We start from the raw sequence: 144,179 nt of genomic DNA on the forward strand, positions 1-144,179 counted from the left end.
ATAATTATCTTAAAATACAAATATATGTGGCATAACATTGGTGAATGGAGTTGTGGTGCTATTAGAGTCATATTTAATATTTTGTGTGACTTCCATGAGCTTGAAGGACGGCATCCATGCGGTTCAACAATGATTCATACAATTTATTAATGAAGTCATCAGGAATAGCAGAGAATGCAGACTTACATGCCTCCCAGAGTTCATCTAGATTCTTTGGTTTTGTCTTCCAAGCTTCCTCTTTCATCCTATCCCAAACATGCTCAATGATGTTCATGTCTGGTGACTGGGCTGGCCAGTCCTTCAGCACCTTGATCTTTTTGGCCTGGAGGAACTTTGTTGTAGAGATGGATGTATGAGATGGAGGACCATCCTGCTGCAGAATTTGACCCCTTTTATGATTTGGAATGTAAGAGGTAGCTAATACTTCTTGATATTTTAGGCTATTGATATTGCCTTCCACCTTGCAAATGTTTCGCACACCCCCATACTGAATGTAACCTCAGACCATGATCTTTCCACCACCAAATGTAACTGTTTTCTGGGTGTATTTTGGATCCATACGGGCTCCAGTAGGTCTCCTGCAGTATTTGCGGCAGCTGTGGTGTAATTCTACTGAAGATTCATCAGAGAAATCCACCTTCTGCCACTTTTCCAGCATCCATCTGTTTAGCAGACTGTGGGACTTTGCAAATGCCACACGGTTTTTTATTTGCCTTTTGGTTAGTGCTGGCTTCTGGGCACTGATTCGACCATCGACGCCATTTCGAGACAGAATCCTACAAACTGTTCTAGTTGACACAGGGACTTGAGGTAACCAGGCCTGTTGGAGCTCTGCTGCAGTGGAAGAGGGGCTTGCTTTGGATTTTCTAACCAACAAACGTTCCTCCTGAGCAGTTGTCTTGCGGGGTCTGCTGGACCTGGGCTTGTCAAACACATCTCCAGTCTCTTCAAATCTTTATTTAATTCTTTGTACTTGACGCTGAGCCACATTAAAGGCACCTCTGTAGTGGATCTGGTCTTCAGCGTCTTGATAATCAAGGCTTTGGTCGCAGGGTGGATTTTTGGCATTTTGTCAGAGCTCAAGTTGCAGTTCAAGTGAAGGTCTGGGGTGCTGGGTTTCTTTTTATACACCCCCACTAATTAACCGATCATTTACTGAGCACTGGTGAGGATGTAAACTAGGATTGGGTGCATTATATGACCAAGCGACAAAACTTTTGTCTTGCCAAAATCTGACCATTCTGTGTTCATTAAATGATCAATATTTCAGCATTGATGCCAATTTATTTTCTTAACCTAAACCAAATTTGGGAGGGTTTCAGCTTTCAAAAGAGTAATTTATAAAACCAATGGATGAATTTAAAGTCAGGTTATAAGCTTTTATTTACATAACATGGATAAGCGACATAACTTCTGTCAGGGAGTGTAATAGCTAGAAAAATAATAGAGAGATAGAAAATAATAGAGAGCTAGAAAGTATTAGAGAGCTAGAAAATAATCAAAAGCTAGATAACTAATAAGAGAGCTAGAGAAATAAGAGAGCTAGAAATAATAGAGCTAGAAAAATAATAGAGAACTATAGAGTAATAGAGAGCTAGAAAAATAATAAGAGAGCTAGAAAGTAATAGAGAGCTAGAAAATAATAGAGAGCTAGAAAGTAATAGACAGCTAGAGAAATAATAGAGAGCTAGAGAGTAATAGAGAGTAATTGAGAGCTAGAGAAATAATAGACAGCTAGACAGTAACAAAGAGCTCAAAAGTGATAGAGAGCTAGAATAATAGAGAGCTAGAAATAATAGAGAGCTAGGGAGTCATAGAGAGCTAGAAAGTAATAGAGAGCTAGGGAGTAATAGAGCTAGAGAGTAATAGAGAGCTAGAAAATAAGAGAGCTAGAAAGTAATTTAGAGCTAGAGTAATAGAGAGCTAGAGTAATAGAGAGCTAGAAAGTAATAGAGCTAGAAATTTAGAGAGCTAGAGAGTAATAGAGAGCTAGAAAACAAGAGCTAGAAAGTAATTTAGAGCGAGACAGTAATAGAGAGCTAGAAAGTAATAGAGAGCCAGAAAATAATAGAGAGCTAGAAAGTAATAGAGAGCTAGAAAAATAATGAGAGCTAGAGAGTAATAGAGAGCTAGAAAGTAATAGAGAAATAATAGAGAGCTAGAGAGTAATAGAGAGCTAGAGAAATAATAGAGAGCTAGACAGTAACAAAGAGCTCAAAAGTAATAGAGAGCTAGAGAGTAATAGAGTGCTAGAGAGTAACAGAGAGCTAGAGTAATAGCTAGAAAGTAAAAGAGAACTAGAAAGTAATAGACAGCTAGAAAATAATAGAGAGCTAGAAAGTAATAGAGAACTAGAGAGTAATAGAGAGCTAGCAAATAATAGAGAGCTAGAAAGTAAGAGCTAGAAAGTAATAGAGAGCTAGAAAATAATCGAAAGCTAGATAAATAATAAGAGATCTAGAGAAATAAGAGTTAGAAATAATAGAGAGCTAGAAAAATAATAGAGAACTAGAGAATAATAGAGAGCTAGAAAAATAATAAGAGTAATAGAGAGCTAGAAAGTAATAGAGAGCTAGAAAAATAATAAGAGCTAGAGAGTAATAGAGCATTAGAAAATAATAGAGAGCTAGAAAGTAATAGAGAGCTAGAGAAATAATAGAAAGCTAGACAGTAACAAAGAGCTCAAAAGTAATAGAGAGCTAGAGAGTAATAGAGAGCTAGAAAGTAATAGAGAGCTAGGGAGTAATAGAGAGCTAGAAAGTAATAGAGAGCTATGGAGTAAGAGAGCTAGAGAGTAATAGAGAGCTAGAAAATAAGAGCTAGAAAGTAATTTAGAGCTAGACAGTAATAGAGAGTAGAGATGAGCGGTGTTCGACTCAAACTGTTCGCCAATCTCAAATTCGAGCTGTTTTGGGCAGTGTTCGAGCCGTTCGGCGAACACGAACGATTTGAGAAAAATTCGGCTGTTCGAGGTTATGTTCGATAACTGTTCGTGCACCAAAATCATAACTGGATTTTTTCTCAGTAATGATGAAAATGAATGTTAATACGCAGTTTGAGTGTACAGCGGGGTGGGGGGAGGGGCAGGGGATGGATCTCTGCAGGAATAATGAAGATCTCCATTTTTTTTCTCTTTCCCGCATTTACAGTGGGGAGGTGCAGTCTGTCAGCCTATCAGCAGCGCACACACGGAGCGAAGTGCTTTTTTTCACACAAGCAAGGGCATGTGTCATTGGCTGTGTATGTCACATGTCCTTGCCCTATAAGACCCAGCCATTTTCCCCGTCGCCACCATTTTCTCACTGCTGCAGCTGCGTGTTAGACGGCACCGCTGTTGCTGTGTGCGCTATACCTTGTTAATTTCAAGCCAATTTTCGCACAAATCTACAGACAGCTTGGGAGTAGGGAATAGTTGTGATTGCAGTCCTTTTAAGGACTAGGTTACAGCATTTCCTATGACTTTTAACAGGCAGGTCTGTGCTCTTAAATAGATAGGTTGGGAGTAAAGACTAATTGTAATTGCAGTCCTTTTCAGGACTAGGTTACATCAGTTCCTATCAGTTTTCGCCAGGCAGGTCTGTGCCAGTGCTGTGCAAGTTTTTTTCACAGCATTTGGCTGAATCTAGCAAAGCTAATCCTTTTTGGCCTATTGCAGAGTGTGTTAGTCAGTGGAGTAGCCTATCTGTGTTGCAAGATATACCACCTGTGTATAGAATACCAATTTTTTTACTGCACCTAGTGAAGTAAAACCTTTTGGGCATAGCATCATTCTATTAGTCCATCTATACTGACCTCCATCAGGTTGCAAATTCAAAATAATTTTTTTCTGCATCTAGCTCTGAAAAAATATTTGGCCTTCTAGCAGTGTGTGGGACTTGTTCTATTAGTCCATCTATACTGACCTCCATCACGCTGCAAATTCAAAATAATTTTTATCTGCATCTAGCTCTGAAAAAATATTTGGCCTTCTAGCAGTGTGTGGGACTTGGTCTATTAGTCCATCTATACTGACCTCCATCAGGTTGCAAATTCAAAATAATTTTTATCTGCATCTAGCTCTGAAAAAATATTTGGCCTTCTAGCAGTGTGTGGGACTCATTGTATTAGGCCATCTATACCAAGCTCCACCAGCTTTTAAATTAATAATAATTTTTAGCTGCATCTAGCCCTGAAAATAATTTTCCTTCCCAATAGTGGTAGCAATAGAAATATGGGGCGCGCGCCTGGCTTACAAAAATATACGTTTCATAACAAAAAACACCAGCCTAGCGCACTGCATTAATAAGATGGCATCATCGTCTCTCCCAGTGCTAGGCCTACTATGCCGGCTAGCATTCCTGTGCCTAAAACACAATGTATGGGTCCGCGCTAGCCACTATGCTGAGGGGTCTAAAGCTGCTGCTAACGCTTTATAACAATTCAATTGGCAGATTTTCACAGAGCTCTTCCACAACGCCCACCCATAGGGCAACAGTTGCCCACCTTCCCTATGGGATCTAGTGGCGAATAGTTGATGCCATTAATCAGAGCGTCAGTTGCCCCGTCGACGTGGCAAGCATACGGTAAGGCATGGGAAGAGTGGACACGACTAGTAGCAGGCAGACGGGTTGACCAATGTGAACAAGCCAGATCACAAGTCACCATAGAATTTCTCCACCAGCTAATGATGAGGGGCATATCAGGGGCGTCAGCGCAGCGGTGTCTGACCGGAGTAGCATTTCGCTTCCAATTACTGAATTGGGGAGATGTGACAAAGATTCATCATCAGACAATCCATAAAAGGGTGGAAAAGGGGTCAGCCAAGTCAGGAGTGTAGACTTCCCGTCCCATGTCACTAAAACTGATTTCTCACATCATATCCCTAACACCATTAACATGACACTCACAATTTGAAGCAACACCACTGTCTACTGCATTTGTGATCGCCTTCTTCGGGGAGCTATGCATAAGCGAATTAGTCCCTCAATCCAAAATTACCACCAGTGGAGGCTTATTACACCAGGACGTAGTCATAGCCAATAATGCAATACGTCTACGCATACACAAATCAAAAACGGTTCCAGTGGGCAGGGGCACTTGGGTACTTCTACAACCCACAAACGGTACACTGAGTCGGGTAACAATAGTAAAAACATATCTAACCATCAGATCACAAAGTAATTTCTTCCTATCACACATTGATGGAACGCCATTATCAAGATACCAGTTCCAAGCTATATTTAATAAATGCATAACATCGGCAGGGAACCACCCCAAAGATTACGGGACACACTCATTCCGCATAGGCGCGGCTACGGAAGCAGCAAGAGCAGGACTGTCAGAAACAGAAGTTCAGAGGATAGGGAGATGGCGATCCACGTGTTTGGCAACATACATAAGACCGGACTTGTTATCCTAACGTGGTTTGTTTCTTTTACAGGTGACGCTAAGCCAACAGTGTGGGTGATAGGCCACTCGTATATATATTGGGCAGAAAAAAGGGCGAAAGTCTGCCCAGGCGGGAGGAAATTAGAGTTTCATAGCACATATTTCAACTGGAGAGGTATTAGAGGCCTGCTATGGCCACAGGTACTAATGGAGGTAATCAAGGTAGGGAGAGAGGCAAGATGTCCGGTCATCTTAGTTATACAGGCCGGGGGAAACAACCTAGGTCATCACAAGAGCGCATAACTAATGGCAATAATGAAACTAGACACTGAGCGCTTCAGAGAATTTTTCACAAAACTAGCTATAGTATGGTCAGAGATTGTGCAGATAGCGGTATGGCAAGGTGCGCGAGACATCACGGCCATCGAACGGACAAGGCGGGTAATAAATATTCGGATGGCAAAATTTAGAAGAGACAGAGGCGGTGTAGTGTTACGACACCGACAACTGGAAGGAGATAAAGCAGGCCTCATACGGCCCGACGGTGTTCACTTAATGGATATTGTACTGGACATATTCCTGTCAGGACTCCAGGACGGAGTGGAACAAGCGTTAAGAGTGATGGGTGGGGGTCAGAGTCCTGCATACGAGTACGCAGGATCCTCCGTGGCCTGGAAATAGAAAGGACATGTTGGAGAGTTACACTTGTTGGCCAACTTGCCGGAGTGGAGACCCAGGGCATGCTGCAACAAGCTGAATTATTTTAGAAATAAAATGCCTTTCTAATGGAATGAGTATAAAGAGTTAATAAAGCTGTGACCGATCCTCACCCATCCAGTTGTAAGAGTTACATTATTGTATTGTCAAGGAAAGGGGGGCGGTAGGGCGGCTGAGCGTCTGGGTTTGGTTGGGGGTCCCCACAGTCTGCCTAGGTTAGATGCATTTAAAAATTCTTATTAGATACACAGGCGGTGCAGCTTGCTTCGCAGCTGGGCTACTACGCCCAAAGTATTGCCTAGGCTACATGCAGTTAAAAATTCTACGCTGACTAGCAGACACTGAAGATTTGGAGCAGACCTCTGAGTAAACAGCTCTTCAGACTCAACCATCTGTGTTACCCCAAGACATAGTGTATGTAGTTTCTTACAGTTAAAAGGGGGGGGGGGGGGGCGACCCAACCCACCTGGAATTGACGATGCCAACGTCACGTAAGACACAGCAAGGGGACTCCAAAAAGAGTCTCCATTTTTTCCCAAAATTGTGGCACAGACACCACTTAACCCTAGAACGCATACCTGGGGCCTCGCAGGCCCGCCCTGTTAATTGTTTTCTATTTTCTGCAAGATTACTTTAGTTAGAATTTTGAAACTCTAGGTATTCTTCATGTATATAGTTGTTTGTCATTTGAGTTTGAGTTATTCCATGTTATTTGCACACGGGCCTAAAAGGCCCCAGGTATATGAAAGTGTACATTTTTATGGTCATGCGTTCTAGGGTTAAGTGGCATCAATTGCCCCACAGTTGCTTAAAACGGTTGGTGAGGTGATTTTACCAAATCCTCAAGCTTTTAGTCTCCCAAGGATAACACAGGGGTAGAAAAGTCCTTGCGAATCCATGATTTGTTCATCTTTATGAACGTGAGTCTGTCTACATTCTCAGTGGACAGCCGCGTGCGCTTATCTGTCAGCACACCACCAGCAGCGCTGAACACACATTCAGAGAGAACGCTGGCTGCGGGGCATGACATGATCTCCAAGGCGTAAGTGGCTAGCTCCGGCCATTTATCCAGATTGGAATACCAAAATGAGCAAGGGTCCAGTGACACAGTCATGGCTTCGATGTTCACTTGGAGATACTCCTGCACCATCCTCTCTAGGCATTGACTATGTGTCAGACTTCTTGTCTCCTGTGGCCTTGCAAAGGATGGTCTAAAAAAGTGGTGAAACGATTCCACAAAATTGCTGTTACCAGCAGATACTGTGTTACTGTTACGGTTTGAGTGATGAAGACTCGACAGTCCCACGGTTGGCAAGTTAGAACTGTGAGATTCACTACGTGCACCACTGGTGTTTTGTGGAAAAGCACATGTAAGATTCTGCAACAGCGTCTGCGGATACTCCTGCATGCGTCAATCCCTTTTTATGGCAGGAATTATTTCGGCAAATTTACTTTTGTACCGGGGATCTAAGAGTGTGGCAACCCAGTAGTCGGGATTACTTCGAATTCTGACAATCTGAGGGTCATGTTGCAGGTAGTGCAGCAAGAAGGCACTCATGTGTCTTGCGCATCCAGGAGGACCAAGTCCTTGTTGTGTTGGTAGCGAGGTAAGAATCATGCTTCCTTCCTCTGCCCTCTCCCCCCAACCTCGCACAACAGAAATGTGATCAAGGTCTCCCTCATCTGATGAGTCTTCCATGCCCATCGCCAGTTCATCCTCCACTTCTTCCTCGGCTCCTGCACCTTCCTCAACAGTTTGGCTGCTACCATGCGCCCTGGTTAATCCCTTTCCCCCACCCTCCCATGCCTGCCGCCTTGGTGCTGCCAACCGTCTGGACCTTGGAGATGTTATCCCTTCCGCATACGACTCCTCCTCTACTTCCTCCACCTCCTCTTGTCCCACCACCTGACTCTGAATTCTGTTTAATGTGTGCTCCAGCATGTAAATCACCGGAATAGTCATGCTGATAATGGCATCGTCGTCAGCACTAAACATCTTCGTCGCCATTTCAAAACTGTGCAGAAGGGTGTGTGGCGCCCCTGAGGGTTCAGTCGCCACAGAGTTACTGCATCTCACCCAGAGGTGTGGTATCTCACCCTCAGGTAAGGAAGGTGTATGGATCGGGACCCTAACACCTGCATCCAACACATACCCGCAGTGGGGGTAGGGCGAGATTGCTCCTAAGGGAGAGCACAGTCCCAGGTCCCTAGCTGCTGGGAGGGTCCTATGTAGTGGGTGCTTAGGGGAGCAGCTTAGGGGAGCACATGACAGGGAGAGTATAAATAGGAAGCCATCTTAGAAAGAGCAAGCCAGTCAGAGGAGGAAAAGTGACAGGAGCTGAGGCTCGGCATGAACTCTGCTCCGGAGGCGGGCCTAGCCTGGGAGGCCCAGGACTGAAGGAGAGAAGAGAGGAGTGGGAGCAGGAAGGCTCCAGGAATCGAAGGGACCCTAGGGCTATGGGCCGTGCAGAAGGCCACGCGTACTCCCGCTGCTACCAGGAGGTAGAGGGGTCAGGCCAGATAAGGGGAAACGGTCCCTCAACTAGAGGAGAAACAGCAAGGCTCAACTAGAAACCGGAGGCTGCAGCATTTCATGTACTGCAGGCAAAAGTCCACACCAGTCTCACTAAGAAGGTAGCCACATAGGACCCAGGGGACGGAACACAAGTCACTCACCAAGGCCCGAGGATACCGGATAGAAGTGTCACGGGTGTGAGGTGCAGGGAGAAGGCCAGAGAAAGGACACACAGAAGGGGGTCCTGCTAAGTACTCCGGAGCTATCTGGGGGTGGACTGAGCCCCTCACTGAGTACGCACAGCACGACGGGTGAGATTGCTCTGGTACCTGTAATGTGGACTGCAACAACTGTGAGTAAAGATCTTGGGACTGCATCACATGGACTCTGTGTTCATTACTGACTCCCTGCACTACAGCCACCATCATCCACCCACACTGCCCTGAAGCTACACTCTTCCTGTGGTGAGTAATAATACCATTGTTGCAAAACCACCAGCTTCAGAGGACTGTTCCGCAGCGGCGGCCCCTTTGGCCGCACTCCACAGGTGGCGTAGTCGGACATTATAAAATCCATATATACAAATTACCGTTGGATTGACCGCCCTGGGTCACGGACCGGGTCACCGCCACAGTGACTACAACCCCCAGCGTCTACCGGCCCGGCTCAGGGTACCCCACGGCCCAGGGGGCGCGTCAACTTCATAGGTCCCTGATCTGAGACCACTCCTGCAGCGTGATTTGCCCCACCTCTGGATCTCGTTGGCCCAGGCTATACGTCAGAACGTATTGCACCAGGGCTTGTCGGTGCTGCCACAGTCGCTGCAACATGTGCAGAGTTGAATTCCACCGTGTCGGCACATCGCATTTCAGCCGGTGAACTGGCAGGCCCAACGACTTCTGTAGACATGTAAGTCGTTGAGCTGTGGGATGCGAACGGCGGAAGTGAGCACACAGCGACTGTACCCTCTGCAGAAGGCCATCTAGTCCGGGATAGTGGGCTAAAAATTTATGGACAACCAGGTTCAACACGTGAGCCATACAAGGCACGTGTGTGACATTGCCCCGGCGAAGGGCCGCACCCAGGTTTGCAGCATTGTCGCACACGGCCTTCCCTGGTTGCAGGTCCAGTGGAGACAACCATTCATGAAACTGGGTCTCCAGAGCTGACCACAAGTCCTCAGCTGTGTGACTCACATTTCCCAGACATTTCAAAGTAAACACTGATGCCGTTGAGCCCTGCTGCCAGCATAGTAAGGAGGTGTGCAGGATTCCTTCTGCGCAGTTAGAAAGCAGGTGGCATTACCAGACAGGTTTTGGGTGCAGGTGGAGGACCGAGAGGAGGTTGAGGAGGCAGAAGCAGTGGAGGAACTTCGAGATAAAGAGGATTGACGCACAACTCGTGGGGACGGTAAGACTTGGACAGCAGCCCCTTGTCCTGCTGTCACCATAGTTACCCAGTGCCCAGTCAGCGACATGTAACGCCCCTGTCCATGCCTACTCGTCCAAGTGTCTGTGGTGAAATGCACCCTGTCACACACAGTTTCTCAAAGAAGCGGTGATGTTGTGTGCGACATGCTGGTGGAGCGCAGGCACACCTTTCTTTGAGAAGTAGTGCCGACTGGGCATCTGGTACTGGGGCACTGCGACGGACATAAGGTCTCGAAAATCCACTGTGTCCTCCAGGCGGAAAGGCAGCATTTCTGTAGCCAACAGCTTGCAGATGGTGAAATTCAACCTCTTAGCTTCCTCATGGCTAGGAGGAAATGGTCTTTTACTTTTCCACATCTGAGGGACCGAGGGCTGGCTGTTGTGCTTTGACGGGGTTGAGTAGGGTGTCCCCGGCAAACTGCCGGTCTGTGAGGAAGATGCAGGCAGACATGTTAGGTTGCCTTGATCCAAAGGTGGTGCTCTCGATGTCAGAGAGCGCTCAACACCAGCAGGTGTTTCCACTTCCCAATGAACTGACGACCTGCCAATCACACTGGCTGTTGCAGGTAAAGAGGTGGCAGGTCTGCGTCCAAAAACATGTGTGACTGCTGTCCCCCAGTCACAGAGGATGAAGAGGCCACGGATGCACAAGATGGGGCAGACGGTGGTTGGCCCAGCCTGCTAGGCCGCATTGTAGCACAGTGAGCTTCCCACTGCAACTTATGCTTCATATCCATGTTACGGTACATGCATGAAGTACTCAAACTATGGATTTTTTGGCCTCTACTTAGCTTTTGGTGACAAATATTACAGATAACACGAGTTGGGTCATCTTTATCGATCTGAATAAATGCCCAGGCTATGCAAGGCTTAGAGCCCATGCAACCTGAAGAGCCACTACGACTTGTGGTCAGAGGCAGAGTTGTGGTTGAGGATGCAGTTGTTGACGTGCTTCCAGTACTCCGTCTCTGTCCAGGAAGGCGCAACCTAACCTCGTCGTCAATAACATCTGTGACGCCCCGCTGCGCTTGGTATCACAGATCCTAGAAGAGTGTATTGATGGAATCCTCCACAAGAGGCCCCCATAAACATTCACACATCTCCACCTTCCACCTCAGACCAGCAGAGGGAGCCCGTTAGGGATATAAATAGGGAAGGTGGAGCTAGGCAGTTCAGATCCTCTGAAGAGTTCATGCAGTAGAGAAGCCTAAGAGAGGTCAGTCTGCAGTGGAGCTCAGTCTAGTAATAGTTCAGCAGTGGTGCACGAGGCTCCTGCTAGCTAGATTCAGGGAGCCCAGATAGAGCTTAAGGTGTGCCGGTGCCATAAGATCGGTGAAGCGCGGCAAGCTGCCGTTAGTGTGTATAGCCTAGTGAGGGCCCGAGTAGGCCAAAGGCGAGTGGCGAGTTAGTACATAAGGAGCAGCGGAGCTTAACCAGCTCACCCCGAAGCATTTACCGGACACCGGATCCGAGCTTACCGGGATCTCTATGACCCAGTAAGGCATAACCGGAATCCCTGGAGAACTACAAGTCCCAGGATCGCTAAGGGGCTGATACGTAACAGAGCCAGGAGACGCTTAGGCCCCGCATACTGGGAGTGTGAACTCCAAGAGAAGGCCCTACCACAAGGTCAGCCAGCGCAGGACAGAGACAAAGTTAGGCCTAGCTCCAGGCAGGTCAGAAACTTACTACGCAGAGGCAAGAAACAGGAGGCCCTACACCCGCTCATTGGGGAGGATCCTGATATGCACCCTTCACCCTACAGTGCTCCGCGATGTGCCTGAATTTCCTCCAGTAAAAGGTACTGATGTGACTACCGTGTCCGTTCCCGTTCTTACTCTGACCCAGCTGGGTCTCGCCTGTCCTGCATTCCCCCTGCATACGCTGCCCTGAGACCTAGCTCCACCTGTGGGGAGCTATACCATCGAGCTGCCTTATCACGGGTCTCAGTGGACTGCTGCAGCGCTGGTGCTTCTCACCAGATACCACAGGTGGCGTCACGAACTCTTATAAAATTAACAATTATCCACCGTTTTAAAGAGTGACCCCAGGGTACGGGCCAGGGAGCCGACCACCGCGACATCCCCAAGGCCAGGCAAAGGCCCGGGTGACCTCATCGACTGGCTGACTGTGGGTTGACAGTAAGTGGGATCTCCAAGCTCGTCATCATCACCCTGTGTGTTATCACACCCGTCGTACTCAAAGCCAACCTCTTCCTGCCCTGACCGAAAAGTCAAGTTGTCGCTCCAATCAGGTATTTGAGTCTCATCATCGTCTTCATCATTGTCTCCACCAACAGGAGTTACAGTTTGGGAACGAGGGTCTACATTATGCTCAGAACCTTCTTCATCTGGCCCTGGATCCGACTTATAAAGATTCTGGGCATCAGTGCAGATCATTTCCTCGTCTGGATTAACAGAAGCTCTGGAGCAGACCTCCGTTTCCCAGGCTATAGTATGAGTAAACAGCTCTGCAGACTCAACCATCTGTGTTACCCCATACTCAGACGGGCAGCTGGAGACTTGGGAGCTGTGAGGAAGCAAGTGCGATTGGGGTGACACCTCTGAGGACTGGAGTATTTGTGATGTTGAAATTGAGGTGGAGGAGAGACCACTTGAAGGAGCACTTGATATCCGCTGAAGCACCTGCTGTTTTTGTGCCTCATCTGGAATTTGTAGCGATGGGCGTGTCCGTAAGAAAAGGATCGTATCACATTGTCCACGAAAAGAAGTCGACATGTTAGTTTGGCTGGAAGATGGTCTTTCTTCTGCAGATGTTACTCCCCCCCCCCCACCGCGGGGGGGCTCGACCCACCAGCGGAGAGGCACCAGTATTGGGAGAGGGGGGCTGGCCGTCAGGGTCCACCGCGGCTCTGGCACAAACCCGGCGACACGGAGGTGGCACGGGCAGGAACGGACTGGCCGTGTCGGCTTCTCACTTTTTGGATTTTAGAAGGGCATGACATGCCTATATCTGTGTCTCCCCCTCCTTTTACTCCTCCACCTCTTTTCTTTTCGCATGACTATATGTACTTGTCACTTTTCCATGTGTTAGTTGTGTCTTCTGAGCAGTTTGTCAGCTTTTGGACACCTTTGAAGGTGTTTTCTATGTGTTTCTATGTGTTTTTGTTTGCCTGCCATTGGTTTTAACGGTGTTCGAAGGTGTTCGACGAACAGTTCGACGAACAGTTCGGCGAACACAAGGGTGTTCGACGAACCGAACCGAACTCGAACACTACGGGGGTGGCTCAACACTAATAGAGAGTTAGAAGGTAATAGAGAGCTAGAGAGTAATAGAGTGCTAGAGAGTAATAGAGCGCTAGAGAGTAACAGAGAGCTAAAAAGGAATAGAGAGCTCAAAAGTCATAGAGAGCCAGAGTAATAGAGAGCTAGAAAGTAATAGAGAGCTAGAGAAATAATAGAGAGCTAGAAAGTAATAGAGTGCTAGAACGTAATTTAGAGCTAGAAAATAAGAGAGCTAGAGAGTAATAGAGAGCTAGAAAGTAATAGAGAGCTAGGGAGTAATAGAGAGTAATAGAGAGACAGAAAATAAGAGAGCTCAAAAGTCAAAGAGAGCTAGAAAGTAATAGAGAGCTAGAAAGTAATAGAGAGCTAGAAAGTAATAGAGAGATAGATAAATAATAGAGAGCTAAAGAAATAATAGAGAGCTAGAGAAATAATAGAGATTGAATGAGCTGCTCCCGTCTAGTGACGTGACCGTCCAATGGGCGTGGTCTTATGAAATGCAAGTGTATGGAGCCACGCCAACTAGTCGGTCTCTGGCCGGGAGTATGTATAACGGCTCAGAAACTGGTGAATCCCTGCAGCACGTAGTGCGTGCCCTGGGGGAATTCATAAGTCTGCACACATAGTGACTGCAGATTTATCAATTTAGACCAGACAACCCCTTTAAATGAGACATGTGTTTCTCTTTTGCCTAGAGTGTTTCTTTACTTTGTTATTCATTAAATTAAAATGGTTATTTATTGGTTACTATACACTGTGTTTGATGTTATATAACAATATTAAAGCATTTTATAATAGAATTGGTTATCCTGTATGTCAGCGTTCCACAGTGACGACACCGGGGAGATCACACAATAATTCACCGTTGCCGTCACTCTGTCAAGAATTTACAGGATTGAGCAGGAATTCTCAAGCACACGATCCCGACTACTCGCTAAGTAGCTATCGGAAAGCGAGCAGAAAGCGTATGGCATCACTCCTTCGGTTTCCAACACATGGAGTAAGTGTATACACCCCAGTACGGTTACTGTCAGCTTCACGATAGCCCACTTATTAATATTTTCTGCCACCACCAGCCAGATTGGAAATATAATACAGGCCTGGTCAGATGCCTGCGTTCTGGAAGCGTATATGGCTTCGGGGAAGGGAACGGTTACAGAGCAAAAAGAACAGGACTATTAAATGTTATATTTAATCCAAAAGGGAGGCAGTGTTATGAAAAAATATACAAAGATTTTACAAAGAGGACAATACAATACATATTCAGTTACACAAAATAATAAGGATTAAAGAAGAAACTTACTATAAAGATCGCTGAGACGATTCAATATAGCTGAAGGGGAGTTCTCTTTTAACCGTTCAGCGAACGCGACCCCTTGCTTATGATACATATACTTCCAGCAACCAGTACTACTCCATCCTCCGTGGATTCTTTTATGCCTAAGTGGAGACCTGCCCACACATCCCCTGTGCTGACATCACGTGGGCTGGGCTCTAGCCTGCACATTATTAAAATATCTGGTTTTTGTGATAACTTATCGTTGGTTGATTATAGAGGTCCAAAAGTGATACAATTTTTCCGTTATGAATTTAGCTTCCGGTAGAGACCACACATGACACAGTTGTTGCGGTCTGCTATTTTGTTACTTTTGCGCCACAGCCCCCCAGAGGAAAATATCCATATTGTTCCCTAGCTGACCCTGCCACTCAAAATATGGGTCCCATTAGTATCGGACGTATGGAACTGGAGATATTCCATATTTCCTGTTGGTGCCGAACGTCTGGAGACCTCTGTTAAATTCCATTTGGCGTCCTGGGAATAAAACCTTCCTACCTAGATGTAGATTTACCGCAAGCCTGTGTCTAATTATCCCCTGCCTCTGCGAGGGGGAAATACACTCGCATTTTAATTGGGTTGGTAGCACCTCTCTTGTGCCAGCATTTGTTTAAGCTTCTTCTGCTGTGGGTGATAATTTGCAGAGAGATCGCTCTTTAGATTGTCAGCTCTTCTCTGCTGACAAATGGTAGATAGGAGGAGTGAGAGGGGCTTCAGGGGAAGAAAGAATTGTTAATATTTTTCTTAAATATCTCCATGACATTGTACTATTTCTATATAACCGCAAGGTGGGCCCCAAAAAATATTTTTCTCTGGTGTGCCCAAGGTACTCCAGTCTGACTGTTAGGTGTTGGCTGGATCTGAAATTGGGTCAGAATCATCAGTGGATTCTGTAGTCTCCCATTCTGGTCTAGCCAGGGCAGATGCTGCTCAGCATCACCGTCAGTCCCAACACCTAGCTAGTGCACGAGATGTACAAGCTGTCTCTTGGGTCTTTGTTCCTAGTAGTGATAAGCATAGGTTGTGGAGGGGAACAGGGCTGCTACAGCCTAAGTCCAGGGTGCACTGCACTGAGCATGCCCATGACATGGCGGACCATGATTGGTGGTTTGGTGTCAGCTGATCCGGTACCGCCTGATTGGCCGCGGGTGACGTCATCACTAGTGCGACCAATAATGCGACTGTGGGCAGGGCTTAGTCTTTAAATAGCCCGACCACAAGCATGGCAGTGCGCTCTGATCATTCCGTTTAGGTTGTGTTCCTGTGTGGACGCTTGTCTGTTTGGGCTCCACGTGCTCCCTAGCTGCTCTCTCCGTGACCTGCTGATGCCAGAGTTCGCTCGGCTGATTAGCACAGGTCGCTTAGGCATGCTTAGATGCGCTTAGGCAGGTAGTTCCCGTTTGGCAGTCTGGCTCTGGCAAGGGGGTTGCTATACACCCCGAGCAGACTGCGGGTTCCGTATCCCTGGCACCGCCTGTTAGCCACTTGGAGAGTTACTCTGCAGGCCGGTCACACACCGGCTGGGAGCACGTACACTCCGGTGTGAGTCACACACACTTCCTAGCCCCTGCTGCATAGCCTCTGTGCAGTCAACAGAGCTACAGCTACGTTATTTGCCGCATATCTCCCGTGCAGTTAACGGAGATAGTGCAAATCCTTTCCCGTCCCGGTGTGTAGTAACACTGGAGGGATTTATACTTTAAGTTGGTTGTTTTACATTCTTTCCCGGTGCGTGTTCGGCCGCAGTCTTCTAGGCTGCATCGCGGACCTCGGGTTCGGTTGCTTTCCATTTTAATAAAGTTGTTGCAACCGTCCCCCTAACACCGACGCTGCATGCATGGCAGAGTTCCAAGATGAAAACCACTGCTGAGCAAAAAGAACAAAAAGGCTCATCTCAGTTTTGCCAGAAAACATCTTGATGATCGCCAAGACTTTTGGGAGATTACTCTGTGGAATGACGAGACAAAAGTTGAACTTTTTGGAAGATGTATGTCCCATTACATCAGGCGTAGAAGTAACATAGCATTTCAGAAAAGTGACATCATACCAACAGTGAAATATGGTGGTGCTAGTGTAATGGTCTGTGGTTGTTTTGCTTCTTCAGGATCTGGAAGACTTGCTGTGGTAAATGGAACCATGGATTGTGTTGTCTACCAGACCACCATGCGGAGATAAAACTTTGTTTTCCTAGTGTCAAGCCTCTTAGTGGCAGGTCATTTGCCTACGATTCTGTGTCTCCCAATGACATTAATGAGAAAAAATAAGTCCCTCCCCAACATACAGCATCATGTAATAAAACATGTATCCTATGTAAATGAAAATATGACTCCCGCTCCTTTTACTATCCTCCCTTTTTTTTTACAATATCCCTACTTACAATATCTTTTGGGTCTCCTGCCACCTCACTATACTCATCTACATTGTCCCTGGTACCCTGACTGTACGATGTCAGTATACACTGATATAACATTCCTTTCCTAAAGCTCCCCTTAACCACTGTGCTCCCACGGAGCACCTCATATGAGTTTACAGATACTAACCACAAGTATCATATACTATATTGTATGCTACAAGTGCATCTTTTTAATAAATCCTACACTTACTCTGGGCATCTAAACACTATTGTATATATTGTACATATATTCCAGTTATATATGTGATACTGTAACATCCCTGGCGGCATGCTTGCATAGTGCACCACCTCCCACTATGCAAGACCGCAATCTTACCTGTCTGTCCAATCTGCTATTCCTGCTCCAGTGCATGCTGTGTGCATGTCCCTTGACTGTCTGTTAGGGCAGCGGCCCGGTTACTTCCTGATTCTTATAGCTGCTGTGGGTGCACCCCTAATGCGTCTCCAGCCTATTGCTGTGAGTCACTGGATATTTAAACCCCCTCCACCCAGTAGGAGGGGTCTGAGCAACTCTTACCTTCAGAGGGCTCCTTGCCTCTGATGTGCAAGGTCCCGTTCTGTTCTTGCCTGTCCGCCAACCTGGGGGCAGTATTCCCAGGCCTGTCTGAACTATCTCCTAGCCTGTTTGTCCGCCTCTCTGGGGGCCGTATACCCAGACTCGCTCCTGTATCTTGTTGCAGTGTCAGTTCCTGTCTGAACACTCTCCTAGCCTGTTTGTCTCTGTGTCTGTACCCTCCCTTTTCCTGCAGTCTCTGAACCTGTACCTAACTCCTACTCGTTGTCTCTGTACTTCTGTTGTGAGTTTAGAGTCCACTCACTACTTCATTGCTAGTACCTTGTGTGTATCTGGTTCTGCTTTTCCCTTCCAGTCTGTTCAGTGTGAACAGAGCCCTGTCCTGCCTGCTCTGCCATGCTCACCGCTCCGGCGGTTCCTGCCTCCTCTTCCTTGCTCACCGCTCCGGCGGTTCCTGCCTGCTCTGCCTTGCTCACCGCTCCGGCGGTTCCAGCCTGCTCTGCCTTGCTCACCGCTCTGGCGGTTCCTGCCTGCTCTGCCTTGCTCACCGCTCCGGCGGTTCCTGCCTGCTCTGCCTTGCTCACCACTCCGGTGGTTCCTGCCTGCTCTGCCTTGCTCACCGCTCCGGCGATTCCTGCCTGCTCAGCCTTGCTCACCGCTCCGGCGGTTCCTGCCTGCTCTGCCTTGCTCACCGCTCTGGCGGTTCCTGCCTGCTCTGCCTTGCTCACCGCGCCGGCGGTGCCTCTCTGCTCAGCCTTGCCCACCGCTCCGGCGGTTCCCCTCTGCTCTGCTTGTCTACCGCATCTGCGGTTCTGTTCCTGAATCCCAGTCTGTACTGGACCCTATCCAGCCTGTGCTCCAACCTGCTAGTACCTCCCCGTCTGCACGCCAGCCGTACTTGTCAGCATCCTCCTGTCTGCACTCCAGCTGTGCCTGCCCGTATCCTCCTGTCTGCACTCCAGCCGTGCCTGCCAATACCCACCTGTCTGTGTGCCAGCCTAACCTACCTGTTCCTGTATTCCTCGGTGTGGGTCAACAGCCGTGTCCGGGGTCTGACCTGGAGTAGCACCTGGTCCCTCTGCTCGGTTCCTCCCTGGTGCACGGCGTCGTTAGCCGACGTTCGACCTTGGTCGGATCGGGTTGATACTTAGTTACGCCCCTCCAGGCACTCTCCGGTTCATAGCACAGTGGAATCACTAAATCACGCACACGCCAGTCAGCCCGGGCATGTGCATAACAGATACTTATGTTGTGTTTTGCTTCCTCCTCAGGGACACTGTGAACAAGACCCAGGAAGGGTCAAACGTTTTACATTTACTGTCGCATTACTCCCTGCACTCTAAATTTGTCTATTTGCACACTACAAATAAACTTTCATCTGCATTTTGAAATTAGAGAGTGCAGTGATTTATTCTATGCACTTTCAGTCTTGTTGCTGACCTAACCAAGGTTTTCCAAACCTTGGCTGCGGTCATACTGTAGAGAGTCTACCTAACCCACCTACCACCTCTGTTACTCTGATCATTCCCCGGGGCTGATCGGATTCACCTATCAATTCCCTCCCATATGGCAGATTGCATATAAGATCCACGAAATGGGTGCATTTCATACTCTTCGAGATCTCCCGCTTCCTTCACATCCTCCAGGATGGTGTCTAGTCTCGCGTTCCTCTACTAATTCTCAGGTAGTCCAAGGGTTGCTCTGCTCAGAGTCAGACCCTGATCATTACTCTGACCAGACTTCCAAGCTTCAAGACATGAAGAACAGCCTAATTCTAGAGGCCAACTAGACTCTCCATGTCAAAGAAGAGGATTCTCCGCCTACGGAACCGATGGTATCCTTTAAGAAAGTGAAACGCCACCTCCGGAAGTTCTCCAATCACAAGGAGTTCAGGAGTTTTACAAAATATTTGCCAAGGGATGAGAGCATCCAGAAAGACCATTTCAGAGATGGATACATATGGATATTTTGTATCCCTTCCCCTCTAACCTTCTCAAAAATTGGGCTGAGTCCCCTACCGTGGATCCTCCCACTCCCTGATCGTGCCTCTCCGAAGTATCCGACAGACATATTGAATCTCTTGCTAAGTCAGCCTTTGAAGCCTTGGGTGCATCTCTCTGCCCACCTTTCACCTCCACCAGGGTCTCCAAATCGGTCTCCTCCTGGTAAAAGCTGCTTTGGCAAGTTATCCTTTCTGGAGCTTGGACCGATAAACTTGCAGATCAAATTTTCCCATGCCTGAAAGTGCCTTCTCTCTGCATCTCTAGATGTAGCTAGTTATTACGCATTTGTATCCAGCAACATAGTGGCCATATGCAGAATCCTATGGCTCAAGGCTTGGAAGGTGGACGCGGCTTCTAAGAAATCTGTCTCAAGCCTTCCCTTCCAGGGTTCACCCTTATTCGGTACCAATTTGGACCAGATCACCTCAGATGCTACTGGCGGAAAGAGTACTTCTTATGGCAGGGGGACCTAAGCGTCCCCCTGCCATAAGATGCACAATGCAATTTCGCTCCTTTTGTCAATTTTCGTCCTCAGGGGCTACCAACCAACGTGACCAGTCCCCTGCTCAACAGAGGAAAAAGAGGCCTACAATTAAGCTGGCCTTTTCCTGGCAGCCGCTCGGTCGAAAAAGCAAGTCTTCTCGATCCAAAACTAACTGATTTTCTTCTGCATGATGTGTCACTACCCGGGAGTCCTCTCAGGGTGGGCGGTCGACTCCTAATTTTCTGGGATGAGTTTTCATCCCTTTCCCATTATTGCTTTTTTGAGTTTCACCCCCTCAAGGGATCCCTTCCTGGTTCTGGGTTTTTTTCAGGCCATTTCTTCCCTACTCCAGTGAGTCATCATCATTCCCATTCCTTCCCAGGAGCGCTTCTCAGGTTTCTATTCAAACATTTTTGTGATCCTAAAGAAGGATGGCTCTGTTGGTCCTCTCCTGGATGACAAGCTCCTAAACAAGTGGGTTTGTCTCCATCACTTCAGGATGGAGTACCTCTGTTCAGTGATAGCCCCCACGGAACCTAAGGAGTTCCTCCATTTGGTGACCATCTAGGATGCCTAATCTGTGCATCACATTAAAGATTCCTCTGCTTGGCAGTACGGCAGCTCACGGCTCTCTCCTTTGTTCTAGCTTTGGCTCCCAGGATTTTTACGAAGGTCATGGCGACAGTCATGGGAATTGTACATCCCAAAGGGATTATGATTATCCCCTACTTACATGACTTTCTGATCAAGGCCTCATCCCATCTGACCTGCTACGAGAGTCTTCAAATTACTATCGACACGCTGTCTCGCCTGGGATGGATTATCAACGAGGCGAAATTATCTCTGATCCTAGTACCGGCACCTAGTTTTCCTGGGCATTCAGTTCTACAGCTCATGCTCTACAATCTTTCTTCCCAAAGAAAAGGTCTCCGCCCATCTACTCGAGGTTAGCTCACTCGGACATCCTTTGCCCTGCCCTCTTCGACTCTGCATGAGCATGCTAGACAAGATGGTAGCTGCAATGAAGGCCATCCCGTCTGCTTAGTTTCACACTTGTCCCCTCCAACTTGCTCTCCTGTCATACTAGGACAAGAAGATCCCTTCTCTGTATCGTCCCATTCTCCTTCCTCCGTGATTAAGACAGTCCCTTACCTGGTGGTGTCTTTCTCATCTCATTCACCGAGGGAGATCGTTCCTCCCATTACATTGGCAGATTGTGACGATGGATTCCAGCCTCCTCGGATGGGGAACTGTATTTCACCAGCGCAAGGTTCAGAGACGCTGGAACACTCGGGAGTCCTCCCTCCCTATCAACATCTTAGAATTCAGGGCCATCTATCTCACTCTCCTTCACTGGCAGAACCTTCTGACATGCCGCCTGGTACGCATTCAGTCCGACAATGCAACAGCTGTGGCATACATCAATCATCAGGGCAGTACTTGAAGCAGATCAGTCACGTCAGAAGTCTCTAGAATTCTCTCACGGTCCAAACAGAGAGTACTGTCAATCTAAGCAGTGAACTTCTTCCAGTGGACAACTGGGCTACCGATTTCCTAAGTTGCTCGGGCCTCTCTTCGGGCGAGTGATTCTTGAACCCAATGGTTTTTGAACAGATCTGTCAAAGGTGGGGCACACCCGACATTTTATTTTTTTATACTATAAAACCTGATTTATACAGATAAAAAACTGGTGTGTTTCCGGCATCTTAGACGCCCTTTTCATAGCACAGTAATGAAATGACAATGGTCTTATTTTAAAGGGAACCTGTCATGTCTTATCTACTATGTAAACTGCCCCCTTGCATCACTAACATACTTTTTTCATTAAAACTGGTGCTAATATATTGAGTCTGTAACATTTTAAACACCTATATCCCACCTGCTCGTTTAGTCTTAGGGGTGTTAGCCTCGCATTCAGTCAGGGCTGGTGCCGCCTACGCATTTGAATTTTGCTCCCAGCTAGCGCTGATGTAAGTGGGGGGCTTGCGCAGTATGACAAGGCCAGCCGCGGCTCCCTGCGCGTGCACAGTGAGGCTGTGTAGTTCTCAGCTTCACTGTGCATGACTAACAACACAATGGGGGCAGTTTACATAGTAGAGAAGACATGACATGTTCCTTTTAAGCTAAAGACAGCCAATCACAGAGAGGCTGACAATAACATCTGTAATTAGCAGGCGTACAAGAACAAAGAACATGCAATGCAATACAAAAAATAACCAATGTATATATAAGAGAGATCTATCCTCTAGTTCATACATATGAAATATTTTGCTATTCAAATTTAATACGAAGCATGGAGCGGACAGTAATGTAGATAGAATGACAAATTAATATATATAAAAAAAAGATCGCTCCTATAATTCATACCTTTGGGATGTTTGCTATCTAAATTTAATATCCAGAACGCTTCTTGCAACATAAGGCGTTTTTGACAACTACCTCCTCTAGGGGGATATGGCACTCTTTCTATACTGAAGAATTTAAAGTGCATTAAATCACCATTATGCAGAGTAACAAAATCTTTGACAGCACCAGAGTACGTTCCATTTTTTTTAGATAAATTATTTAAGAGTTCAGAAATTCATTGTTTTAATTTTCTAGTTCTACATCCTACGTATTGTACTTTGCATAAATCACAAAAAATAGAATATATTACATGGTGGGTATCGCAGTTAATGAATTCTTGGAAATAATGAACATATCTTTGAGAAGACTGAAAGCTTTTTGTTTTGTCCGCAGCAAAGGCGCACGTGTTACATCGGTTTCCATTACACTTCAAAAATCCTTTAGGTTTTAACCAACAGGTGTTTTTGGTCGGACTTTGGAACAGTCTTGGAGAAAGCTTGTTGCCCAAGGTCCGGCCTCTTTTTGTCACAAACCTGCAGCTCTAGGATATGATTTTTCGAAATGTTTCATCTTGATTAATGACTGGAAGATTTTTTGGGATAATATTTTTGACTTGATTATATTCTAGAGAGTTATGGTTTAAATTCGCGCTAAAAGTAGTGAGGCGGACTCAGGTTCTGTAGGTAAAAGAAAGGTTAATTTTTGTTTAAAGTCATAAAAGGTTTTTGGTTAAGAATTTTAAGAATACGAATGAATAAACAATTAAGATGTAAAAATGAAGGAGTAGGTCATTCACAGGAAATGATCGTTTGGAGGTGAGGTGTGGGTAGAGGCGGCTTGTTTTGTTCAGAGGTGGAGGACCTGTAAGGAGAGAGAATAGGTTACTTAGGCCTATTTAAGGGGTAGTGGTTTATGATGGTAAAAAGGGGGGGTTGATAAGTGATTTATTGTGGATACAGTGCGCTATCCAAGAGTTCCTGTAGTAGGCTCTGTAATGTAATACAGGGGTTAGTATATCAAATGGTGGCACTTGTTAGAGGATTCAGTATATAGTAAGGCAAGTACCTGCAGGGACTGGTAGTAAGGTGCTTATTGGAAACCAATCTTAGAATGCTTGGTTTGGGGGTGGCGACCTTGTTAGTTCAAGGCTGTTGGTTCCTTTTTAGGGAGCAAGAGAGTAAAGCATATAAGGATCAGATAGAATGATAAGGTAGGTTCCTAGGGTTTAATAAGGTGCATTACCTATTGATGTTCTTAGGTGGAGACTGGTTAGGCTGGTGCTGAGGTACTTGGTTCCTGTTTGCAGAAATGTCCAGGAGTGTCCTGTATAGTCCTCAGGTGGACCTGCTGGCTAAAGGTACAGGGTACGTCTCTAGGTTAAGGTCAAGTGGGTTGTTAGTGGTCAGGTAGGTCATTTTTGTGGTCAGTAAGGGGCTGGTACTGCTCCATGTATAGCACTGTTGGGCTTAAGGTGGCGGTACCTGATAGTGACCCAGGGAGGCAGTACAGGGTCTGTACTTTTGCTCTTGATGTTCAGTCTGGGCTCCGTAGAGTGAGGGTGAGGGTGGGTTCTGGCAGCGGTGCCTGGGGCGATGGTCCAGGGGGGAGGCGCAGACTCCAGGTAGTACTCACAGTTCTGTAGAGGCAAGCGTATGTAGTGAGGGTGAAAGGTGGGTTCTGGCAGCGGTGCCTGGTGTGATGGTCCAGGGAGGCGGCTCAGAACCCAGGAAGTACTCACAGTTCTGGAGAGGCAAGTGTGCTGGTGCTGAGGGCTGGAGCCCAAGGGTTACTCACAGCCTAGGAAGCGGGCAGGTTGTTCCAGGGGCCGGAGCGAGAGCGGAGTCCCGGCCGGTGACTGCAGCTACCTCGCGTAGTTCTGGGTTAGAGAAGTTTTCGTGGTTCTCGCGGAGGGCGCGCGAGGACCTGTGTGACGTGGCGGCACGTGACACACATGTGGTACGGAAGCTGTTTAGCGCTAACTGGGCTTGGATTAGGGACACTTTCCAAAACGTTTCAAAAGCATCTGCTTTCTTCTTCAGGGATGGTCCTATCCAGCTACATAGTGCCCTTATATACCCTATGGTGATATGGTGCTGTAGTACACCTGTCAATCATTAAAGGCAAATAGCTCATTCGCTATTGAGCCCCCTTGGCTTTAGAGTGTTTAGTTTGAAAATCCACTGGCTTTCTGCTTTTGACATTTAATAAAATCTCCTGATCTCCAGTGTGTTGGTACGGTCTGGATACCTGTCACCTGGATCCCGTGGGTGGATCCATTATGTTTCTCCAAAAAGTGCTTGGAGAGTGGATGGCCTGTGTATTTATGCTTGATATTCCGTAGATGTTCATTTATTCTAACATTCATGGGTCGTTTAGTTCTCCCCACGTACATCTTTTCGCATGGACATGTCAAGCCGTAGATCACTCCTGTGGTGGTACGTTATGAAATCCATAATGGGGTATGTCTCTTTGTCATGGCTAACGGTATTTTGTTTTCGTGTTATTGTTGTTTTACACATTTTGCATTTTTTTGCACGTTAAGAACCCCTTGATTTTCTGGTGGAATGGGGTATGGGGTTGATTGTTCAGCTGGTGATTTTTTTGTGGTGGGTGCTATGATAGACCCCAGGTTTCGTGCCTTTCTAAATATAAAATTTGGTTTGTTAGCCATCTGGTCCCCAATTACTTTGTCATGTTTTAGTATGTTCCAATGTTTCTCTACAATTTTTCTGAAAAAAAGAGTATTTGAGCAGTATGGTGTAATGATGGGGATGATCAAATTGTATTTATCCTGTTTGGGTTTATTGTTAGTAGGTATACTTAGGAGGTTTTCTCGTGGTATAATTGCTACCTTGTTCACCGTGTCACTAAGAAATTGTGCATTATACCCTTTTTCTAGAAATTTCTTAATAAGTTGGTTAGCTTCTTTCTCAAAGTCGTGGTTCATTGAACAATTTCTATGCAGTCGTAGGTATTGGCTGCGGGGGACATTGAGAAGCCAATTTGGAAGGTGGCAGCTGTCCATTGGGATGTACCCATTTGCATCTGTGGGCTTGCAGTAGGTGCGGGTCCGTATATGGTTATCCTCAATGTACATATTCAGGTCTAGGAAGTTAACTGTTTTGGTGCTGGTAGTGGATGTGAAATGTAGAAAGAAGTTGTTGGTGTTTATTTGTTGTAAGAATTCTTCTAGGGAAGGCTGGTCTCCTGACCAAATGAAGAGTATATCTATGAATCTGTGCCATAGGACCAGGTTCACATGTAGAACGCCCCCCGGGTGGATGGCAATGGATTCCCATTCCCCCACATATAGGTTGGCGTAACTAGGTGCGAACCTGGTTCCTATGGCGGTACCCCATTGCTTGGAGTAGTAGTCCCCCTCGTATAGGAAGTAGTTGTGTGTGAGAATAAAGTGCATGCATTCTATAATGAACAGGCTTTGTTCTGTGGACATTCTCTGTTGGAGGAAATGACGAGAGGCCTCGCACCCTTCTTGTGTTAAATATTGGTGTATAGGGAGGTTATGTCCATTGTGCCCAGAATGTAGTGGTTTTGCCATGGGATTTCATTTAGTATCTGAATGGCATGTTTGCTGTCTTTCAGATGAGAGGGTAGGGTGGATACTAGATCTTGGAGGTGATGGTCGACTAGTCTTGAAATATTAGCTGTAAGGCACTGTATTCTGGAGATAATCGGTCTCCCCGGGGGGTTTGTTAGATCCTTATGGATTTTGGGTAGGTGATAGAATACAGCTAATCTAGGGTGTTGGATGTTAATATATTCATATTCATCCTTGTTGAGGAATCCTGCATTTAGTCCCTTTTTTGTTAGAGCTTTTAGTTCGTCTTGGTATATTTTGGTTGGGTTGGATGGGATAGTTTGATAGGTTCGAGAATCACTTAGGAGTCTTATTGATGCTTTGTGGTAGTGATCCCGGTCTAGGATCACTATACCACCCCCTTTATCTGCTGGGCGAATAACAATTTCTCTATTTTGCTGTAGGTGCTTCATAGCAGTTATTTCGGATTTGGTGAGGTTATTTTTAAATTTACGACATTTTTTGTCGTTGAGTCGTCGGATATCATCCGTGACATTTTTCTCAAAAGTGTTAAAGGCATCTGAATATTCTTGGATGGGGTGGATGTTGGATTAGTTTTTTAAGGAGGTATGTAGGAGTTTGGGGGAGTTTTCTGCTTCACATGATTGGGTTTCGCCCTCCTTTTTAGCGTAGTATTTTTTTAGAGCTAGTTGTCTCATGAATTTTTTGATGCCTATAAATGCTTGGAACTTGTTTAGTTTGGTGGATTTGAGGCCTTTGTTCAATAGGGCGGTTTCACTGTATGTTAATTTTTGTCGGCTTAGATTAAAAATGGATTGGTTGTTGGTTACTTCTTTCGGCTTATTCTTTTTCTTTTGGGCGAGTTTCCCTCCTCTGGTACCCCTTTGGCGGTTTTTCTTGTGCCCCCCTGATTATATTCTAGGCTGTAGGATGTGGAAAACGTAACAGATGCGTCATTTTCATATTTGGTGGAATATTTTTCTTATTAGATAGGAGTTGATTTCTTGTTTTGTTTTTTACTTTGGTGAATGCACCTTGAATCAACTAAGTTCCATACCCCCTTTCTCGCAGTCTGTTATGTACAACATTACTCTCCACAAGGAAGCAGTTTTCGTCTGAACAAATGTGTTTAGCACTTAAACATTTCTCCATAGGGGATAGCCCTAGTAGTATGTTTGGGGTGACAGCTTATCAATTGGAGAATAGATTGCCTGATATACTTTTCCTGTACAAAGATGTATGTACACGATAAGCAATGCAATCTCCTTTGAGGAAAATGTCATTTGATTGGAAAGTGGATCAGCCGTGAACTTCAAATTGCATGTGTTATCATTTAGATATAGAACAAATTCAGAAAATTCCAAAGTGCTTCCCACCCACACCAGGAGGAGGTCGTCTACGTAGCGACCATACCACCTGATGTGGGTGGAGAAAGGGTTGTCAGGGTGAAAAATTAATTTCTCCTCCCACCAAGCCATATACAGTATGGCGGGGGAGGGGGAGAATTTACCACCCATTTGTGCTCCAACTATTTGTAAAAAAATGTAGAATTGAACATGAAATAGTTGTGCTTCAGCAGATAGCATAACAATAATGATATAATGTTTGAGATCACTAGAATATGTACTGTAATTATCTAGATGGTATTGGACAGCTGTAACTGCAAGTGAATGTGGAATGCAGGAATACAAATAAGCCACATCTAGTGTGGTAAAAGTGTATCCTCCCTTCCATGAAAATGCTGAGTCTCTCACTCAGGGACCCTATTCCTGAAATAATCGGTCATAGGGAAAATCCCTTTGTTTTATTTAAACTATGGAATATTGGTATTATGGCTGGTCTGTGAATATTAATTTTCTGAGCTTGGAATCAATGATACCCAAAGACACTCCCTCCTCTAATATTTGAGATAATGAATCTTTAAAAAAAGATGGTGGGATCAGATCTTAGTTTCCTATAGGTACTGGTATTAATTAACATGGAAGACACCAATTCTGTATATAATGTAGCATCTAAGACCACCACGCACCCTGCCTTGTCTGATTGGCGGATGACTAGGTTAGTATTATCTATTCTCTACCTAAGCAGCAAACTCCTGCCCAGAGAGGTTGCTTATGTCACAATTTGAAAAGGAGTGTTTAGCAATTCTGTGGGCTCTGCAGAAACTACAGCCATACCTCTATGGGCGCAACTTCACCATGATCACAGATCATAACCCACTGATTTGGCTCAATAGAGTAGTAGGGGATAATGGAAAATTGCTTAGATGGTGCCTGATTTTGCAGCAATATGATTTTACAATTTAACAGAGGCAAGGAATTGATCATGGCAATATTGATGGTTTATCTTGCCAAGGGGGGCCCGAACTGGAGATGTACTCAGGCGCTGACAAGTAAGTCAAGCTCTCATGCACACTCAAAAGGGGGGAGGTGTGAAGGAAATATATAATTGTAAGGGAAACTATAATATCAGTAAAATAACTAGTTAAGGCTGCATCCACATACTGTCTCTATACAAAGGAGATAACATTACTCTTAATGCAGGACCTCAGAACCACAGGTGGGGTCACCTGGGAGAATACAGAGAGGTGTCAAACACGGCAGCTCGGCTCCTGGACCCTTAGCTTCAAAAAGCTAACAGATGGTTTGTGACTATGCAGAATATTTCATATTGACTGTATAGACATAAGGGAAGGGGGGGACACAGGTATTTGAAATGTCACAACTTAGCCCATAGTCCATTCACAAACAGCAACTTTTAAATTGGCCAATCCGAGTCATCCTGAAAATATGAACCTATAGTTAGGACTATAAAAAGCTGTGTGGCAAAAAAAGTGGATCACATGTGAGGGCTGCCTAGGAGGCTGATGGGATCCATAATTTCGCCTTCACTCAAGGAAACAGAAGATAACTGTAGACGGAAACATTTAGGTATTTCTGTTATTTCTCCCTTTTTATTTTATAACTGTTTTGCATATTTGTGTGTCGTTTTACATTTACCCTTTTGCATCTTTTATTGTAAGCACTGTATATTTTTATATTAAAGATTGAAAAATATTTAGATTTGAGAGTCCTCAGTGGTTGATACCTTTTAATGGCTAACTGAAAAGATGGAAACAAGTTGCAAGCTTTCGAGACTACTCAGGCCTCTTCATCAGGCTAGTATAACGCAAAATCTGAAGAGTCACATATTTATACACAATAGGACACAGACATAATGCAATAGATGAGACAGGTGACGGAAAGCAGAGCTATTACTATGGGAGAGATAAACAGTTCTGGCTATAAATATTTTAGCAGTTAATAGATAAGGAGTGTGAAAGTTTTATTGTCCTGTGACTTGGTCCAGGGTTGCGATGATCCCACAGGTCTGAGGAGCACATTCCTTAGTTGATGTAGAATGTAGAATGACATAAATCCATGCGACACATTCATTCCTGCTCTGAATGTGTCAAAGGTCACCATGAGTTTCTATTCCGAGACTCTTTTTTCTCTCTGAGATTTGAAGTTACCTTTTAATACCAGTAATTTCATGTCTTTGATGCTGTGATCAGGGGAACAAAAATGCTTGGCTAGAGGTAAATCTCTTCTTTTTTCTTTTATTGTGTGGAGATGATGATTCATCCTTGTCCTAAGTTTTTGTCCAGTCTCCACAACATACAGACCCTCAACTGGACATTTGGTACATATAATTAAGTACACCCCATTAGATGTGATGAAGCTGAAAGTACCTGGGATCTTGTAGTCCTGATGTGAGTTGGGGATCTTTATCTTGTCTGTGGTGATTATAAACGGATAGGTTTTACATTTTTTCTGGTTGCAAGGAAAGGTACCTGCAGCTGGTAGAGATGACAGGGAGCTTCTGACAATGATGCTTCTTAGATTTGGGGGCTGCCTGAAACACAGAAGCAGAGGTTCTGGAAATATGGATTGTAATCGGGCACCTTTTTGTAGTAAGGGTTGTAGTTTCCATGCAGCTCTCCTTAGCGCCTCCTGATTTGGATTGTAGGGGACTACTAGAGGCACCCGGTTGCTTTCTTGTTTGGTTCTGTAATGTAGGAGATGATTCCTTGATATTCTGGTGACTCTTGTAATCTGGTTCTCAATTGTTTTTGGATGGTAGCCTTGATTCAAAAAGGTCTTTCTAAGGCCACCAAGGTATTTGTCTCTATTCATAGGGTTGGAACATATCCGATTGTATCTGATGGCTTGGCTGTAGACAATAGTTTTTTATGTGTTTCGGATGGAAATTGTCCCATTTTAGGTATGTTGGACGGTCGATTGGCTTCCGGTACAAGGATGTCTCTATTTCATTGTTCTGTAGCTTGATGATGGTGTCCAAAAAGTTAATTTCAGTACAGGAGTAGTTGAGTGTTAGGTTGATCGTGGGATGAAATCGATTAAAGTGTTCATGGAACGTCTTCAGTAGTGTTGAGCGAGTATGTTCTGTTAACCCTTTCGCCGAGTACGCTCGGGCCGAGCTCGAAGTATTTACAGCTGCTCTGTGATATGCTTGAATCCCTCCCGTGTGCATGATTTGCGACTGACAGTTTTATTACATGGGAGGAATGTCTGCTTCTTACACATTCCTCACATGTAATAAAGCTGTCAAACCGTTGCAAATCATGCACATGGGAGGGATTCAAGCATATCACCGAGCAGCTGTAAATACTCGGAGCTTGGCCCGAGCGTACTCGGACAGAACATACTCGCTCAACACTAGTCTTCAGCTGTTGCTCAGACCCCGTCCAGATGATTAAAACATCGTCAATGTAATGATAGTAGGCCAGAGGCCTGATGGGACATGAGGACAAAAAGTCACTTTCAAGCTTGGCCATGAAAAGATTTGCGTACTGTGGAGCCATTTTACTTCCCATCGCTGTACCAGTCTCCTGTATATACAGGTGCATCTCACTAAATTAGAATATCATCAAAAAGTTAATTTATTTCAGTTATTTAATACAAAAAGTGAAACTCATATATTATATAGAGTCATTACACACAGAGGGATCTATTTCACGGGTTTATTTCTGTTAATGTTGATGATTATGGCTTACAGCCAATGAAAACACAAAAGTCATTATCTCAGTAAATTAGAATACTTTATAACACCAACTTAAAAAATGATTTTAAAATCCGAAATGTTGGCCTACTGAAATGTATGTTCAGTAAATGCCCTCAATATTTGGTCGGGCTCCTTTTGCATCAATTACTGGATCAATGCGGCAATGTGGCATGGAGGCGATCAGCCTGTGGCCCTACTGAGGGGTTATGGAAGCCCAGGTGGCTTTGATAGCATCCTTCAGCTCGTCTGCATTGTTGGCTCTGGGTTCCCTCATCTTCCTCTTGACAATACCCCATAGATTCTCTATAATAGATTCTCTATGGGGTTAAGGTCAGGCGAGTTTGCGGCCAATCAAGCACAGTGATACTGTTGTGTGTAAACCAGGTATTGGTACTTTTGGCCGTGTGGACAGGGGCCAAGTCCTGCTGGAGAATGACTTTTCCATCTCCAAAATGCTTGTCGGCAGAGGGAAGCATGAAGGGCTCTAAAATGTCCTGGTAGACGGCGGCGCGGACTTTGGTCTTGATAAAACACAGTGGACCTACACCAGAAGATGACATGGCCCCCAAACCATCACTGATTGTGGAAACTTCACACTAGACCTCCAGCAGCTTGGATTGTGGCCTCTCCACTCTTTCTCCAGACTCTGGGACCTTGATTTCCAAATGAAATTTGGAACTCTGGGACCTTGTGGAGTGTGTCAATGACTGCCTTCTGGACATCTGTCAAGTCAGCAGTCTTCCTCATGATTGTGGAGCCTACTGAAACAGACTAAGGGACATTTTTTAACGCTTAGGAAGCCTTTGCAGGTGTTTTTTGTTAATTATTTTCATTTACTGAGATAATGACTTGTGTCAATCATCAACATTAACAGAAATAAACACTTGAAATAGATCACTCTGTGTGTAATGACTCTATATAATATAGGAGTTTCACTTTTTGTATTGAAGAACTGAATTAAATTAACTTTTTGATGATATTCTAATTTTGTGAGATGCACCTGTATGTGCCAACGGGGCCATAGACTATAATGGTGCCGATAGCGAACATGAGCTCTGTCGTGCATCATTTTCGGGAGTTTGCGCCTACTGGAGGCGGACACTCAGACGTAGTAGCCTGCATCTGGGTATTAGCCTCCGGGAGGCATACACTCCCTAAAAATAACTCACCCGGAACGGAAGAGGATCAAGCTCACAGAAAAAGTAAACCAAAATGTAATAATAAGCTTCTTATCTTACACTGCAGATTTTTAGCTTTACTTCTTCTGGAGAGTATATTCTCCCTCTAAATCCAAATGGTATAATGTGTGAAGTAAAACATCAATATTGACATAGGTCTTTCTCCTACACTTTAAAATTAGAGTTAAAATACCTTCTCCGATTTTCTGATAATCCTTCGGCTTGACTTTAGTAGTAAAACATTTTCTTCATAGTGAACATGAATACGGCTTCTCTCCTGTGTGAATCCTCTCATGCTTAACAAGATTTGATTTATCTATAAATGATTTCCCACACTGTGAACATGAATACGGCTTCTCTCCTGTGTGAATTCTCTTATGCGTAATGAGATGTGCTTTCTGAATAAAACATTTTCCACATTCAGAACACGAATACGGCTTCTCTCCTGTGTGACTTCTCTCATGTGTAACAAGACAAGATTTCTGCAGAAAGCATTTCCCACATTCTGAACATGAATACGGCTTCTCTCCTGTGTGAATTCTCTCATGTATAACAAGATATGCTTTTTCGGAAAAACATTTCCCACATTCTGAACATGAATACGGCTTCTCTCCTGTGTGACTTCTCTTGTGTGAAACAATTTGTGATTTATTTGTAAAACATTTCCCACATTCTGAACAAGAATATGGCTTCTCTCCTGTATGAATTCTCTCATGTGTAACAAGATCTGATTTATATATAAAACATTTCCCACATTCTGAACAAGAATAAGGTTTTTCCCCTGTGTGAGTTCTCTCATGTCTGGCAAGATACAATTTCTGCATAAAATGTTTTCCACATATGAAACATTTGAATGGTTTCTCTCCTATGTGAATTCTCTGATGTTTGGTAAGACTTGATTTATGTGTACAATATTTTCCACACAGTGAACATGAATATAACTTCTTTCCTGTATGAATTCTCTGATGCGTAACAAGATGCGATCTACATGTAAAGCATTTCCCACATTCTGAACATGAATACGGCCTTTCTCCTGTGTGAATTCGCTCATGTCTAACAAGACTTGATTTATTTGTAAAACATTTCCCACATTCAGAACATGAATACGGCTTCTCTCCTGTGTGAATTCTATTATGTATGGTAAGATGAGATTTTTCTATGAAACATTTCCCACATTCTGAACATGCATACGGCCTCTCACCTGTGTGACTTCTCTCATGTGTAACAAGATTTGATTTTTTTGTAAAACATTTGCCACAATTTGAACATGCATACAAATTATCTCCTTTGTGACTTTTGTGTGGATGAAGTCCTAAGTTTTTCCTAAAATGTTTTCCATGACACTGAAACTCTTTACCCCCTTTCTGACCTGTACTTGTGGTAACAATTTGTGATTGTTCAGGAGCAGGTTCCGCATTATTAGGGGGGTAATATAACAGATCTGGACATTGAGGTCCTGAATGTACAGTAAGGGTATTGATGTTTTGTCCTGAAGAATGCGGCATGATATCCTCATCTTCTATTTTACAAATTAGCGATGCCATCAGGTTTCCTGCACAGTTCTTGATGGAATATTCTGTTGAGATTAAGGAAATGGATTTAATTTTTTTTATATAATTTAAAAGTATACATATTTATAACACTGCTGAGGGACTGGAAACACACATATAGTTTGAGGTGTAATTTTTAGCCAAAGCTAGATGTGGAACTACCAAACAGAAGTAAAAGTCCAAACTTTATATTTATTATTCTTTTGAAACCATGCTTTGATTTAGCTAAGAAACATAGGCTGGAAATAGAGGTGGCTTTTCAGACATCATATTCCCTGTATATTGGTCGCGGATTGCTTGTGAGGATTTATAAGTTGATTTTTTTCATTTATTTAGCTGTAAAAAGGGCTTGACATTCCCGCTCCGAGAGACTGGGCGGATCTGAAGAGCGTTGACACCAGTAACGTTACCGCTCATCAGTCACCGGGTCACGCTGCCCTCTGTGTGACTTGGCTACTCTATTGAGTGTAAAGTTACCGATGTCAGAGCCGCCGGGTCTCGCCTAGCGCAGCGGGAGCTGGGAGTGGATGCTGCTAAAGCATACGGAGCCTCAAAACCAGGCTCCATAAGCGTTGCATGCTGGAATTGAGGAACGTCGTGGAAATGCCACGGACAACGTTATTCTTGCTTGGGATCTTTTTTTTTTTTATAAATTGGTGAACTAGGGACAGTGCCTTGTCTTTATTTCTCTCTTTTAGTATTTTTCAGGTTTCCATTTGTGGACTACGTCGGATTCCCTTGACTACGTTGGACCTGCATATTTTGTTGTTTTTTTTAAATAAATTTGTGAACCAGGAAAAGTGCCATGAAGTGTTTTTTGAAATAATGCATTTTTGTGTGTTTTACTTTTTATTACTGAGTTAGTAATTGGGGTGTCTGATAGACACCTCTCCATTACTAACATCAGGGCTTGATGTCTGGTGTGTTTTGAACAATTCACAGCTGACATCAACTCCGAGCCCCATTACCCCAATTGCCACTGCACAAGGTTCATCGGGAAGAGTGAAGGCAAAGTGCCAGAATTGGCACATGTAATGTGATGCGCCACTTCTAGGGTGGCTGCGGGCTGTAATTTTTAGGCTGGAAATGACCAATAACAAGGGACCTTCCCGGTATGATAATATAAGCCGTCAGCTGTCTGCGTTACCTTGGCTGGTTATCAAAAATAGGGGGGAGGAGGGACCACACGTAATTTTTTTCAATTATTTATTTATTAAGTTAAACCACACTAAACACTCTTTAGTTGCACATGAAAGGCAATAAAGGGTGCAAGTTTATAATATGTAGGGGGGTTGTTACATTATATATATGCAGGATATCTGTCACATCTATGTCAGGTTTGACACACAGTCATTCTAGATCCGGCTGTAGAAGTTTGCTGCGCTTGGCCTTGCAGACATCTTCTTGATCCTTTCATCATGCGGCGATTGGTGAAGAGCCAATATAGAGACGGTAGTTGAGACAGGGTGACACTAGACTAGACTAGGAGGTCTCCTCTTCCCCCTTTCCCTAGAGTCTGTCCTACCTTTCCCTTTTCCCTTTGTGTAGCACTCTTTCCCACACCTGGCGTGACAGTGGAGACTTATAGTTTCGAATTTCATAGATGGGCAACCGATACCAGTTGGAATGACCCGGCTCTTAGAAGCCAATTTTGTCAGGGCCTTTCAGAAAGGTTGAAGGATGCCTTGGCAGTTTACAAAACCACGGGGTTCTTGGAGGCTGCCATGTCATTGGCCATACGTGTGGAAAGAAGACTTCGGGATAGGTAGGTGAGACCACCTTTTCCTGATTGCCCTTTTTGGGGAAACACCCATTTGCCGGGGGTGAACCTGTACTTATGGAGCTGAAGTCAGCATGGTGGATTCTGGGTTTGTGAGAACTCATGGGCTTACTTACTGGATGTTAACTAAGCCCATCCTTATTTATGCCATTGACTCAGCGCCACTTGCACAGAGATCTCTGACTCAGTTTGTACATAATATAAGACTGAGGGTGGGGTCTTTTTATTATGAAGTAATTCCTTGTTATGTCCTGGAGGTCCTTCCTACTCTGACTATACTGGGTCTACCCTGGTTAGTCAAACATAATCCGATAATGGATTGGCAATCCAGGGAAATTGTTGAATGGGGAGATTACTGTCATGAGAACTGCTTAAACATTTCCTTTTCTGCGGTCTCTACGGAGACCTTGTTATGATCTGCAACATAAACTAGGGAAAGATGGGGAGAGCTGTCCCTACAGTAAGACTAAGCTGAGTCCCTACGTTGTAGCGGGCAACCTGTTCCTTGTGAACAGACCCGCCTTCGTCCTCGGCTAGTCTGAACGGAGACCTATAGAGAAAGGGAGGGGTCCCTAAAAGAACTAAGGGCTGGGACAAAAATGGGACACCTCCTAGCAGAAGTTGTTGCAGAGCAAAAGATAAACTGACAAAAGTACTAGAGGTCCAAGAGGACCAAGCAAACTAGAGATAGATAGGCACAAAAGTACCTGGCTAAAGAGACATTCAAAACAACAATGAAGTCCAGCAAAGCCAGAAGGGCGGAGCTGGAATATATAGGAAGTTGGTCACGTGACCGCAAAACACAAGATAGAAACAAAAACAAACAGGAGGGTTATAACAGTACCCCCTCTTTTATGAGGATCCTCCGGATCCTCCAGGCCCAGGCCTATCTGGAAATCTCCTGTGAAAAGCTCTGACAAGTCTAGGGGCAGAGACATCATCCGCCCTTACCCAGGAGTTATCCTCGGGACCGAATCCCTTCCATGCGACGAGATACTGCAATCTCCCTCTATGCCATCTAGAATTCAGGATACGAGAAATTTCATATTCGCCGTCTTCCACCACCGGAGGAACTGTGACATTGGCATCCCTATCCGATACATCAGCCTTTTTCAACAAGGAAACATGAAACACAGGATTAATCTTCCAGGAGGTGGCAACCTCCAACCTAACAGCAGACTGGTTAACCACCTGAAGCACCTTAAATGGCCCCACAAACTTCGGACCCAATTTTTTAGAGGGAATCCTCAACCGCAGATTCTTTGAGGACAACCAAACCATGTCACCCACATTAAACAAAACCTCTTTACGTTTCCTGTTAAAATACTTATTGGACTTTTTGTTAGCCTCTTGAAGGTTACAACGTACATTAATCCAAACTCTCTCCAAATCACCAGAAAAATTCTCCTCCTCCGGCACCGCCGACCCCAATATGGAGAACGAACCAAAAGACGGATGTCTCCCAGTACAACAAAAAAAAGGAGAACACCCAGCAGAGGAGGATGTATGATTGTTAAGAGCAAATTCTGCGAGTGGCAGAAACTCAGACCACCCCTCTTGATTGTCTGCCACAAAACAACGCAAAAACTGTTCAACATCCTGGTTCTTTCTTTCAGTCTGTCCATTAGACTCAGGATGATAACCAGACGAAAATGACAAATGGACTCCCAACCTGTCACAAAAAGCACGCCAAAAGCGAGCCACAAACTGAGGTCCCCTATCAGAAACAATGTCGGTGGGAACGCCATGGAGCCTGAGAATTTCCTTAACAAACGCCTTAGCGAGTGTCTTAGCGCAGGGTAGCTTAATGAATGGAACCAAATGACACATCTTGCTAAAACGGTCCACGACCACCCAGATGACAGTGAAACCCTCGAATACAGAAAGGTCAGTAATAAAATCCATTGCCAGATGCGTCCAAGGGCGCACTAGGAACCTCCAGAGGGCAAAGCAACCCTGCAGCAGGGGTATGCGAAGCCTTTGACCTAGCACACACCGTACATTGACGCACCCACTTGATGACTTCCTTCTGCCACCCAGGCCACCAAAAACTGCGAGATAAGTCTCTTAGTCTCAGAAATTCCTGGATGACCTGCCAACCGGGACTCATGATACTCCACAAACAAATCTTTCCTAAAGGTTCTAGGCCCAAACAACCTCCCATGAGGAGTGTTAGATGGGGCATCCTCTTGGGCTTTCAGAATCCCATCTTCCAAAACGGAGTCCAATGCTGCTACCACAACTCCTTTCTGCAAAATGCTCTACTCCTCCTCGGTACCAACCATGGGAGAAAAGCTGCGAGATAAAGCATCGGCTTTAACATTCTTAGTACCAGGGATATAGGTAACAGAAAAATTAAATCGAGAAAAAAAAAGTGCCCACCTAGCTTGACGGGCATTCAAGCATTTGGCAGCATCCAGATAGATCAAATTCTTATGATCTGTGAAAACCTGAATGGGAAATTTAGCACCTTCCAAGAAATGACACCAATGTTCAAACGCGAGTTTAATAGCCAGCAAATGCCGATTACCAACATCGTAATTAAGTTCGGTTTCTGAAAATTTTTTGGAAAAAAAGCACAGGGATGTACTCTATCCTTGTTCTCCTGAGACAAAACTGCACCGACCCCCACCGAAGAAGCATCGACCTCGACCAAAAAAGGCTTGGTCTCATCAGGCTGCATAAGGATAGGGGCAGAACTGAACCTCTCCTTGAGATACACAAAAGCTTCAATGGCCTCAGTAGTCCACTGGACCGTATTCGCACCTTTCCTGGCGAGATCGGTCAGCGGCTTAACAATTATAGAAAAATTCTTAATGAATTTCCTGTAATAATTGGCGAAACCCAAAAATCTCTGTATCGATTTCAAACCAATAGGCCTAGGCCATTCCTGCACAGCCTGAACCTTCACCGGGTCCATCTCAAAGCCCTCACTGGAGATAATGTAGCCCAAAAAACTAATTCTCTGCACAGCGAACTCATATTTCTCCAGCTTAGCAAAAAGTGAATTATCACTCAATAACTGCAACACCTCACGTATGCTCTGCCAATGGGACTCCAGATCTGGTGAATAAATCAGAATGTCATCCAAATACACAATCAAATACCAATCAAAGGTCTCAGGATGTCATTAATAAGGTTCTGAAAAAACGCGGGTGCATTGGTAAGACCGAAAGGCATCACCAGATTCTCAAAATGACCTACCGGAGTGTTAAAAGCAGTTTTCCATTCATCACCCTCCTTCATTCTTAACAAATTGTATGCCCCCCGGAGATCAATTTTAGAGAACCACTTGGCTCCCACTAACTGGTTAAACAAGTCAGGAATTAACGGCAATGGGTAGGAATTGCGTACGGTAATCTTATTAATTTCACAAAAGTCCAGACATGGACGTAAACCGCCGTCCTTTTTTTTTAACAAAGAAAAATCCCACGGCCACAGGCGACTTAGAAGGTCTAATGTGACCAGCAGCCAAGCTCGTCTGTATGTATTCCTTGAAGGCCTTTCTTTCAGGGATAGTCAGATTAAATAAGCGACTCTTGGGAAGAGTAGCTCCAGGAACAAACTCAATGGTGCAATCATAGTCCCTAAGAGGAGGTAAAACTTGCGACTCCTCCTCTGAAAAAACCTTCCAAAAATCCTGAATAGGTACAGGTAATTCCCCTTTTTCCACAGCCGCAATGCGACCATTACAACATTTATCATAGCACTTAGGACTCCAAGACTTAATCTCATTAGTAGACCAGTCCAGCAAAGGATTGTGCAGTTTTAACCAAGGCAAACCTAAAACGACTGGAGAGGGTAAATTATTTAATACCACCAAATCCAAATTTTCTTGGTGAATATCATTGATAGTGAGGGGAAATGCAGCAGTCTTGTGAGTAATACATTTCAAAGGAGTATTATCAATTGCAATCACAGAAATAGGTGATGACAAAGGTTTGGATTCCAATTTAAGTTTTTCCAAAAACCCCTTATCAATCACATTAAGTGTTGAACCACAATCCACAAATACCTGAAATTCAATCAAATCTTCCTGCAATGAGGTACTCCCTGAAAGAAATACTCCCTTAGAGCTCAAACAAGCAATACGGGCGTAACTGACCTTTTTTTTTTCTTTACTTAAACGAAGCTCACAGTTCTTAATCAAATGGTCAGGTTTACCACAATAAAAACACAATCCCTTGGAAAACCTGCGGTCTCTTTCCTGAGAGCGGAGTGACATTGCCTCAACCGCCATCGGTTCTCCGCCGTCCGAGCAGACCCTCTGGGGACTAGGAGCTGCCATTGCAGGAATTTTTTCATCATTAATCCTGGCACGCAGTCTCCTGTCCACATGTATAGCTAATTGCATGGCTTCCTGCAAGGTCTCAGGTGCAGGAAATGCAATCAGCAGATCCTTAACCCTTTCACTTAGACCAGCAAGAAAAAATTTTTTAACGCCGAATCATTCCATTTCACTTCTGAGGACCACCTTTTGAAGTGTGTACAATAATTTTCAACATCACCTGACCCCTGATTCAAACGTCTCAGATCTGTCGCAGAAGATGAGAGTCGATCAGGATCGTCATACAATAGCCCCATAGCAGAAAAAAAATCCTCCACTGACCTAAAACACGGATCATTAGGTTGGAGAGAAAAGGCCCACCCCTGCGGTTCCTTGCGCAAAAGTGACATGATAAACCCAATGCGCTGTGATTCATTCCCAGAGGACCTTGGTCTCAAACGAAAATATAATAAACAAGCATTTTTAAAGGAAAAAAAATCTTGTTGTTTACCATAAAAAATATCAGGGAGTCCTACCTTGGGTTCGACAAAATGCGCTCCAGAACAGCTACTCACGTGTTGCCGAGCTCGGACACCTCCAGAGACAATCCCTGCAGGCGTTGAGCCAAATCTTGAACATAAACCATACTGATCCCCGGATTTCTTTCCTTAAAGTTTTTTTGTTTTGGGCTGGACTTACTGTTATGATCTGCAACATAAACTAGGGAAAGATGGGGAGAGCTGTCTCTACAGTAAGACTAAGCTGAGTCCCTAAGTTGTTGCGGGCAACCTGTTCCTTGTGAACAGACCCGCCTTCGTCCTTGGCTAGTCTGAAAGGAGACCTATAGAGAAATGGATGGGTCCCTAAAAGAACTAAGGGCTGGGACAAAAATTGGACACCTCCTAGCAGAAGTTGTTGCAGAGCAAAAGATAAACTGAGGTCCCAGAGGACCAAGCAAACTAGAGATAGATAGGCACAAAAGCACCTGGCTAGAGAGACAGTCAAAACAACACTGAAGTCCAGCAAAGCCAGAAGGGCGGAGCTGGAATATATAGGAAGATGGTCACGTGACCGCAAAACACAAGATAGAAACAAAAACAAACAGGAGGGTTATAAGAGACCTTATCTGCGTTTTTGTCTGGTTTTGAGGATGTATTTTCTGAGAAGGGGCGTCAGGATTTGCCTCCTCATTGTGCGTATGACTGTCCTATTAACCTGACTACCAGAGCTAAACTACCCAAGTCCAGACTGTATAATATTTCTGGCCCTGAGAGACAAGCCATGACGGATTTCATTGCGGAGAGTCTGGAAAAAGAACATATCAGAGCCTCATCTTCGCCTGTGGCGGCAGGGTTCTTCTTCGTTACGAATGATAGGGTCTCTGTCTCGGTCTCTGTCCCTGTTTAGATTTCCGGGAATTTACTCAAATTACCGTCCGATATCCTTATCATCTTCCTCTGATTCCAGATTTACTCAACCAGGTTGTGGGAGCTAAGTTGTTCTCCAAGTTGGATTTAAGGGGAGCCTACAATCTGGTTAGAATCAGAGAGGGGGATGAATGGAAAACTGCATTCAATACCCCTGTGGGGCATTTTGAGAGTCTGGTTATGCCTTTTGATCTGACCAATGCACCTGCGGTGTTCCAGCATTTCATAAACAATATTTTCCATCATTTAGTGGGCAGGTTTGTGGTGGTCTATCTGAATGATATTTTGGTTTACTCACCTGATTTTGAGAGATAAACTATATGCCAAACTGGAGAAATGTGTTTCCGCTGTCCGGGAGGTGCAATTTTTGGGGTACCTGTTGTCATCATCGGGTTTTCGGATGGATCCGGAGAAGATCCGTGCTGTGCTTGATTGGGACTGTCCCGAGAACTTGAAGGCATTATAGCGTTTTCTGGGCTTTACTAATTTTTACTGGAAATGTATCCAAAATTATTCGGTAATTGTGAAACCCCTCATGACATGACAAGAAAGGGGTCTAATCTTTCTAAATGGTCAAATGCCACCCAGCAGGCTTTTCCGCCTTAAAGAGATGTTTTGACACTGCACATAAACTCAGTCAACCCGATGTTTCTCAATCTTTCATCGTAGAAGTTGATGCGTTGGAGGTGGGGGTTGGGGCTGTGTTGTCTCAGGGTCCGTTCCCTGGTAAATGGCGTCCATGCGCTTTCTTTTCCAAAGAATTGTCTTCAGCCAAGAGAAATTATGACGTGAGTAATAGGGAGCTTTTGGCAATTAAATTGGCTTCGAAGAATGGCGACATTGCTTGTAAGGGGCAGTCCATACTATTACTGTTATTACGGACCATAGGAACCTGTCATATCTTCAGTCTGCTAAATGTCTCAACTCTAGGCAAGCCAGATGGTCTCTGTTTTGCACTAGGTTCAATTTTGTTGTCACTTTCCGTTCAGGAGTTAAAAACATCACAGCTGATACTTTATCCCGGAGCTTTCCTGGTGGTGGTGACCATGAGAACCCTGTCCCTATTTTGCAGAAGGGGTTAGTCATTTCAGCTTTGTACCCTGACCTGGAGGGAGAGGAGAGGTGTTGGAGGCTCAGGGGGACGCACCTGTCTCCTGCCCTTCGGGGCGGTTATTTGTACCATCTAATCTGCGCCTTAAAGTAATTAGGAAACATCACAACTCTGCTGGCTGGTCATCCAGTTGATAAGGCAACTGCAAGCCTCCTTTATCGTCGTTTTTGGTGGCTGGGGTTGCATCAGGATGTGGTTAAACATGTGTCTGCTTGCAGTATTTGCGCGCCTTCTAAAGTATCGCATACCCGTCCGTCTGGTCCTCTTCTGCTGCTGCCTATTCCTAGCAGACCATGGACACACTTGTCCATGGATTTTATTACTGACCTACCACCGGTATCTGCAGACAAGACTGTGGTTCTGGTGGTTGTAGATAGGTTCAGTAAAATGGTACATTTCATCGCATTACCGTCACTCTCGAATGCCAAGACTCTTGCTCAGGTATTCATTAATGAGATTGTGAAGCTTCATGAGGTTCCTTCCAATGTGGTATCAGATCAGGGGATCCAGTTTGTTTCTAAATTCTGGAAAGCTTTCTGTATTCGACTGGGGGTGCAGATGTCTTTTTCTTCAGCCTTCCATCCTCAGTCGAATGGACAGACCGAGCACTGATCAAACTTGGAGACTTACTTCAGGTGTTATGTCTCCGAGACCGAGGAGGACTGGGCATCATATTTACTGTTGGCTGAGTTTGCTATTAATAATCTTCACCAAGAATCTACTGGCAGGTCACCTTTCTTTGGTGCATACGGTTTTCATCCACAGTTTGGTACCTTTAGTGGGTGAGGGGCTTCGGGAGTTCCTGATGAGGAACGTTTTGCTTTGTTACTCTCTTCTGTGTGTGGGAGGTTCAGAGTTGTTTGTATCTGTCTCCTATGATCTTCAAACAAATGGCTGACAGGAAACGCTCGCCAGGTCTGGACCTAGTGTAAATGACTTTGTGTGGTTGTCTACCAAGAACATCAAGATGAAGGTTCCTTTCTGGAAGCTGGGACCTAGATTTATTGGTCACTATAAAATAACCGCCGTCATTAACCAAGCTGCATTTCGTCTTGAGTTGCCTCAGGCTCTTAGGATCCACAATGTGTTTCACACAGGTATGTGGTACCTCTTGAGTCCTCTCCCCTGCCACCGCCCCCAATCATGGTTGATGGCAATTTAGAGTTCCAAATTTCGAAGAACGTCGCTCCCTTCAGTACTTGGTGCACTGGAGGGGTTATGGTCCAGAGGAAAGGATGTGGGTTTCAGTATCAGAGGTCAATGCCCCTAGGTTGGTTCTTTCTTTCCATGCCTCTCATCCAGAGAAACCTGGTCCTGAGTATCCGAAGGCCACTCGTAGAAGGTGGGGTTCTGTCATGGCTGTGTCAGGTTTGACAGTCATTCTGGATCCGGCTGTAGAATGTTGCTGTGCTTGGCCTTGCAGACACCTTCTTGATCCTTTTATCATCCCTTCCTCTCTCGGTCCCAATGGTGATCTGCACCTTCTGCTACTAATTGACACACCCTTACTGGATCTTTAAATACACTCAGTTTCTCCAGAGAGTAGCTGGTGATATAGTTAATTCCTCTGTTCAGGTCTCGAATTCTTGTAGTCAGCTAAATTCTCCTTGGAGTTCCTTTGAGGATTGTAGTCGTTACCTCTCTGGTGTCTTCTCAAAGCTAAGTGTATCCCCTTGTATGTTTCCCTTGTTTGTCTTTAGTTGCAGTGGGGCTGACTAGTGCTCCTACCCCCCCCACCTAGCTAGGGCCTAGCTCTAGGGTTAGCCAGGGCTAAGGTATCCCGCTCGGCGATAGGTGCGGAACCTATTCAGTGACAATAGGGGAGTTGTTAGATCTGCTTAGGGGGCTCCATTCCCCTTTCTCTGGCTGCTGGGCTTCCCCCTTTTCCCATCTTCGTATGCTGGGTTCTTCCCATACCTAGCATGACAATATCTACCGTATTCTATTTGTCCATCTATTCTGATGATTCTGACTGTGAATTTACAGTACTTGGATGATGGAGTTTACTGGTTCCTTTGAGATGTGTGAGTGTATATTGGACGCCATACGCATGGTTCATGTGCCGTCCATTTTTTTCTCAAACCAATTGACTTGCATTGGTGAGTCTCTGCCTTTTCATCTAAGCCCGATTCCAGGTGAGGAAAAACTCGCAGATCAGCACCGACTAGTAGAGTAACATTGGTCAGAATACCAGGCGATTTTTTTCTCGCTTTGCAACTGGCATATTTATACACAAGTGGGAGCGACAGCTAAGTCACACAGTCTGAGATTGGGAAAGCAGCTGCCGCCCTGTACTGTAGGCCCTGCGTGAGCTGGCGAAGCTGCAGATCGGTCACGTGGTCCAGAAGAGGACCGAAGCTGGGCTGGGAACCAGAGAAGACACTGATCACTAAGTAACACATACTCTACACATACATTCAGATGCAAATAACATGTATTTGGGAGAGCTACATAAAAAGCACACACATATCTTTAAAGACACTTTAAAAGCTTCCCATAAAGACCCACTAAACAATGTGTGGACTGTAAGCCAAATAGGCAGGGCTCCTCAGAAGTAGAATTGTGTGGGATATAAAAGCCCAAAATGAGGTCCTCAAAATAAGGTGCTCCCCATACTAGGATGTGTGGTGACACGACAACCTACATGTTTCTATTGGAACAGAAACCTGGAAAGATGCAGCCACGGGCGATGTTGCTACAGATTATCCTGAATCGGGACGAATGGTACAACCTGGACTGTGATCTGTGGAGCCCTTGACTGCACAGGATATAGCATCCAGCGAGTGCAGCACCATAATAGGACATCTGTCAGCATCCTGGAAGTTTTCTGATGATTTTTTACCCATATTTCTTCAAACCACACTACTGGAATAAATCATCAGAGCAGCCATGCAGTGTATACTGAATTATAACACAGATCCAGCTTCTGCATATTGCAGCCATGGATTATTGTGACCAAGGCGAGCTAATCAGCTAATCGTATCAAGTGATCAAATATTGAATACAGACACGACGCTCTTTGTTTTAAATAGGACAAAATAAATCATCAAAATGTGTTTTACTTCTCACTGTTCTAAAATTACAATTTACCCTTTCTATTGAATGACGCACAATTGAGTCCTGCACATTGTCATAAGTGTACGTCATTGAGATTGAATCCACAGACCGGTGTAATCACAGATCATAGACCTCCTAAAATCACTGTTTATTAGTGTCAGGGAAATATTAATGTCAGGAAAATATTCTTCCATATTTGCCTGACATAGATATTCACCCCCTCCCTTATCCATCTTTTGAGAGCTGTCTCCATGAATATATACAGTGTCTTCCTGCAAATTATCACCCACAGCCAAAAGGCCTTACACAAACATATGCCAGCCAAGAGATGTCACCAAACTTCATTAAGATGCGAGCCTCTTGTTCCTGGCACACACAAGGGGGTAATTACTTAAGCTTAACAAAGAAATCTCCAGACAATCCAACTACGAAACGAAATATGAAATATTGTAAGTTCCATTCGTCTGACAATAATGGGACCCATATTTTTAATGTCAGAAACAGCCGAGGAATGCATACATAGTTTTTCATTGTTGCAAGCCAAATCAGAGAGCTGTAGTACAAAAACATCAGAATAGCAGACTGCAGCTATGTGATGTCTGGTCTCTAACTGAAGGTAAAATCCTAAGTGAAAAATGGCGTCGTTTGCAAGCTTCTGCGATCATCGAGCGATGAGTTATTGCAGAAGTTAGAGTTTTTAATAAAAATGTACAGGCTGGCGATCAGCTTATATGATGTCACCACAGGGGGCGTGTGGCCAGATCTCCCCTTAGGTATAAGAGAACCCATGGACATTAGAGGAGCACTCATTGCCAGGAGGGTATAAGGATTATAAGCAACGGGTCCTGTTCGATAACAGCATAATCAAATTGGGGAGTCCCTCCTCCACCTACACTGACTAGTCGCAGCAAACTTTATAATGTAAGTTTCACCTTTTTATCCTGTTTATTTTATGTAACTGCTTACTTAATTTTAATCTCTCCTTTGTCACATCCTTGTATATATTTTTCTTAAACACTGCCTCCCTTTTGGATTAAATATAAAATGTAATAGTTCCGTTTCTTTTGTTCTGTAATCGTTCCTTTCCCCGAAGCCATATACGCTACCAAAACGCAGGCGTCCGGCCAGGCCTGTATTATATTTCAAACGAGGCCGGTGGTGGCAGAGAATAATAATAATTGGGCTATCGTGAAGCTGACAGTGACGGTACGGATGGCGTAAACACAGATTCCAGGCTTTGGAGCCCAGAGGTGTGACGCCATACTCTCACTGGTCGCTTGCCGATATCCACGTAGTGAGTAGTCTGGATCGTGTGCTCGCGATTCCGGAAGAAGTACTGACAGCGTGACGGCACGGTGAGATATTGATGAAGAGTACTGTTTGTCACTCATTAAGTCCACGCCTCAGAGACTGCAAGCTATTATTAAAGCCAGAGGTGGTGCAATAAAATACTAGTGATGTATTGGAGTGTTCTTTTGTGTGTTTGTTTTTCATGATTCCATAATTTTTTCCCTCTGCTTGGTCTGAAAAAAATTACCCTTACTGAGTATCACATTTTTAATCTTCATTTCTTTTAGTGTTTCTTAAAGCCATAAAGTTGCCAGTTGAAATGACTTTAGTTTTGTGCCATGTCTGTGATCTGCTTTTTTTCAACAGCATTAAACAACTGAATGAACATCCTCCGAGCCCGGTGATTCCATAATTTTTGCCAGGAGTTGTATATAGTTAGGTGTGACCCCTCTGTCTGAAGGTATAGAGCCTATCGTTCATCTAGTTATACACAGGGGCCGCATCATCTATACTCGACATTTTCTCTGATCATAGCTGTGGTGTTTCGGCTATGAGTCTCTTTATTTATTTTTTGTCTTTATTGTGTGTATTCTTTCTGGGGATGTAATTATATATATATATATGTACATGTCTATTTATCTAATATGATTAAATAAAGGTTTATATTTTTATAGAGCTTTTGGGTCATATACTCCTTCATAGTTCTCTATCAGCTATAGACCCCATTATTAAATACCAGCGGCATCATCTCCTGGAGTCTCCTCCTTCAAGTCCCTCATACACGGCTGATCGTCCATCATCTGCTCTTCTTCATACTCCACTTTAATGATGGTCCGATCTCCACCCTGATGTCACATGTATAACAGATCAGTACAATACAACAGACACATCACCAGAAGAAGCCCCCAAATCTCTGACCGCGCCCCCATATAGGTGTGGTGGAGGCGCAGCTTCATCTACCTGGTGACTCTCCGGACAGTCCTGGGAATACAGAGGAGCCGGACATCTCTCCGGGGGATTTCTTACACAGAGTCCATCTGTAGGAAAGAGACGGACAAGAGATTGTTACATGGGGTGATGGGAGAAATATCTACTGTTATGTGGAAAATACTATCAGTCTGACATCACTAATGTGTTTAGTTACAGTTTTTGGCAGAAAAGATCATACAAGATGGGAAAAATTCCTGACTAGGTGTAGGCGAGTAATGTGCAACTAACAGAATCAACAGCCATGACATGCACGAAGCTAATTGGGTGTAATTGACTCATTTAATGAAAGGGGATTGTTCTAATTAATAGCAGTGCGGAGCTCATTAATGAGGTTATTCAATCTGTGAAGAAACAGGGGTCAATTATGGCCAATATTTGAAGAAGGAGGCAGCAAATGTTGTACCTGCTGGTTTTAGCTCTTGCTCAGTGGGTAAAATGGGTCGTTCCAGACATTGTATTGAAGGAGAAAGAACTTTGATCATGAAGTTGATTGGAGTTGGGAAAACATATGAAAAAGTGCAGAAAATAATTGGCTGAATGGCAAACAAAACCCGAAACACGTGGTAGAAAAATAAATCCTACCATCAGCATAGATCATAGTCACAATAATGGCGAAGAAGCATCCAATGATCGGCTCCAGGGAGATCAGAGAAGATCTATAGTTACCTGTGAGTCCTGCAATCATCAGAAGATGCCTACGTGAAGCCAAACTATCAGCAAGAAACACTCGTAAAGTACCATTGCTGAAAAAAGACGTAGTGAAAAGGTTCCAGTTTGCCAGAGAACACATTGACTGGCCTAATGAGAAGTGGCAGGACAATCTGTGGACAGATGAGAGCAAGACTGTTCTTATTGGGTGTAAAGGCTGCAGACAGCTTGTGAGATCCAAAAGCCTAAGAGATGTCGTAAAGTTAGGGCTGCATATCTTTCTGCAAGGGTCCGATGTTAGGTGACTCCATACCGCACAGATGTAAAGCCACTATCAGAAATAAAGGTCATAGAACTAAATATTAGATCAGCGATTATCAGAAAAGCCAAGTCTGGAAACAAATCTCAATTTATCCTGTAGACTCCAGCCTGTAAAGGACGATGCAGACATGGACGTTATCTGAGCAGCCGATTATTCCCGGTTCTTCATTTTCAGTTTAATAATAGATATTTTGTTCCAGTTTTCATTTGGGGTTGAGTGTGTAGCTCCCAGCGCCTCTGTTTGCTGTGGTAGATCGGCTCACTCAGCTGATTAACGAGGTAAACAGAGGAATGCTTTCTGTGTAAATCTAGAGCTGGTTTATTAAGATGTGCACCATAAACTAGTTTGTCAGGGAGATATTAAAAAAATATTAACAATTTCTCCCAAACCCCCTCTTCACCCCTCCCTTATCCACCATTTGTCACCAGAGAAGAGCTGACAATCTAAAGAGCGATCTCTCTGCAAATTATCACCTACAGCAGATGTGACTTGTAAACAAATGCTGGAACAGAAGGTGCTACCAACCCACTTAAAATGCGAGTGTATTTCCCCCTGGCAGAGGCAGGGGATAATTAGACACAGACTTGCGATAAATTTACATGTAGCTGAGGAAGTTCTACTCCCAGGACATCAAAGGGAATCTAACAGAAGTCTAAAGACTTTTGGGCACCGACACAAAATATTGAATATTGTAAGTTCTATAAGTCCGATGATAATGGGACCTATATTTTAGTGACAGGGTCAGCTAGGGAACAATATGGATATTTTCCCGTCGCTGTAAGCCCCTCTAGGGAGCTGTAGCGCAAAAGTGCCAAAATAACGGATCACAGCTACGCCATGTGTCTCTAGAGAAAGGTAAAATCATAACGGAAAATATGGAGTCACTTGCAAGCCTCTGCGATCAACCAGTGATAAGTTATCACAAAAAACAGATATCTTAATGAAAATGTGGAGGCTGGAGTCCAGCCCACGTGATGTCAGCACAGTGGGTGTGTGGGCAGGTCTCCCATTAGGCATACAAGAATCCATGGAGGATGGATCAGTACTCATGTTGGAAGTTACATATTTTGTGTAGCACGGGTCACGTTCGCTGAAAGGGCATCGGAGTGCTTCCCTCCACCTATACTGAATCGTCTCAGCGATCTTTATAGTAAGTCTTCTTTAATCCTCTTTATTTTGTGTAACTGTATATTCTGTACTGTAATTAACCCCTTTTGTAAAATCTTGTATATTTTTCATAACACTGCTTCCCTTTTGGATTAAACATAAAATTTAATAGTTCTGTTTCTTTTGTCCTGTAATTGCTCCCTCCCTCGAAGCCATATACGCTACCAGAACGCAGGTGTCAGGAATTCCCACACAGGAATGACACCGGTGAAATCATGCGATATCTCAGCGTGCTTTCACGCTGTCAGTATTTTGTCCGGAATCGCGAGCACACGATCCAGACTACTCACTACGTGAATATCGGCAAACAACCAGTGAGAGTATGGCGTCACACCTCTGGGTTCCAAAGCATGGAATCCGTGTTTACGCCCTCCATACCGTCACTGTCAGCTTCATGATAGCCCAATTATTATTATTCTCTGCCATCACCGGCCTCGTTTGAAATGTAATACAGGCCTGGCCGGACGCCTGCGTTTTGGTAGCGTATATGGCTTCGGGGAAGGGAACAATTACAGAACAAAAGAAACAGAACTATTAAATTTTATATTTAATCCAAAAGGGAGGCAGTGTTTAAGAATACATATATACAAGGATGTTACAAAGGAGACATTAAAAATACATAAGCAGTTACATAAAATAAACAGGATAAAAGAAGAAAAACTTACACTATACGATCACGGAGACGATTCAACATAGGTGGAGGAGGGGCTCCCCAGTTTGATTATGCTGCTATCGAACAGGACCTGTTGCTTATAATCCTTATACCCCCCTGGCAATGACTGCTCCTGTATTCTCCATGGGTTCTCTTATACCTAAGGGGAGATCTGGCCACACGCCCGGTGGTGACATCATGTGGGCCAGTCTCCAGCTTGTACATTTTTATTAAAAACGCTAACTTCTGCAATAACTCATTGCTCGTTGATCGCAGAAGCTTGCAAAAGACCCCATTTTTTCCCTTATGATTTTATCTTCATTTAGAGACCACACAACGCATAGTTGCAGCCTGCTATTCTGGTGTTTTTGCGATACAGCTCTAGGTAGCGTTTTTCAGTGCCAGAAAAATATCCCTATCATTCCCTAGTTGATTCTATCGCTAAAGATATAGATCCCGTCATTGTCAGATGCATAAACCTTACAATATTTCATATTTCGTTTCGGAGTCGGAGCATCTGGAAATTTCTGTTAAACTCTCTTTGAAGCTTGAGAAGCAGCCTCACGTTTACATGTAAATTAGTGCAAGCCTGTGTTTTAATTACCTCCTGCGTCTTTCAGGGAGAAGATGCTTGCTTCCTAACGAAGTTATAACACTCCTTAGCTGGCATTTGTTTGTGTAAACTATTTCTCAGGCGTGTGTTAATTGGGGCTTTTGTGCTGAGCAAAAGGGGACAGCTTGGTACTGACAAGTGGTGAGAGGAATAAGGGAGGGGGGTGAATAGCTATGTCAGGCAAATATGGAAGAACATTTTCCTGACATTAATATTTGGTGTCCAGCCAAGCCTGCATTATATTTCAAACTCGGTCGGTGGTGGCAGCGAATAATAATAATTGCGCTATCGTGAAGTCGGCAGTGACCGTACGGGGCGTGTACACATATTCCATGTGTTGGAATCTTTAGGTGTGATGCCATACGCTCACTGGTAGCTTGCCGATAGCTACATAGTGAGTAATCGGGATCATGGGCTCGCGAATCCCTGACAAAATCCTGACAGAAGGACGGCAACGGTGAGATATTGTGTGATCTTCCCGCTGTCGTCTCTGTGAAACCCTGACATAGACCAAAACAAAATAGACACATTCAATCTTGTTTGCATAAACATTCACTCATTACAGTCCATATAACTGCGGGGTCCGCCCGCTCAGAAATCAAGGTTCAGGTTTTAAGCAAGAGCCCAGCTCTTTAGGTCAGCTCCCCTTCAGAGCAGATAGAACAGTCAGTCCAAAGGTTTCACTTTGACCTCCTGGACCACACCCTAGGAAGGAGAAATGGCGAACAGTCACCCAGCCCAACTCTTTAGCTGTTCACAATACACCTGGCCCTGTCATGGCCAATTAAGCCCTCACAGCACATAACATGCTGGAGAAAATTCCCAGGTTCATATCACTAAAGCTAATAACCTCAGTAAAACATATCTCCCCTCCAGCACCTTCCCAGTGACTCTCTTACATATTGGCACCTTCAGTCACTAGACAGGGAAGCCTCGACAAGACATCTGAGTTAGTGTGTAGTTTCCCTGGCCTATGTTCTACATGGAAGCTGAAGTCCTGGAGTTCTTGAAACCACTTCGTCATCTGGGCATTCTTATTGCCCTTTTCCTTCATCCATCTCAGGGGCGATTGGTCTGACATTAACCTGAGCCTTCGGCGCAGCAGTTAGTACTTCAAAGTGTCAATCACCCATTTGATGGCCAAGCATTCTTTTTCCACTATAGCATAATTTTTCTCACAGAAGGAAAGTTTCCTACTTAGGTATATGATTGGATGTTCCTCCCCATATACAGTGCATTGTGAAAGTATTTGGCCCCCTTGAACTTTTCTACCTTTTGCCACATTTCTGGCTTCAAACATAAAGATATAAAATTCTAATTTTTTGGGGAAGAATCAACAACAAGTGGGACACAATCATGAAGTGGAACGAAATTTATTGAATATTTTAAACTTTTTAAAAAAAATAAAAAATGAAAAGTGGGGCGTGCAATATTATTCGGCCCCCCTGAGTTAATACTTTGTAGCGCCACCTTTTGCTGCGATTACAGCTGCAAGTCGCTTGGGGTATGTCTCTATCAGTTTTGCACATCGAGAGGCTGAAATTGTTGCCCATTCTTCCTTGCAAAACAGCTCGAGCTCAGTGAGGTTGGATGGAGGGCGCTTGTGAACAACAGTTTTCAGCTCTTTCCACAGATTCTCGATTGGATTCAGGTCTGGACTTTGACTTGGGCATTCTAACACCTGGATGTTTATTTTTGAACCATTCCATTGTAGATTTTGCTTTATGTTTGGGATCATTGTCTTGTTGGAAGATAAATCTCCGTCCCAGTCTCAGGTCTTTTGCAGACTCCAACAGGTTTTCTTCCAGAATGGTCCTGTATTTGTCTCCATCCATCTTCCCATCAATTTTAACCATCTTCCCTGTCCCTGCTGAAGAAAAGCAGGCCCAAACCATGATGCTGCCACCACCATGTTTGACAGTTGGGTTGGTGTTTTGAGGGTGATGAGCTTTGTTGCTTTTATGCCAAACATATTGTTTTGCATTGTGGCCATAAAGTTTGATTTTGGTTTCCTCTGACCCGAGCACCTTATTCCACATGTTTGGTGTGTCTCCCAGGTGGCTTGTGGCAAACTTCAAACAAGACTTTTTATGGATATCTTTGAGAAATGGCTTTCTTCTTGCCACTCTTCCATAAAGGCCAGATTTGTGCAGTGTACGACTGATTGTTGTCCTATGGACAGACTCTCCCACCTCAGCTGTAGTTCTCTGCAGTTCATCCAGAGTGATCATGGGCCTTTTGGCTTCAACTCTGATCAGTCTTCTCCTTGTTCGAGATGAAAGTTTAGAGGGATGGCCAGGTCTAGGTAGATTTGCAGTGGTCTGATACTCCTTCCATTTCAATATGATCGCTTGCACAGTGCTCCTTGAGATGTTTAAAACTTGGGAAATCTTTTTGTATCCAAATCCGGCTTTAAACTTCACCACAACAGTATCTCGGACCTGCCTGGTGTGTTCCTTGGTCTTCATGATGCTCTCCGCACTTGAAACAGAACCCTGAGACTATCACAGAGCAGGTGCATTTATACGGAGACTTGATCACACACAGGTGGATTCTATTTATCATTACCAGTCATTTAGGACAACATTGGATCATTCAGAGATCCTCACTGAACTTCTGGAGTGAGTTTGCTGCACTGAAAGTAAAGGGGCCGAATAATATTGCACGCCCCACTTTTAATTTTTTTTTAAAAAGTTTAAAATATCCAATAAATTTCGTTCCACTTGAAAATGGTGTCCCACTTGTTGTTGATTCTTCCCCAAAAAATTAGAATTTTATATCTTTATGTTTGAAGCCAGAAATGTGGCAAAAGGTAGAAAAGTTCAAGGGGGCAAAATACTTTCACAATGCACTGTATTTCTTGTGACAACACGGCTCTGAACCCGACTTCTGAAGCGTCCGTGTGTACCGTCCAGTGCGATGAAGACTGGCTGTTTACACAGGGCTAGCTTCAATTCTAGAAAGTCATCTCCGCTTCGTAAGTCCACTTTCCCATCAATGACTTTAAGGAGGTCGGTGAGGGGATGAACCACTGATAGTATCCCATATTCCCAAAAAAGCCCTAACCTGTTTTTTGGAAATTGGTTGCGTCCAATTTTGGATCGCCTCCACCTTGATTTGACCCTTACAGATGATATAGCCTAGGTATTTGGCCTCCTCCTTCCCCATGGTGCACTTCTTCGGGTTTATGGTAAATCCCGCCTTCCTCAATGTGTGCCCTCTGGAAGGTGGCTGGGGATCCTTGGAAACCAAAAGGCATCCTGATGTATTGGAAACATCCATCAGGTATAGAGAAGGCTGTCTTCTCTTTGGCTGTTTGGGAGATAGGGATTTGCCAGTAACCTTTTGTTAGGTCAAGAATGGTGACGTATCTTGCTGATCCTAACCTCTCAATGAGCTCATCAATCCAGGGCATCAGATACAGACACCTAATTCAGTTTACGATAATTATTACAAAAACGCAATTCTCCATTTGGCTTTGGCACAAAGACAATGGGACAAGACCAGCTGCTCTTCGACTCTTTGATGACGTCCAGGCTCAACATTCTTCTCACCTCCTTCGAAATCACGTTGTGGCAGGCTTTGGGGATTCAATATGGTTTAAGGTTTACCTGCAAGTGTGGTTCCGTCAGAACTCTGTGCTCCACAGTTTGAGTACATTCCGGCAACTCCAAAAACAGTTCTCGGTTTTGCTGGAGGAGTTCTTGGCACTGTTGTTTCTGGGCCAGTGATAGTGTCTCTGCCACCTCGACATTGGCTCCGGGGTTAGCTCCCAGACATGGAGCTTCCACAGGCTCCCTATCACGGCTTGAGCAGGTTGACGTGGCAGACCTGGTAAGGTTTTATTCTCTCTGGCTGGTGAACCTTATAGCCAACTTTGCTCAGGTTTTCGACCACTTCGTATGGCCCTTGCCACTTAGCCAGAAGTCTTCTTTCCACCGGGGAAATCAGCACTATGAATCGATCTCCAGGGCTAAACTGTCTCAGCTTTGCCGACCAAATTATAGACCCTTGATTGAGCTTCTTGTGTCTGGAGGAGGCTCTCTCTCACAATCGGCATTACCTCTGCAATTCTCTCCTTCATGTGGGCCACATGTTCCATGATGCTCCGGAGGGGTGTAACTTCTGCTTTCCAGGTCTCCTTTGCAACATCCAGGAGAACCGAGGGTTCCGGCCATACAACAGTTCAAATAGAGAGAACCCCGTCGAGGCCTGTGGAACTTCCCGTATAGAAACCAGCAGATACAGAAGTAGGCAGTCCCAGTCTCGACCATCCTTCTCCACGACCTTCTTGAGCATGGCCATCAAGGTTTTATTAAACCTCTCCACCAGACCGTCCATTTGAAGATGGTATACCAATGTCCTGAGTTGCGCAATATGGAGGGCCCTACACAACTCTCTCATAACTTTGAACATAAATGAAGTTCCTTGGTCCATCAGGATCTCCTTTGGGAGGCTGGTCCCAGAAAAGATATGGACCAGTTCTCGGGCTATACTTGTGGCTGAAGAGTTTCTTAGGGTACTGCATCGCGTAGTCCAGGACCACCAGGATATATTGATGCCCTCAGGCAGACTTTACCAAGGGTCCAACTAAATCCATGGCAATGCGGTCAAACGGGACTTTTATAATGGGTAACCACACTAGGGGACTCCAGAAGTGAAAGACTGGGGCGGTTAGCAGGAAAACTGGACAGGACATACAATATTTCAAAATCTCTTGGTGACATCCGGGCCAGTAGAACCTATGAAGAATCCGCTCTTGGTTCTTGTCTACACGAAGAAGACCACCCAAGACATGACAATGGGTCAGGTTTAACACCTTACAACTATAGGGCCCTGGTACTACCAGTTATTCCAATACCTCTCCCCCTAGCTTAGTCCCCACTTAACACAGTTACATTATCAAATGCCCCGTTTAGAGTAAGGTAATTCAGTTGCGCATTCTGAGAACAGACACTGCACTTCTGGGTTTCTTTTGGTACACAAGTAGGACCCCAATCCGTAAATAGTAAAATAAAAACTTGGCACTTGTATTCTTCGTGAAAAACAAATTAATTTTTAATTGTTCAAAGAAATTCCAGAAATAATAAGACATTTCGGTCAACCAGATCTTCATCAGTCATCTGGAGGTGATTGGACTCTTGGACTGCAGACATTTCCCTAGCGCTGCGGCAGTACAAACACCAGTACACCATTTAGTCACGGGACATGTCTGCAGCCCATTCTCAGATTGACAGTCCACACTGCAGGCCAGATAAGCTTAATATAAACTGCCCCGCTCTCAACTGCAGACCATTGGTTCAGTGGACATGGAACAATGAGCGGCTATGTGCCCTGGCCCCTGACACCTCCAACAAATTAAGTCCTTAACGCCGACCCTCAGCAAACGCTCAGTGGGCCCTTGGGACATAGGACGCTCCCAATTTGTGGCCCTAGTACCCCTTTTTTGAGAGTCAGTCTCCTTTTGGGTACCCCAGAACAGGGAAGCGATGAAAACTGGTTTCCCTAATTACTTTTTGACCACCTGGTACCTTTCCACTAGACCAACCAGGTCGTCCGCATTCCGACGATTGCCCTGGGCAACCCAGGTCTGCACTGGTCTAGAAAGAACGTGAATGAATCTGTCCATAACCACGCGCCTCACCATCAGGGCTGGGGTAGAGGGCTCGGGCTACAACCACTTCTGAACAAGATGTAGCAAGTCAAAACATTTTGGAGTGGGGGGGTGTCGCCGAAATGCGCCCAGTGGTAGACCTGCTGTGCCCTGACAGTCATAGTTACTCCTAGGCGCACCATTATTTTTGTCTTTAGCTTGGCATACTCCTTTGCGTCCTCTAAGGTCAGGTCATAATAAGCCTTTTGGGGCTCGGTAGTTAAATAGGGCACCAGCACCTCTGCCCACTGCTCAGTCGGCAGCTTTTCCCGCTCTGCCACCCTTTCAAAAACCGTCAGGAAATTCTCAATGTAATCACCCAGGGTCATCTATTGCAAGACACATCTTACCGCCTTTCAGACTTGTGAGACAACACACATTGGGGGTGGGGTGGTTATCCTACCATGGACTGCATCTGCGAGAAGTTCCATCTGTTGCTTAAGCCCCTCCTGTTACTGCTGCTGCTGGAGATGCTGCACCAAAAGTTTATTAATTTCCTGTTGTGCTAGATGGTGTAACGGGTCTGGGAGGCGGAACCTCTGAGCTACTATACAAGGGGGCGGTCCTTGTAAGGGAGCGGGTGGCGACCAGGCAGGCAGTCACAGCAGGTAACCGGGACAGTCTCTAGAAGAACGGGCAGGAGGTCACGGCAAGTGACCGGGGCAGTCTCTGGATGAACGGGCAGATGGTCACGGCAAGTGACCGGGGCAGTCTCTGGGTGAACGGGCAGATGGTCACGGCAAGTGACCGGGGCAGTCTCTGGGTAAAGGGTTGGTACGACCTGTGGCGGCTGATGGTAGACGTGAGCTCCCAGGTGAGCAGGCGAGAGTCTCTGGATAAACGGGTGGTCACAGCATGTGACGGCGGAGCCTCCAGGAAGACCAACAGACAGGCAGCAGATGAGCGCTCCCAGGTGAGCGGGCAGAAGTCTCTGGACAGGCGGGTGGTCACAGCACGTGACGGCAGAGCCTCCAGGTAGGCTAGCAGACAGGCAGCAGATGAGCGCTCCCAGGTGAGCGGGCAGGAGTCACTGGACAGGCAGGTGGTCACAGCACGTGACGGCAGAGCCTCCAGGGAGGCTAGCAGGCAGGTAGCAGATGTGCGCTCCCAGGTGAGCGGGCAAGAGTCTCTGGACAGGCAGGTGGTCACAGCACGTGACGGCAGAGCCTCCAGGGAGGCTAGCAGGCAGGTAGCAGATGTGCGCTCCCAGGTGAGCGGGCAAGCTGGTCCATAGACAGACTGACAAGAGTTGGAAGGCAGACCGTCAGACCTCAGGCAAGCAGGCAGGTAGTTGATGTGCGCTCCCAGGTGAGCGGGCAAGCTGGTCCTTAGACAGACTGACAGGAGTAGTAAGGCAGACCGTCGGACCTCAGGCTAGCAGGCAGGTAGCAGAATATCAGGCAGGAATAAGACAGCAAGCTGGCAGGAATCTGGCAGGTATCTGGCAGGTAACTGGCAACGGGACCTGAGGGCTGAAGCAGAGTAGTGAACAGTGCAACAACATTGCTCGGGCACCTCCATTTTGGAGGAGGTGCCTTATATATGGTGAAGTCCTCCGGCCATTGGCCGGGGACTCCTTAGGACGCGCGCCCTAAGCACAGTGGCCGGGAAGGAGCGCGCGCTGCCAGCAGAGCGGGAGGAGGACGCCGGGCACGGAGCAGAGAGGTGAGGGGAACAGCGTCCCTGCCTAGCAGAGGGCAGGGATGCCGGCGCTACAGTACCCCCCCCTTTAGGCCCCCCCTTTTTTAGGCCAGACAGAAATTTAGCAAGGATGAGCGGGGCATGGATGTTCTCCCGGGGCTCCCACGTTCTCTCCTCAGGACCAAACCCCTTCCAATCTACTAGAAAAAAGGTCTTTCCTCTTACCCTTTTGGTGGCAAGAATGTTCTCTACCTCAAACTCGTCCTCAGCAGAAACCGGAGCAGGAGGCGTACCTGTAGACTTGGAAAAAGAGTTAAGTACCACAGGTTTGAGGAGAGATACATGGAAGGAGTTAGGGATCCGTAAGTTGGCCGGGAGTTTCAATTTATAGGCCACCGGGTTGATCTGACTGATGACCTCCAGAGGACCGATGAACCGAGGCCCTAACTTGTAAGAAGGTATCTTGAGTCGGACATATTTAGATGAGAGCCAGACTTTATCTCCAGGACGAAATTGTGGAGGATCCAGGCGTTTTTTGTCAGCGTGTCTTTTCATCCGTTCGGACGACTGAAGGAGTGCGGATCGGGTACTCTCCCAAATGGAGGAAAATTTGCTAACGAGAGATTCCGCAGCCGGGTTGTCCACAGAGGTGGAGACAGGAAAAGGAATCCGAGGATGCTGACCGAAGACTACAAAAAACGGGGATTTGGAGGAGGATTCGCTCTCGTGATTGTTATAAGAGAACTCGGCCCATGGTAGGAGATCCACCCAGTCTGAATGATGGGCATTAACGAAGTGCCGGAGGTAACTGGTCAGGTTCTGATTGATCCGCTCCACTTGACCATTGGACTGTGGGTGGTAAGCGGAAGAGAAGTCCAGGGTGACGTCTAGCAGTTTACAAGTGGCTCTTCAGAAGCGTGAGGTGAACTGTACCCCACGATCCGACACGATGTGGAGGGGCAGGCCATGAAGACGAAAGATGTGACGAATAAAGTCTTTAGCTAGCTCGGGTGCAGACGGGAGGCCTGGCAGGGGAACGAAATGTGCCATCTTGGAGAAGCGGTCAGCGACCACCCAAATGACCGTACAACCGGCAGAGACTGGGAGGTCAGTTATAAAGTCCATTGCTATATGCTGCCAGGGGGCAGCAGGTACAGAAAGCGGAAGGAGGCGACCGGCTGGCAGATGTCTCGGAACCTTGTTGCGGGCGCAGGACACACAGGCAGAAACAAAGTCTATTACGTCCTTGTGCAGGGTAGGCCACCAGTAGTGCCGGGTAATAAGCTGGAGGGTCTTTTTTCTGACCGGCGTGGCCAGCCAGTTTAGACGAGTGACCCCAGTGAAGGATCTTCTCCCGATCAGGTACTGATACGAACGTCTTTCCGGGAGGGAGACGATTTAGACTCACGGGAGCCACCTGCATTACTCTGGCGGGATCGATGATGTGTTTCGGATCTTCCTCGAGATCAGACACCAGAAAGGATCGAGACAAGGCGTCCGCCTTGACGTTTTTGTCAGCCGGGCGAAAATGAAGAACAAAATCAAAGCGAGCAAAAAACAAGGACCACCGGGCTTGGCGCGGGTTAAGTCTCTGGGCATGCTGGAGGTAAGCCAAGTTCTTGTGGTCAGTGTAAATTATTACCGGGTGAAGAGCCCCCTCGAGCAGGTAACGCCACTCCTCCAATGCCAGTTTGATGGCCAATAACTCTCGGTCTCCTATGGAATAATTGCGCTCTGAGGAGGAGAAGAGTTTAGAGAAGAAGCCGCAAGTTACCATCCTCCCGGAAGATGATTTTTGAGTAAGTACCGCTCCGGCTCCAGAGGAGGAGGCGTCAACTTCCAGGAAGAACTGCTTGTTGCCGTCCGGGCGATGCAGCACCGGGGCGGAAGAGAAGGCCTGTTTTAAGGAAAGAAAGGCCTCCTCTGCTTCGGGCGGCCACTCTTTGGGATTAGTACCCTTACGGGTGAGCGCGGAAATTGGGGCAGTCCGGGAAGAGAAGTGCGGTATGAAGAGGCGGTAGTAGTTGGTGAAGCCCAGGAACCGCTGAATGGCCTTCAACCCCTCCGGTCGAGGCCATTTCTCGATGGCAGACAGTTTCTCTGGATCCATTCGTAGGCCGGTCTGAGAAATAATGTAGCCCAAAAACGGAAGCGAGGTCTGCTCAAAGAGGCACTTCTCGTATTTAGCGAAGAGGTGATTCTGCCTGAGCCTGAGCAGGACCTGACGAACATCCCTCCGGTGAGTCTGGAGATCCGGAGAGAAGACCAAGATGTCGTCCAGGTACACCACTACGCAGGAGTAGAGAAGGTCCCGGAAGATGTCATTGACCAACTCTTGAAAGACGGCAGGAGCGTTACAGAGACCAAAGGGCATTACCAGATATTCATAGTGGCCGTCCCGGGTGTTGAATGCCGTCTTCCATTCATCCCCCTGATGGATACGAACCAGGTTGTACGCCCCACGGAGGTACAGTTTGGTGAAGATTCTAGCCCCCCTCAGACGATCAAATAACTCCGGAATGAGCGGAAGGGGGTACTTATTCTTCACCGTGATCTGGTTAAGGCCTCTATAGTCTATACAGGGACGGAGAGAGCCGTCCTTCTTTTTGACGAAAAAGAAGCCTGCTCCCGCCGGGGAGGTAGATTTCCGGATGAATCCCCTGGCCAGATTCTCCTCAATATATTCGGACATCGACCGGGTCTCAGCAGCGGATAATGGATAAATACGCCCACGGGGAGGAGTAGTACCAGGTAACAGGTCGATAGGGCAGTCGTATGGTCTATGAGGGGGTAGTGTCTCTGCCTCCTTTTTATTAAAGACATCAGCATAAGACCAATAAGGAATCGGAAGTCCAGGTAGATTAGCTGGGGTAGGAGAAGGACGGACGGGATGGACGGGAACCAGACAGGTCTTATGGCAGTCCTGTCCCCAGCGAAGGACTTCTCCGGTCTGCCAGTCAAGCACGGGTGCATGTCTCTGGAGCCAAGGTAGACCTAGCAAGAGGGCGTGAGAGAGTCCAGGCAGAACATGAAAGGAGATACTCTCAGAATGCAGCATTCCCACCTGCAGAGTAATGGATTCGGTGATGAGTTGGATGGGGCGTGGTAAGAGAGACCCATCCACGGTAGCAACAGACAAGGGTACAGCCAGAGGTTTGGTGGGGATGCGGTATTTCTCTACCAGGGACTGTGAAATAAGATTCCCGGCTGCTCCAGAGTCAAGTTGGGCTAGTTCGAAATAACGGTTCTCCCCGCAGACGATTGAGACTGACAGCAGCAGAGATGGAGAGGATTTATTCTTGTCTAGGTCGACCTCTCTGAGCGAACCTAGACACAGGCGTTTCCCGACCTCTCCGGGCAGGCACGGATCCGGTGCTCCTTACTGCCACAGTAGAAGCAGCTCCCCTCGGCACGGCGTAAGTCCTGACGGGTTTTGACCATCTTGGTCTGGTCGACCTGCATAGGCTCAGGAGAGTGTACCTGGGGAGAGACGGATTTCTGAAAAGTAGGAGCTAGACGTGGAAACCTCCTCTCACGGGTGACCTCTTTGGCACGCTCCTGGAACCGTAGGTCAATCCGGGTGGCAAGAGTTATTAGGTCATCGAGAGTGGTAGGAATGTCCCGACCGGCAAGTTCATCTTTAATACGGCCGGACAGACCCTCCCAGAAGACGGATACCAGAGCGTCGTTATCCCAGGCCAGCTCCGAGGCAAGGGTACGGAACAGTATGGCATATTGGCCCACGGTGAGACTTCCCTGACGGAGGCGTAGCAGTGATGATGCGGATGAGGTCTTCCGTCTGGGTTCGTCGAAGACTTTCCGGAAAGCCATGAGAAAGGCAGGCAAGTCGGACACCAGGGGGTCTCCTCTCTCCCATAGAGGATTTAGCCAGGCCAGGGCCTCCCCGGTGAGATGGGACATGATGAAGGCAATTTTGGCCCGGTCGGAGTTAAACTGGTGGGACAGGAGTTCAAAGTGCAGGGTGCACTGATTTATGAAGCCCCGAGCCTGGGCGGAGTCGCCTCCGAAGCGAGGAGGTGCAGAAAGCCGGGGTCCGGGGTAGGATACCATGGTATTAGTGGACAGCGGAGCTGCCGGATTGCGAGTCATGGCACTGGCGGAGGTTGCTGGCGGAGCAGTCAGTGTCCAGGCGAGAATTGACATTCCGCAGGTGACCCAGGATGGACTCCTGTTGGGACCTCTGACGGGACAGTTCATGACACAGGTTCGAGAGCGAGGGAGCTTGGGTGCCACCGGGTTCCAGGGCCCGAGCAAACTGTAACGGGAGGCGGAACCTCTGAGCTACTATACAAGGGGGCAGTCCTTGTAAGGGAGCGGGTGGCGACCAGGCAGGCAGTCACAGCAGGTGACCGGGACAGTCTCTAGAAGAACGGGCAGGAGGTCACGGCAAGTGACCGGGGCAGTCTCTGGATGAACGGGCAGATGGTCACGGCAAGTGACCGGGGCAGTCTCTGGGTGAACGGGCAGATGGTCACGGCAAGTGACCGGGGCAGTCTCTGGGTAAAGGGTTGGTACGACCTGTGGCGGCTGATGGTAGACGTGAGCTCCCAGGTGAGCAGGCGAGAGTCTCTGGATAAACGGGTGGTCACAGCATGTGACGGCGGAGCCTCCAGGAAGACCAACAGACAGGCGGCAGATGAGCGCTCCCAGGTGAGCGGGCAGAAGTCTCTGGACAGGCGGGTGGTCACAGCACGTGACGGCAGAGCCTCCAGGTAGGCTAGCAGACAGGCAGCAGATAAGCGCTCCCAGGTGAGCGGGCAGGAGTCACTGGACAGGCAAGTGGTCACAGCACGTGACGGCAGAGCCTCCAGGGAGGCTAGCAGGCAGGTAGCAGATGTGCGCTCCCAGGTGAGCGGGCAAGCTGGTCCATAGACAGACTGACAAGAGTTGGAAGGCAGACCGTCGGACCTCAGGCAAGCAGGCAGGTAGTTGATGTGCGCTCCCAGGTGAGCGGGCAAGCTGGTCCTTAGACAGACTGACAGGAGTAGTAAGGCAGACCGTCGGACCTCAGGCTAGCAGGCAGGTAGCAGAATATCAGGCAGGAATAAGACAGCAAGCTGGCAGGAATCTGGCAGGTATCTGGCAGGTAACTGGCAACGGGACCTGAGGGCTGAAGCAGAGTAGTGAACAGTGCAACAACATTGCTCGGGCACCTCCATTTTGGAGGAGGTGCCTTATATATGGTGAAGTCCTCCGGCCATTGGCCGGGGACTCCTTAGGACGGCGCGCGCGGCCCCTTTAAGAGGGAGGGAGAGCGCGCGCGCCCTAAGCACAGTGGCCGGGAAGGAGCGCGCGCTGCCAGCAGAGCGGGAGGAGGACGCCGGGCACGGAGCAGAGAGGTGAGGGGAACAGCGTCCCTGCCTAGCAGAGGGCAGGGACGCCGGCGCTACAGATGGTGTTGTTGCTGGGCTTGCTGTTGCTGGATTTAGATCAGGTGCTCGATCAGCTCCTCCATTTTGTCTGACTGCTATTCCATCCTTATAGCCGCCTTCACCCAGGACACACAGTTTGTCCATAGACCTCACACTTGCTTCCTTAGGATCTTGCCCCCAATTCTAGCCACCACCTGTGGTAGATCGGCTCACTGTGCTGCTTATCGACGTAGTCAAAGCAATGCTTTTTGTTTAAATCTTCAGTTGGTTTATTAAAACATCCTCATAAAGCAGTCCAAACAAAATAAACATATTCAGTCTTGTCAGCCTAAATAAACAGCATGCATTACGGTCCATATAACTTCAGGGTCCGCCCGCTCAGAAATCAGGGTTCGGCTCTATTAAGCAAGAGCCCAGCTCTTTTGGTCAGCTCTCCTTTAGAGCACATAGAACAGTCAGTAGTGATGAACGAGCACTAAAATGCTCGGATGCTCGTTGCTCGGGTCGAGCAAATCGTAATGCCCAGGTGCTCGACCCAAGCAATGAGCCCAATGTAAGTCAATGGGAAACTCAAGCATTTTTCCGGCGCCCTCCCCAGAAGGTCAGGAGGGTGCCTAAAAATTGGCCAAATCAATGGGAACATTGCTAAAATTATATGGTAACAGCATGGGCAATTCCCCTGGAAGCATCTCTGACTCCCAGGTCACTGCTGCGAACAATGTTATCAGAGTATTACGTCACTTTTATGGACTTACAATAAAACATACAAAAACGAAACCAATATGGATTTTTCCGGGGAAATATGTTAAGGAACATCCTTTCCAGGGTAATGACTTGTATATAAGGCAAAATAAATAACCAAAAACAAAAATACTCCTCCACACCTTGGGCTATGTTCACACGTAGCGTTTTTGATGCGTTTTTGCACTTTTGCATTGCTATCAATGGTGAAAAATACATTCACCAGTAAATGTAATTTTAACATTTTACTACCTTATCTGGCTATGTGGTGTGTGACACATCATCAGACACATCCTGTTTCATTTATGAAGGAGGGACTGTGAAAGTCACAAAGCCTATTTTTACAAGGCCATCAGGCAGCCCTTACTATATTTTAAAGGGTCAGGAGTCGGCCCTCACTATTGTTATAGGGCTATCAGCTGACTATTCTTTGTTGTTCCCATTATTAAAGAGTGGGTCTCCTATACTGTTATTGCGTATGCAGTGACTGCAAGGTCTGCCAAAAATTAGTTCACACTCCAACACCCCTTTGAAGAGACGTAGAGGAGGGCCTCATTAAAAAAAATTGTTCCCATTCGCAGTGTTGTCACCTGCCTCCCTCTCCCTTTGTGCCGCTGTACTCGCTATGCATGTCACTTTGCCAGGTTGGGTCAGTGACTTCCATCGTCCACCACATCGCCTTCTATGTACGTACCCTGGGTCTCCTCCTGACTTGCTGACAATTGTATCTCATCATCATCATCCACCTCTTGCAACAGTAATTGCAGTTTCCCACCATCACCTTCGTGTGACCGCGGCTGCTCAAATATTTGGGCATCGCTACATGCGATCTCCTCTTGCCCCGCTTGAAGTGGACAGGGCGAGAGGCCCGAAACTATAAATGGAAAAGTAAACAGCCCTTCGGAGTGTCCAAGTGTGGGATCACTTGTCTCCGAGCACCCGGCATGGTGAGAGGAAGGAGGATCAGGGTGAGGAATATGTGATCCAGACTCACAGCTACTGAGACTGGACCGTGTGGAAGACAGGGTGGTGGTCATAGGCGGATTATAATGAGGGCAATCTGGGCTACCGCCCGGGGCCCGGAACTCCGGGAGGCCCATGGCCAGATTGCCCTTATTATAATATGTGGGCGCCAATGCGGCAGGCAGAGGCGGGGGGGCCCCGGACCGCTCCCCCAGCAGCTGCGCACAGCCGCTGCTTCTTCTTCAGCCGGGCCAGCACTGCATCTGTTAACTTCCCTGTGTGCTGGCCCGGCCACGTCACAGCTCGTGTGGACTCCTGCTGTGTATAGATGGCGCCGTGCTGCCTCCTGCTGTTTATAGATGGCTACGTGCGGCCTCCCGCTGTGTATATATGGCGCCGTGCTGCTCCTGCTGCGTATAGATGGCTACATGCGGACTCCCGCTGCATATAGATGGCTACGTGGGGCCTCCTGCTGTGTATAGATGGCTACGTGCGGCCTCCTGCTGTGTATAGATGGCTACGTGCGGCCTCCTGCTGTGTATAGATGGCTACCTGCGGCCTCCCGCTGTGTATAGATGGCTACGTGCGGCCTCCCGCTGTGTATAGATGGCTACGTGCGGCCTCCCGCTGTGTATAGATGGCTACGTGCGGCCTCCAGCTGTGTATAGATGGCTACGTGCGGCCTCCCGCTGTGTATAGATGGCTACGTGCGGCCTCCCGCTGTGTATAGATGGCTACGTGCGGCCTCCCGCTGTGTATAGATGGCACCGTGCGGCCTCCCGCTGTGTATAGATGGCACCGTGCGGCCTCCCGCTGTGTATAGATGGCTACGTGCGGCCTCCCGCTGTGTATAGATGGCTACGTGCGGCCTCCCGCTGTGTATAGAAGGCTACGTGCGGCCTCCTGCTGTATCTGGGGGGTGCCGTGCGGCCTCCTGCTGTGTATAGATGGTGCCGTGCGGACTCCCACTGTTTATAGATGGCGCCGTGTGGCCTCCCGCTGTGTATAGATGGCTACGTGCAGCCTTCCGCTGTGTATAGATGGCTACGTGCGACCTGCTGCTGTGCACAGATGGCTACGTGCGACCTCCCGCTGTGTATAGATGGCTACGTGCGACCTCCCGCTGTGTATAGATGGCTACGTGTGGCCTCCCACTGTGTATAGATGGCTACGTGCGACCTCCCACTGTGTATAGATGGCTACGTGTGGCCTCCCGCTGTGTATAGATGGCTACGTGCGACCTCCCGCTGTGTATAGATGGCTACGTGTGGCCTCCCGCTGTGTATAGATGGCTACGTGCGGCCTCCCGCTGTGTATAGATGGCTATGTGCGGCCTCCTTCTGTGTATAGATGGTAACGTGCGGCTTACCGCTGTGTATAGATGGCTACGTGCGGCCTCCCACTGTGTATAGATGGCTACGTGTGGCCTCCCACTGTGTATAGATGGCTACGTGCGACCTCCCACTGTGTATAGATGGCTACGTGTGGCCTCCCACTGTGTATAGATGGCTACGTGCGACCTCCCGCTGTGTATAGATGGCTACGTGCGACCTCCCGCTGTGTATAGATGGCTACGTGTGGCCTCCCACTGTGTATAGATGGCTACGTGCGACCTCCCACTGTGTATAGATGGCTACGTGTGGCCTCCCGCTGTGTATAGATGGCTACGTGCGACCTCCCGCTGTGTATAGATGGCTACGTGTGGCCTCCCGCTGTGTATAGATGGCTACGTGCGGCCTCCCGCTGTGTATAGATGGCTATGTGCGGCCTCCTTCTGTGTATAGATGGTAACGTGCGGCTTACCGCTGTGTATAGATGGCTACGTGCGGCCTCCCACTGTGTATAGATGGCTACGTGTGGCCTCCTTCTGTGTATAGATGGCTACGTGCGGCCTCCTTCTGTGTATAGATGGTTACGTGTGGCCTCCTGCTGTGTATAGATGGCTACGTGTGGCCTCCCGCTGTGTATAGATGGCTACGTGCGACCTCCCGCTGTGTATAGATGGCTACGTGTGGCCTCCCGCTGTGTATAGATGGCTACGTGCGGCCTCCCGCTGTGTATAGATGGCTATGTGCGGCCTCCTTCTGTGTATAGATGGTAACGTGCGGCTTCCCGCTGTGTATAGATGGCTACGTGCGGCCTCCCACTGTGTATAGATGGCTACGTGTGGCCTCCTTCTGTGTATAGATGGCTACGTGCGGCCTCCTTCTGTGTATAGATGGTTACGTGTGGCCTCCTGCTGTGTATAGATGGCTAAACGCGTCTTGCCCATTTTAACTGGAGTGTAATATTTGGCAGGCTCCAAAAATGTTTAGATTATTACCACAGTAATATGGGATCACGTGTTTTAGGCAGTGGCGTTAGAGATATGACATTGGTCAGCGACTAAGTGTGAATAGGTTGAACAACACACAACTAGCAGACTTTAACTGGAGTGTAATATCTGGCACGCTCCACAAAATGTCAGGATTATAACCACAGTAATATTGGATAATAAAATAAAAAAATCTGTCTGTATTCAAGCAAATGGAGCAGTAAAATGGAGTACTGTATTGCTTTTTAAGCAAATAATCAGGATTAAGAGCAAAAAAAAAATTAGCCCTGATATATAGGGCTATGGATATCTGTAACAGCAGCAGCAGACAGAACGTGCAATATATGTATATATAGCTGTGAAATACCCAATACCTCATTAATAAACCACTAATTCTCTCCCTCGCTCAGCAGCACCTCTCCCTACTCTGCCTGTCTGAAGGGTAGACTGTGACAAGCATAGGATCACCTGGTCTGATATAGACCTGATGACGCTGTGCGGCCAGCCAATCACTGTAATGCCACAACCAACATGGCTGCGGCATTACAGTGAGTGGCAGGCAATCCTTGTTCATTGGCTCTGTAAAGAGCACCAAACATGCAGGGCGGGGACTCGAGCTCCCGCCTGAGCTTCCCGGAAATACTCGCCGAGCATCTCGAACAGTGAGATGCTCAGGAGAGTACTGAGCAGTAGCGAGCATGCTCGCTCATGACTATCAGTCAGTTCAAAGGTTTCACTTTTACCTCCTGGACGACACCCTAGGGAGGAGATATGGTGAACAGCCGATTAACTCCTCACAGCACATAACATACTGGAGCAAACTTCGAGGTTTATATCACTGAAGCTAATAACCTCAGTGAAACATATCTCCCAACCAGTACATTAGCAGTGACCCAGTTGCAGTGTATGGAGATAACTGCGATTATGGTGATTCAGCTTTTCTCGGTTTAAACACACTGCTATTTTCACACAACTGTAGGTGACCCTCTAACAGATATGAACGTTCCCCTCCTTACACTGCTGCTCGGGCATGAAATGCGTTTCCTCTTCTTCATCTACGACCTCAACCTTAATACCAATCAGACGTTCACCCTAAAATACAAGAAAATGTGAAATAAGCCACGAATTAGTGATCTATGGTCGTATGAGGGGGAGACGAAAGCGCCATCTACCAGATGATTCTCCAAGACATTCTCCTGGGAATAGTGAGGAGCCGCACATCTCTCTGGGGGATTTCTCCTCCTGGATGCATCTGTAGGAAACAGTAAGACAAAATTCTACAGTGCCTTGCGAAAGTATTTACTCCTCTTGGCTTTTTACATATTTTGTTACATTACATCCTGTGTTTAAATATTTTTGTAATCTGATTTGTGTGATACATCAGCACTAAATAATGTAAGATGGTGAAGTGAGAAAAATATCGGCATAAATTAAATTTATGGAATCAAATAACTAAATATTGTCATGTGCATATGTATTCACCCCTTTTGTGATGAAGCCCCTAAAAATTTCTGTTGCAAGCAATTACGTTCATAAGTCCCTTGCTTAGTGACAGGAAGCCCACCTGTGTGCAATCTAATGTCACATGTCGGTCAGTAGATACACTTTACCTTTTCTGAAAGGCCACAGAGGCTGCAACACTATTAACGAGGCACCACCAACCAAACACCATGAAGACCAAGGAGATCTCCAAACAACATCATAGAGACCAAGGAGATCTCCAAACACCACCACGAAGACCAAGGAGTTCTCCAAACACCACCACGAAGACCGAGGAGATCTCCAAACAAGTTGGGGACAAAGTTGATGAGAAGTTCGGGTTGGGTTATACAAAAATAACCCAATCTCTGATGATCCCCTGGAGCACCATTAGATCCACTATCATCAAATTGAAAGAACATGGTACTACAGCAAACCTGCCAAGAGAGGGCCGTCCACCAAAACTCTAAGCCCGGGCAAGATCAGAGAGGCAGCACAGAGACCAAACATAACCCTGAAGGAGCTGCAGAGTTCCCAAGCAGAGACTGGCGTATCTGTCCATACAATCACAATAAGCCATACAATCCATGGAGGTTGCCTTTATGGAAGAGTGGGCAGAAAAAAGCCTTTACTTACACTCAGAAATTGTAAGGCTCGATTTGAGTTTGTCAAAAGACATGTGGAAGACTACTCAAATGTATGGAGGAAGGTGCGGTGGTCAGATGAGACCGAAATTGAACTTTTGGCAACCAAGGTAAACGCTGTCTGGCGCTAAACCAACACAACTCATCATCCCAAGAACGCCATGTTTTTCACCAGCAAAAATGGTCCGAGTTGAGGGGAAGATGGATGGTGCAAAATACAGAGATGTTCTTGAGCAGAACCTGTTTCAGCCTGTCAGTGATTTGAGACTGGGACAGAAGTTCACCTTCCAACAAGACAATGAGCCAAAGCGCTAAAGCAACACTCGAGTGGTTTAAGGTGAAACGTGGAAATGTTCTGGAGCGGCCGAGTCACAGCCCAGACCTGAATCCAATGGAGACTCTGTGGTCAGACGTGAAGATCGCTGTTCACCAGAGGAAACCATCTAACTTGAAGGAGCTGGAGCAGTTTTGGCTTGAAGAATGGGCAAAAATCCCAGTGGCCAGATGTGGAAAGCTCATAGAGACTTATCCAAAGTGACTGCAGCTGTAATTGCTGCAAAAGGAGGCTCTACAAAGTACTGCGATTAGGGGGGTTATTTTGTCCTATTGGTTGCTTGCTTCACAATAAGAAGAAAACCAAATGTTCACAGGTGTAAGCATGATCTTTACATGAACTGATAAAAACCTAAAAAAAAAAAAACCTGTGAAAATCCAGGATGTGAGGTAGCAAAACAGGAAAAATGCCAAGGGGTTAAATACTTTTGCAAGCCACAGTATGTAATGGTGGTGGTGTAGTCTGCGAGGCATTGTCGGTAATGAAATTTCTGAGAAGGAGGTGTGGCGCGTGAGGCACTGGCAGTAATGTGAGGTCCGAGGTGGTGTGGAGCATGAGGCACCAGCGGTAAGGCAACGTCCAATGTGGTGTGGAGCCCGAGACGGAGGCGGTAAAGTGATGCCCAAGATAAAAGGTGGTGATGCTGGTGTGGAGCCCGAGGACATGGTATTACTTTATTGCCAGCATGGCATTCTCCTGTAGGAGCAGCTGTGTGACAGGCGCAAACCTCCGCTGCCAGGTGCAGACTGGTTTCCTGTGACTCTTATGAGGATAGAAGGAGGCGGTGATCAGTGTACATTCTGCCCTGTATAGAGACGGGCGACCCCGAGACTGATACGTCTGACACACTGCAGATGTAAGACCGGAACAAGAGCCGAAACCGGGAGCTTCTACATCACCAGCCATTCTACCCCTGTGTGTATGCCCTATACATGGCGAGACAAAGGGTCCGACAAGACCCCGGTGCCACAGCAATAATGTAAAATACACAAGTCTCCTCTTACCTGGTGATGTACGAAACCGGTGCTCCTCCACCGCAACGTCCGAATACAGATCCCGGTGCTCCTCCACCACAACATCCGAGTACAGATCCCGGTGCTCCTCCACCGCAACATCCGAGTACAGATCCCGGTGCTCCTCCACCGCAACATCCGAGTACAGATCCCGGTGCTCCTCCACCGCAACATCCGAGTACAGATCCCGGTGCTCCTCCACCACAACGTCCGAGTACAGATCCCAGTGCTCCTCCACCGCAACATCCGAGTACAGATCCCGGTGCTCCTCCACCACAACGTCTGAGTACAGATCCCGGTGTCTTTCTACATAATCCCACTCCTCCATGGAGAAATAAAGAGCGACGTCCTGACACCGGAGAGGAATCTGACAACCAAAGAGACCGACATCACCCAGAATCCTCCAGCGTATAATCTCCCAGCAGTCACCTCTCTGCCCATCAACCAGAATCCTCCAGTGTATACTGTAAAATCTCCCAGCAGTTTCCTCTCCTCTCATCCCCCAGAATCGTCCAGTGTATACTGTATAATCTCCCAGCACTCTCCTCTCCTCTCATCACCCAGAATCCTCCAGTGTATACTGTATAATCTCCCAGCAGTTTCCTCTCATCAACCAGAATCCTCCAGTGTATACTGTATAATCTCCCAGCAGTTTCCTCTCATCCCCCAGAATCGTCCAGTGTTTACTGTATAATCTCCCAGCAGTCTCCTCTCATCCCCCAGAATCGTCCAGTGTATACTGTATAATCTCCCAGCAGTCTCCTCTCATCCCCCAGAATCGTCCAGTGTATACTGTATAATCTCACAGTAGTCTCCTCTCATCCCCCAGAATCGTCCAGTGTATACTGTATAATCTCCCAGCAGTCTCCTCTCATCAACCAGAATCCTCCAGTGTATACTGTATAATCTCCCAGCAGTCTCCTCTCATCACCCAGAATCCTCCAGTGTATACTGTATAATCTCCCAGCAGTCTCCTCTCCTCTCATCACCCAGAATCCTCCAGTGTATAATCTCCCAGCAGTCTCCTCTCCTCACCCAGAATCCCCCAGTGTATACTATATTATCTCCCAGCAGTCTCCTCTCATCACCCAGAATCCTCCAGTGTATACTGTATAATCTCCAAGCAGTCTCCTCTCATCTACCAGAATCCACCAGTGTATACTGTATAATCTCCCAGCAGTCTCCTCTCTACTCATCACCCAGAATCCTCCAGTGTATACTGTATAATCTCCCAGCAGTCTACTCTCTGCTGATCACCCAGAATCCTCCAGTGTATACTGTATAATCTCCCAGCAGTCTCCTCTCCTCTCATCACCCAGAATCCTCCAGTGTATACTGTATAATCTCCCAGCAGTTTCCTCTCCTCTCATCACCCAGAATCCTCCAGTGTACACTGTATAATCTCCCAGCAGTCTCCTCTCATCACCCAGAATCCTCCAGTGTATACTGTATAATCTCCCAGCAGTCTCCTCTCCGCTCATCACCCAGAAACCTCCAGTGTATACTGTATAATCTCCCGGCAGTCTCCTCTCATCACCCAGAATCCTCCAGTGTATACTGTATAATCTCCCAGCAGTCTCCTCTCCTCTCATCACCCAGAGTCCTCCAGTGTATACTGTATAATCTCCCAACAGTCTCCTCTCTGCTCATCACCCAGAATCCTCCAGTGTATACTGTATAATCTCCCAGCAGTCTCCTCTCATCACCCAGAAACCTCCAGTGTATACTGTAAAATCTCCTAGCAGTCTCCTCTCCTCTCATCACCCAGAATCCTCCAGTGTATACTGTATACTCTCCCAGCAGTCTCCTCTTCTCATCACCCAGAATCCTCCAGTGTATACTGTAAAATCTCCCAGCAGTCTCCTCTCATCACCCAGAATCCTCCAGTGTATACTGTATAATCTCACAGTAGTCTCCTCTCCTCTCATCACCCAGAATCCTCCAGTGTATACTGTATATTCTCCCAGCAGTCTCCTCTCATCACCCAGAATCCTCCAGTATATACTGTATAATCTCCCAGCAGTCTCCTCTTTTCTCATCACCCAGAATCCTCCAGTGTATACTGTAAAATCTCCCAGCAGTCTCCTCTCATCACCCAGAATCCTCCAGTGTACACTGTATAATCTCCCAGCAGTCTCCTCTCTTCACCCAGAATCCTCCAGTGTATACTGTAGAATCTCCCAGCAGTCTCCTCTCATCACCCAGAATCCTCCAGTGTATACTGTATAATCTCCCAGCAGTCTCCTCTCCGCTCATCACACAGAATCCTCCAGTGTATACTGTATAATCTCCCAGCACTCTCCTCTCATCACCCAGAATCCTCCAGTGTATACTGTATAATCTCCCAGCAGTCTCCTCTCCTCTCATCACCCATAATCCTCCAGTGTAGCCTGCATAATCTCCCAGCAGTCTCCTCTCCGCTCATCAGCCAGAATCCTCCAGTGTATAATCCCCTAGCAGTCTCCTCTCCTCTCATTACCCAGAATCCTCCAGAGTAACCAGCATAATCTCCCAGCAGTCTCCTCTCCTCTCATCACCCAGAATCCTCCAGTGTATACTGTATAATCTCCCAGCAGTCTCCTCTCCTCTCATCACCCAGAATCCTCCATTGTATACTGTATAATCTCTCAGCAGTCTCCTCTCATCACCCAGAATCCTCCAGTGTATACTGTATAATCTCCCAGCAGTCTCCCCTCCGCTCATCACCCAGAATCCTCCAGTGTATACTGTATAATCTCCCAGCAGTCTCCTCTCATCACCCAGAATCCTCCAGTGTATACTGTATAATCTCCCAGCAGTCTCCTCTCATCACCCAGAATCCTCCAGTGTATACTGTAGAATCTCCCAGCAGTCTCCTCTCATCACCCAGAATCCTCCAGTGTATACTGTATAATCTCCCAGTCTCGTCTCATCACCCAGAATCCTCCAGAGTATACTGTATAATCTCCCAGCAGTCTCCTCTCATCACCCAGAATCCTCCAGTGTATACAGTATAATCTCCCAGCAGTCTCCTCTCATCACCCAGAATCCTCCAGTGCATACTGTATAATCTCCCAGCTGTCTCCTCTCATCACCCAGAATCCTCCAGTGTAACCTGCATAATCTCCCAGCAGTCTCCTCTCCTCTCATCACCCAGAATCCTCCAGTGTATACTGTATAATCTCCCAGCAGTCTCCTCTCCTCTCATCACCCAGAATCCTCCATTGTATACTGTATAATCTAACAGCAGTCTCCTCGCATCACCCAGAATCCTCCAGTGTAACCTGCATAATCTCCCAGCAGTCTCCTCTCCTCTCATCACCCAGACTTCTCCAGTGTATACTGTATTAACTCCCAGCAGTCTCCTCTCCTCTCATTACCCAGAATCCTCCAGTGTATACTGTATAATCTCCCAGCAGTCTCCTCTCATCACCCAGAATCCTCCAGTGTATACTGTAAAATCTCCCAGCAGTCTCCTCTCATCACCCAGAATCCTCCAGTGTATTCTGTAAAATCTCCCAGCAGTCTCCTCTCATCAGCCAGAATCCTCCAGTGTATTCTGTATAATCTCCCAGCAGTCTCCTCTCCGCTCATCACCCAGAATCCTCCAGTGTATACTGTATAATCCCCCAGTAGTCTACTCTCATCACCTAGAATCCTCCAGTGTATTCTGTATAATCTCCCAGCAGTCTCCTCTCCGCTCATCAGCCAGAATCCTCCAGTGTATAATCCCCTAGCAGTCTCCTCTCCTCTCATTACCCAGAATCCTCCAGTGTAACCAGCATAATCTCCCAGCAGTCTCCTCTCCTCTCATCACCCAGAATCCTCCAGTGTATACTGTATAATCTCCCAGCAGTCTCCTCTCCTCTCATCACCCAGAATCCTCCATTGTATACTGTATAATCTCCCAGCAGTCTTCTCTCCTCTCATCACCCAGAATCCTCCAGTGTATACTGTATAATCTCCCAGCAGTCTCCCCTCCGCTCATCACCCAGAATCCTCCAGTGTATACTGTATAATCTCCCAGCAGTCTACTCTCATCAACCAGAATCCTCCAGTGTATACTGTATAATCTCCCAGCTGTCTCCTCTCCGCTCATCACCCAGAATCCTCCAGTGTATACTGTATAATCTCCCAGCAGTCTCCTCTCATCACCCAGAATCCTCCAGTGTATACTGTATAATCTCCCAGCAGTCTCCTCTCATCACCCAGAATCCTCCAGTGTATACAGTATAATCTCCCAGCAGTCTCCTCTCATCACCCAGAATCCTCCAGTGCATACTGTATAATCTCCCAGCGGTCTCCTCTCATCACCCAGAATCCTCCAGTGTAACCTACATAATCTCCCAGCAGTCTCCTCTCCTCTCATCACCCAGAATCCTCCAGTGTATACTGCATAATCTCCCAGCAGTCTCCTCTCATCACCCAGAATCCTCCAGTGTAACCTGCATAATCTCCCAGCAGTCTACTCTCCTCTCATCACCCAGACTCCTCCAGTATATTCTGTATAATGTCCCAGCAGTCTCCTCTCATCATCCAGAATCCTCCAGTGTATACTGTATTAACTCCCAGCAGTCTCCTCTCCTCTCATTACCCAGAATCCTCCAGTGTATACTGTAGAATCTCCCAGCAGTCTCCTCTCATCACTCAGAATCCTCCAGTGTATACTGTATAATCTCCCAGCAGTCTCCTCTCATCACCCAGAATCCTCCAGTGCATACTGTATAATCTCCCAGCAGTCTCCTCTCCTCACCCAGAATCCTCCAGTGCATACTGTATATTCTCCCAGCAGTCTCCTCTCATCACCCAGAATCCTCTAGTGTATACTGTATAATCTCCCAGCAGTCTCCTCTCCTCTCATCACCCATAATCCTCCAGTGTAGCCTGCATAATCTCCCAGCAGTCTCCTCTAAGCTCATCACCCAGAATCCTCCAGTGTATAATCCCCTAGCAGTCTCCTCTTCTCTCATCACCCAGAATCCTCCAGTGTATACTGTATAATCTCCCAGCAGTCTCCTCTTCGCTCATCACCGAGAATCCTCCAGTGTATAATCCCCTAGCAGTCTCCTCTCCTCTCATCACCCAGAATCCTCCAGTGTATACTGTAAAATCTCCCAGCAGTCTCCTCTCATCACCCAGAATCCTCCAGTGTATTCTGTATAATCTCCCAGCAGTCTCCTCTCCTCTCATCACCCAGAATCCTCCAGTGTATACTGTATATTCTCCCAGCAGTCTCCTCTCATCACCCAGAATCCTCCAGTGTATACTGTATAATCTCCCAGCAGTCTCCTCTCCTCTCATCACCCAGAATCCTCCAGTGTATACTGTAAAATCTCCCAGCAGTCTCCTCTCATCACCCAGAATCCTCCAGTGTATACTGTATAATCTCCCAGCAGTCTCCTCTCATCACCCAGAATCCTCCAGTGTATACTGTAAAATCTCCCAGCAGTCTCCTCTCATCACCCAGAATCCTCCAGTGTATATATAATCTCACAGCAGTCTCCTCTCTTCACCCAGAATCCTCCAGTGTATACTGTATAATCTCCCAGCAGTCTTCTCTCATCACCCAGAATCCTCCAGTGTATATTGTATAATCTCCCAGCAGTCTCCGCTGATCACCCAGAATCCTCCAGTGTATACTGTATAATCTCCCAGCAGTCTCCTCTCATCACCCAGAATCCTCCAGTGTATACTGTATAATCTCCCAGCAGTCTCCTCTCCGCTCATCACCCAGAATCCTTCAGTGTATACTGTATAATCTTCCAGCAGTCTCCTCTCCGCTCATCACCCAGAATCCTCCAGTGTATACTGTATAATCTCCCAGCAGTCTCCTCTCATCACCCAGAATCCTCCAGTATATACTGTATAATCTCCCAGCAGTCTCCTCTTTTCTCATCACCCAGAATCCTCCAGTGTATACTGTATAATCTCCCAGCAGTCTCCTATCATCACCCAGAATCCTCCAGTGTATACTGTATAATCTCCCAGCACTCTCCTCTCATCACCCAGAATCCTCCAGTGTAGCCTGCATAATCTCCCAGCAGTCTCCTCTCCGCTCATCAGCCAGAATCCTCCAGTGTATAATCCCCTAGCAGTCTCCTCTCCTCTCATTACCCAGAATTCTCCAGTGTAACCAGCATAATCTCCCAGCAGTCTCCTCTCCTCTCATCACCCAGAATCCTCCAGTGTATACTGTATAATCTCCCAGCAGTCTCCTCTCATCACCCAGAATCCTCTAGTGTATACTGTATAATCTCCCAGCAGTCTCCTCTCCTCTCATCACCCAGAATCCTCCAGTGTATAATCCCCTAGCAGTCTTCTCTCCTCTCATCACCCAGAATCCTCCAGTGTATACTGTATAATCTCCCAGCAGTCTCCTCTCCGCTCATCACCCAGAATCCTCCAGTGTATAATCCCCTAGCAGTCTCCTCTCCTCTCATCACCCAGAATCCTCCAGTGTATACTGTAAAATCTCCCAGCAGTCTCCTCTCATCACCCAGAATCCTCCAGTGTATACTGTATAATCTCACAGTAGTCTCCTCTCATCACCCAGAATCCTCCAGTGTATTCTGTATAATCTCCCAGCAGTCTCCTCTCCTCTCCTCACTCAGAATCCTCCAGTGTATACTGTATATTCTCCCAGCAGTCTCCTCTCATCACCCAGAATCCTCCAGTATATACTGTATAATCTCCCAGCAGTCTCCTCTTTTCTCATCACCCAGATTCCTCCAGTGTATACTGTAAAATCTACCAGCAGTCTCCTCTCATCACCCAGAATCCTCCAGTGTATATATAATCTCCCAGCAGTCTCCTCTCTTCACCCAGAATCCTCCAGTGTATACTGTAGAATCTCCCAGCAGTCTCCGCTGATCACCCAGAATCCTCCAGTGTATACTGTATAATCTCCCAGCAGTCTCCTCTCATCACCCAGAATCCTCCAGTGTATACTGTATAATCTCCCAGCAGTCTCCTCTCCTCTCATCACCCAGAATCCTCCAGTGTATACTGTATAATCTCCCAGCAGTCTCCTCTCCGCTCATCACCCAGAATCCTCCAGTGTATACTGTATAATCTCCCAGCAGTCTCCTCTCCGCTCATCACCCAGAATCCTCCAGTGTATACTGTATAATCTCCCAGCAGTCTCCTCTCATCACCCAGAATCCTCCAGTGCATACTGTATAATCTCCCAGCAGTCTCCTCTCATCACCTAGAATCCTCCAGTGTATACTGTATAATCTCCCAGCAGTCTCCTCTCATCACCAAGAATCCTCCAGTGCATACTGTATAATCTCCCAGCAGTCTCCTCTCATCACCCAGAATCCTCTAGTGTATACTGTATAATCTCCCAGCAGTCTCCTCTCCTCTCATCACCCATAATCCTCCAGTGTAGCCTGCATAATCTCCCAGCAGTCTCCTCTCCCCTCATCACCCAGAATCCTCCAGTGTATACTGTATAATCTCCCAGCACTCTCCTCTCATCACCCAGAATTCTCCAGTATATACTGTATAATCTCCCAGCAGTCTCCTCTCCGCTCATCACCCAGAATCCTCCAGTGTATACTGTATGATCTCCCAGCAGTCTCCTCTCATCACCCAGAATCCTCCAGTGCATACTGTATAATCTCCCAGCAGTCTCCTCTCATCACCCAGAATCCTCCAGTGTATACTGTATAATCTCCCAGCAGTCTCCTATCATCACCCAGAATCCTCCAGTGTATTCTGTATAATCTCCCAGCACTCTCCTCTCATCACCCAGAATCCTCCAGTGTATACTGTATAATCTCCCAGCAGTCTCCTCTCCTCTCATCACCCAGAATCCTCCAGTATATACTGTATAATCTCCCAGCAGTCTCCTCTCCGCTCATCACCCAGAATCCTCCAGTGTATACTGTATGATCTCCCAGCAGTCTCCTCTCATCACCCAGAATCCTCCAGTGCATACTGTATAATCTCCCAGCAGTCTCCTCTCATCACCCAGAATCCTACAGTGTATACTGTATAATCTCCCAGCAGTCTCCTCTCGTCACCCAGAATCCTCCAGTGTATACTGTATAATCTCCCAGCAGTCTCCTCTTTTCTCATCACCCAGAATCCTCCAGTGTATACTGTATAATCTCCCAGCAATCTCCTATCATCACCCAGAATCCTCCAGTGTAGCCTGCATAATCTCCCAGCAGTCTCCTCTCCGCTCATCAGCCAGAATCCTCCAGTGTATAATCCCCTAGCAGTCTCCTCTCCTCTCATTACCCAGAATCCTCCAGTGTAACCAGCATAATCTCCCAGCAGTCTCCTCTCCTCTCATCACCCAGAATCCTCCAGTGTATACTGTATAATCTCCCAGCAGTCTCCTCTCCTCTCATCACCCAGAATCCTCCATTGTATACTGTATAATCTCCCAGCAGTCTTCTCTCCTCTCATCACCCAGAATCCTCCAGTGTATACTGTATAATCTCCCAGCAGTCTCCCCTCCGCTCATCACCCAGAATCCTCCAGTGTATACTGTATAATCTCCCAGCAGTCTACTCTCAACCAGAATCCTCCAGTGTATACTGTATAATCTCCCAGCTGTCTCCTCTCATCACCCAGAATCCTCCAGTGTATACAGTATAATCTCCCAGCAGTCTCCTCTCATCACCCAGAATCCTCCAGTGCATACTGTATAATCTCCCAGCGGTCTCCTCTCATCACCCAGAATCCTCCAGTGTAACCTACATAATCTCCCAGCAGTCTCCTCTCCTCTCATCACCCAGAATCCTCCAGTGTATACTGTATAATCTCCCAGCAGTCTCCTCTCATCACCCAGAATCCTCCAGTGTAACCTGCATAATCTCCCAGCAGTCTACTCTCCTCTCATCACCCAGAGTCCTCCAGTATATTCTGTATAATGTCCCAGCAGTCTCCTCTCATCACCCAGAATCCTCCAGTGTATACTGTATTAACTCCCAGCAGTCTCCTCTCCTCTCATTACCCAGAATCCTCCAGTGTATACTGTAGAATCTCCCAGCAGTCTCCTCTCATCACCTAGAATCCTCCAGTGCATACTGTATAATCTCCCAGCAGTCTCCTCTCCTCACCCAGAATCCTCCAGTGCATACTGTATAATCTCCCAGCAGTCTCCTCTCATCACCCAGAATCCTCTAGTGTATACTGTATAATCTCCCAGCAGTCTCCTCTCCTCTCATCACCCATAATCCTCCAGTGTAGCCTGCATAATCTCCCAGCAGTCTCCTCTAAGCTCATCACCCAGAATCCTCCAGTGTATAATCCCCTAGCAGTCTCCTCTTCTCTCATCACCCAGAATCCTCCAGTGTACACTGTATAATCTCCCAGCAGTCTCCTCTTCGCTCATCACCCAGAATCCTCCAGTGTATAATCCCCTAGCAGTCTCCTCTCCTCTCATCACTCAGAATCCTCCAGTGTATACTGTAAAATCTCCCAGCAGTCTCCTCTCATCACCCAGAATCCTCCAGTGTATACTGTATAATCTCACAGTAGTCTCCTCTCATCACCCAGAATCCTCCAGTGTATTCTGTATAATCTCCCAGCAGTCTCCTCTCCTCTCATCACCCAGAATCCTCCAGTGTATACTGTAAAATCTCCCAGCAGTCTCCTCTCATCACCCAGAATCCTCCAGTGTATACTGTATAATCTCCCAGCAGCCTCCTCTCATCACCCAGAATCCTCCAGTGTATACTGTAAAATCTCCCAGCAGTCTCCTCTCATCACCCAGAATCCTCCAGTGTATATATAATCTCACAGCAGTCTCCTCTCTTCACCCAGAATCCTCCAGTGTATACTGTATAATCTCCCAGCAGTCTCCGCTGATCACCCAGAATCCTCCAGTGTATACTGTATAATCTCCCAGCAGTCTCCTCTCATCACCCAGAATCCTCCAGTGTATACTGTATAATCTCCCAGCAGTCTCCTCTCCGCTCATCACCCAGAATCCTTCAGTGTATACTGTATAATCTTCCAGCAGTCTCCTCTCCGCTCATCACCCAGAATCCTCCAGTGTATACTGTATAATCTCCCAGCAGTCTCCTCTCATCACCCAGAATCCTCCAGTATATACTGTATAATCTCCCAGCAGTCTCCTCTTTTCTCATCACCCAGAATCCTCCAGTGTATACTGTATAATCTCCCAGCAGTCTCCTATCATCACCCAGAATCCTCCAGTGTATACTGTATAACCTCCCAGCACTCTCCTCTCATCACCCAGAATCCTCCAGTGTATACTGTATAATCTCCCAGCAGTCTCCTCTCATCACCCAGAATCCTCCAGTGTAGCCTGCATAATCTCCCAGCAGTCTCCTCTCCGCTCATCAGCCAGAATCCTCCAGTGTATAATCCCCTAGCAGTCTCCTCTCCTCTCATTACCCAGAATCCTCCAGTGTAACCAGCATAATCTCCCAGCAGTCTCCTCTCCTCTCATCACCCAGAATCCTCCAGTGTATACTGTATAATCTCCCAGCAGTCTCCTCTCCTCTCATCACCCAGAATCCTCCAGTGTATACTGTATAATCTCCCAGCAGTCTCCTCTCATCACCCAGAATCCTCTAGTGTATACTGTATAATCTCCCAGCAGTCTCCTCTCCTCTCATTACCCAGAATCCTCCAGTGCATACTGTATAATCTCCCAGCAGTCTCCTCTCCTCACCCAGAATCCTCCAGTGTATACTGTATAATCTCCCAGCAGTCTCCTCTCCGCTCATCACCCAGAATCCTCCAGTGTATAATCCCCTAGCAGTCTTCTCTCCTCTCATCACCCAGAATCCTCCAGTGTATACTGTATAATCTCCCAGCAGTCTCCTCTCCGCTCATCACCCAGAATCCTCCAGTGTATAATCCCCTAGCAGTCTCCTCTCCTCTCATCACCCAGAATCCTCCAGTGTATACTGTAAAATCTCCCAGCAGTCTCCTCTCATCACCCAGAATCCTCCAGTGTATTCTGTATAATCTCCCAGCAGTCTCCTTTCATCACCCAGAATCCTCCAGTGTATATATAATCTCCCAGCAGTCTCCTCTCTTCACCCAGAATCCCCCAGTGTATACTGTAGAATCTCCCAGCAGTCTTCTCTCATCACCCAGAATCCTCCAGTGTATACTGTATAATCTCCCAGCAGTCTCCGCTGATCACCCAGAATCCTCCAGTGTATACTGTATAATCTCCCAGCAGTCTCCTCTCATCACCCAGAATCCTCCAGTGTATACTGTATAATCTCCCAGCAGTCTCCTCTCCTCTCATCACCCAGAATCCTCCAGTGTATACTGTATAATCTCCCAGCAGTCTCCTCTCCGCTCATCACCCAGAATCCTCCAGTGTATACTGTATAATCTCCCAGCAGTCTCCTCTCCGCTCATCACCCAGAATCCTCCAGTGTATACTGTATAATCTCCCAGCAGTCTCCTCTCATCACCCAGAATCCTCCAGTGCATACTGTATAATCTCCCAGCAGTCTCCTCTCATCACCTAGAATCCTCCAGTGTATACTGTATAATCTCCCAGCAGTCTCCTCTCATCACCAAGAATCCTCCAGTGCATACTGTATAATCTCCCAGCAGTCTCCTCTCATCACCCAGAATCCTCTAGTGTATACTGTATAATCTCCCAGCAGTCTCCTCTCCTCTCATCACCCATAATCCTCCAGTGTAGCCTGCATAATCTCCCAGCAGTCTCCTCTCCCCTCATCACCCAGAATCCTCCAGTGTATACTGTATAATCTCCCAGCAGTCTCCTCTCCTCTCATCACCCAGAATCCTCCAGTCTATACTGTATAATCTCCCAGCAGTCTACTCTCATCACCCAGAATCCTCCAGTGCATACTGTATAATCTCCCAGCAGTCTCCTCTCATCACCCAGAATCCTCCAGTGTATACTGTATAATCTCCCAGCAGTCTCCTATCATCACCCAGAATTCTCCAGTGTATTCTGTATAATCTCCCAGCACTCTCCTCTCATCACCCAGAATCCTCCAGTGTATACTGTATAATCTCCCAGCAGTCTCCTCTCCTCTCATCACCCAGAATCCTCCAGTATATACTGTATAATCTCCCAGCAGTCTCCTCTCCGCTCATCACCCAGAATCCTCCAGTGTATACTGTATGATCTCCCAGCAGTCTCCTCTCATCACCCAGAATCCTCCAGTGCATACTGTATAATCTCCCAGCAGTCTCCTCTCATCACCCAGAATCCTCCAGTGTATACTGTATAATCTCCCAGCAATCTCCTATCATCACCCAGAATCCTCCAGTGTATTCTGTATAATCTCCCAGCACTCTCCTCTCATCACCCAGAATCTTCCAGTGTATACTGTATAATCTCCCAGCAGTCTCCTCTCCTCTCATCACCCAGAATCCTCCAGTATATACTGTATAATCTCCCAGCAGTCTCCTCTCCGCTCATCACCCAGAATCCTCCAGTGTATACTGTATGATCTCCCAGCAGTCTCCTCTCATCACCCAGAATCCTCCAGTGCATACTGTATAATCTCCCAGCAGTCTCCTCTCATCACCCAGAATCCTACAGTGTATACTGTATAATCTCCCAGCAGTCTCCTCTCATCACGCAGAATCCTCCAGTGTATACTGTATAATCTCCCAGCAGTCTCCTCTTTTCTCATCACCCAGAATCCTCCAGTGTATACTGTATAATCTCCCAGCAGTCTCCTATCATCACCCAGAATCCTCCAGTGTATACTGTATAACCTCCCAGCACTCTCCTCTCATCACCCAGAATCCTCCAGTGTATACTGTATAATCTCCCAGCAGTCTCCTCTCATCACCCAGAATCCTCCAGTGTAGTCTGCATAATCTCCCAGCAGTCTCTTCTCCGCTCATCAGCCAGAATCCTCCAGTGTATAATCCCCTAGCAGTCTCCTCTCCTCTCATTACCCAGAATCCTCCAGTGTAACCAGCATAATCTCCCAGCAGTCTCCTCTCCTCTCATCACCCAGAATCCTCCAGTGTATACTGTATAATCTCCCAGCAGTCTCCTCTCCTCTCATCACTCAGAATCCTCCATTGTATACTGTATAATCTCCCAGCAGTCTCCTCTCCTCTCATCACCCAGAATCCTCCAGTGTATACTGTATAATCTCCCAGCAGTCTCCTCTCCTCTCATCACCCAGAATCCTCCAGTGTATACTGTATAATCTCCCAGCAGTCTCCTCTCCTCTCATCACCCAGAATCCTCCAGTGTATACTGTATAATCTCCCAGCAGTCTCCCCTCCGCTCATCACCCAGAATCCTCCAGTGTATACTGTATAATCTCCCAGCAGTCTCCTCTCATCACCCAGAATCCTCCAGTGTATACTGTATAATCTCCCAGCAGTCTCCTCTCATCACCCAGAATCCTCCAGTGTATACTGCATAATCTCCCAGCAGTCTCCTCTCATCACCCAGAATCCTCCAGTGTATACTGCATAATCTCCCAGCAGTCTCCTCTCATCACCCAGAATCCTCCAGTGTATACAGTATAATCTCCCAGCAGTCTCCTCTCATCACCCAGAATCCTCCAGTGCATACTGTATAATCTCCCAGCGGTCTCCTCTCATCACCCAGAATCCTCCAGTGTAACCTACATAATCTCCCAGCAGTCTCCTCTCCTCTCATCACCCAGAATCCTCCAGTGTATACTGTATAATCTCCCAGCAGTCTCCTCTCATCACCCAGAATCCTCCAGTGTAACCTGCATAATCTCCCAGCAGTCTCCTCTCCTCTCATCACCCAGAATCCTCCAGTATATACTGTATAATCTCCCAGCAGTCTCCTCTCCGCTCATCACCCAGAATCCTCCAGTGTATACTGTATGATCTCCCAGCAGTCTCCTCTCATCACCCAGAATCCTCCAGTGCATACTGTATAATCTCCCAGCAGTCTCCTCTCATCACCCAGAATCCTCCAGTGTATACTGTATAATCTCCCAGCAATCTCCTATCATCACCCAGAATCCTCCAGTGTATTCTGTATAATCTCCCAGCACTCTCCTCTCATCACCCAGAATCCTCCAGTGTATACTGTATTATCTCCCAGCAGTCTCCTCTCCTCTCATCACCCAGAATCCTCCAGTATATACTGTATAATCTCCCAGCAGTCTCCTCTCCGCTCATCACCCAGAATCCTCCAGTGTATACTGTATGATCTCCCAGCAGTCTCCTCTCATCACCCAGAATCCTCCAGTGCATACTGTATAATCTCCCAGCAGTCTCCTCTCATCACCCAGAATCCTACAGTGTATACTGTATAATCTCCCAGCAGTCTCCTCTCATCACGCAGAATCCTCCAGTGTATACTGTATAATCTCCCAGCAGTCTCCTCTTTTCTCATCACCCAGAATCCTCCAGTGTATACTGTATAATCTCCCAGCAGTCTCCTATCATCACCCAGAATCCTCCAGTGTATACTGTATAACCTCCCAGCACTCTCCTCTCATCACCCAGAATCCTCCAGTGTATACTGTATAATCTCCCAGCAGTCTCCTCTCATCACCCAGAATCCTCCAGTGTAGTCTGCATAATCTCCCAGCAGTCTCTTCTCCGCTCATCAGCCAGAATCCTCCAGTGTATAATCCCCTAGCAGTCTCCTCTCCTCTCATTACCCAGAATCCTCCAGTGTAACCAGCATAATCTCCCAGCAGTCTCCTCTCCTCTCATCACCCAGAATCCTCCAGTGTATACTGTATAATCTCCCAGCAGTCTCCTCTCCTCTCATCACTCAGAATCCTCCATTGTATACTGTATAATCTCCCAGCAGTCTCCTCTCCTCTCATCACCCAGAATCCTCCAGTGTATACTGTATAATCTCCCAGCAGTCTCCTCTCCTCTCATCACCCAGAATCCTCCAGTGTATACTGTATAATCTCCCAGCAGTCTCCTCTCCTCTCATCACCCAGAATCCTCCAGTGTATACTGTATAATCTCCCAGCAGTCTCCCCTCCGCTCATCACCCAGAATCCTCCAGTGTATACTGTATAATCTCCCAGCAGTCTCCTCTCATCACCCAGAATCCTCCAGTGTATACTGTATAATCTCCCAGCAGTCTCCTCTCATCACCCAGAATCCTCCAGTGTATACTGCATAATCTCCCAGCAGTCTCCTCTCATCACCCAGAATCCTCCAGTGTATACAGTATAATCTCCCAGCAGTCTCCTCTCATCACCCAGAATCCTCCAGTGCATACTGTATAATCTCCCAGCGGTCTCCTCTCATCACCCAGAATCCTCCAGTGTAACCTACATAATCTCCCAGCAGTCTCCTCTCCTCTCATCACCCAGAATCCTCCAGTGTATACTGTATAATCTCCCAGCAGTCTCCTCTCATCACCCAGAATCCTCCAGTGTAACCTGCATAATCTCCCAGCAGTCTCCTCTCCTCTCATCACCCAGACTCCTCCAGTGTATTCTGTATAATGTCCCAGCAGTCTCCTCTCATCACCCAGAATCCTCCAGTGTATACTGTATTAACTCCCAGCAGTCTCCTCTCCTCTCATTACCCAGAATCCTCCAGTGTATACTGTATAATCTCCCAGCAGTCTCCTCTCATCACCCAGAATCCTCCAGTGTATACTGTATTAACTCCCAGCAGTCTCCTCTCCTCTCATCACCCAGAATCCTCCAGTGTACTGTAAATTCTCCCAGCAGTCTCCTCTCATCACCCAGAATCCTCCAGTGTATACTGTAAAATCTCCCAGCAGTCTCCTGTCATCACCCAGAATCCTCCAGTGTATACTGTATAACCTCCCAGTAGTCTCTTCTCATCACCCAGAATCCTCCAGTGCATACTGTATAATATCCCAGCAGTCTCCTCTCATCACCAAGAATCCTCCAGTGCATACTGTATAATCTCCCAGCAGTCTCCTCTCATCACCCAGAATCCTCCAGTGTATACTGTATAATCTCCCAGCAGTCTCCTCTCCGCTCATCAGCCAGAATCCTCCAGTGTATAATCCCCTAGCAGTCTCCTCTCCTCTCATTACCCAGAATTCTCCAGTGTAACCAGCATAATCTCCCAGCAGTCTCCTCTCCTCTCATCACCCAGAATCCTCCAGTGTATACTGTATAATCTCCCAGCAGTCTACTCTCATCACCTAGAATCCTCCAGTGTGTACTGTATAATCTCCCAGCAGTCTCCTCTCCTCTCATCACCCAGAAACCTAGTGTATACTGTATAATCTCCCAGCAGTCTCCTCTCCTCTCATCACCCAGAATCCTCCAGTGTATACTGTATAATCTCCCAGCAGTCTACTCTCATCACCTAGAATCCTCCAGTGTATTCTGTATAATCTCCCAGCAGTCTCCTCTCCTCTCATCACCCAGAAACCTAGTGTATACTGTATAATCTCCAGTCTCCTCTCATCACCCAGAATCCTCCAGTGTACTGTATATTCTCCCAGCAGTCTCCTCTCATCACCCAGAATCCTCCAGTGTATACTGTATAATCTCCCAGCAGTCTGCTCTTTTCTCATCACCCAGAATCCTCCAGTGTATACTGTAAAATCTCCCAGCAGTCTCCTCTCATCACCCAGAATCCTCCAGTGTATACTGTATAACCTCCCAGTAGTCTCTTCTCATCACCCAGAATGCTCCAGTCTATACTGTATAATCTCCCAGCAGTCTCCTCTCATCACCAAGAATCCTCCAGTGCATACTCTATAATCTCCCAGCAGTCTCCTCTCATCACCCAGAATCCTCTAGTGTATACTGTATAATCTCCCAGCAGTCTCCTCTCCTCTCATCACCCAGAATCCTCCAGTGTATACTGTATAATCTCCCAGCAGTCTCCTCTCCTCTCATCACCCAGAATCCTCCAGTGTATACTGTAAAATCTCCCAGCAGTCTCCTCTCATCACCCAGAATCCTCCAGTGTATACTGTATAATCTCACAGTAGTCTCCTCTCATCACCCAGAATCCTCCAGTGTATACTGTATAATCTCCCAGCAGTCTCCTCTCATCACCCAGAATCCTCCAGTGTATACTGTAAAATCTCCCAGCAGTCTCCTCTCATCACCCAGAATCCTCCAGTGTATACTGTATAATCTCCCAGCAGTCTCCTCTCCTCTCATCACCCAGAATCCTCCAGTGTATACTGTATAATCTCCCAGCAGTCTCCTCTCCTCTCATCACCCAGAATCCTCCAGTGTATACTGTATAATCTCCCAGCAGTCTCCTCTTTTCTCATCACCCAGATTCCTCCAGTGTATACTGTAAAATCTCCCAGCAGTCTCCTCTCCTCTCATCACCCAGAATCCTCCAGTGTATACTGTATAATCTCACAGTAGTCTCCTCTCATCACCCAGAATCCTCCAGTGTATTCTGTAAAATCTCCCAGCAGTCTCCTCTCATCACCCAGAATCCTCCAGTGTATATATAATCTTCCAGCAGTCTCCTCTCTTCACCCAGAATCTTCCAGTGTATACTGTATAATCTCCCAGCAGTCTCCTCTCCGCTCATCACCCAGAATCCTCCAGTGTATACTGTAGAATCTCCCAGCAGTCTAATCTCATCACCCAGAATCCTCCAGTGTATACTGTATAATCTCCCAGCAGTCTCGGCTGATCACCCAGAATCCTCCAGTGTATACTGTATAATCTCCCAGCAGTCTCCTCTCATCACCCAGAATCCTCCAGTGTATACTGTATAATCTCCCAGCAGTCTCCTCTCCTCTCATCACCCAGAATCCTCCAGTGTATACTGTATAATCTCCCAGCAGTCTCCTCTCCTCTCCTCACCCAGAATCCTCCAGTGTATACTGTATATTCTCCCAGCAGTCTCCTCTCATCACCCAGAATCCTCCAGTATATACTGTATAATCTCCCAGCAGTCTCCTCTTTTCTCATCACCCAGATTCCTCCAGTGTAAACTGTAAAATCTCCCAGCAGTCTCCTCTCATCACCCAGAATCCTCCAGTGTATATATAATCTCCCAGCAGTCTCCTCTCTTCACCCAGAATCCTCCAGTGTATACTGCAGAATCTCCCAGCAGTCTTCTCTCATCACCCAGAATCCTCCAGTGTATACTGTATAATCTCCCAGCAGTCTCCGCTGATCACCCAGAATCCTCCAGTGTATACTGTAGAATCTCCCAGCAGTCTCCGCTGATCACCCAGAATCCTCCAGTGTATACTGTAGAATCTCCCAGCAGTCTCCTCTCCGCTCATCAGCCAGAATCCTCCAGTGTATAATCCCCTAGCAGTCTCCTCTCCTCTCATTACCCAGAATTCTCCAGTGTAACCAGCATAATCTCCCAGCAGTCTCCTCTCCTCTCATCACCCAGAATCCTCCAGTGTATACTGTATAATCTCCCAGCAGTCTCCTCTCATCACCCAGAATCCTCCAGTGTATACTGTATAATCTCCCAGCAGTCTCCTCTCCTCTCATCACCCAGAATCCTCAATTGTATACTGTATAATCTCCCAGCAGTCTCCTCTCCTCTCATCACCCAGAATCCTCCAGTCTATACTGTATAATCTCCCAGCAGTCTCCCCTCCGCTCATCACCCAGAATCCTCAAGTGTATACTGTATAACCTCCCAGCAGTCTCCTCTCCGCTCATCACCCAGAATCCTCCAGTGTATACTGTATAATCTCCCAGCAGTCTCCTCTCATCACCCAGAATCCTCAAGTGTATACTGTATAATCTCCCAGCAGTCTCCTATCATCACCCAGAATCCTCCAGTGTATACTGTATAATCTCCCAGCAGTCTCCTCTCCGCTCATCACCCAGAATCCTCCATTGTATACTGTATATTCTCCCAGCAGTCTCCTCTCCTCACCCAGAATCCTCCAGTGTATACTGTATAATCTCCCAGCAGTCTCCTCTCCGCTCATCACCCAGAATCCTCCATTGTATACTGTATATTCTCCCAGCAGTCTCCTCTCCTCACCCAGAATCCTCCAGTGTATACTGTATAATCTCCCAGCAGTCTCCTCTCCGCTCATCACCCAGAATCCTCCAGTGTATACTGTATAATCTCCCAGCAGTCTCCTCTCCTCACCCAGAATCCTCCAGTGTATACTGTATAATCTCCCAGCAGTCTCCTCTCATCACCCAGAATCCTCCAGTGCATACTGTATAATCTCCCAGCAGTCTCCTCTCATCACCCAGAATCCTCCAGTGCATACTGTATAATCTCCCAGCAGTCATCTCTCATCACCCAGAATCCTCCAGTGTATACTGTATAATCTCCCAGCAGTCTCCTCTCCGCTCATCACCCACAATCCTCCAGTGTATACTGTATAATCTCCCAGCAGTCTCCTCTCCTCACCCAGAATCCTCCAGTGTATACTGTATAATCTCCCAGCAGTCTCCTCTCATCACCCAGAACCCTCCAGTGCATATTGTATAATCTCCCAGCAGTCTCCTCTCATCACCCAGAATCCTTCAGTGTATACTGTAAAATCTCCCAGCAGTCTCCTCTCATCACCCAGAATCCTCCAGTGTATACTGTATAATCTCCCAGTAGTCTCCTCTCATCACCCAGAATTCTCCAGTGTATACTGTAGAATCTCCCAGCAGTCTCCTCTCATCACCCAGAATCCTCCAGTGTATACTGTATAATCTCCCAGCAGTCTCCTCTCCGCTCATCACCCAGAATCCTCCAGTGTATACTGTATAATCTCCCAGCAGTCTCCTCTCCTCACCCAGAATCCTCCAGTGTATACTGTATAATCTCCCAGCAGTCTCCTCTCATCACCCAGAATCCTCCAGTGCATACTGTATAATCTCCCAGCAGTCTCCTCTCATCACCCAGAATCCTCCAGTGCATACTGTATAATCTCCCAGCAGTCATCTCTCATCACCCAGAATCCTCCAGTGTATACTGTATAATCTCCCAGCAGTCTCCTCTCCGCTCATCACCCACAATCCTCCAGTGTATACTGTATAATCTCCCAGCAGTCTCCTCTCCTCACCCAGAATCCTCCAGTGTATACTGTATAATCTCCCAGCAGTCTCCTCTCATCACCCAGAACCCTCCAGTGCATATTGTATAATCTCCCAGCAGTCTCCTCTCATCACCCAGAATCCTTCAGTGTATACTGTAAAATCTCCCAGCAGTCTCCTCTCATCACCCAGAATCCTCCAGTGTATACTGTATAATCTCCCAGTAGTCTCCTCTCATCACCCAGAATTCTCCAGTGTATACTGTAGAATCTCCCAGCAGTCTCCTCTCATCACCCAGAATCCTCCAGTGTATACTGTATAATCTCCCAGCAGTCTCCTCTCCGCTCATCACCCAGAATCCTCCAGTGCATACTGTATAATCTCCCAGCAGTCTCCTCTCATCACCCAGAATCCTCCAGTGTATACTGTAAAATCTCCCAGCAGTCTCCTCTCATCACCCAGAATCCTCCAGTGTATACTGTATAATCTCCCAGTAGTCTCCTCTCCTCTCATCACCCAGAATCCTCCAGTGTATACTGTATAATCTCCCAGCAGTCTCCTCTCCTCTCATCACCCATAATCCTCCAGTGTAGCCTGCATAATCTCCCAGCAGTCTCCTCTCCGCTCATCACCCAGAATCCTCCAGCGTATAATCCCCTAGCAGTCTCCTCTCCTCTCATCACCCAGAATCCACCAGTGTATACTGTATAATCTCCCAGCAGTCTCCTCTCCTCTCATCACCCAGAATCCTCCAGTGTATACTGTATAATCTCCCAGCAGTCTCTTCTCATCACCCATAATCCTCCAGTGTATAAAGTCCCAGCAGTCTCCACTCATCACCCAGAATCTTCCAATACACTGTATAATCTCCCAGCAGTCTCCTCTCCTCACCTAGAATCCTCCAGTGTATACTGTATAATCTCTCAGTAGTCTCCTCTCATCACGCAGAATCCTCCAGTGTATACTGTATAATCTCCCAGCAGTCTCCTCTCTGCTCATCACCCATAATCCTTCAGTATATACTGTATAATCTCCCAGCAGTCTCCTCTCATCACCCACTATCCTCCAGTGCATACTGTATAATCTCCCAGCAGTCTTCTCTCCTCTCATCACCCAGAATCCTCCAGTGTATACTGTATAATCTCCCTGCAGTCTGCTCTCCTCTTATCACCCAGAATCCTCCAGTGTATACTGTATAATCTCCCAGCAGTCTCCGCTCATCACCCAGAATCCTCCAGTGTATACTGTATAATCTCCCAGCAGTCTCCTCTCTGCTCATCACCCAGAATCCTCCACTGTTTAATCTCCCAGCAGTCTCCTCTCATCACCCGGAATCCTCCAGTGAATACTGTATAATCTCCCAGCAGTTTCCTCTCATCACCCAGAATCCTCCAGTGTATACTGTATAATCTCCCAGCAGTCTCCTCTCTGCTCATTACCCAGAATCCTCCAGTGTATACTGTATAATCTCCCAGCAGTCTCCTCTCATCACCCACAATCCTCCAGTGTATAAACTCCCAGCAGTCTCCACTCCTCTCATCACCCACAATCCTCCAGTATATACTGTATAATCTCCCAGCAGTCTCCTCTCATCACTCAGAATCCTCCAGTGTATACTGTAAAATCTCCCAGCAGTCTCCTCTCATCACCCAGAATCCTCCAGTGTACACTGTATAATCTCCCAGTAGTCTCTTCTCATCACCCAGAATCCTCCAGTGTATACTGTATAATCTCACAGTAGTCTCCTCTCCTCACCCAGAATCCTCCAGTGCATACTGTATAATCTCCCAGCAGTCTCCTCTCCGCTCATCATCCAGAATCCTCCATTGTATACTGTATATTCTCCCAGCAGTCTCCTCTCCTCACCCAGAATCCTCCAGTGTATACTGTATAATCTCCCAGCAGTCTCCTCTCCGCTCATCACCCAGAATCCTCCATTGTATACTGTATATTCTCCCAGCAGTCTCCTCTCCTCACCCAGAATCCTCCAGTGTATACTGTATAATCTCCCAGCAGTCTCCTCTCCGCTCATCACCCAGAATCCTCCAGTGTATACTGTATAATCTCCCAGCAGTCTCCTCTCCTCACCCAGAATCCTCCAGTGTATACTGTATAATCTCCCAGCAGTCTCCTCTCATCACCCAGAATCCTCCAGTGCATACTGTATAATCTCCCAGCAGTCTCCTCTCATCACCCAGAATCCTCCAGTGCATACTGTATAATCTCCCAGCAGTCTCCTCTCATCACCCAGAATCCTCCAGTGCATACTGTATAATCTCCCAGCAGTCTCCTCTCCGCTCATCACCCACAATCCTCCAGTGTATACTGTATAATCTACCAGCAGTCTCCTCTCATCACCCAGAATCCTCCAGTGTATACTGTATAATCTCCCAGCAGTCTCCTCTCATCACCCAGAATCCTCCAGTGTATACTGTATAATCTCCCAGCAGTCTCCTCTCCTCTCATCACCCAGAATACTCCAGTGTAACCAGCATAATCTCCCAGCAGTCTCCTCTCCTCTCATCACCCAGAATCCTCCAGTGTATATTGTATAATCTCCCAGCAGTCTCCTCTCCTCACCCAGAATCCTCCATTGTATACTGGATAATCTCCCAGCAGTCTCCTCTCCTCTCATCACCCAGAATCCTCCAGTGTATACTGTATAATCTCCCAGCAGTCTCCTCTCCTCACCCAGAATCCTCCAGTGTATACTGTATAATCTCCCAGCAGTCTCCTCTCATCACCCAGAATCCTCCAGTGTATACTGTATAATCTCCCAGCAGTCTCCTCTCATCACCCAGAATCCTCCAGTGTATACTGTATAATCTCCCAGTAGTCTCCTCTCATCACCCAGAATTCTCCAGTGTATACTGTAGAATCTCCCAGCAGTCTCCTCTCATCACCCAGAATCCTCCAGTGTATACTGTATAATCTCCCAGCAGTCTCCTCTCCGCTCATCACCCAGAATCCTCCAGTGCATACTGTATAATCTCCCAGCAGTCTCCTCTCATCACCCAGAATCCTCCAGTGTATACTGTAAAATCTCTCAGCAGTCTCCTCTCATCACCCAGAATCCTCCAGTGTATACTGTATAATCTCCCAGTAGTCTCCTCTCATCACCCAGAATCCTCCAGTGTATACTGTAGAATCTCCCAGCAGTCTCCTCTCATCACCCAGAATCCTCCAGTGTATACTGTGTAATCTCCCAGCAGTCTTCTCTCCTCTCATCACCCAGAATCCTCCAGTGTATACTGTATAATCTCCCAGCAGTTTCCTCTCATCACCCAGAATCCTCCAGTGTACACTGTATAATCTCCCAGCAGTCTCTTCTCATCACCCATAATCCTCCAGTGTATAAAGTCCCAGCGGTCTCCCCTCATCACCCAGAATCTTCCAATACACTGTATAATCTCCCAGCAGTCTCCTCTCCTCACCTAGAATCCTCCAGTGTATACTGTATAATCTCTCAGTAGTCTCCTCTCATCACGCAGAATCCTCCAGTGTATACTGTATAATCTCCCAGCAGTCTCCTCTCTGCTCATCACCCATAATCCTTCAGTATATACTGTATAATCTCCCAGCAGTCTCCTCTCATCACCCACTATCCTCCAGTGCATACTGTATAATCTCCCAGCAGTCTTCTCTCCTCTCATCACCCAGAATCCTCCAGTGTATACTGTATAATCTCCCTGCAGTCTGCTCTCCTCTTATCACCCAGAATCCTCCAGTGTATACTGTATAATCTCCCAGCAGTCTCCGCTCATCACCCAGAATCCTCCAGTGTATACTGTATAATCTCCCAGCAGTCTCCTCTCTGCTCATCACCCAGAATCCTCCACTGTATAATCTCCCAGCAGTCTCCTCTCATCACCCGGAATCCTCCAGTGAATACTGTATAATCTCCCAGCAGTTTCCTCTCATCACCCAGAATCCTCAAGTGTATACTGTATAATCTCCCAGCAGTCTCCTATCATCACCCAGAATCCTCCAGTGTATACTGTATAATCTCCCAGCAGTCTCCTCTCCGCTCATCACCCAGAATCCTCCATTGTATACTGTATATTCTCCCAGCAGTCTCCTCTCCTCACCCAGAATCCTCCAGTGTATACTGTATAATCTCCCAGCAGTCTCCTCTCCGCTCATCACCCAGAATCCTCCATTGTATACTGTATATTCTCCCAGCAGTCTCCTCTCCTCACCCAGAATCCTCCAGTGTATACTGTATAATCTCCCAGCAGTCTCCTCTCCGCTCATCACCCAGAATCCTCCAGTGTATACTGTATAATCTCCCAGCAGTCTCCTCTCCTCACCCAGAATCCTCCAGTGTATACTGTATAATCTCCCAGCAGTCTCCTCTCATCACCCAGAATCCTCCAGTGCATACTGTATAATCTCCCAGCAGTCTCCTCTCATCACCCAGAATCCTCCAGTGCATACTGTATAATCTCCCAGCAGTCATCTCTCATCACCCAGAATCCTCCAGTGTATACTGTATAATCTCCCAGCAGTCTCCTCTCCGCTCATCACCCACAATCCTCCAGTGTATACTGTATAATCTCCCAGCAGTCTCCTCTCCTCACCCAGAATCCTCCAGTGTATACTGTATAATCTCCCAGCAGTCTCCTCTCATCACCCAGAACCCTCCAGTGCATATTGTATAATCTCCCAGCAGTCTCCTCTCATCACCCAGAATCCTTCAGTGTATACTGTAAAATCTCCCAGCAGTCTCCTCTCATCACCCAGAATCCTCCAGTGTATACTGTATAATCTCCCAGTAGTCTCCTCTCATCACCCAGAATTCTCCAGTGTATACTGTAGAATCTCCCAGCAGTCTCCTCTCATCACCCAGAATCCTCCAGTGTATACTGTATAATCTCCCAGCAGTCTCCTCTCCGCTCATCACCCAGAATCCTCCAGTGTATACTGTATAATCTCCCAGCAGTCTCCTCTCCTCACCCAGAATCCTCCAGTGTATACTGTATAATCTCCCAGCAGTCTCCTCTCATCACCCAGAATCCTCCAGTGCATACTGTATAATCTCCCAGCAGTCTCCTCTCATCACCCAGAATCCTCCAGTGCATACTGTATAATCTCCCAGCAGTCATCTCTCATCACCCAGAATCCTCCAGTGTATACTGTATAATCTCCCAGCAGTCTCCTCTCCGCTCATCACCCACAATCCTCCAGTGTATACTGTATAATCTCCCAGCAGTCTCCTCTCCTCACCCAGAATCCTCCAGTGTATACTGTATAATCTCCCAGCAGTCTCCTCTCATCACCCAGAACCCTCCAGTGCATATTGTATAATCTCCCAGCAGTCTCCTCTCATCACCCAGAATCCTTCAGTGTATACTGTAAAATCTCCCAGCAGTCTCCTCTCATCACCCAGAATCCTCCAGTGTATACTGTATAATCTCCCAGTAGTCTCCTCTCATCACCCAGAATTCTCCAGTGTATACTGTAGAATCTCCCAGCAGTCTCCTCTCATCACCCAGAATCCTCCAGTGTATACTGTATAATCTCCCAGCAGTCTCCTCTCCGCTCATCACCCAGAATCCTCCAGTGCATACTGTATAATCTCCCAGCAGTCTCCTCTCATCACCCAGAATCCTCCAGTGTATACTGTAAAATCTCCCAGCAGTCTCCTCTCATCACCCAGAATCCTCCAGTGTATACTGTATAATCTCCCAGTAGTCTCCTCTCCTCTCATCACCCAGAATCCTCCAGTGTATACTGTATAATCTCCCAGCAGTCTCCTCTCCTCTCATCACCCATAATCCTCCAGTGTAGCCTGCATAATCTCCCAGCAGTCTCCTCTCCGCTCATCACCCAGAATCCTCCAGTGTATAATCCCCTAGCAGTCTCCTCTCCTCTCATCACCCAGAATCCACCAGTGTATACTGTATAATCTCCCAGCAGTCTCCTCTCCTCTCATCACCCAGAATCCTCCAGTGTATACTGTATAATCTCCCAGCAGTCTCTTCTCATCACCCATAATCCTCCAGTGTATAAAGTCCCAGCAGTCTCCACTCATCACCCAGAATCTTCCAATACACTGTATAATCTCCCAGCAGTCTCCTCTCCTCACCTAGAATCCTCCAGTGTATACTGTATAATCTCTCAGTAGTCTCCTCTCATCACGCAGAATCCTCCAGTGTATACTGTATAATCTCCCAGCAGTCTCCTCTCTGCTCATCACCCATAATCCTTCAGTATATACTGTATAATCTCCCAGCAGTCTCCTCTCATCACCCACTATCCTCCAGTGCATACTGTATAATCTCCCAGCAGTCTTCTCTCCTCTCATCACCCAGAATCCTCCAGTGTATACTGTATAATCTCCCTGCAGTCTGCTCTCCTCTTATCACCCAGAATCCTCCAGTGTATACTGTATAATCTCCCAGCAGTCTCCGCTCATCACCCAGAATCCTCCAGTGTATACTGTATAATCTCCCAGCAGTCTCCTCTCATCACCCGGAATCCTCCAGTGAATACTGTATAATCTCCCAGCAGTTTCCTCTCATCACCCAGAATCCTCCAGTGTATACTGTATAATCTCCCAGCAGTCTCCTCTCTGCTCATTACCCAGAATCCTCCAGTGTATACTGTATAATCTCCCAGCAGTCTCCTCTCATCACCCACAATCCTCCAGTGTATAAACTCCCAGCAGTCTCCACTCCTCTCATCACCCACAATCCTCCAGTATATACTGTATAATCTCCCAGCAGTCTCCTCTCATCACTCAGAATCCTCCAGTGTATACTGTAAAATCTCCCAGCAGTCTCCTCTCATCACCCAGAATCCTCCAGTGTACACTGTATAATCTCCCAGTAGTCTCTTCTCATCACCCAGAATCCTCCAGTGTATACTGTATAATCTCACAGTAGTCTCCTCTCCTCACCCAGAATCCTCCAGTGCATACTGTATAATCTCCCAGCAGTCTCCTCTCCGCTCATCACCCAGAATCCTCCATTGTATACTGTATATTCTCCCAGCAGTCTCCTCTCCTCACCCAGAATCCTCCAGTGTATACTGTATAATCTCCCAGCAGTCTCCTCTCCGCTCATCACCCAGAATCCTCCATTGTATACTGTATATTCTCCCAGCAGTCTCCTCTCCTCACCCAGAATCCTCCAGTGTATACTGTATAATCTCCCAGCAGTCTCCTCTCCGCTCATCACCCAGAATCCTCCAGTGTATACTGTATAATCTCCCAGCAGTCTCCTCTCCTCACCCAGAATCCTCCAGTGTATACTGTATAATCTCCCAGCAGTCTCCTCTCATCACCCAGAATCCTCCAGTGCATACTGTATAATCTCCCAGCAGTCTCCTCTCATCACCCAGAATCCTCCAGTGCATACTGTATAATCTCCCAGCAGTCTCCTCTCATCACCCAGAATCCTCCAGTGCATACTGTATAATCTCCCAGCAGTCTCCTCTCCGCTCATCACCCACAATCCTCCAGTGTATACTGTATAATCTACCAGCAGTCTCCTCTCATCACCCAGAATCCTCCAGTGTATACTGTATAATCTCCCAGCAGTCTCCTCTCATCACCCAGAATCCTCCAGTGTATACTGTATAATCTCCCAGCAGTCTCCTCTCCTCTCATCACCCAGAATACTCCAGTGTAACCAGCATAATCTCCCAGCAGTCTCCTCTCCTCTCATCACCCAGAATCCTCCAGTGTATATTGTATAATCTCCCAGCAGTCTCCTCTCCTCACCCAGAATCCTCCATTGTATACTGGATAATCTCCCAGCAGTCTCCTCTCCTCTCATCACCCAGAATCCTCCAGTGTATACTGTATAATCTCCCAGCAGTCTCCTCTCCTCACCCAGAATCCTCCAGTGTATACTGTATAATCTCCCAGCAGTCTCCTCTCATCACCCAGAATCCTCCAGTGTATACTGTATAATCTCCCAGCAGTCTCCTCTCATCACCCAGAATCCTCCAGTGTATACTGTATAATCTCCCAGTAGTCTCCTCTCATCACCCAGAATTCTCCAGTGTATACTGTAGAATCTCCCAGCAGTCTCCTCTCATCACCCAGAATCCTCCAGTGTATACTGTATAATCTCCCAGCAGTCTCCTCTCCGCTCATCACCCAGAATCCTCCAGTGCATACTGTATAATCTCCCAGCAGTCTCCTCTCATCACCCAGAATCCTCCAGTGTATACTGTAAAATCTCTCAGCAGTCTCCTCTCATCACCCAGAATCCTCCAGTGTATACTGTATAATCTCCCAGTAGTCTCCTCTCATCACCCAGAATCCTCCAGTGTATACTGTAGAATCTCCCAGCAGTCTCCTCTCATCACCCAGAATCCTCCAGTGTATACTGTGTAATCTCCCAGCAGTCTTCTCTCCTCTCATCACCCAGAATCCTCCAGTGTATACTGTATAATCTCCCAGCAGTTTCCTCTCATCACCCAGAATCCTCCAGTGTACACTGTATAATCTCCCAGCAGTCTCTTCTCATCACCCATAATCCTCCAGTGTATAAAGTCCCAGCGGTCTCCCCTCATCACCCAGAATCTTCCAATACACTGTATAATCTCCCAGCAGTCTCCTCTCCTCACCTAGAATCCTCCAGTGTATACTGTATAATCTCTCAGTAGTCTCCTCTCATCACGCAGAATCCTCCAGTGTATACTGTATAATCTCCCAGCAGTCTCCTCTCTGCTCATCACCCATAATCCTTCAGTATATACTGTATAATCTCCCAGCAGTCTCCTCTCATCACCCACTATCCTCCAGTGCATACTGTATAATCTCCCAGCAGTCTTCTCTCCTCTCATCACCCAGAATCCTCCAGTGTATACTGTATAATCTCCCTGCAGTCTGCTCTCCTCTTATCACCCAGAATCCTCCAGTGTATACTGTATAATCTCCCAGCAGTCTCCGCTCATCACCCAGAATCCTCCAGTGTATACTGTATAATCTCCCAGCAGTCTCCTCTCTGCTCATCACCCAGAATCCTCCACTGTATAATCTCCCAGCAGTCTCCTCTCATCACCCGGAATCCTCCAGTGAATACTGTATAATCTCCCAGCAGTTTCCTCTCATCACCCAGAATCCTCCAGTGTATACTGTATAATCTCCCAGCAGTCTCCTCTCTGCTCATTACCCAGAATCCTCCAGTGTATACTGTATAATCTCCCAGCAGTCTCCTCTCATCACCCACAATCCTCCAGTGTATAAACTCCCAGCAGTCTCCACTCCTCTCATCACCCACAATCCTCCAGTGTATACTGTATAATCTCCCAGCAGTCTCCTCTCATCACTCAGAATCCTCCAGTGTATACTGTAAAATCTCCCAGCAGTCTCCTCTCATCACCCAGAATCCTCCAGTGTACACTGTATAATCTCCCAGTAGTCTCTTCTCATCACCCAGAATCCTCCAGTGTATACTGTAGAATCTCCCAGCAGTCTCCTCTCATCACCCACAATCCTCCAGTGTATACTGTATAATCTCCCAGCAGTCTCCTCTCATCACCCAGAATCCTCCAGTGCATACTGTATAATCTCCCAGCAGTCTCTTCTCATCACCCAGAATCCTCCAGTGTATACTGTATAATCTCCCAGCAGTCTCCTCTCATCACCCAGAATCCTCCAGTGTATACTGTAGAATCTCCCAGCAGTCTCCTCTCATCACCCAGAATCCTCCAGTGTATACTGTATAATCTCCCAGCAGTCTCCTCTCATCACCCAGAATCCTCCAGTGTATACTGTATAATCACCCAGCAGTCTCCTCTCCTCACCCAGAATCCTCCAGTGTATACTGTATAATCTCCCAGCACTCTCCTCTCATCACCCAGAATCCTCCAGTGTATACTGTATAAACCCCCAGCAGTCTCCTCTCCTCTCCTCTGCTCACCCATAATCCTCCAGTGTAGCCTGCATAATCTCCCAGCGGTCTCCTCTCCGCTCATCACCCAGAATCCTCCAGTGTATAATCCCCTAGCAGTCTCCTCTCCTCTCATCACCCAGAATCCTCCAGTGTAACCAGCATAATCTCCCAGCAGTCTCCTCTCCTCTCATCACCCAGAATCCTCCAGTGTATACTGTATAATCTCCCAGCAGTCTCCTCTCATCACCCAGAATCCTCCAGTGTATACTGTATAATCTCCCAGCAGTCTCCCCTCCGCTCACCCAGAATCCTCCAGTGTATACTGTATAATCTCCCAGCAGTCTCCTCTCATCACCCAGAATCCTCCAGTGTATACTGTATAATCTCCCAGCAGTCTCGTCTCATCACCCAGAATCCTCCAGTGTATACTGTATAATCTCCCAGCAGTCTCCTCTCATCACCCAGAATCCTCCAGTGTATACTGTATAATCTCCCAGCAGTCTCCTCTCATCACCCATAATCCTCCAGTGTAGCCTGCATAATCTCCCAGCAGTCTCCTCTCTGCTCTTCACCCAGAATCCTCCAGTGTATAATCCCCTAGCAGTCTCCTCTCCTCTCATTACCCAGAATCCTCCAGTGTATATTGTATAATCTCCCAGCAGTCTCCCCTCATCACCCAGAATCCTCCAGTGTTTACTGTATAATCTCCCAGCAGTCTCCTCTCATCACCCAGAATCCTCCAGTGCATACTGTATAATCTCCCAGCAGTCTCCTCTCATCACCCAGAATCCTCCAGAGTATACTGTATAATCTCCCAGCAGTCTCCTCTCATCACCCAGAATCCTCCAGAGTATACTGTATAATCTCCCAGCAGTCTCCTCTCATCACCCAGAATCCTCCAGTGTATACTGTATAATCTCCCAGCAGTCTCCTCTCATCACCCAGAATCCTCCAGAGTATACTGTATAATCTCCCAGCAGTCTCCTCTCATCACCCAGAATCCTCCAGAGTATACTGTATAATCTCCCAGCACTCTCCTCTCATCACCCAGAATCCTCCAGTGTATACTGTATAAACCCCCAGCAGTCTCCTCTCCTCTCCTCTGCTCACCCATAATCCTCCAGTGTAGCCTGCATAATCTCCCAGCGGTCTCCTCTCCGCTCATCACCCAGAATCCTCCAGTGTATAATCCCCTAGCAGTCTCCTCTCCTCTCATCACCCAGAATCCTCCAGTGTAACCAGCATAATCTCCCAGCAGTCTCCTCTCCTCTCATCACCCAGAATCCTCCAGTGTATACTGTATAATCTCCCAGCAGTCTCCTCTCATCACCCAGAATCCTCCAGTGTATACTGTATAATCTCCCAGCAGTCTCCCCTCCGCTCACCCAGAATCCTCCAGTGTATACTGTATAATCTCCCAGCAGTCTCCTCTCATCACCCAGAATCCTCCAGTGTATACTGTATAATCTCCCAGCAGTCTCCTCTCATCACACAGAATCCTCCAGTGTATACTGTAGAATCTCCCAGCAGTCTCCTCTCATCACCCAGAATCCTCCAGTGTATACTGTATAATCTCCCAGCAGTCTCGTCTCATCACCCAGAATCCTCCAGTGTATACTGTATAATCTCCCAGCAGTCTCCTCTCATCACCCAGAATCCTCCAGTGTATACTGTATAATCTCCCAGCAGTCTCCTCTCATCACCCATAATCCTCCAGTGTAGCCTGCATAATCTCCCAGCAGTCTCCTCTCTGCTCTTCACCCAGAATCCTCCAGTGTATAATCCCCTAGCAGTCTCCTCTCCTCTCATTACCCAGAATCCTCCAGTGTATATTGTATAATCTCCCAGCAGTCTCCCCTCATCACCCAGAATCCTCCAGTGTTTACTGTATAATCTCCCAGCAGTCTCCTCTCATCACCCAGAATCCTCCAGTGCATACTGTATAATCTCCCAGCAGTCTCCTCTCATCACCCAGAATCCTCCAGAGTATACTGTATAATCTCCCAGCAGTCTCCTCTCATCACCCAGAATCCTCCAGAGTATACTGTATAATCTCCCAGCAGTCTCCTCTCATCACCCAGAATCCTCCAGTGTATACTGTATAATCTCCCAGCAGTCTCCTCTCATCACCCAGAATCCTCCAGAGTATACTGTATAATCTCCCAGCAGTCTCCTCTCATCACCCAGAATCCTCCAGAGTATACTGTATAATCTCCCAGCAGTCTCCTCTCATCACCCAGAATCCTCCAGTGTATAATCTCCCAGCAGTCACCTCTCTGGTCAGCAGCTCGGTGATCTTGGTGGTCAGTTCCAGGATCCTCTCCTTCCTCTCCGGTATCAGTGAGATCGGGGGCGGCTTGGTGTGGTGTCTTGGGCCCCCCGGGGCCTTCCTCACCACTGTGTATTCCTGTGGGGGGAGACACTGATGGATATCTCTATATACACAATGGATCCAGATTTATTATCCGATGAGATGATCTTTCTCTCTAGAACATTGTACATTCTCCTTCCCTGCATTATATTCTCTTCTTACCTCCTTGTCTGATTTGAGAACCAGTCATATAAATATAAGGAAAAATTTACATTTGTCTTCACTCTGATTAATACAGTATTAGATCTTAGGGCTGAAAAAAAACAATATTCTGCAATGTTTATTGGGTTGTAGTCAGGGCTGTGGAGTCGGAGCACATTGTGGTGAAGTCGGTATAAAATGGACCAACTCCGACAATATATAATACATTGGGAGCAGTAGCTCAATGCAGTTTGAGGGGAATATTTTTCCATAAGAATTTGGGAAAGTTATGACGTGTCCTATAAATGTCTGTTCTATTCCTGATCTGAGGGTCTAGACTTTAATCTCAGATGAAGCTGTGCTGCAGTAAAATTAATCACTTACACATGAGCCGTGTATGAGGGAGTCGTGGAGTCGGAGGTTTGGTCAGCGCCTGCCCAGCCCTGATTGTAGAGTTGAGTTCCATCATCAACCTCCCCTCCATCATCCGGAGCCTATGCTCCTCCATGGATGATTACTTACTGGAACTCAACACATTTGCTAATCAATATCTTGGGTAACACAAATATTACGGCTACACAAAGTAATAAATATAGTGTCTGTATAATGTATAAGCACTGTGGTGTCAAGACTTCCCGTGGTGGATTTAGTACAGTGTAGTCCTGGTAGAGATCGGACTACGTCTGCGGCTTTTCCCCTTCTGTGTCCTTGACGAGATGTAGGTGCAATATATAAGTGGGATCCAGCGTCTTTGTGAGGTACAATGACCCTGCTGCTCTTATTTCACAAGGGCCTAGTCCCACACTTAGGGTATGTGCACACGATGCAGAAATGCTTAGGATTTTTTCCTGAGCGTTTCTGCATCTCCCTGGCAGGAAAAAACGCATGCGGATTGTACATGCGTTTTCCTGCCAGGGACATGCGGAAATGAAGCGGTCTTCACTTTCATTTCCGCATGCGTGTTGATAAGCGCTTCCCAAGTGATTTTAGTATCACTTGGAAAGTGCTTGTCAATTTCACACTATATAAATCCATGCAACCGGCAAGGATTTATATAGTGTGTGAATGTCAAAAAATAAATATATACTTACCCTCCGATGGCCCGCGCTGTCTTGCTTCCCTCCGTCCCAGCTGCCGGCAGTGTAAGACTGAAGGACCTGCCGACGTCAGCGTCACGTGACCCGTCACATGACTCTGACGTCAGCGTAGGTCCTTCATTCAACCGCGAAGTGCCCGGGAAGCCAGGAGGACGCAGCACGGGTCGCCGGAAGGTAAGAGATATATATATATATATATATATATATATATATATATATATATATATATAATTTTTTTTTTTTTTTTTTTTTTTTTTTTTTTAATGGTACCTGGGTCTGGATGAGAGTCCTCTCATCCAGACCCGGGTACCATCCGCACATTAGCCGCATGGAATGTGCATCAACATATACAGTGATGCGGATTCCATGCATACTAATGCAAGTCAATGGCGGCGAAAAAGCAGCGTTTCCGCAAAATTAATGGACATGCTGCGGATTTTTGATCGCAGCATTTAAGCTGCGGAAAAATCCGCATCATGGGCACAGCACATGCGGATTTCCATTGGGGAACATTGCTGCCCTTCTACCATGCGTTTTTAATGCGTTTCCGCAGCTGCAGAAACGCCGCGGAAACGCATTAAAAACGCATCGTGTGCACACAGCCTTAGTCAGACCACGGACCACCAGTGAGACCTGAGTATAGTGTGTAAGATTGGGGCACAGTGCATACTGCACTTCACCAGAAGAACGCAGGACCCGTGAGGCCGGGGGCAGCATTGGAATTGGGGGCTGGTTCTCAGTAGCTTTACTGAAGGGAGAGGGAATTAACACAGTCCCAAATATCAGACAATTTTACATCAGAACCTCGGGGCTTCTGCTATAAAGCTGAAGATGAGGAGGAATTTCACCTTTCAGTGCAACAACAGCTGTAATTGATCTCCAAACTAGGAAGCGTGGCTTCTCCAGAAGGAGGTGGAAGTTCTGGAATGGCCGAGCCCACACCTGAACCAAGAGGCAATATATCAGAACCTGAGGAGGGCGCCACCATTCACAGGGACCTGCAACAAAGGATTAAGATAACGCTGTGCAGATTTATGCAACCACATTATTTTACTTCTTTATTTTTTGTTTTCCTCTCAAAATGATTTGTTTGTTTCTTGATTGTTTTCTACAGATTATAAGTAACATTAAAGGGGAAAAACATTTAAGAAAGGTTCCTGTATAGCCTGACCCTAGGCCACCAACAGAATCCCGGCTGCCCGACCTCCTTACAGGTTCAGGACTGGAGCGGAGGGAGGAGATTTTTATGTTTAAAAATATTTACTTTTTGTGTTACAAGTTTTTTTTCTAGAAGATGAAACGTCGGAGCTTCAGTGTCCAGAAGAACCTCTACAACTCGTCTTCTTAAGGAGAGCGCCAGATCAGGTCGGGGCAGATTGAGGGGCGGTGGAGTATTTAGTGCAGACATTTCTGCATCTCTCAGTAGGAAAAACAGCAGAAAAAAAAAAATGTGCATTTTTGTCACGTTTTTTTACTCGCACTTTTGGTGCAGATTTTTCTCCAATCAATAGTGTGGGTGAAATCTGCAGTAAAAACACTGAACGAATTAACATTACGCAGATCTAAATCTGCAAGTCACAAATAGGCCATGTGTACATGAGACTTCAGGATTCTCAGACATTTTCTTGGCATCAGGAAACCCTTCCGGTTTTGTGACAATGTGTGCACACAGTCTAACACTTACCAGATACTGAACCAATAATAATTACTTACCAGTACTTGGATTTTCCAGACCCACGACAGCACCATAGAGAGAGGATCCACTCCCAATGACAGCAATCCTACAGCTTTAAAAGGCGGAGCCTCTCTATATACTGTGAGTTTAATAGACTGTCAGGATTATTCACAATATCACAGCCCGGGAAGGTCACGCAGAACCCTCCGCTGAGATCTTTGTGTCAAACAGCTCTCTGCTGCCCCCTATTGTCTGGACAATTACATAATTGGACAACTATCAACAGAAGACGTTGCAGGCTGAGTACACTAACAGGCCGGTTATCGGAAAACTAACAGTGAGCGTATGTTATATACACCTCCAGATTCCAACGCATGGAATATGTATATATACCCCCAGTACGGTCACTGCTAACGCCATGATAACCCCAGACTACTCGCTGCCTCCACCAGTCATTTCTACAGGCTGACTGGATGCCTGATAGGTAGCGTATGGCTTCCAGGTGCGGTTATAGAACAAAAGGAACAGAACTATTTGATTTTATACTTAAAAGGGAAGGTGCCACATTTTTACATTATGTAAAATAAATTAAAATGTTAAATTCCTTAATGTTATTACATATTTTCAAGTGCCCAGTATTTATAGTTTATTTTTTATTAATTTGTTTTGCAGCTACTGGGGGCTGCCATCTTGATTTTCAGGAGTGTAAGAGTTACTACACTACACTCACACTCCTTCAAATACGGCAGCCCTGGACATAGGCTTCAGTGGTCGGATGCCGACCCTATCTGTAACATTGTAGCCACATTAGCTGTGAACTGGGCACGCCTCTGTGGGCTGCTCAATTCACAGCTGTAGGTGTGTCTAGGTACCATTTCATTGTGGCCCAGAGCTTCCACACTGAGGACATGTAATTGGAAGCTTTTCGCGCACACACGCACACGCTCCCCCAGCTATGCTCTCATATTCTCCCATCCTCCACTGCCTGTGCAGTAAAGCTATGGACCCTCACCGCTGCACTGTTTAGTCTCCTTGGTTCTGGCCTCGCTGCTGCTCTCTTCTCCACTGCGTGCAGCTCTGCTCCTCAGGTCCACGTTGCTCCACAGTCCATTGTCTTCCTTCTGCTTGCTCTTCTGTAAATATACTGAGATCCACTTCCTGTTTAGCAGCTGGTTGAGATTAGATCACAGTGCAGTCACCAAGAAAATGGCAGTGCATTGTCTCTAGTCTTTATTCTGCCTCCCCCACTTTTGGGTGTAGTATAACACCTAAAAGGGGAGGGAAACATTGATGTCACAAGGACACTGCCCCAATTTTGCAGCTAACGTAATGCAAGTAAGCATTACTGTAGCTGCTTGAGGTCTATACAGGAAGATGCTCCCCCTAGCTGCAAGTATAGGTAATTTTTTTTTTTTTTTTTTTTATAGATATTTTGCATGTTACAGTGTTTGCAATCTATACAAAGCTTAAATTAATATTATAATGTTATTTTCAAAAAAAAGAAAAAAAAATTGATGGCACCTTCCCTTTAATCTAAAGCGAGGCAGTGTTTCTGAAAACATACAAAAGATTTTACAAAGGGAACAAAACAACACAGCATATACACACGTGGTCAAAGTTGTTGGTACCCCTCGTCTAATGAAAGAAAAACCCACAATGGCCACAGAAATAAATTAAAAATCTATGAAAATGAACAAATGAAAAGTCAGACATTGCTTTTCTGCTTACATGGGATTTTTTTTAAAGATTAAACTCATGAAATCGGCCTGGACAGACATTTTGACCACGTGTGTACAGTCACAGAAAATAAAAGGGATCAACAAGAGATCTTAAGTTGACTGGTCTCTGCGGGTAGCATAGTACGTTTGCCTCTATTCTCTGGTTGTTTTTTATTTATTAACCATCCTAGAGAGGTTAATATGTCTTTGACTTGGTCTATTCCCCTCCTGTCATCTGATTTGGATTTCCCTGCGCTCAGAAAATCATCCAGGTTTGGGATGAACAGAATGTTTTTCTCCCTGACATGAGCCGACATTTCTGCCACCAACTTTGTGAATACTCTTTGAGCCATTGAGAGGAAAAAAGAGCGCCTGGTATTGCTGGTGGGTTAGATGTCCTTGAATGTTGACCACCACCGAGATATTTTTGGGTTTATGGAAGATCAGAACATGATAATCGGCATCCTGGAGATCTATGGTTGCTGTATAACATCCCAGAAACAGGAGTTTTACCGCCGACCCAATTGTTTCCATTTTAAAATGTTGTATGAAATGGTTTCACTTTTTTAGGTTTATAATTCTCCTGAATGATAGATACGGTTTCCTTCTTAAAAAGAGAGGACTGTAAATCCCTTTCTCTGTCTCCTTTTGGGATCGAGGGGAGTACTCCCTTTTCTATTAGTGACAAGACTTCCCCCCCCCCGTTCTAGGGCTTCTTGGCCTATCTTTGATTGCTGGTCTTCTGTGATCATGAACATTTCTAGGGGAAGGGGACCAAATTCTAGCTTCAACCGTTCGCCTATGGTGCTCAAGACCCACCAGCTTAAAAATAGATTTTCCCCAGGCAGGAAGAAATCCTTTTCGTCTTCCACCTACCTGGGTTCTGGCATCATTGTCGCCTGGATCTTTTGAGAAGCCCTGAGAAAAAAAAAATATATCCCCCAAGGAGTTCTTCCCTCGGTTTCTGGACTGCTTCCATTTCTGGTCCCTTTGTCTCGGTGGGGAAGTGGGGGGTTCTCTGCTCTTCTTTGACAATTGAAAGGTTTGTTTTAAACTTTGGAATGCTGGTTAGCGGAACTCCTTTGTCGAGTCTGAATCCTTGTCCGGGATTTCGCCCAGGGTTGAGCCAAAGACTAATTCGCCCTCACATGAGAGACCGCAGAGCCTGGATTTGTCCACTTTTTAAGCCAGAGAGTTTGAAAAGGAAAACATATGCACCGTAAGGCTAAGTGCCCACGATGCAGAAATGCGGCAGATTTTTTCCGCATCTCCCTGGCAGAAACCACACATGCGGATTGTACATGCTCATTGTATATGCGTTTTTCCTGCCAGGGAGAAGCATTTGTCAAGCGTTCTTCACTTGCATTTCTGCATGCGGGCTGACAAGCGATTTTAGCATCACTTGGAAAGTACTTGACAACTTGGTCACACTATATAAATCCATGCAACCGGCATATATAGTGTGACCAAGTAATACTTAAAAAAAAAGAGTAAAAATGGTAAAAAAATAAACATTATACTTACCTTCCGATGGCCCCCGGTCTTTTCTCCGCTGCATCCGGTCTCTTGTACGGCTCGCGGAGGTCTAAAAGGACCTGCGGTGACGTCATTTAGTCATGTGACTGGTCACGGCGACCGCCGACGTCACGTGATCTGTCACATGACTAAATGACGTCATGGCAGGTCCTTTTACATTGTACAGGAGACCAGGAGCCATCAGAAGCTAAGAATAATGTATATATTTTTATTTTTTTTTTTTTCCCCAGGTACTATGGTCCCCGGGTCTGGATGAGAGTCTGCTCTTCTCCAGACCCGGGTACCACATTGAAATCACTTAATATCCGCACGTTCACATGTAGTCATGCGAATATTAAGTGATTCAATGCAAGTCAATGGCGGCAATTACGCTGCGTGTCTGCAAAATTAATGGACATGCTGCGTATTTTTCCGCAATGATAATACACAGAGGAAATTTCTGCAGCATGTGAACAGCACATGCGGATTATCATCGGGGAACATGGGGCACGGATTACCAAGAGTTTTTTAAGCGTTTTCGCTTAGCAGATAATAATAGAAATATAGAAGAGTTTACCTCTCCACTCAGCAGATAATAGAAATATAGAAGAGTTTACCTCTCCACTCAGCAGATAATGATAGAAATATAGAAGAGTTTACCTCTCCACTTAGCAGATAATAGAAATATAGAAGAGTTTACCTCTCCACTCAGCAGATAATAGAAATATAGAAGAGTTTACCTCTCCACTCAGCAGATAATGATAGAAATATAGAAGAGTTTACCTCTCCACTCAGCAGATAATGATAGAAATATAGAAGAGTTTACCTCTCCACTCAGCAGATAATAGAAATATAGAAGAGTTTACCTCTCCACTCAGCAGATAATAGAAATATAGAAGAGTTTACCTCTCCACTCAGCAGATAATGATAGAAATATAGAAGAGTTTACCTCTCCACTCAGCAGGGAGATGATCTCCAAGGCAAAGTCTATTATTCTTTGGGTAATCTTTTTCCTGTCTTTGTCCATCCTTGTTGAGTCATTCATCAGAGAAAACTGGATGATGTGGAGGTGTCTGGTCCTGCAGGCGTCTTTATGATGGTGAGAGATACTGGAAATCACAAAGGGGAAATCATTAGTAACATACAGAATCTATTGAGACACAGGATGTCGGAGGCTTCACCCAATTATCTCTACAAATGTGGTGGAAATTCTTGATTCATCCGGTGAGAATTTCTATATTAGAAGACTAAAATGATGATTTTATCAGAAAGTAAAGTTAAAGAAATAAGTTATATAACAGGGTCATAGAAAATATTAACAATTTATCTCTCTCTTCCCCCTCCCCTATACTACTTGTCAAGGGAACAAGAGCTGACACTCTGGCCAGTTGCTTCTATGCAAATCGCCGAACACAGGAGAGGTGGCAAGCTCAATAGTCCATTCTAATTAACATAGGAATAGAGTTCCTAGTGGCATAGGTTTGTGATAAATTTACACCTAGGTGACAAGGACGCAGTTCCTGGCTTCAAAAGAATTCTCTCTCACCTCCAGGACATCCCCATTTGCTCAACAGAAATCTGCAGTCTTGCTGGCACCGACACGAAATATGGAATATCGGAAGTTCTATACTTCCGATAATAATGGGACACATTTTTAGCGGCAGGGTAAGCTAAGGAACTATACACATAGTTTTCCGGATCTGTGAGCATTTTTAGCAGCAGGGTAAGCTAAGGAACTATACGCATAGTTTTCCGGATCTGTGAGCCCTTCCGGTGAGATATAATGCAAAAGTACAAAAATAACAGAAAGCAGCTATGCCATGTGTAGCCTCTAAAGAAAGGTGAATTCGTAATAAAAAAATATGGTATCACTTGTGAGCTTCTGTGATCAACCAGCGAGGAGTTATGATAGAAGTTAGTTTTTAATAAAAACATGAAGGGTGGAGCTCCGGCCTTGTGAGGTCATCGCAGGGGAGTGTGTGGGCAGGTCCCCACTTCGGCATAAAAGACCCAGCTGAAGATGGGTCCATATTTATTGCCGGTGAGATGCATCAAAAAGTTAATTTATTTCAGTTCTTCAATATAAAAAGTGAAACTCATCATATAGAGTCATTATAAACAGAATTATCTATTTCAAGTGTTTATTCCTGTTAATTAATAATAAAGGTTAGCGGCGCTAGGTGGGTCTTCCTAAAGTAAACTGCGGCAAGTAAAGACAAATACCACTAATTGTCAAGGAGGTTAAAAAATAATAATAAAGAAGGCTTCACTTGTGCTGAATAGATAGGTTAAAAAAGTATATCATAGGAGACCCAAAAATGGTTAAACACAATTTAATTAGTGAAATTACAACATAGGGATGGGTAATAAAAATATTGCGACTAGTACAATATAATATTTAAAAAATAAAGTGGCAAGGGCCGAGGGTGTTCAGTCGTGGCTTGTGCTATAACTATAGTGCTCCTCATCACCTCTACCCCCTGTAACAAGGAAAACTACTAAGGACTCAGTGCACTAATTAGTTCTGCCGGACACTGAGCATTACCAAGATCGGGACATCCAACCTTGAGGACTCTATACGATCCGCTAATACAGCATCCACCAGCCGGAGGCCTATTGGCAGTCACGTCCTCATATTAGCCAAGATCTACCATCAGTTACTGGACTCTGGGTACAGCCGTCCTGGTGGAATCCACTGGACCCTCTGTATCCTAGGTCACCTGGAAACCAACCTGTTTATACACATACCGCACCAAATCCAGGTGTAACTATCTTTATTTCTCTCTTTACTTGCCTGGTTTCTTCCTCATAGTTACTTTTTTCCTCTTATAACCACAAGTACCAGGTACTAACCTTGTCCACAAGGGGCGCCACTTCTACTAAACATCCGCGCAGTTACCAACAACTACGTCCAGGTAATATACCACTACCCATTGTCCTCATTTACGCATAGAACGCCCAATCACTTCTTGTGTATTCTCCTTTTTAACAAATCGGTGAGGAATAACCACTTGGACCCACCCTGTTCATCTTCCATCCTCTATTACCAGGTCTCCGACACTTAAACCCACCCGCTCATGGGTCATTAATTCCAAGAGTCACAACTTTACCAAGTTTCCTCTCCTCTTCCCAGGGGATGACCACGACCCAGTGACCAAAAATGTAAACAACAACTGCTCCCCGAGCCACGACTGAACACCCTCGGCCCTTGCCACTTTCCTGCTACCCGAGCCACGACTGAACACCCTCGGCCCTTGCCACTTTCTTTTTTAAATATTATATTGTAGTAGTTGCAATATTTTTATTACCCATCCCTATATTTTAATTTCACTAATAAAATTGTGTTTTACCATGTTTGGGTCTCCTATGACATACTCTTAATTCATTATACTTTTTTAACCTCTTATTTCTGTTAATGTTGGTGATTATGGCTTACAGCCAATGAAAACACACGGGGCTGAGAATATTCCAGTAAAGCCGACGATGCCCACTCTCCGAGGCCTAGGAAGGGGTGACAGCACTTCTAGGATTTCTAATGATCAATGTTTCCAGAAAAATAACCATGGACTTTTGGACAATAGCAAGATGTGGTTTACAGATTCTGCCCAGACTTGTGAACGACTTGACCCATTTAATTACCCTGCCGAGTCTAAGACATCCGGAAGGAAAGAGGTCGGTTTCTAAAACAGCTGAACCTCTGATGTAAGGACTTCTGACTTATATACGTTGTCTTCAGAGACTCCCTGACATCATACCCTGCATACTGCCAAGGATGTATATCTAGTATGTGGTCACCAGGCCTATAAATGGCTTCTCCCAGGTGCAGAGGGAACATGCACCTTAGCTCGCCTTACATCTGCTACCTTCAGACTTCAGCATGGTGACCTAGATACAAATGCTGTCCCCAAACATTCCCTATATACATGAGCTGTAGACAAGCCAACCGAGTGGTAGACCTCATATAGTGGGAATGGGGAATACGAGTATACGCATTTACCCCTTCATTACATAGATGTTGGTATTACTGGTGTATGTAACTGATAGAACTGGTGTATTTGTTATGACGACACTACGTAAAGAGACGCGTAAGATCAGACATCATAGACCATCAGTTATCACATCTGAAAAATATCACAGTGCTCCTCCAGTAATCATATATGACGGGATTTAGAGACAAGATGTCCGTCAGTGAAGGGGATTGTCCCCTCCAGGCTCCCATAGCATGGGGAAGTAGCTGATGGATAAACTGTCTCTAAATAATAAAAAGGTTGTTATGGTAAATATTTATACTTTGCTTTGATTATTATTTTACACAATTAAATCTGCCTACATATCTTTGATAATTTAATATTAGCTTTATAAGTGTTATTCATAAAAGCGATAACACAGGGTGTAGAGCTGTGTTTCTGTTACACTTTCCTCTTTTTTAAAGTACAGGGTGGGCCATTTATATGGAAACACCTAAATTAAATGGGAATGGTTGGTGATATCAACTTCCTGTTTGTGGCACATTAGTATATGGGAGGGGGAAAACTTTTCCAGATGGGTGGTGACCATGGTGGCCATTTTGAAGTCGGCCATTTTGGATCCAACTTTATTTTCTTCAATGGGAAGAGGGTCATTTGACACAAACATATTGAGAATTTCATAAGAAAAACAATGGTGTGCTTGGTTTTAACGTAACTTTATTCTTTCATGAGTTTTTTACAAGTTTATGACCACTTATAAAATGTGTTCAAAGTGCTGCCCATTGTGTTGGATGTCAATGCAACCCTCTTCTCCCACTCTTGACACACTGATAGCAACACCGCAGAAGAAATGCTAGCACAGGCTTCCAGTATCAATTGTTTCAGATGCTGCACATCTCGTATCTTGATGCTATGGTGTGGTATATGGGGTACAAAGATAGTGGGGCCATTTTTCATCAATGGAAACGTCAATGCCACTGGATATCTCAAATTGCTACATGATGATGTGTTGCCCTCTTTATGCACTGAAGATGGCACGTTCCATGAGTTTTTCCAACAAGACGGTCACCACCACATTATGGGTGTCAGGTCCGAGCATTCCTACATGAACAGTTTCCTGGAAAGTGGATTGGTCGTCGTGGGCCAGTTGAATGGCCACCAAGGTCTCCCGATCTGACCCCCTTAGACTTTTATCTTTTTTGTCATCTGAAGGCAATTGTCTATGCTGTGAAGATAGGAGATGTGCAGCATCTGAAACAACGGATACTGGGAGCCTGTGCTAGCATTTCTTCTACACTTTCCCCTGCACCAGAGAGCCGCTGCCTCGGAGTAACCATTGACTCTGCCCTGTCCTTCAAACCTCACATCCAAGCTCTCGCCACCTCCTGTCGCCTCCAGCTCAAAAACATTTCCAGAATCCGTCCTTTCCTCAACCCTCAATCTACTAAACTGCTTGTGCATGCCCTCATCATCTCCCGCCTCGACTACTGCAACATCCGCCTATGTGGCCTACCTGCTAACACTGTCGCACCCCTCCAGTCCATCCTCAACTCTGCTGCGTGACGAGTTCATCTCTCGCCTCGTTACTTCACTGGCTCCCAATTGCCCAGCATATCCAGGTCAAACTACTAACACTGACCTACAAAGCCATCCATAACCTCTCTCCTCCGTACATCTCTGAACTAATCTCCCTATATATTCCCTCACGTAATCTCCAGTCCTCCCAAGACCTCCTTCTCTCCTCCACACTTATTCGTTCCTCACGCAATCGCCTCCAAGAGTTCTCCCGAATATTCCCCGTCCTATGGAATTCTGTGCCTCAACACGTCCGATTATCCACCACACTCGGATCCTCCAGACAGAACCTGAAAACCCATCTCTTCAAACAAGCCTACAGCAACACGAAGGGAAGGGAGCCCAGACTCTAGGGAAAAGGGGGAGTGCAGACCTCCTAGGCTGATCTGATATCACCCTGTCTCCTCTAATGTCCCTTGGTTCTTCACCAATCGCCACACAGGAACCTAAAACCCGGTATTTTCCAAGCGCTTGGCCCTGAATAGGGAATAGAGGGATGAGAACTAGTCAGTCCCCACTAACAACAACTAAAGACAACAAGGTAGACAGACACGGGGGAAAGTAACTTAGCTTGAGCCGACTTCAGAGAGATTACACACACGTCCTCTAGCACCAGAGAGGAAGTAAGCAGACTGCAACAGCTCCAAGCCTTCACAAGGGAACATGTGAATATCACCGGCACCTTCCTCTAGCAAACAAAGTATTTAAACACCCAGGCCAGAGTGTTAATAAGCATGAGGGAGGTAGTCGTTGGGTCCTAGAGTGAGACAGATCTAAGAAGTTGTCTGTAACACCAAACTAAGATCTCCTGCACCCAACTGCAGAGCGACTGTCACTTCTGACACACCTGTGACACAGAGTCCTCCTCCCTCTGTACCTGTCTATCATTGTTAGTTCATTTACTGCAAGTGATATCTGTATTTAGTATGTAACCCCTTCTCATGTACAGCACCATGGCATCAATGGAGCTATATAAATAATAATAATAACATACAATGTATCTGTAGAATGTAAGTCTGCAGGGGCAGAGTCCTCCTCCCTCTGTACCAGTCTATCATTGTTAGTTACTGTATGTGATATCTGTAGCTGGTATGTAACCCCTTCTCATGTACAGCGCCATGGAATCAATGGCGCTATATAAATAATAATAATATACAATGTATCTGTATTATGTAAGCCCGCAGGGGCAGGATCCTCCTCCCTCTGTACCCATCTATCATTGTTAGTGCTTTACTGTAAGTGATATCTGTATCTGGTATGTAACCCCTTCTCATGTACAGCACCATGGAATCAATGGCGCTATATAAATAATAATAATATACAATGTATCTGTAGAATGTAAGCCCCCAGGGGCAGGGTCCTCCTCCCTCTGTACCCGTCTATCATTGTTAGTTCTTTACTGTATGTGATATCTGTATCTGGTATGTAACCCCTTCTCATGTACAGCACCATGGCATCAAAGGAGCTATATAAATAATAATAATATACAATGTATCTGTAGAATGTAAGCCTGCAGGGGCAGGGTCCTCCTCCCTCTGTACCCGTCTATCATTGTTAGTTCTTTACTGTAAGTGATATCTGTATCTGGTATGTAACCTCTTCTCATGTACAGCACCATGGAATCAATGGAGCTATATAAATAATAATAATATACAATGTATCTGTATTATGTAAGCCCGCCGGGGCAAGATCCTCCTCCCTCTGTACCCGTCTATCATTGTTAGTGCTTTACTGTAAGTGATATCTGTATCTGGTATGTAACCCCTTCTCATGTACAGCGCCATGGAATCAATGGAGCTATATAAATAATAATAATATACAATGTATCTGTAGAATGTAAGCCCGCAGGGGCAGGGTCCTCCTCCCCCTGTGCCCGTCTATCATTGTTAGTTCTTTACTGTAAGTGATATCTGTATCTGGTATGTAACCCCTTCTCATGTACAGCACCATGGAATCAATGGAGCTATATAAATAATAATAATATACAATGTATCTGTAGAATGTAAGCCCCCAGGGGCAGGGTCCTCCTCCCTCTGTACCCGTCTATCATTGTTAGTTCTTTACTGTAAGTGATATCTGTATCTGGTATGTAACCCTTTCTCATGTACAGCGCCATGGAATCAATGGCGCTATATAATAAATAATAATAAAAAAAAAAAAGGGGAGTGCCACCTACAGGGCCGACGACAGGGGAGCCCCACCTACAGGGCCGACGACAGGGGAGCCCCACCTACAGGGCCGACGACAGGGGAGCCCCACCTACAGGGCCGACGACAGGGGAGCCCCACCTACAGGGCCGACGACAGGGGAGCCCCACCTACAGGGCCGACGACAGGGGAGCCCCACCTACAGGGCCGACGACAGGGGAGCCCCACCTACAGGGCCGACGACAGGGGAGCCCCACCTACAGGGCCGACGACAGGGGAGCCCCACCTACAGGGCCGACGACAGGGGAGCCCCACCTACAGGGCCGACGACAGGGGAGCCCCACCTACAGGGCCGACGACAGGGGAGCCCCACCTACAGGGCCGACGACAGGGGAGCGCCACCTACAGGGCCGACGACAGGGGAGCGCCACCTACAGGGCCGACGCTAGCGGAGCCCCACCTACAGGGCCGACGCTAGCGGAGCCCCACCTACAGGGCCGACGACAGGGGAGCCCCACCTACAGGGCCGACGACAGGGGAGCCCCACCTACAGGGCCGACGACAGGGGAGCCCCACCTACAGGGCCGACGACAGGGGAGCCCCACCTACAGGGCCGACGACAGGGGAGCGCCACCTACAGGGCCGACGACAGGGGAGCGCCACCTACAGGGCCGCCGCTTGGGGAGAACCACCTACAGGGCCGCCGCTAGGGGAGAACCACCTACAGGGCCGCCGCTAGGGGAGAACCACCTACAGGGCCGCCGCTAGGGGAGCCCCACCTACAGGGCCAACGCTAGGGTAGCCCCACCTACAGGGCCAACGCTAGGGTAGCCCCACCTACAGGGCGGCAGCTAGGGGAGAGCTAGGCACAGGGCCGCCGCTACGGGAGAGCTAGGCACAGGGCCGCCGCTACGGGAGAGCTAGGCACAGGGCCGCCGCTACGGGAGAGCTAGGCACAGGGCCGCCGCTACGGGAGAGCTAGGCACAGGGCCGCCGCTACGGGAGAGCTAGGCACAGGGCCGCCGCTACGGGAGAGCTAGGCACAGGGCCGCCGCTACGGGAGAGCTAGGCACAGGGCCGCCGCTACGGGAGAGCTAGGCACAGGGCCGCCGCTAGGGGAGTGCTAGGCACAGGGCCGCCGCTAGGGGAGAGCTAGGCACAGGGCCGCCGCTAGGAGACAGTACTGCTGCAGACTTCTCTCCATGTGACGGATCTGTTACTGGCTCCCTCACTGGTTCTGGGCTGCTCTCCGCCGTCCGTGCTCCTCTGTACCTCACAGCAGCTGCTGAGCCCTATCTACAAACTGCCGGGAGGAGCCGCCAACATCCAGACGGAACACAACCCCACAATGCTCTGCGGCCTCTTACCTTACACATAACGGAGAGAAAAGCCGGAGCCTACAACCTGCAGCTACTACAGTGCAGCATCTAAAGGACCTCTGATGACGTCAGCACCATGTGATCAGGAGGGGTGGAGCTCATCACAGCTGTGGTGAAGGACCTGCGATGACGTCATTTTGTAGCAAGAGAAATTCCAGCACAGAAAGCTTCATAAAAAACAACAACTAGAGACAATATATATATATATAATATATCCTGAGGAGACAACTAGAGACAATATATATATATATAATATATCCTGAGGAGACAACTAGAGACAATATATATATATATAATATATCCTGAGGGGACAACTAGAGACAATATATATATATAATATATCCTGAGGAGACAACTAGAGACAATATATATATATATAATATATCCTGAGGAGACAACTAGAGACAATATATATATATAATATATCCTGAGGGGACAGCTAGAGACAATATATATATATAATATATCCTGAGGAGACAACTAGAGACAATATATATATATATATATATAATATATCCTGAGGAGACAACTAGAGACTATATATATATATAATATATCCTGAGGAGACAACTAGAGACAATATATATATATATAATATATCCTGAGGGGACAACTAGAGACAATATATATATATATATATAATATATCCTGAGGAGACAACTAGAGACAATATATATATATATAATATATCCTGAGGAGACAACTAGAGACAATATATATATATATAATATATCCTGAGGGGACAACTAGAGACAATATATATATATAATATATCCTGAGGAGACAACTAGAGACAATATATATATATATAATATATCCTGAGGAGACAACTAGAGACAATATATATATATAATATATCCTGAGGGGACAGCTAGAGACAATATATATATATATAATATATCCTGAGGAGACAACTAGAGACAATATATATATATATAATATATCCTGAGGAGACAACTAGAGACAATATATATATATATATAATATATCCTGAGGAGACAACTAGAGACAATATATATATATAATATATCCTGAGGAGACAACTAGAGACAATATATATATATATAATATATCCTGAGGAGACAACTAGAGACAATATATATATATATAATATATCCTGAGGAGACAACTAGAGACAATATATATATATATAATATATCCTGAGGGGACAACTAGAGACAATATATATATATAATATATCCTGAGGAGACAACTAGAGACAATATATATATATATATATATAATATATCCTGAGGAGACAACTAGAGACAATATATATATATATATAATATATCCTGAGGGGACAACTAGAGACAATATATATATATATATATATATATATAATATATCCTGAGGAGACAACTAGAGACAATATATATATATATAATATATCCTGAGGAGACAACTAGAGACAATATATATATATATAATATATCCTGAGGGGACAACTAGAGACAATATATATATATATAATATATCCTGAGGGGACAACTAGAGACAATATATATATATATAATATATCCTGAGGAGACAACTAGAGACAATATATATATATATAATATATCCTGAGGAGACAACTAGAGACAATATATATATATATATATATATATATATATATATATATATATATATAATATATCCTGAGGGGACAACTAGAGACAATATATATATATAATATATCCTGAGGAGACAACTAGAGACAATATATATATATATATAATATATCCTGAGGAGACAACTAGAGACAATATATATAATATATCCTGAGGAGACAACTAGAGACAATATATATATATAATATATCCTGAGGAGACAACTAGAGACAATATATATATATATATATAATATATCCTGAGGAGACAACTAGAGACAATATATATATATATATAATATATCCTGAGGAGACAACTAGAGACAATATATATATATATAATATATCCTGAGGAGACAACTAGAGACAATATATATATATAATATATCCTGAGGCGACAACTAGAGACAATATATATATATATAATATATCCTGAGGGGACAACTAGAGACAATATATATATATATAATATATCCTGAGGAGACAACTAGAGACAATATATATATAATATATCCTGAGGAGACAACTAGAGACAATATATATATATATAATATATCCTGAGGGGACAACTAGAGACAATATATATATATAATATATCCTGAGGAGACAACTAGAGACAATATATATATATAATATATCCTGAGGAGACAACTAGAGACAATATATATATATATAATATATCCTGAGGGGACAACTAGAGACAATATATATATATAATATATCCTGAGGGGACAACTAGAGACAATATATATATATATATAATATATCCTGAGGAGACAACTAGAGACAATATATATAATATAATATATCCTGAGGGGACAACTAGAGACAATATATATAATATAATATATCCTGAGGGGACAACTAGAGACAATATATATATATATAATATATCCTGAGGAGACAACTAGAGACAATATATATATATATAATATATCCTGAGGAGACAACTAGAGACAATATATATATATAATATATCCTGAGGCGACAACTAGAGACTATATATATATAATATATCCTGAGGAGACAACTAGAGACAATATATATATATATATATATATATATATATATAATATATCCTGAGGCGACAACTAGAGACAATATATATATATATAATATATCCTGAGGAGACAACTAGAGACAATATATATATAATATATCCTGAGGAGACAACTAGAGACAATATATATATATATAATATATCCTGAGGGGACAACTAGAGACAATATATATATATATAATATATCCTGAGGCGACAACTAGAGACTATATATATAATATATCCTGAGGAGACAACTAGAGACAATATATATATATATATAATATATCCTGAGGGGACAACTAGAGACAATATATATATATATAATATATCCTGAGGCGACAACTAGAGACAATATATATATATATATAATATATCCTGAGGGGACAACTAGAGACAATATATATATATATAATATATCCTGAGGGGACAACTAGAGACAATATATATATATATAATATATCCTGAGGAGACAACTAGAGACAATATATATATATAATATATCCTGAGGAGACAACTAGAGACAATATATATATATAATATATCCTGAGGAGACAACTAGAGACAATATATATATATATATAATATATCCTGAGGAGACAACTAGAGACAATATATATATAATATATCCTGAGGAGACAACTAGAGACAATATATATATATAATATATCCTGAGGAGACAACTAGAGACAATATATATATATATAATATATCCTGAGGAGACAACTAGAGACAATATATATATATATAATATATCCTGAGGGGACAGCTAGAGACAATATATATATATATAATATATCCTGAGGAGACAACTAGAGACAATATATATATATATATATATAATATATCCTGAGGAGACAACTAGAGACAATATATATATATATAATATATCCTGAGGAGACAACTAGAGACAATATATATATATATATATATATATAATATATCCTGAGGAGACAACTAGAGACAATATATATATATATATAATATATCCTGAGGGGACAACTAGAGACAATATATATATATATATATATATATATATATAATATATCCTGAGGAGACAACTAGAGACAATATATATATATATAATATATCCTGAGGAGACAACTAGAGACAATATATATATATATAATATATCCTGAGGGGACAACTAGAGACAATATATATATATATATAATATATCCTGAGGAGACAACTAGAGACAATATATATATATATATATATATATATATATATATATATATATATATATATATATATATATATATCCTGAGGGGACAACTAGAGACAATATATATATATATAATATATCCTGAGGAGACAACTAGAGACAATATATATATATAATATATCCTGAGGCGACAACTAGAGACAATATATATATATATAATATATCCTGAGGGGACAACTAGAGACAATATATATATATATAATATATCCTGAGGAGACAACTAGAGACAATATATATATAATATATCCTGAGGAGACAACTAGAGACAATATATATATATATAATATATCCTGAGGGGACAACTAGAGACAATATATATATATAATATATCCTGAGGAGACAACTAGAGACAATATATATATATAATATATCCTGAGGAGACAACTAGAGACAATATATATATATATAATATATCCTGAGGGGACAACTAGAGACAATATATATATATAATATATCCTGAGGGGACAACTAGAGACAATATATATATATATAATATATCCTGAGGAGACAACTAGAGACAATATATATAATATAATATATCCTGAGGGGACAACTAGAGACAATATATATAATATAATATATCCTGAGGGGACAACTAGAGACAATATATATATATATAATATATCCTGAGGAGACAACTAGAGACAATATATATATATATAATATATCCTGAGGAGACAACTAGAGACAATATATATATATAATATATCCTGAGGGGACAACTAGAGACAATATATATATATATAATATATCCTGAGGGGACAACTAGAGACAATATATATATATATATAATATATCCTGAGGAGACAACTAGAGACAATATATATATATAATATATCCTGAGGAGACAACTAGAGACAATATATATATATATAATATATCCTGAGGAGACAACTAGAGACAATATATATATATAATATATCCTGAGGAGACAACTAGAGACAATATATATATATATAATATATCCTGAGGGGACAACTAGAGACAATATATATATATATATTGTCTCTAGTTGTCTCCTCAGGATATATTATATATATATATATTGTCTCTAGTTGTCTCCTCAGGATATATTATATATATATTGTCTCTAGTTGTCTCCTCAGGATATATTATATATATATATATATTGTCTCTAGTTGTCCCCTCAGGATATATTATATATATATATTGTCTCTAGTTGTCTCCTCAGGATATATTATATATATATATATTGTCTCTAGTTGTCTCCTCAGGATATATTATATATATATACCGTATATTCCGGCGTATAAGACGACCTGGTGTATAAGACGACCCCCCTACTTTCCTGTTAAAATATAGAGTTTAGGATATATTCACCGTATAAGACTACCCCTTTTCCAACGCATACCAAACACCGGTAAAAATTTTAAAAAAACAGATTTGAATTTAACATGGTCCTTTTTTAATTTAAATTCTTATGACATGCAGGTATATAGCAGGAAAACTGTCACTCATAAACATATCAAAATAGGGGGGACCCCACGTCATTTTTTGGGGGGGGTTCCCCCATTTTAATAGCTAGTAAAGGCTAGGTATTCAGCTGGGGGCTGATATTAGTAGCCTGGGAAGCTCCGTGGGTATTACCCCCTTCCCAGACTTCAAACATCTGCCCCAGCCGTCTGCTTAACCTCCGCTAGAGACTATAATGATGGTGGATCCCACGCCAATTTTCTTTTTAAAAAATCCTTTATTTTAACACTAAATGACAATTGAGGGGTTAATAAAGATGCAGTCCCTAAATTATTAATTTTGTAATTAATTTTTCCCAAAAATGTTGACGTGGGGCTTCGCCATATTTTTGTGTCCAGCCAGGTACAGCAGGCAGGAACGGGCTGCCCCCAACCACCAGCTGCCTATTTGTACCTGGCCGGACACAACAATATAGGGAAGCCCTTTTTTTTTTAATTATTTCATGAAATAATTTAAAAAAAAAGACGTGGGGCTTCGCCCTATTTTTGTGTCCAGCCAGGTACAACTAGGCAGCTGGGGGCTGGAATCCGCAGCGCAGGGAGGCCCAAGCTTTCTGGGCCACCACCGCTGCAAATTGCAGTCCGCAGCCACCCTGGAAAATGGCGCGTTCATAGAAGCGCCATCTTCTGGCGCTGTACCCAACTCATCCAGGGCCCTGGTGCGGTGGCTCACTGGGTAATAAAGGGGTTAAGGCCAGCTTGGCATTATCAGCTGGCCCTAAGCCCGAAATTCATGGGGTCACGCCAATATTAGACATGACCGCCATGAATTTCTAGTAAAGTAATTAAAAAAAACACAAACACCCAGAAAAAAGTCCTTTAATTGAAATAAACACACAATTCTTTATTGTTCTAAATTAAACCATACTTACCATCACGCCCATTCCAGCTGAAGCCAACGATCTCCTGCAATAAAAGTAAAATAATAAAGCAACCTCATCCTTACCTCTCCATGGTTCCCAGGACCGGTCCAGCTCTGCTACATTCACATGACAGGCTGGACCGCAGCAGAACGCTGCCATCCAGCCTGTCATCCCGCAGACACTGAGAAGCGCAGGCATGCTTGTGCTCCTCAGTGTCTGACTGTGACGGCATCCAGATGATCCGAGATCATGTCCAATGAACTCGGCTCACCTCATGCACGTCACTGACAGCGTGGCAAAATTCTCCTGCTCCCCGCATGCGCAGTAGAAGTTTCCCACGCTGTCAGTGACGGACGTCCAGGAGGTGAGCTGAGTTCATTGTCGGCTCATCTGGATGCCGTCACAGCCAGACACTGAGGAGCGCAAGCAAGCCTGCGCTTCTCAGTGTCTGCGGGATGACAGGCTGGATGGCAGCGTTCTGCTGCGGTCCAGCCTGTCATGTGAATGTAGCAGAGCTGGATCGGTCCTGGGAACCATGGAGAGGTAAGGATGAGGTTGCTTTATTATTTTTCTTTTATTGCAGGAGATCGTTGGCTTCAGCTGGAATGGGCGTGATGGTAAGTATGGTTTAATTTAGAACAATAAAGAATTGTGTCTTTATTTCAATTAAAGGACTTTATTCTGGGTGTTTGTGTTTTTTTTAACTTTGACTATGGGGTTAGTAATGGGGGTGTCTTATAGACGCCTCTCCATTACTAACCTGGGCTTGATGTCAGCTGGCATTATTAGCGGACATCAACCCCAGCCCTATTACCCCCTGCCACCGCACCAGGGCAGCGTGGAAGAGCGAGGCTAAGTGCCAGAATTGGCGCATCCTATGGATGCGCCATTTCTGGGGCGGCTGACGGCTGGTGTTTCTAGCCTGGGAGGGGGCCAATATTCATGGCTCCCTTCCTGGGCTATTAATATCAGCCCCCAGCTGTCTGCCTAGCCTTTGCTAGCTATTAAATTAGGGGGGACCCCACGTCATTCTTTTTGGGGGGTCCCCCATTTTAATAGCTAGTAAAGGCTAAGTATTCAGCTGGGGGCTGATATTAGTAGCCTGGGAAGCTCCGTGGGTATTACCCCCTTCCCAGGCTTCAAACATCTGCCCCAGCTGTCTGCTTAACCTCCGCTAGAGACTAAAATTAAGGGGAACCCCACGCCAATTTTTTTTTAAATAAATCCGTTATTTTAACACTAGATGACAAGTACAGTAACCAACACTGTCACTGTACTTCATATATATGTGACTGACATGTTTCTATCTATCTAATCTATGTGTGAAGCTCTATTCTTTCTATTCTAAATTGTCGGGTGCCGGCTTATGCCGCTGCTGAATTGCCGGCTTTTCATATGTTGTCACAGAAGCGATGCGAACTTCCCTGCTCCGGACACAGCGCAGCGCTTCTGTGACAAGTGAAAGCTGTCGGCACAGAAGCCCTGCGCTGTGTCCGGAGCTGGGAATACGCAGCGATGTGTCCGTTTCAGCACAGAAGCGCTGACTGTCTGGACCTACCGCCGCCGTATTTTAACTCCCTCCACCTTATATTAACTCCGACATGGCAGGGATACGGCCACGGCAGCTTATTAACACCCCCAGAGTATCCCCGCATGTCAATTTCTGAAAGTTCAAAAGCATTACCGGCGTATAAGACGACCCCAGACTAGACAGAAGATTTTTCAGTCTTCAAAAGTCGTCTTATACGCCGGAATATACGGTATGTATAATATATCCTGAGGCGACAACTAGAGACAATATATATATATAATATATCCTGAGGAGACAACTAGAGACAATATATATATATAATATATCCTGAGGAGACAACTAGAGACAATATATATATATATATAATATATCCTGAGGGGACAACTAGAGACAATATATATATATATAATATATCCTGAGGAGACAACTAGAGACAATATATATATATATAATATATCCTGAGGGGACAACTAGAGACAATATATATATAATATATCCTGAGGAGACAACTAGAGACAATATATATATATAATATATCCTGAGGAGACAACTAGAGACAATATATATATATATATAATATATCCTGAGGAGACAACTAGAGACAATATATATATATATAATATATCCTGAGGGGACAACTAGAGACAATATATATATAATATATCCTGAGGAGACAACTAGAGACAATATATATATATAATATATCCTGAGGAGACAACTAGAGACAATATATATATATAATATATCCTGAGGAGACAACTAGAGACAATATATATATATATATAATATATCCTGAGGAGACAACTAGAGACAATATATATATATATAATATATCCTGAGGGGACAACTAGAGACAATATATATATAATATATCCTGAGTAGTGTTGAGCGATACCTTCCGATATCAGGAAATATCGTATCGGATTGGATCGGGCCGATACCCAAAAAGTATCGGATATCGCCGATTCCGATACCGGAAACCAATGCAAGTCAATGGGACACAAATATCGGAATGAAAATAAACCCTTTCTTTCCTTGTAGGTTAATTCTACATGAAGTAAAACAACTAAGAATAATGTAGAATGACATGAAAAGCCGGCAATTCATCAGCGGCATTCACCGGTACCCGACAATTTACAACAGAAAGAATAGAGCTTCACACATAGATTAGATAGATAGAAACATGTCAGTCACATATATATGAAGTACAGTGACAGTGTTGCTTACTGTACTTGTCATTTAGTGTAAAGGATTTATTAAAAAAAATATTAGTGTTTTCGTGCACCGTCTCTTTAAAAAAGCCGGCCGGCAATTCAGCATCTGTACCCGACAATTTATAACAGACAGAATAGAGCTTCACACATAGATTAGATAGATAGAAACATGTCAGTCACATATATATGAAGTACAGTGACAGTGTTGCTTACAGAACTTGTCATTTAGTGTAAAGGATTTATTTAAAAAAATAATAGTGTTTTCATGCACCGTCTCTTTAAGAAAGCCGGCCGGCAATTCAGCATCTGTACCCGACAATTTAGAATAGAAGGAATAGAGAATCACACATAGATTAGATAGATAGAAACATGTCAGTCACATATATATGAAGTACAGTGACAGTGTTGATTACTGTACTTGTCATTTAGTGTTAAAATAAAGGATTTATTTAAAAAAAAATTGGCGTGGGGTTCCCCTTAATTTTAGGCTCTAGCGGAGGTTAAGCAGACAGCTGGGGCAAATGTTTGAAGCCTGGGAAGGGGGTAATACCCACGGAGCTTCCCAGGCTACTAATATCAGCCCCCAGCTGAATACCTAGCCTTTACTAGCTATTAAAATGGGGGACCCCCCCAAAAAAATGACGTGGGGTCCCCCCTAATTTAATAGCTAGCACAGGCTAGGCAGACAGCTGGGGGCTGATATTAATAGCCCAGGAAGGGTGCCATGAATATTGGCCCCCTCCCAGGCTAGAAACACCAGCCGTCAGCCGCCCCAGAAATGGCGCATCCATAGGATGCGCCAATTCTGGCACTTAGCCTCGCTCTTCCACGCTGCCCTGGTGCGGTGGCAGGGGGTAATAGGGTTGGGGTTGATGTCAGCTTATAATGCCAGCTGACATCAAGCCCAGGTTAGTAATGGAGAGGCGTCTATAAGACACCCCCATTACTAACCCCATAGTCAAAGTTAAAAGAAAACACAAACACCCAGAGTAAAGTCCTTTAATTGAAATAAAGACACAATTCTTTATTGTTCTAAATTAAACCATACTTACCATCACGCCCATTCCAGCTGAAGCCAACGATCTCCTGCAATAAAAGAAAAATAATAAAGCAACCTCATCCTTACCTTTCGATGGTTCCCAGGACAGCTCCAGCTCTGCTACATCGAGATGACAGGCTGGACCGCAGCAGAAAGCTGCCATCCAGCCTGTCATCCCGCAGACACTGAGAAGCGCAGGCATGCTTGCGCTCCTCAGTGTCTCTCTGTGACGTCATCCAGATGAGCCGAGTTCATGTCCAATGAACTCAGCTCACCTCATGCACGTCACTGACAGCGTGGGAAAATTCTCCTGCACTCAGCGCTTCAGCGTGAGAATTCTCCCACGCTGTCAGTGACATACATGAGGTGAGGTCATGTCCAATGAACTCAGCTCACCTCATGCACGTCACTGACAGCGTGGGAAAATTCTCACGCTGAAGTGCTGAGTGCAGGAGAATTTTCCCACGCTGTCAGTGACGTACATGAAGTGAGCTGAGTTCATTGGACATGACCTCGGCTCATCTGGATGCCGTCACAGCCAGACACTGAGGAGTGGAAGTATGCCTGCGCTTCTCAGTGTCTGCGGGATGACAGGATGGATGGCAGCGTTCTGCTGCGGTCCAGCCTGTCATCTCGATGTAGCAGAGCTGAAGCTGTCGTGGGAGCCATGGAAAGGTAAGGATGAGGTTGCTTTATTATTTTACTTTTATTGCAGGAGATCGTTGGCTTCAGCTGGAATGGGCGTGATGGTAAGTATGGTTTAATTTAGAACAATAAAGAATTGTGTGTTTATTTCAATTAAAGGACTTTTTTCTGGGTGTTGTGTTTTTTTAAATACTTTACTAGAAATTCATGGTGGTCATGTCTAATATTGGCGTGACCCCATGAATTTTGGGCTTAGGGCCAGCTGATAATGCCAAGCTGGCCTTAACCCCTTTATTACCCAGTGAGCCACCGCACCAGGGCCCTGGATGAGTTGGGTACAGCGCCAGAAGATGGCGCTTCTATGAACGCGCCATTTTCTGGGGCGGCTGCGGACTGCAATTTGCAGCGGGGGTGGCCCAGAAAGCTTGGGTCTCCCTGCGCTGCGGATTCCAGCCCCCAGCTGCCTAGTTGTATCTGGCTGGGCACAAAAATAGGGCGAAGCCCCACGCATTTTTTTTTTAAATTATTTCATGAATTTCATGAATTTAAAAAAAAAAAAACGTGGAGCTTCGCCCTATTTTTGTGTCCAGCCAGGTACAACTAGGCAGCTGGGGGCTGGAATCTGCAGCGCAGGGAGGCCCAAGCTTTCTGGGCCCCACCCGCTGCAAATTGCAGTCCGCAGCCGCCCCGGAAAATGGCGCGTTCATAGAAGCGCCATCTTCTGGCGCTGTACCCAACTCATCCAGGGCCCTGATGCGGTGGCTCACTGGGTAATAAAGGGGTTAAGGCCAGCTTGGCATTATCAGCTGGCCCTAAGCCCGAAATTCATGGGGTCACGCCAATATTAGACATGACTACCATGAATTTCTAGTAAAGTATTTAAAAAAAACACAAACACCCAGAAAAAAGTCCTTTAATTGAAATAAACACACAATTCTTTATTGTTCTAAATTAAACCATACTTACCATCACGCCCATTCCAGCTGAAGCCAACGATCTCCTGCAATAAAAGAAAAATAATAAAGCAACCTCATCCTTACCTTTCCATGGCTCCCACGACGGCTCCAGCTCTGCTACATCGAGATGACAGGCTGGACCGCAGCAGAACGCTGCCATCCAGCCTGTCATCCCGCAGACACTGAGAAGCGCAGGCATACTTCCACTCCTCAGTGTCTGGCTGTGACGGCATCCAGATGAGCCGACAATGAACTCGGCTCACCTCATGTACGTCACTGACAGCGTGGGAGAATTCTCCTGCACTCAGCGCTTCAGCGTGAGAATTTTCCCACGCTGTCAGTGACGTGCATGAGGTGAGGTCATGTCCCATGAACTCGGCGCACCTCATGCACGTCACTGACAGCGTGGGAGAATTCTCACGCTGAAGCGCTGAGTGCAGGAGAATTTTCCCACGCTGTCAGTGACGTGCATGAGGTGAGCTGAGTTCATTGGACATGACCTCGGCTCATCTGGATGACGTCACAGAAAGACACTGAGGAGCGCAAGCATGCCTGCGCTTCTCAGTGTCCGCGGGATGACAGGCTGGATGGCAGCGTTCTGCTGCGGTCCAGCCTGTCATCTCGATGTAGCAGAGCTGAAGCTGTCCTGGGAACCATGGAAAGGTAAGGATGAGGTTGCTTTATTATTTTACTTTTATTGCAGGAGATCGTTGGCTTCAGCTGGAATGGGTGTGGCGGTAAGTATGGTTTAATTTAGAACAATAAAGAATTGTGTCTTTATTTCAATTAAAGGACTTTTTTCTGGGTGTTTGTGTTTTTTTTAAATACTTTACTAGAAATTCATGGCGGTCATGTCTAATATTGGCGTGACCCCATGAATTTCGGGCTTAGGGCCAGCTGATAATGCCAAGCTGGCCTTAACCCCTTTATTACCCAGTGAGCCACCGCACCAGGGCCCTGGATGAGTTGGGTACAGCGCCAGAAGATGGCGCTTCTATGAACGCGCCATTTTCCGGGGCGGCTGCGGACTGCAATTTGCAGCGGGTGGGACCCAGAAAGCTTGGGTCTCCCTGCGCTGCAGATTCCAGCCCCCAGCTGCCTAGTTGTACCTGGCTGGACACAAAAATAGGGCGAAGCGCCACACATTTTTTTTTTTAATTATTTCATGAAATTCATGGAATAATTAAGAAAAAAAGGGCTTCCCTATATTGTTGTGTCCGGCTAGGTACAAATAGGCAGCTGGTGGTTGGGGGCAGCCCGTTCCTGCCTGCTGTACCTGGCTGGACACAATTATAGGGCGAAGCCCCACATAATTTTTTTTTAATTATTTCATGAATTTCCTGAAATAATTAAAAAAAAATTGACGTGGGGCTTCACACTATATTTGTGTCCAGCCAGGTACAGCAGGCAGGAATGGGCTGCCCCCAACCACCAGCTGCCTATTTGTACCTAGCCGGACACAACAATATAGGGAAGCCCTTTTTTTCTTAATTATTCCATGAATTTCATGAAATAATTAAAAAAAAAAAAACGTGGAGCTTCTCCTTATTTTTGTGTCCAGCCAGGTACAACTAGGCAGCTGGGGGATGGAATCTGCAGCGCAGGGAGGCCCAAGCTTTTTGCCCTCCCCCCCCCGCTGAAAATTGCAGTCCGCGGCCGCCCCGGAAAATGGCGCGTTCATAGAAGTTGGATGCTGTACCTGGCTGGCATACAAAAATATGGCGAAGCCCACGTCAAAAGTTTTGGGAAAAATTTATTAAAAAATAAATAATAATTTAGGGACTGCATCTTTATTAAGTCCTCAAATGTCATTTAGTGTTAAAATAAAGGATTTATTTAAAAAAAAAATGGCGTGGGATCCCCCATAATTTTAGTCTCTAGCGGAGGTTAAGCAGACGGCTGGGGCAGATGTTTGAAGCCTGGGAAGGGGGTAAAACCCACGGAGCTTCCCAGGCTACTAATATCAGCCCCCAGCTGAATACCTAGCCTTTACTAGCTATTAAAATGGGGGACCCCCCAAAAAAAAATGACGTGGGGTCCCCTCTATTTTAATAGCTAGCAAAGGCTAGGCAGACAGCTGGGGGCTGATATTAATAGCTCAGGAAGGGTGCCATGAATATTGGCCCCCTCCCAGGCTAGAAACACCAGCCGTCAGCCGCCCCAGAAATGGCGCATCCATAGGATGCGCCAATTCTGGCACTTAGCCTCGCTCTTCCACGCTGCCCTGGTGCGGTGGCAGGGGGTAATAGTGGTGGGGTTCATGTCAGCGCCAGCTGCCATGAAGCCCAGGTTAGTAATGATGGCCGTCTATATGACACCCCCATTACTAACCTACAAAGTGTTAAAAAGAAAAAACACACTACACCCAGAAAAAAATAATTTATTTGAAATAAAACACCATTTTATTTAATTCTTAGTTTACTAAAAAAAAAATAGTTACCTGTCCACGTTCCTGCGCTGATCTCCCATGCACAGCTGTCACATCTGGAGATGGTGACAGCTGTGCATGGCTGCTGTAAGCTCACGCTGCCGGGAACACGTCCGCTCCCGGCAGCGGGAGCCACTGACTGAGGTCACCGGAGTGCATTCAGGCAGCGCAGCTCCGGAGACCTCCTTTACGGCAGTGCTGTACCGTGGGAATTTCTCACGATACAGCAGTGCCGTAAAGGAGCTAACCGGAGCAGCGCTGCCTGAACTCCGGTGAACCCTTACGGCCCCGTCATTCTAGCGGCGGCAGCGGTTCAGAGCGGTCACATTCTATGTGGCTGCTCTGAACTGGAGATCTTCGTGGGACACTCGTGGACTGCTACGGAGGGGTAAGGATAAGGTTGTGGTTTATTATTTTATATTTTATTACAGGAGATCGATGGCTTCGGGGAATTAGGTGTCTTGGTGAGTATAGGTGTAGTTTTTTATTTTTTACTTTATTTTAGGTGGCGATCGGCGGGGACAGGTAATGTATGAACTAATTTCTTTTAGGTAACCACTGGCCACCAATGACATGTATCTAACATTTATTGGGGACACAGTAGGGCAATTTATATAGCAGGATCAGGCTGATGGGAACTACTGCTCCCATCGAGCTGATCCTGCTGGCAGGAGTGGACGGGGGACAGACATAGGCCGATGGGAGTAGTAGTGTCACATCGGCCTATGTCTGCCCGCACACACACCCGCACACATCGCACAGACACCCCGCACACACACCCCGCACACATCGCACAGACACCCCGCACACACACCCCGCACACACACCCGCACACACACACACCCGCACACACACACACCCGCACACACACCCGCACACATCGCACAGACACCCCGCACACACACCCCGCACACATCGCACAGACACCCCGCACACACACACCCCGCACACACACACCCCGCACACACACACCCCGCACACACACTAATCATGACGGGTCCGGGAGGTGAGGCTGACCTGTGCGGCCGTGGGAAAGTTGATGTGAGTTCATGCAGTCAAGCATGAACTCACATGAACCCTCTGAGGGCACCGCGGCTACTTCAAATGAACAGCTGATCGGCATCACCTGATACCTCAGCTGTTCATTTGAAATAACCGGCGGGAAAGCGCAGCACAGAACGGGAAAGCCGGCGGTGAAGTCTTTTCACTGCCGGCTTCCCCGCCCGGGTCCTTCGCTCCTTGGTGCTGTGCTCCCCGCCCGGTCCTAATTTACGATCGGGATGGGAGGTGGCGAGGGGAGCGGAGGATCGGGGTGGGAGGCTGCGGGGAAGCAGTATGGGGCTGCGTGATTGTTTAAAAGCCGGCGGCTTTTTACCGCGCGCCGGCTTTTAAACAATCAGGAGAATTCTCCCACGCTGGGATGGCATTCTGATGACAAGCTGGATCGCAGCTGAGCGCTGCCATCCAGCTTGTCATCCTTCAGAGACACTGCAGAGCGCAGGCATTATGGGAACTTCCGATTCCGGTATTCGATATTATAAAAGTATCGGAATTAAGTATCGGAATTCCGATACAGTGAATATCGGCCGATACCCGATATTTCAGTATCGGAATGCTCAACACTAATCCTGAGGAGACAACTAGAGACAATATATATATATAATATATCCTGAGGAGACAACTAGAGACAATATATATATATAATATATCCTGAGGAGACAACTAGAGACAATATATATATATATATAATATATCCTGAGGAGACTAGAGACAATATATATATATATAATATATCCTGAGGAGACAACTAGAGACAATATATATATATAATATATCCTGAGGAGACAACTAGAGACAATATATATATATAATATATCCTGAGGGGACAACTAGAGACAATATATATATATATATAATATATCCTGAGGAGACAACTAGAGACAATATATATATATATATATATATATATATATATATATATATATATATATATATATATATATATATATATATATATATATATATATATATATATATATATATATATATATATATATATATATATATATATATATAATATATCCTGAGGGGACAACTAGAGACAATATATATATATATAATATATCCTGAGGGGACAACTAGAGACAATATATATACATAATATATCCTGAGGAGACAACTAGAGACAATATATATATATATATAATATATCCTGAGGGGACAGCTAGAGACAATATATATATATAATATATCCTGAGGAGACAACTAGAGACAATATATATATATATATATATATATATATATATATATATATATATATATATATATATATATATATATATATATATATATATATATATATATATATATATATATATAATATATCCTGAGGGGACAACTAGAGACAATATATATATATATAATATATCCTGAGGGGACAACTAGAGACAATATATATACATAATATATCCTGAGGAGACAACTAGAGACAATATATATATATATATAATATATCCTGAGGGGACAACTAGAGACAATATATATATATATATATATATATATATCCTGAGGAGACAACTAGAGACAATATATATATATATATATAATATATCCTGAGGAGACAACTAGAGACAATATATATATATATAATATATCCTGAGGGGACAACTAGAGACAATATATATATATAATATATCCTGAGGGGACAACTACAGACAATATATATATATAATATATCCTGAGGGGACAAATAGAGACAATATATATATATATAATATATCCTGAGGGGACAACTAGAGACAATATATATATATATAATATATCCTGAGGGGACAACTAGAGACAATATATATATATAATATATCCTGAGGAGACAACTAGAGACAATATATATATATAATATATCCTGAGGGGACAACTAGAGACAATATATATATATATAATATATCCCGAGGAGACAACTAGAGACAATATATATATATATAATATATCCTGAGGGGACAACTAGAGACAATATATATATATAATATATCCTGAGGGGACAACTAGAGACAAAATATATATATATAATATATCCTGAGGAGACAACTAGAGACAAAATATATATATATAATATATCCTGAGGCGACAACTAGAGACAATATATATATATATAATATATCCTGAGGAGACAACTAGAGACTATATATATATATATAATATATCCTGAGGCGACAACTAGAGACAATATATATATATATATAATATATCCTGAGGAGACAACTAGAGACAATATATATATATATATAATATATCCTGAGGAGACAACTAGAGACTATATATATATATATATATAATATATCCTGAGGAGACAACTAGAGACAATATATATATATATATAATATATCCTGAGGAGACAACTAGAGACAATATATATATATAATATATCCTGAGGAGACAACTAGAGACAATATATATATATAATATATCCTGAGGAGACAACTAGAGACAATATATATATATATAATATATCCTGAGGAGACAACTAGAGACAATATATATATATAATATATCCTGAGGAGACAACTAGAGACAATATATATATATAATATATCCTGAGGGGACAACTAGAGACAATATATATATATATAATATATCCTGAGGAGACAACTAGAGACAATATATATATATATATATATAATATATCCTGAGGGGACAGCTAGAGACAATATATATATATAATATATCCTGAGGAGACAACTATAGACAATATATATATATATATATATATATATATATATATATATCCTGAGGGGACAACTAGAGACAATATATATATATATATATATATATATATATATATATATATATATATATATATATAATATATCCTGAGGGGACAACTAGAGACAATATATATATATATAATATATCCTGAGGGGACAACTAGAGACAATATATATATATAATATATCCTGAGGAGACAACTAGAGACAATATATATATATATATAATATATCCTGAGGAGACAACTAGAGACAATATATATATATATATAATATATCCTGAGGGGACAGCTAGAGACAATATATATATATATATATCCTGAGGAGACAACTAGAGACAATATATATATATAATATATCCTGAGGAGACAACTAGAGACAATATATATATATATATAATATATCCTGAGGGGACAACTAGAGACAATATATATATATATAATATATCCTGAGGGGACAACTACAGACAATATATATATATAATATATCCTGAGGGGACAAATAGAGACAATATATATATATAATATATCCTGAGGAGACAACTAGAGACAATATATATATATATATAATATATCCTGAGGAGACAACTAGAGACAATATATATATATATATAATATATCCTGAGGAGACAACTAGAGACTATATATATATATATATATATATATATATAATATATCCTGAGGGGACAACTAGAGACAATATATATATATATATATCCTGAGGAGACAACTAGAGACAATATATATATATATATAATATATCCTGAGGGGACAACTAGAGACAATATATATATAATATATCCTGAGGGGACAACTAGAGACAATATATATATATATAATATATCCTGAGGAGACAACTAGAGACAAAATATATATATATAATATATCCTGAGGAGACAACTAGAGACAATATATATATGTATAATATATCCTGAGGCGACAACTAGAGACAATATATATATATATATATATATATAATATATCCTGAGGAGACAACTAGAGACAATATATATATATAATATATCCTGAGGAGACAACTAGAGACTATATATATATATAATATATCCTGAGGAGACAACTAGAGACAATATATATATATATATAATATATCCTGAGGGGACAACTAGAGACAATATATATATGTATAATATATCCTGAGGCGACAACTAGAGACAATATATATATAATATATCCTGAGGAGACAACTAGAGACAATATATATATATAATATATCCTGAGGAGACAACTAGAGACAATATATATATATATATAATATATCCTGAGGGGACAACTAGAGACAATATATATATAATATATCCTGAGGAGACAACTAGAGACAATATATATATATATAATATATCCTGAGGGGACAACTAGAGACAATATATATGTATAATATATCCTGAGGGGACAACTAGAGACAAAATATATATATATAATATATCCTGAGGAGACAACTAGAGACAATATATATATATAATATATCCTGAGGGGACAACTAGAGACAATATATATATATATATAATATATCCTGAGGCGACAACTAGAGACAATATATATATATATATATATATATATATAATATATCCTGAGGAGACAACTATAGACTATATATATTTATATATATATATATATATATATATATATATATATATATATATCCTGAGGAGACAACTAGAGACAATATATATATATATATAATATATCCTGAGGAGACAACTAGAGACTATATATATATATATAATATATCCTGAGGGGACAACTAGAGACAATATATATATATATATAATATATCCTGAGGGGACAACTAGAGACAATATATATATATAATATATCCTGAGGAGACAACTAGAGACAATATATATATATATAATATATCCTGAGGGGACAACTAGAGACAATATATATATATATATAATATATCCTGAGGGGACAACTAGAGACAATATATATATATAATATATCCTGAGGAGACAACTAGAGACAATATATATATATATATAATATATCCTGAGGAGACAACTAGAGACAATATATATATATATATAATATATCCTGAGGAGACAACTAGAGACTATATATATATATATATATATATATAATATATCCTGAGGGGACAACTAGAGACAATATATATATATATATATATATATATATATATATATATATATATATATATATATCCTGAGGAGACAACTAGAGACAATATATATATATATATAATATATCCTGAGGGGACAACTAGAGACAATATATATATAATATATCCTGAGGGGACAACTAGAGACAATATATATATATATAATATATCCTGAGGAGACAACTAGAGACAAAATATATATATATAATATATCCTGAGGAGACAACTAGAGACAATATATATATGTATAATATATCCTGAGGCGACAACTAGAGACAATATATATATATATATATATATATATAATATATCCTGAGGAGACAACTAGAGACAATATATATATATAATATATCCTGAGGAGACAACTAGAGACTATATATATATATAATATATCCTGAGGAGACAACTAGAGACAATATATATATATATATAATATATCCTGAGGGGACAACTAGAGACAATATATATATATAATATATCCTGAGGAGACAACTAGAGACAATATATATATATAATATATCCTGAGGAGACAACTAGAGACAATATATATATATATATATATATAATATATCCTGAGGGGACAACTAGAGACAATATATATATATATATAATATATCCTGAGGGGACAACTAGAGACAATATATATATATATATATATATATAATATATCCTGAGGGGACAACTAGAGACAATATATATATATATAATATATCCTGAGGAGACAACTAGAGACAATATATATATATATAATATATCCTGAGGGGACAACTAGAGACAATATATATATATATATATATATAATATATCCTGAGGAGACAACTAGAGACAATATATATATATAATATATCCTGAGGGGACAACTAGAGACAATATATATATATAATATATCCTGAGGAGACAACTAGAGACAATATATATATATATATATATATATATATATATATATATATATATATATATCCTGAGGAGACAACTAGAGACAATATATATATATAAATATATATATATATATATATATAATATATCCTGAGGGGACAACTAGAGACAATATATATATATATATAATATATCCTGAGGGGACAACTAGAGACTATATATATATATAATATATACTGAGGAGACAACTAGAGACAATATATATATATAATATATCCTGAGGAGACAACTAGAGACAATATATATATATATATAATATATCCTGAGGGGACAACTAGAGACAATATATATATATATAATATATCCTGAGGAGACAACTAGAGACAATATATATATATATAATATATCCTGAGGAGACAACTAGAGACAATATATATATATATAATATATCCTGAGGGGACAACTAGAGACAATATATATATATATAATATATCCTGAGGGGACAACTAGAGACAATATATATATATATATAATATATCCTGAGGAGACAACTATAGACTATATATATATATATATATATATATAATATATCCTGAGGAGACAACTAGAGACAATATATATATATATAATATATCCTGAGGAGACAACTAGAGACAATATATATATATATATATATATATATATATATATATATATATATAATATATCCTGAGGGGACAACTAGAGACAATATATATATATAATATATTCTGAGGGGACAAATAGAGACAATATATATATATATAATATATCCTGAGGGGACAACTAGAGACAATATATATATATATAATATATCCTGAGGAGACAACTAGAGACAATATATATATATATAATATATCCTGAGGAGACAACTAGAGACAATATATATATATATATATATATATATATATATATATATATATATATATATATATATATAATATATCCTGAGGAGACAACTAGAGACAATATATACATATAATATATCCTGAGGAGACAACTAGAGACAATATATATATAATATATCCTGAGGGGACAACTAGAGACAATATATATATATATAATATATCCTGAGGGGACAACTAGAGACAATATATATATATATATATATATAATATATCCTGAGGGGACAACTAGAGACAATATATATATATATATATATATAATATATCCTGAGGGGACAACTAGAGACAATATATATATATATAATATATCCTGAGGGGACAACTAGAGACAATATATATATATAATATATCCTGAGGAGACAACTAGAGACAATATATATATATATAATATATCCTGAGGGGACAACTAGAGACAATATATATATATAATATATCCTGAGGAGACAACTAGAGACAATATATATATATATAATATATCCTGAGGGGACAACTAGAGACAATATATATATATATAATATATCCTGAGGGGACAACTAGAGACAATATATATATATATATATAATATATCCTGAGGAGACAACTAGAGACAATATATATATATATAATATATCCTGAGGAGACAACTAGAGACAATATATATATATAATATATCCTGAGGGGACAACTAGAGACAATATATATATATATATAATATATCCTGAGGAGACAACTAGAGACAATATATATATATATATAATATATCCTGAGGAGACAACTAGAGACAATATATATATATATATAATATATCCTGAGGAGACAACTAGAGACAATATATATATATATATAATATATCCTGAGGGGACAACTAGAGACAATATATATATATATAATATATCCTGAGGAGACAACTAGAGACAATATATATATATATAATATATCCTGAGGGGACAACTAGAGACAATATATATATATATAATATATCCTGAGGGGACAACTAGAGACAATATATATATATATAATATATCCTGAGGGGACAACTAGAGACAATATATATATATATAATATATCCTGAGGGGACAACTAGAGACAATATATATATATATAATATATCCTGAGGGGACAACTAGAGACAATATATATATATATAATATATCCTGAGGGGACAACTAGAGACAATATATATATATATATATAATATATCCTGAGGAGACAACTAGAGACAATATATATATATATAATATATCCTGAGGAGACAACTAGAGACAATATATATATATAATATATCCTGAGGGGACAACTAGAGACAATATATATATATATATATATAATATATCCTGAGGAGACAACTAGAGACAATATATATATATATATATAATATATCCTGAGGAGACAACTAGAGACAATATATATATATATATAATATATCCTGAGGGGACAACTAGAGACAATATATATATATATAATATATCCTGAGGAGACAACTAGAGACAATATATATATATATAATATATCCTGAGGAGACAACTAGAGACAAAATATATATATATAATATATCCTGAGGCGACAACTAGAGACAATATATATATATATAATATATCCTGAGGAGACAACTAGAGACTATATATATATATATATATATATATATATATATATATATATATATATATATATATATATATATATATATATATATATAATATATCCTGAGGAGACAACTAGAGACTATATATATATATATAATATATCCTGAGGCGACAACTAGAGACAATATATATATATATATATAATATATCCTGAGGAGACAACTAGAGACAATATATATATATATATAATATATCCTGAGGAGACAACTAGAGACTATATATATATATATATATAATATATCCTGAGGAGACAACTAGAGACAATATATATATATATATAATATATCCTGAGGAGACAACTAGAGACAATATATATATATAATATATCCTGAGGAGACAACTAGAGACAATATATATATATAATATATCCTGAGGAGACAACTAGAGACAATATATATATATATAATATATCCTGAGGAGACAACTAGAGACAATATATATATATAATATATCCTGAGGAGACAACTAGAGACAATATATATATATAATATATCCTGAGGGGACAACTAGAGACAATATATATATATATAATATATCCTGAGGAGACAACTAGAGACAATATATATATATATATATATAATATATCCTGAGGGGACAGCTAGAGACAATATATATATATAATATATCCTGAGGAGACAACTATAGACAATATATATATATATATATATATATATATATATATATATATATATATATATCCTGAGGGGACAACTAGAGACAATATATATATATATATATATATATATATATATATATATATATATATATATATATATAATATATCCTGAGGGGACAACTAGAGACAATATATATATATATAATATATCCTGAGGGGACAACTAGAGACAATATATATATATAATATATCCTGAGGAGACAACTAGAGACAATATATATATATATATAATATATCCTGAGGAGACAACTAGAGACAATATATATATATATATAATATATCCTGAGGGGACAGCTAGAGACAATATATATATATATATATCCTGAGGAGACAACTAGAGACAATATATATATATAATATATCCTGAGGAGACAACTAGAGACAATATATATATATATATAATATATCCTGAGGGGACAACTAGAGACAATATATATATATATAATATATCCTGAGGGGACAACTACAGACAATATATATATATAATATATCCTGAGGGGACAAATAGAGACAATATATATATATAATATATCCTGAGGAGACAACTAGAGACAATATATATATATATATAATATATCCTGAGGAGACAACTAGAGACAATATATATATATATATAATATATCCTGAGGAGACAACTAGAGACTATATATATATATATATATATATATATAATATATCCTGAGGGGACAACTAGAGACAATATATATATATATATATCCTGAGGAGACAACTAGAGACAATATATATATATATATATATATAATATATCCTGAGGGGACAACTAGAGACAATATATATATAATATATCCTGAGGGGACAACTAGAGACAATATATATATATATAATATATCCTGAGGAGACAACTAGAGACAAAATATATATATATAATATATCCTGAGGAGACAACTAGAGACAATATATATATGTATAATATATCCTGAGGCGACAACTAGAGACAATATATATATATATATATATATAATATATCCTGAGGAGACAACTAGAGACAATATATATATATAATATATCCTGAGGAGACAACTAGAGACTATATATATATATAATATATCCTGAGGAGACAACTAGAGACAATATATATATATATATAATATATCCTGAGGGGACAACTAGAGACAATATATATATGTATAATATATCCTGAGGCGACAACTAGAGACAATATATATATAATATATCCTGAGGAGACAACTAGAGACAATATATATATATAATATATCCTGAGGAGACAACTAGAGACAATATATATATATATATAATATATCCTGAGGGGACAACTAGAGACAATATATATATAATATATCCTGAGGAGACAACTAGAGACAATATATATATATATAATATATCCTGAGGGGACAACTAGAGACAATATATATGTATAATATATCCTGAGGGGACAACTAGAGACAAAATATATATATATAATATATCCTGAGGAGACAACTAGAGACAATATATATATATAATATATCCTGAGGGGACAACTAGAGACAATATATATATATATATAATATATCCTGAGGCGACAACTAGAGACAATATATATATATATATATATATATATATAATATATCCTGAGGAGACAACTATAGACTATATATATTTATATATATATATATAT

At 44.4% G+C, this 144,179-nt stretch overlaps 1 protein-coding gene across 1 annotated transcript; it reads right to left on the bottom strand.

Annotated features, from left to right (window-relative positions):
• Window positions 1-31,956: 31,956 nt before the first annotated feature.
• On the bottom strand, window positions 31,957-118,622 carry LOC141258696 (uncharacterized). Its single transcript, XM_073673709.1, has 9 exons — window positions 118,502-118,622; window positions 110,394-110,553; window positions 103,200-103,334; window positions 71,212-71,587; window positions 68,923-69,002; window positions 68,767-68,842; window positions 47,614-47,690; window positions 47,390-47,498; window positions 31,957-33,747 (listed from the first exon to the last, which is right to left on the bottom strand). Exons 2-9 carry the CDS (start codon window positions 110,487-110,489, stop codon window positions 32,420-32,422), a joined length of 2,277 nt encoding a protein of 758 aa, XP_073529810.1. The 5' UTR covers window positions 110,490-110,553; window positions 118,502-118,622; the 3' UTR covers window positions 31,957-32,419.
• Between the last annotated feature and the right edge of the window lie 25,557 nt (window positions 118,623-144,179).

This window comes from Phyllobates terribilis, unplaced genomic scaffold (assembly GCF_046119375.1).
Source record: "Phyllobates terribilis strain yellow unplaced genomic scaffold, ASM4611937v1 Scaffold_3__8_contigs__length_932513732, whole genome shotgun sequence".
In the NCBI taxonomy this organism is placed as follows: Eukaryota; Metazoa; Chordata; class Amphibia; order Anura; family Dendrobatidae; genus Phyllobates; species Phyllobates terribilis.

Bases quoted from the DNA above. Each gene is read 5' to 3' on its own strand.
- LOC141258696 (XM_073673709.1), bottom strand. From the start codon at position 110,489: ATGAATGACTCAACAAGGATGGACAAAGACAGGAAAAAGATTACCCAA. The intron at 103,335-110,393 runs GTAAACTCTTCT...CTCCCCCCACAG, and splicing joins TCTCCCTGCTGAGTGGAGAG to GAATACACAGTGGTGAGGAA. The intron at 47,691-68,766 runs GTAAGGAGGGGA...TCTTTCCTACAG, and splicing joins TTTCATGCCCGAGCAGCAGT to ATGGACTCTGTGTAAGAAAT.